Raw genomic sequence first — 144,179 nt, 5'->3', positions numbered from 1 at the left:
CCATGTTTCATGAACATTGTCTACAATTTCCTAACCATGCTATTTTCCTTCATCCAGGAGGTTCTGGCAATGGGCTGCTTCCAGGCAAGGAATGGACCATGCTCCTTTGCTTCTATGTCTTTGTACATGCTGGTCCCTCTGCCTAAGTGCCCTCTGCTCTCTTGCTTTCTCCACAGGACTAGCCTTCTGTACTTCTTTTATAGTATAGGTCATAGTCTATTGATATGTTGGTTTATTCCTTATTCTGTCCCACAAATATACACAATCTCCCCCTACCTTGCATGAGTAATTGCATCTCTGCTACCTAACATAATATCAGGAATATAAGAAACACTAACTACATTTTTTATTGGAGAAACAATTCCTTCTCCTTCTGTGGCTAACATTCTTATGCCTGTCTCCCTCTTGCTAATTTATTTAATTTCAATCGGTACTCACCTATTGAGCAACTGCTCTATGTCAGGTAGTACTCTAGGTGCTGAAGATGTAGTGACTTAGTACTTGCTCTCAAGGGACTTGTAAGAACAAGAGCAAATTGAAGTGGCAAATAAGCAAATAGTTTCCCATATTCTAGAGGATGGGGAGAAGACAGAGGGCAGGGTGAGAAAGAGGGTTCAGTTCTGCCTGGGGAAGCAGAAAATATTATACCTTTCCCTCCTGCCCCCCCACTAATAGTCATTTCCCTCTTCTCCAGTGATCTAAGTATCTATAATAAACATCCAGCAATCGAGACTACTAATATTTTTGGCAATAAATTTTAGGATCAAACCCAGGGTTTTGTGCTTGCTAGACAAATGCATTGGCACTGATTTACACCCCTACCTCCCAAGACTCTTCATTTTTAAGAATAGATTTCAGTCACCATTTCTCTAATAATACAGGGAATTAGACAATTTTTTTAATTTTTCTTTTCTAACTGCACAATTAAGAAAACTTGAGAAAGTTAATGGTCTGTGAGTTCATTTTTAAGGGTTTTTTTTCTATTTGAATTCTCTTAAATATGCCTCATAATCACATGATGTAATTAAATTCATTTTAGTCTATAAACAAGGGATTTATATTTAACCAATTATTAGTATCTATTTAATGTATTATAAAAATCTAATTTCTCTTTTAAGATTTAAGATAAGCGTGAAGCTAAATTCCTTTACCATGACTAAAATAGAAAACTCAATAAAACCAAGATTAGCTAACAACATGATAATCACATTACAGATTTTTATCTAGTACTGAAGAAATGGAAATGGCCTGAAGATTAATACATTTTATAGCAAGTTCAAGCGAGTCTTTTTTAGATGTTTGTAGCTGTTTCCTGGTAAGTAATAATACATGCAAATACAATAAGCTACTTTTAAAGAAATAATATACAATATAATATTAAAAAATATGCAACATAGAATATACTATTCTTTAAAAACATTGATTGACTTAAATAGTGTATTAAGTACATGTTGAACATCTCTACTCTGACAATCCAAAATCCAAAATTCAGTTGTTTTTAAGCATTGATGTCATGCTACAAGTGGATATTCCACACTTGATCTCATGTGATAGGTCAGGCAGAATGTCTAACACCCAATAATATCACATAGAATTAATGTCAAGCTATATGTATAAGATATATTCAAAACATAAATTCATTTAATTTGTAGGCTAGGGTTCCATTTACAAGATATTATGAATATGCAAATATTCACCAATTAGAAAAAAATCCCAGCTCTAAATATTTCAGATAAGAAATATTCAATATGTATCATCATTTTAGATGACTGACATTAAAAACAAAACCAATAATTAAATATCAAATTGCATTAAATTCTTTACTCCCCTTTATTATTTTTAATTTTTTGTGGTTCTGAGGAATAAACCAGAGATATTCCACCTCCAAGATATACCCCTAGCCCTATTTATTTTATGTTTTGAAACAGATCTTGCTAGGTTTCTGAAAGTAAGTTGCTGAGGCTGGTCTTGAACCTATGATCCTTCTTTCTCAGCCTCCTAGGTAGTGAGATTACAGACATGTACCACTGTTCCTGGCTATTACTCTCCCTTAGAGCTTTAATATTCCCTGGTTCTGTAGTCATATAGCCTCGGTTGTGTCTTAAATCTGAGAAAAACCTATGAACAAGAAAGTAGAACCAAGTTAACCCTATCTGCTTTCACTTATAAGTTTACTATGATAGTGTGCTATTGCGAAGATTTAACTATATTGCCCCCCCCTGAAATAGAATGGATCTTTATTTTTAAAGATCCCTTAACTAAAGGGATATTTTACATACATTTCCTCACTTTAATAACTTTTTTATTAACAAATAATTGTGTTGCTTTGAGAAGGGGGCTAGTTTTATTCTCTTGCAACCATGAAATGTTCTGTGATTTAATTTCATCCCAATAATAACCGGCCATTTGGGGTCTATAGATGTTTCTCTACATTCACAAAATGTTGCAAAATATCAAAATGCTGAAAAGCTGAATGCAAAACTTACACGCATATAAGTAACTACCCACATTTGGAGATTTATATAAGTGAAAGGAGGTCTATTAGTAATTAGGCTGGGTAAAGTATCATGGATCCCATAACTATGGTTAACATACTGTTGCCTCCCTGTGCCCAGTCATCTACTGTCTGGGGACTAGGCCACAGAGCTTAAATCTCTGCCTTTTTTCTCTACTAGATACGGAGCTGGGAAAGTGTTTTCTAGCTGTACATGGAACATCTTTGTGCCAGTACGCCCTGAAGTAGACACACAAAGTAAGCTTGAGGAAAACTATTCCTTTTTATTGTTGTTGTCTCAGAAGAGAAACAAGGAAGGTCTTGGCTCTCCTTGTAAGAGGAATTGAAGTCTGTTGTAGGAGGGTATAAAATGTGGAAAAGAAAAATGGGGATCTTTGTGAGTGCAGAGCACAGTGGAACCTGTGGATGCTCATGGAGGAAACAAAATCCACGCTCTTGTCATCACCAAACCAGAGATTTTCTTCCCCTTTCTTCCAGCCACCTACATTCTTGTGGCAGTAGCTTGAAAATCATTGTTCATCCACTGGATGACTATTCATGGAGCACGTACCACACTCTGGGAATGTGATCAGGGAATAGAAAAGAGTCAGCATGAGTCAGGGTATTTGGGGTGTGGTGGGGGAAATAATAGAAACCCTTAAAAGGCCAAAGCTTTCAGATATCTCACCCGTTCTCCATGCTCATCTTTTTGACTATTCTCTTTAAATACCTGACTTTTTTTTTTTTTTTTTTGGTACTGGGATGGAACTCAGGGGTATTCTACCTCCAAGTTATACCCTTGGTCCTATTTTTTTTTAGTCCTTTAATTTTTGAAACAGGGTCTCACTGAGCACTGAGTTATGAAGGGTCTTGCTAAGTATTACTTGGAATTTGTAACTTTTTTAAGAACTATCTGAAAGAACCCAAATTTTCTCCTTAGAGAAAGTGAGATTTTTGATATGGAAAAGGGAATAATTTATACCTCTCCCACTGAGCTATGCATCGTGTGCACATTAGTGTCTTTTGCCTAATGTATTTTAAAAATACATTTAGGTAGATCTACATTTTTTATTTTAAACTGAAAATTGAACCCAGAGACAATCTACCTCTGAGCCATAGCCTGTTTTTATTCTTTGGTTTTGAAACAGAGTCTTGCTAAGTTGCTGAGAGTCTTGCTACATTGCTGAGGCTGCCTTTGAACCTGTGATCCTTCTGACTCAGCCTCCCAAGTATTAGAATTACAGTTATGTGCCACAATGCCTGGCTGGGTAGTTCTACTTTATTTTATTTTACTTTATTTTTTTGGTACTGAAAATTGAACTGAGCGGCATTCTACCTCTGAGCTACACCTATATTTAATTTATTTTTTTTTAATTTTGAATCAGAGTCTTGCTAAATTGCTGAGGTCATCCTCAATCCTGTGATCCTCCTGTTTCAGCCTCAAGTCCTGGGATTATAGGTACATGCCACCATACCTGACTTAATTCTACTTTTTAAAACTATTTTCCATCTGAAATCCCCACTCCAAGACAAAGGAAAATAGTCCTATTTAAGTAATGTGTCCTATTCAGAATAGTAGCTGCCAATTTTGTAGGGACACATAACAAGATAATTAATTATCTCATAGCACCAGGACTTATTCGAGTGTGGGATGTAAAACAGATGGTAGGAGAAGAAGGATGAGGCAGTCAGATGCTCTGAGGGGTGTGATAAGTCTGCTGGCCTCAGTGGAGTAAAACTCCTCATGTGCCAAAGCTCCCTCTTACTGTCCTTACTGCTGTGCTTATTTTTCTCGCTTTTTCTACCACCAGCCCATTACCTCGCCCCTGAGACTCCAGCTTTCCTTTCCTACTGTTACCACATCTATTTGAAATGTCAGGGGAAGAAAGGGGAGGTGAAGGCCAAAGGTCTGCCCACCTTAGACCCTGGACACAATGCCAGCATCTGTGGCAGCCCCAGTAGGGACCCCATGGAGCACATTAGGCTGCCATTACCCTTGTCCTGACCTTGCTTCTAAACACAAAGATGGAGAGCTATTCCAGAGTTTTAGTTTTCATTCCGAAATGAGTTGAAGTTAATTATGATTACAAGCAAGCATCATGCATTTTTTTTAATTTTTCATTTTCAAAGCCCTACAGTAAAGTCTAAACATTTTCCTAGAGAAAACCTGGTTAAATTTTAGTGGAAAGTAAATACAAGAAGCACATACTACTGCCCACTTCAAAGTGATTCTCTACGTCTAATCAAGTGTAGAAGGTGCATTTATACTGAACCAAATATCTGATGGTAGAGCTTACTGTAATTCACCACTGAATCTCTTCATATACATGTATCACTTATTACCAACTGTTACCATAAGGATGCATTTTTATTACTCTGTGAAAGTCCTACAACTTAGTGTCATTATAAAGACGGTGACAATTAGATTTCAGATATCAGAAAAACTAATTGCAAACTTTATCATTTGTGCACTGAAGAAAAACATCATCATAATCATAAAAAAGTTACTCATTTATCATAAAAGAGTGTTTCTGATCTGAGGAAGTAAGCAGTCACCTTGCCTGTCCCACCCTCTCAGTATCAGGCCCATCTTTTATCATTTAAAGTGGAGTTCCCTAAAATAGATTACACTGAAGAGTAGTAATTACTGACAGCTGCATTTAATTAGCAAAGCAGATTCCATCTCACGACAATAAAGTATTATTACATGTTTAGCATTAGCATTGGCAGCAAGAGGTGACTTTGCTAACCCAGAGCTGGAAGACCTGTTTTCTTTCTTTAAATATTCATACAGTTTGGCTGGAATTGAGCTTGTGCTACGTGGGAGTGTCTATGGTTTTACACAAAGAAAGAAAAACAGTGGCTGTAAAGTATTTTTCTTTTCCTTTTTCTTTTTTTAGGAAAACAGGCAGATTGTATAAGAATAAAAAGTAGCCCAGTGCCAGCCATTGGCTCCCATTCTAGAATTGTGTCAGTGTTTGTGAGTCTGTGTGTTGTTGAGGGTGGGAGTATGAAGGTGTTTGGGTTCCAAAATTAGAAGCATAATGAAGCACTATATATTAGAAATCCCGGTATAATCCTTGTATCCCTGTATATTTAGACTTGTCTCCCTTTCTCTCTCTCTCTCTCTCTCTCTCCCTCCCTCCCTCCCTCCCTCCCTCCCTCCTCTCTCTCTCTCCCTCCCTCTCCCCCTCTCCCTCTCTCTCTCCCCCCTCTCCCTCTCCCTCTCCCTCTCTCCTCCCTCCCTCCCTCCCTTCCTCCTTTTCTCTTCCTCTTCATCTGTCTCTGTCTGTCTTTCTCAACCCCTTTACATGTCCCTGGGCTATATAGTATTTGAAATATGTGGTCAAATTTAGGGTTTTATATATACTCTCAACTTTTTTTATTTTGAGTGCAATTTCCATTCTTTTCTTCTTATGGTAAGTAGACTTGGCTTATCGCCTCCTACTCTTGTTATTTTATTTCCACTATCCATTTCAGTCTCTCACCTGACAATTCTTTCTAAGTGTGGACCTATAATGGTGGGTTTCTAAGCAGTATAACATGTGTTCAATATTTGGAGCTACATCACCCACCTTAACAACCTCAGAGCATGGGTGGGTGCTGCTAACTTTCAAGAACGATTATGAAGATAACTAAAACTAGCTGAACTCGACTTAAATGACTTTTGCTTCTCTCAGTATTCAAATATATTAACGAAGCTATATGAACAGTCAGTTTATTGCAATATTATCAGTGCAATCAGTACTAATATGTTTTCTCACACTCATGGTACCCAACTCCAAAGATATATACTGGAGGTCTAAAAACTGAAGGAAAAAGTCCAATGTTGCATGTCTGGAATTTCTCTTTTCTTTTTTTTTTTTTTTTCTGGGATAGCACAGAGTGTTTTCACAATGCTGTTTTAAGTAATCTGGACACTTATTTCTCAAGTTGTAAAAATAGACTCAGTATAATATACTGCCATCTTGTAATTTGCCATGATAAATGCTATATTCATAAAAATCAACTTATGTATCCATGGCAATGAGAGGCAACATGAATATGTATAAAGAAATCCTAAATTGATCCTCAAACTAATTCCCATCATCAAACTGTTTCGCAGTTCTTCTCTTGTCTCCTCTGCACTCTCCCCCTCACCCTCTAGTGGACATAAGCTAGAGAAGGAGGAGAGGGCCTGCAGGGAGAGAAACCATGGAGATTTCACAAAGATGTAGCCAACCTACGCATTTGATACTTACCTCCAAGTGATTATGACCACTGTCTGTGTTCACAGCCCTAGACTGCACTGAATACATTTATGTGAGCTGGAGACTGTATCATCCTTGCAAATACTAATCATTCCAACAAAGATATTTAAAGGAAACCATTTCAGGAACACATCTATATTCTAGATCTTACTAAGAAACAGCAGTTGTGTGGGTACTAAATATGAATATACAAATGGGCATGCAGGTAAGACCACTTCAGAGTTATTTTGAACATTCAGCCACAAAGCTTCACTAAGACCCTAAATTTAAAGGCCTCTGAATCTTGTAAGATTGGATTTAAGTGATATTAAAAGTAAAGGTTTGTTTTTATTTTGTATATTGGAGACCAGTCAAGAACAGGAGATGCTTTACTAAAAATTGTATAGGACTCGCCGGGCGTGGTGGCGCACACTTGTAATCCCCACGCTTCGGAGGCAGAGACAGGAGGAGAGACCCTGTTTCCAAATAAAAATATAAAATAGGTCTGGGAGTGTAGCCCGGAAGTAGAAGGGCTTCCGGGAACCCCAGTACCACAAAAACCAAAAAAAAAAAAAAAAAAAAAAAAAAATTATAGGACTCAAGGGCACTGACTGAAAGGACATATTGTGATCACTGAAATTGAGTAAGTTTAAGTTTGACAGCTCCGTGTTTCAACTATAAAACCTTCCAAACTTAGATTGATTAAACTGGAAACTACTGCACAACTACTCTAATTAGTGTGCTACTTTATAAATTAGTACTGAGGAATAAAGGTACAGATAAACTCTTTTAGTATTGTGTTTGACTTTTAATATTGTCATTAATCCCCATATACAGTTACTAGGCAAATATGTATTCAGGGCATACTGTACACAACAGAGATGAATAAATTGCAGTCCTCTGTCTTCAAGGAATCAGGCAAAAATAAAAATCACATTACAATTAGATAAGGGTTCCTTCACTGTTATTCTCCCCTCTCACCAACTGGAACGTAAACCCCACTGAAAGCAAGAATACTTATTTTCCAGTTTGGCCACAGTATACTAAAATATTACCTGTCACATAGTAGGTGCTGAATGTCATAGGAGGAGCAGAGGAACACAGAAGAGGCTGTGACCAAAAGAGGTCAGAAGGTGCTTCCTGGAGGAGGGAAAACTTGAGCTCACCATATAAACTGTAAATAAAAGTAAATCTGAGTAAAACTTACTGTGGCCACATATACATGCATAAAACTGAGTTAGTTTGTTTTTTTATGGGGCATTTTTTCTTTTCTTAGTTTTTGTGGGGTTTTTGCTTGTTTTCATCTTAAAACCTACCTTATCAGTAACTTGAAGAAACACTAGTTTGAAGGTGAAAATAGTAAGTATTTGATTCATCAGTGTGAGACCCTTCTCTCCAATTTTAAGCATATTTCACATGTGAATGGCCACATAAACATTCTTTCTCTCCAAACTCCTAATAAAATCATGTCCCAAAGCCAAACTACCTTAGCCAAGAAATACCACTTTAATGATGTCTCTAACATATCTCCAAACCTCATTACTAATTTGGATCAGTATTGGGTTAGACTGTCTTTATTCCATATTTAGAACTGGACAAGCTTCTGCCATGAAGATTAGGCTACTTATGTGGTCTCAATAGGTTCTTATTTTGACTCTTCATCAATTTTACTTGGGTAACTAGCCCCATCCAGCTATTTTCTAGAAAGCTTATTTGAGTTTGTCTCAAGCCAGATCTTGAACTACAGAGGATGCACTGATCTTCTACCGCTGGTAAGCCTAGCAATCCATTCATCCAAAAACTAGGGGATCAAACCAATGCATTCAATAGTCACTTCCTACTCTATGACAATTCTGAGGGATTTTTGTCTTTGATTTTACAATCTTTGTTTAAATATTCCTTTCTTTGGATTGCTGGCCTGAAACCAACTGTAGATATCACTTGAATGTATAACCATAATTTTTAGTTTGGCAGTACTTCATTGACCAGCTGTATGATCAAGTTTTCTTATGACATAATATCCCTTGAATTGGGTGAGACACATTATCATCAATTGGAATCACTAGAGGGCATGCATGGAGAATCTCGTAAATGGGGATAAATAAGAGAAGGCTATCATAGGGGTTCTTTCAGGCCTGCAGAGCTCACCCCTGGTGCCCCTGGATACGTCAGCTGAATGTTATCTGTGAAAACATCACTGTATGGAGAGGGTCCTGATAGACTTGGAATAGGCTTTGACTGAAAAAGGCAAAGGATATAAAAACAAATTACTGACTGAGAAACAATACCTCATGTGCACATGGAAATTTATTTTGATGGACAAACATCTGCAGGAACAATTTGAGAATAAATCCTAGCCCATATCATAATGAAATAATTTGGGGGAAGGGCATTTTTTTAACTTGGAGTTAGAGCCATCAAGCTAATGTTGCATCAAAATGTTTTTAGGTCCAAGGATTTTGTTCCATTGTACTGTGATTGAATGTCAAAAGCCGTGTGTAAATGATGAATAAAAGTGATGAGCTGAAACCAGAAAGTTGCCCATGTCAGAAATGCCTTGCCCCTCCAGGGCCAAGTTAGAGATGAGAGTTTTCAGAAAAGATATTAAACGAAACACAGGTATAACTCTCTCACTCTCTTGCGCGCTCTCTCTCTCTCTCTCTCTCTCTCTCCCAAACACACACAAGATCTAGCAGCTTAGGAGCTTTCTGGGTTTTCTCACCCAGGCATTAAATTGGATGCCACTGAGACCTGGCAGCTCTGTTGTCTAAAAGGAATCAGAGTGGGTAAGCATTTTCACACAGTTACATTTCACATGTTATAATGATCATATAGCAACTCTTTTGTTAGGTCGTGTTTATTTTTATAAAAGTTCCTTCCATTTCTTCCTTCCTTTGAATTTCTTCACTCTCAGAAAGAACAGAAAGACATCGTGTCCCCCATCTGCCTCTGCTGGGGTCTTCTCAGGATGTCTCCGTTGATTGAGGAAGTAGCAGGTCTGTTCACCTTTTGATTTATGTCCTTCTAAAACAGCCTTCCAGACCACCTTAGCCCTAACCCTGTGTTTTTCTTTTGAGAATCTATGCCACTTATTCTTTCTCAAATTAAGATCCAACCCTGAAACCAGTGCTTCTTAACCATTCCCAAGATAAGGTAGGTTTATACCCTGAAACAATGTGTATATTTTTGTTTTCCATATATTGAGGGAAATGTACTAAGATTTACATTATGTAACTATGTAAGCCACATACCTGTATTAGGCATTATCTGTCATTGTCACAATAATCCTTTAAGATAGGTTCTGTATTTACAGATGAGGAAATTGCAGCTTAAATTGCTCTAAGTTCAGCAGTTGGGAAGAGGCAGAGAAAGGAATTGAGCTTCCATCTTTCTGATACAATAAATTCATGGCCCCTGCCTCCAGTCATATTTCCCACTGTATGCAGCAGTAAAAACTACTTTGATTTCTGAGGATAGAATTAAGCATTCCCATAGTATTAGTGCTAACAAGCCAATTAATAGATTTGCTTATAGCCCTTTCATACAGTAATCACCAAAAATGAGTCCTTAACTTTCTAGTATTCATTATTTGATATGTGCTAGGAAGTTTGTGTGTTTACCTTTAAATTCCAATAAGAATTCTGTTTTATGCCCCCCCCCATTATCTTCTAGGTGAATGAGCCACCTTTCATTGTGGTATATGGTTCCTTATCACAAGTGATAGTGAGAAATCGGTAACATTATGTTGAGAGTACAAATGACCAATCTCAGTGCCTTAACACTTCAAAGGCACATTCTACCCTTTCTCTCTGTGCCCCACACAAGTTTAAAGGTTGTGCTCCAAGTTGTCTGCTTTCTTGGACCCCAACTGTCAGAGCACCATTCATCAGGATTCTTGTTGATTTTGTGGCTCAGTGATTTCCATGGAGCACATGATAGCTTCTAAAAACTTCCCCTGGAAGTGAACAAGTCACTTATAATCATTTCACTAGCCAAATAAATTCCTATGGACAGGTCTGACATTGATGGGCAAGAAAATACTCATTCTCCTCCAGGGACGAACGGCAAATGTTTTTGGAAGTTTAATACTGCCTATACCATAAGTATGTATATTTGCTGTATCTCAGAAGCATAGCTAATCTTTTTATTCAGTAAGTCAAAGAAACTTTCAGAGAGATTGGAAATTATAGATGACAGGAGGAAGGGAAATGAGGTGCAAGGAACTTTCTCAAGTGCCACCTTAGCAGCATCTTCAGAGATGACCTACAGGATTCTTGTCCTTTCACAAACAGGTTTCTTCATATTTATTACTTCTGCTGAAATAGATTTTGGTCATTATCAGCAGGGAATTTATAGGCTGCACTGTTGCCTTTTTGAATTTAGAACATATATTTAGAATTTGGAATCACTTTCTCTGATGTCAGTCCTGCACCTGATTTTTTTTAATGTGTTATGTGAGCAAATGTAGATTGTAGCCATAAACACAGTGCAAGGAAAAGGCAGGCCCATCTGTCTCTTTCAAAATTGATTAGGGAAGGTTGTGCAGACAGTATTTTTAGTATGATCTTAAAATTAAGGTTAAGTTGCTTTGAAGCTGGTTGGCTACCATAGATTTATTTATTTTGAGGGTTAGAGTGAAACAAATTGAAAATGTATACACATTCCCAAAGACACATTATGCTGCTACTCTAAAACCACATTTATTTTTCAGTTGCAAAGGAAATGGATTTGCAGGCACAGAGAGTTTTTCTCCCCTGACTTTGATGGTAGACTTTTCTAAAACAGCTGCAAATTTTATTACTTGTACTTAATGCTACTAACAGGAATTGAACATGTTAGTAGGGAAAAGTTACTATCAACCATCATCTACATGAAAAAAGTTATCTTTTATATTACTGTAGATGATACAGAGGAAAGTAAATTTAGTAGGGATTATAAGAAAAAAGTAGATTTTTAATTTATTAAATGTATAGTTTTAATAATTAATCAGAAAGACTGTTATATCGAGTCACTAAGCAATTAAGTGACCAGAAATTATCAAGCTAGCCTTATTTTCTCTGCCTCCCATTAGCATGAGATACAGGCAAATGCCACAGTTAGATAATCCGAGGTCAGACACATACATGCATGTGTGTCTCTTTATAAGGGGAGGCCTTGATATATACATTTTTTCTGGAGTATTTTGTTTTCTGTTGAACCTAATATTTTATGGTAGATTTCATATTATACTATGCTAATATGATATTGATATTTTGCTAGAGGTATATTGAAAGATCTTTATAGTCAATGAGCTTTTACTCTTAGCAACAGAGAACCAATGAATGAAATGGAGTGAATGAATTAGTGATGGAATGCCATCCCCAATTTTTTTCAGCTTATTCCCTTATAGGGTATATGGAATACCAAGAATAATAACTCAAGCCAGAAAGGGCTGAGTCTAAATGGAATAGTAAAGACAATAGTTGATAAGCAGAACTGTTATCTCTAGCCAGGTAAATTGAGAAATACTCTGGGGAAACCCTCTAATATTACTAGTGAAAAAAAATTTAAATGAGAGAGAAGACAGAAAATTCCAGATAAGGGTAGGTTTATGAAACAGCAAATAGTTTTCGATATAGAGGGGGCAATAAAGCTAAGGGTTAGAATGTTTCATGGACTGTGCTAGGTATTTTACTTTTTAGGTTTTATTCATTTTATTACTAGGGATTGAACCCAAAAGCATTCTACCTAGGAGCTACACCTCCAACCTTTTGTTTATTACTTTGTTTTGAAGCAGGGTCTTGCTAGGTTTCTGAGAGTCTCACTATGCTGCTGAGGTTGTCCTCAAAGCTGTGATCCTCTTGTCGCAGCCTTCCAAGTACTGGGATTACAAGAATGTGTCACTATGCCAAGCTTACATTTTCCATATCCACAGGGCAAATGGGTGTGGCTAGATGGTTCTTTATGGAGGTGGAAAAGGAAAAATTAGTTAATAGCAATTGAGTAAATTTCCCCAAGTTTCAGATAGCATATAGATGGAGTCAAAATGATTAACAATTCAGTCATTTTAAAAGAAAACACCTCTATTGAGCACTTCCTACTCAGTGTTTCCGGTATTAAGGAAACTGCAATTAACAAGAGAGATAATTCTGTCTATGGAGCGGACATTCCCATAGTATTAATAGTTTTTTATTTTGTTTTTAGCTGTACAGTTTTTTTTCAAATAAAATTTATATACCTAACTCCCTAACAAATAAGATAAAAATTCACGCCAGGCGTGGTGGCGCACGCTTGTAATCCCTGCACTTGGGAGGCAGAGACAGGAAGATCGGGCAGGTTTGAAGCCAGCCTCGCTGGCTTGAGAGACCCTGTTTCCAAATTTTAAAAAGTATAAAAAAAGGTCTGGGAGTGTATCTCAGATGTAGAAGGATTTCTAGGAACCCCAGTACCACCAAAAAAATAAAAGATAAAAATTCAGCGTTTTATTTGAGGTGGAGGTAAGAGGTTGTGAGCTCTACCCAATCAGCACCTCTCTTGCTCCTTTGCATGCACCACAGTACTGCCACCAGAACTGTGGAAGAATAAATAAAGGACAAGGAAAATAGGTCCAGATGGATATGCAAGCTAGAGGGAAAGAGCCTTCTAATGACGTAATCAACTAGTGGTAGAGGGCGGTTTTTTAGAGAGTGTAAGAGGACTAATGAAGGAAAAGGAGATGCCATAGGAGGTTTTGCAATAGCCTCCCTCAACTGGTGGGCACTGAACAGATTCAAAAGACATAATAGGTCAGCATAACAAGATTCATATCATGCATTAGCCAAACCTAAGCTGGACTTAGTGAAGTACACCTGTAGTCCAGATACTTGACTGGCTAAGGTGGGAACATTGTGTAAGCCCAGAAGTTAGGGGCCTAGGCAACATAGTGAGACCTGGCTCAAAGGGGTAGAGAGAGGAGAAATGAGAGAGAAAAGGAGACAGGAGAGAGAAGAGAGAAAGAAGAAGAGAGGGTAGGAGAGAGGAGAGAATAGATTTGAGGAGAGAAAGTATGTATTTAGAGAATACATATTTTTCTTTAGGTGAATAGGAGCTCATAAAAATGATGTTTTAGTCATCCTTGGTTAGTGATTATGGAATTATAATAGCTAATAGGAATTCAACCCTTCTAGGTTCAAGTATTTGCTCTGTGTATTTCATTTTAGTTAATCCTCATTATAACTTGATGACATAAGTGCTTCTGTTTCCCTAAGAGGTTCATTTAGTGGCCCATGGTCCCATAGGTAGTAAGAGGTCAAGTGGGTGTCTGAGCTTAGGTCAGTTGACCCAGAGCCTTCATTTGTAATCAGGATGCTGGGTACTCTAAGCTTAGAATATAACCAACCATAGAGGGAGATGGGAGTAGGATATAGTTTGTTATTCAGAGACAGAGGAAAAGCAGTTCAAAAGAATGGATTTGTTTATAGAAATGAGAAATAAAGGTGTACAGGGCAGAATCAATGACCTATGTTTGACTATTATAATTTTTCCCAGGGCTGTTTTTTTGTCAAATAGTTATTAAGTTTTTAAAATCTGCTTAAAGAAACTAAGATTAGGTCCCTGAGAATAGGTGAAAGGGGAAAAACAGAAATTGGAATAATTCGATACGGAATAGGGTAATAAATAAGAACATTAAGTCATGTGATTTTTTAAATCAATGCAGAAAGGCAAGATGTTGAGTCAAAGCCTTGCTAAGATTTTTTTTAAATGTGTACTATGCTTTCAGCTAGTGCAGACTTTACAACTTCTCATAATTGGTCACATTATATTTGGGACTGGACATAGACATGGAGTGAACTGAAAGTCATTCACTCCCCAAGATGAGAAGCCACGAATAGCGAGATGTTAAATGGTGGAGATTAATGAGCCTTGGCAGGTCAGGGTAGGGGAGCTTGGGTGGCATCTGCTCACACTGCGGTGGGCTTAAATTTCGCCAGTTCTGTGAGTAAGAGCTGATGGTTCAAACTCTCAAATGGAGGAAAATTCACTTTATCTAGTCAAGTATTCTAGTGGAGCATTTGAATTAGCATCAGCGGTAATGAGGACATCCTGCTTGCTGTTATTGGTGCTGATATTTTAGTATGATTTGATGATATGAAAAGATGTCACAAACAGATCACTAGCCACTCCATCAGAAGTAAGCCCCCTTAACCCATGTCCCTTTCCCATCCTCCAGCCAACCCATGGCCACTGTATTACTCTGTGTTTTCTTAGGACAACTGATGAATATTTCAGTGTACCTGATGTTAGTGTCACTCCCCAACTAAAATATAAACGCTATAGAGGCAGGTGCTGTATCACTTAAGAGAGTATCGAGCCAACACTATAGCTACTCAGTGAATATCCATTAAATGAACAGATGAATGCATGAAATGTCTTTCTCATTAAACCTAGAATAGTAAAACTGTCACAGTATATTCAAACATTCATATCCACAGATATCACACAAATCCTTGAAGAAGAAAGAATGCTTTTCATATTGTGAATTTAGGACTATTACAGAATCCCCTCACATTAATGAAATTGGTACCTTTCTTCTTAATGGAGATTCAGTTTCTCCTGGTGTGCTGAGGACAGGTCTGGCCAGTGAGACAGGGAGAGACAGTTCAGGGAGGAAGAGGGCACTTCCATTTGAGATCATGACCAATCCTGAGGGGTGTTTTCTCTGACATCAATCTACATAACTTTACTAACACTGAAAATTATTTACATTTGTATGATGCCTTAGCTTTACAGCAGTGTCAAGATATAAATTTCATGCTTGACATTCTCACATCTTAGAGAAACTGCAAATCAGGAAATTTTAATAACTTGCAGAAAATCACTTCACTATTACTTAAAATTTTAATCTGTTCAGTCAGATCTTTGAATCAAACTTCAACAGGGTTCTCTTTAAAACACTGGAATCACAGCCAGGTGTGGTGACACACACCTGTCATTCTAGCATACTTAGAAGGCTGAGACAGAAGCATTGCAAGAGGCCAGTGTATGGTAACTTAATGAGACCATGTTTTGAAGTAAAAAAAAAAAAGTCTAAAAGGGCTAAGAATAGAAATCAGAGACAAAATGCTTCTGGGTTCAATCTCCACTACCACCATCACCACCCAAAAAAAATAAAATAAAATAAAATAAAAAATACTTTGGAATTTCTTGTTTTTCATTTAATTTTCTAAACTATATATAACTGCTATACAACAATTTTCTTGCCCCAGAACTTAAAAACAAGACAAACCAAAAAACTCCATGATTCACAGTCTTGACTCTGGTTATATAAGCTAATCTAAAACACTGGGATATAAAATGACCTAAAACATTTTTAAAGTATTTACAACAGAGAATAAAAATGCTCTTAGGAATAATTTGTGCTGATGGCTTTAGTTAATTTTTTCATTAGGAGAGTTTTATTTTTTTCTAGCAACATTAACCGAAAATCATATAAGCAATATTCAAATGTACTTCTGTTGGCTCAATAATATAAATATTTGGCCTGTGGGCTATTTATTTATGTGAGCTATTCTTCCTCTGAGATCATCTGATTTTTTTTTCTCTTTTTGGATCAAGTTGTCATTTGAGCACTTTTGGATATATCTGGGATCCTTTTCTGCCTTCCATTTCTTGTCCCCTTGGAATTAAAAAATCATCAACTTGATTTCAGTGCTCATCTGATATGTGACAGAATAAACAATACTGGATGTGTTCCAGGCCCACATTACATTTAATGCCATCCCTCCTCCAACAGATGGCCAATGTGATGTTCACTTTATGAGTGTCTTTAGATCTGGGCTGCTTCCTGCATCATTGGCTTATTGCAACTGGTAGAGATATGGTTGGAAGAGTAATTTTCAAAAGCAGGTGACATGATGATATAATTTACACAAATTATAAATCTGTACATAGACAAGCTACTAAAATGTACAAATAATTTCTGTTGACTTTTAAAAAGGTGGGGTTATGGAGAGTCCTTGCTCACCAATGGCCTAAGTCACTCTGTTATAATAAATCCAATAATTATTGATAGAAAAAGTCGCATGCCTGCTTCCATTTCTCCTAATGGCACTTCAGGGTTAGATTGCAGAATGAATGAAAAGATGGTATGTTTTCAAAGCCTTGTCAGCCTGCAATGACCTTCAGGAGAAATGAAATGCTCTGCTGGCCAGAGAAACAATTGAGCTGAAACCAGTGAGGCACAGTAAACTGAGAGATAGACTTCCCAAATTAAAAGCTGTTAGCAACAGCTCAGACAAGAGAAAGGGAAAAGAATACCACTCTCTAAGGTGATTTTATGCAAAGATTGAAAATGGGAGAGAAAAAAAAAACATTCAGATAAGAGAAAAAAATTTGTCTTCTTAAAGATCTTCGCATGCATATAATATCTAGACCATGGACTATAACCTGTTGAAAAGCATTCAGAAAAATAACAGCCAGGCTTTTCATAAAATAAAGCATGAAAGAACTAGGAATATTCATACTATTTTACAGTGAAATTGTTTTCTATTCATCTCTAAGTCACAAAACATCAGTTAATGGAGCACATGTTTGAAGAAAACTTAATAAATTTATTATAATGTGTATATAGTTAGTCTGTTAATAGGTGAGCTCTGTATTTGTATCCTTTATATTCAATTATGAAGTTAATTGAAGGTAACAAGATTTTCAATAGCTTATTGAAAAACTAAAATGACCTCACAAAATATGTCTAGGATATAGATCAGATAAAGCAGAAGACTGAAAACATACCTCTTTTGTGTTTTTTTTTAAGAATAAAAAAGGATCATAGAAAAAACTTTAAACAAAGAAAGAGAAACCATACATGATCAAATAAGGTGACCAAACTGAGGGGGATGAAAGGAGGAGAAGAGAGAAATTCCCTAATGTACATTCAAAAACATATCAAAGTCAATTGCTAAGCCAAACAAGAGAGGAAAGGAGGGGAGAGGGAATGGGGTGGAAATTGGGGAAAAGCTAAATGAGTAATGTCTGCATTTATGCCTCTACCCCATTTAGATGAATGACTACAATGCACCAATAAAAAGAAAGAAGAAAGAGAAAAAATAAAAGTAAATAAATAAATAAATAAATAAATAAATAATGAAGGGGATTGTAGTAGACAATGAATAGAGATGTACCATATTCTAATTTTAGGGATGGACAGTTTGTAAAAATCCTTGTAAATAATGCCAAAATAGGTATAAAATAATCCTAACCATGTATATTGTTTGCATAATTCTATATGTGGAACCTTATTTGCACCAATAAAAATGCTCTTCTATGCACAGATACTCACATGTTATACTCACAGATATACACATGTTGCTCAAGCCTTAAAATTACTTTACCGTAAAATTTGTTACCTTAAAATTTGTTACTTTACCTTAAAATTTGTTGTTGTAATTAATTGGATCTAGGAATAGTGGGAGATGAAGGGAGTATGATAATATAAAATTCATGATATCTTAATCTTACTTGAAAAAAATTATACTTCTAGAATGTTTTGCCAACTCTCAGGTGCTTGCTCCTAACTTGTCAGTCTTTTAATGATGTGCCCTTATTCACTCCTCTTCATGGCTGGTGACCTACATAACATCTATGCCAGGTCTTAAATCTAAAACTTCTAAGTGCTCAGCATAAATAAGAAATGAAGTTACAAGATTTCATGCACACTTAATGTTTATCTATGGAGAACACATGTGTGAATGAAAACTAAAAACTGAAAAGATACTTATAGAGTTACTTCAGTCCTTTTTAATCTGTTTTGATCATATTAACTTGGAAATATGATGAAGATTTTGCCCTGTCTCCTCCCTCCAGAGAGAGAGAGAGAGAAAGAGAGAGAGAGAGAGAGAGAGAGAGAGAGAGAGAGAGAGATAGAGAGAGAGAGAGAGAATATGCATCATGCATACACACAAAAATGTATATAATTTCAGACTATTTGCAAACACTATTTATGAATTTCCAAGAATTTATTGGATTCATGAAAGCAAATAAACATACACTTTTTTTATAAAATTACTAAAAACTCAAAACTTCATTCCATTTCACTGAGAGGCATATGTATGGGTTTCAACTTTAGCAACTGCTTTCTCTCAAGCTGCAGCGAGGTTATATTGCTAGGACTGAAATTCCTAAGCTAAAATTCCGCTATCTAATGTTTCAGTTTAGGAATCATTCTGTCTACTTCTAAGGTGGGGTTTTATGTTTCAATGTATCCAAAAAGTTGATAATACATAATTTAGCTATAACTTGAAAAGGCATTCAGAAACGTTTCCTGTTTGTAAGAAATTACAAACTCTTGAGTTGGATGTTTATAAACAGTACATTTTTTCTTTTTTTTTTTTCTGTAGTGGGGATTAAACTAAGGGGTGCTTTACCACTGAGCTATATTCCCAGCCTTTTTTATCTTTTAAGACAAAATCTTGCTAAATTACCAGGCTGGCCTCAAATTTGCAATCCTTCTGCCTTAGCCTTCCACATAGCTGGGATTACAGGCATGTGCCACTGAACCTGGCTTAATACATAAACTTAAATATGATAAAGAGTGCACTAGCCAGTCCTTTATTACACACCTGTATTCCCATTTTGGAATGCTGAGGCAGGGGGATTTTAAGTTTGAGGGCAGCTTGGGCAACTTAACAAGACCTTGTCTCAAAATAAAATGTAAAAAAGAAATGGGATGTAGCCCAGTGGTACAGTGACTTTGTATGCAGTCTCAAGTGTGTGTGTGTGTGTGTGTGTGTGTGTGTGTGTGTGTGTGTGTACATATATATATATGCATATGTGCATATGTATATATACATATACATATGTATAAAGAAGATGAGAGGCAATTTCATCAAAAGTTAAGGGAAATGAAATTAAAATATAAAAGAGAAAAGAAATAGAAATTATTCTAAAGTTTACAAGCAAATTATAACAAAAAGAGTGTTTGGAGCTCATAAAATGTGGTTATTAATTAAAAGTAAGAATAATCTTCATCACAAATAAAAAAGTAGCCTTTTGGATTATCTAGTTTTCTGTAAATACAAAGGAGTGAATCATTGAAACATTTGGATGATATTAAATTTTCTGACTGATTTAAAGCAAAAGACTGACATCACTTCAGACATAAAACTCAAAGTACACTAGTACAAGAGGACATTATTGACAAGTTTGATAATCAGTATCTGTGATTCAAAGATGATTTAATATTTAGTCACTGCACAAGAAAACTTAAAATGCCCTGAAACCTGACAAATTTTATATGACAGTTTGGGTAGAGTTTTCCCGAAAGTGATAACAATCCTAAATATTGATATGACATGTCCAACAGTGATTTGGGATGCTAACCATAACTTTTCTAAAGTATTCATGTAAATTTTTAAAAAGTGGTTCATATTAATTATACAGTATAGTGAGTTTCCTTGTAGTGTATTTGTACATTCATATAACATATGTTTATCAATTTCACTCCCCACTACCTCCCCTTCTTTCCCCTTGATCTCTTTCCTCTACTCTAATGATCTCTTTTTAACCTTCCTGATATCCCTCTTGTTCCCTGTAGTTTCCACATATGAAAGAAAACAGATGACACTGTCTGAGTTGGGCTTATTTTATTTAGCATGATACTCTACAGATTCATAGATTCATTCTTTTTTTTTTTTTTTTTGCAAATAACATGATTTTGTTTTCCTTTTTAGCTGGATAAAATTTCTTGTGTCTACACATTTTCTTTATCCATTCATCTATTGACTGACACCTAGGCTGACTCTATAATGTGAATATTGTGAATCTTGCTTCAATATATATAAATATGCATGCATCATGTGTCTACATAGTATACCAACTTTAATTCTTTAGTAATGAGGTGTGTATAGCTGGATAATCTGATAGTTAAATTTTTAATTTTTGAGAAACCTTCATATTGATCTGCAAAGCTGCTATACTAATTAAGGTTCTTAAAGTGTGATGTCTGTACCAGCAACATCAGCATCACCTGAGAAGTTAGAAATGCTAATTTTTGGAACATCACTCCACACCTACTAAATCAGAAAATTGGAGTGGGATTTAGCAACTTATTTTAAGAAGCCCTCCAAATGATTCCAATGTAAGTAATTCTCTCTTTATTTGTGTGTGGCAGTGGGGATGGAACCCAGGGACATTCTACCTATGAGCTACAGAGCTATACCACCAGCCCTATTATATTTTTTTTATTTGAAACAGGGTTTCATTAAGTTGATGCAATCCACACTGAGTTTCTGAGGCTGGTTTAAATCCTGGGATTTCCCCTAAACTCCTACCCAGTTTCAGCCTCCCAAGTACTGGGATTACAGGATATGCCACCATACCTACATGAATTCCCTTATTTCTAATCCTCATAGCAAAGAATACTTCTAATTACTTTTGATTAGCTGGATGTGGTCCATTTTCCTGTGGTTGACATTTAGTTTGATTACAGTTTAGTGATAATACTAATAAAGCTGCTATGAACATTATTTTACAAGTCTTTTGTGAATACCTTTTTATATATTATTGACTGGAACTGGGATTGCTGGATCTCGTGGTCAGTAGATGCCAAGCTTTCTAATGGAGCTACTCCCCCTGGCCCCAAAAGCACAGCTCCATCCACATCCTCACCAAAACCAGATACTGTCAGTGTCTTGTTGCCATTGCTTTTAATGTTCTTCCTGCTAATGACTGTGGCTTTAAGGCTCATTTCTTTTCAGGTCTTTGTTGGCCATGAGTTTATCTCCTTTGATGAAGTATCTATTCAGTTCTTTTGGCCAGTTTTAATTAGATTGATTTTCTTATTCAGCTTTAAAACATTTTAAATTTTTACTTTTTGCTTCTGGATACAGGCTTTTTTATTACATGTAATATAAATATTCTCTCCTAGTTTGTGACTTGACATTTTTATTTTCTTGATAGTATTTCCTTAAAGTCAGAAGTTATCATTTTACTGAAGTCAAATTTATCATCTTTATTTTTTAACTTTATTGTTTCTTATCTATGGGATCTTTGCCTCAAGGATCTTCTCTTGAATTTTATTGTAGATGAGTTATAATTTTAACATACATCTTTATAAATATTTAAAGCTTCTACTTAGGCCTAACTATATTTTATACATGGTATGAGATATAGGCCATCATTTTTTACTTTTTTCCATTGGATATCTAATTGTTCTAGTATATTTGATGATACTTCAAATAGGTATCTGTTTTTAACTTTATTTTTCTATGGTACTGGGAATGGAACCCAAAGGCTTTCTACCTTTGGACTATACTCCCAGACCTATTTTATATTTTATTTAGAAGCAGGTCTTACTAAGCTGCTAAGAGCCTCACTAAGGAACTGAGGCTGGCTTCGAACCTGTGTGATCCTCCTGTCTCAGCCTCCCAAGTACTGGGATTACAAGTGTGTGCTACCACACCCAGCTGTTTAACTTTCTAAAATAGTTTATACTACCCAGGTGTTGTGGCACACGCTTGTAATACCAGCATTCAGGAGGCTGAGACAGGGGGATCACAATTTGCAGACAACCTCAGTTATTAGTGAAGCTTTTTGCAACTCAGTGAGACCCTATTTGAAAATAAAGAATATAAAATAAGGCTGGAGATGTAGCTCAGAGGTAGAATGCCCCTGGGTTCCATCCCTAGTACCGCAAAAAATAAAATAAAATAGTTTATACTGATTTTGCTTTTCAAGTTTAAGACTCTTCCCCATTGTCCTTGGATGTCAGACAGAGATTTCACTAGATAACATTAGCTTGCAAATATTAACAAGAAATGCAACTGTACTTGAATAATTTAGTATTAGTCTAAATATAACTATTAGATTGTCCCCAATGTGACTAGAGGAAAGAAAAAACTCTCAGGTTGGACTCTACCTCATTGGCAAGATGAATCTGCCACTTTCAAGTAGCTGATCATGTGCTAATGAAGAACATTACTTAATCAGTGGGCAAAGATCAAGAAAACAAATGAGCCGGGCGTGGTGGCACAGGCTTGTAATCCCAGCATTCACTGAGACCGAGGATCAAGGTTCGCGGACAGACTCAGCTATTTAGTGACCCCCTCTGCAACTCATTGAGACCCAGTTTCAAAATAAAGAATAAAAAGTAGGGCACGGGTGTAGCTCGGAGTTTTAATGCCCCTGGGTTCCATCCCCAGACCCACAAAAAAAAAAAAAGAAAGAAAAAGAAAGAAAGAAAACAAAGGCCCTGAAACCTGACAGATTTTATATGACAGTTTGGGTAGAGTTTCCCGAAAGTGATAACAATCCTAAATATTGACATGACATGACCAACAGTGATTTGGGATGCTGACCATAACTTTTCTAAAGTATTCATGCAAATTTTTAAAATAGCAGTTCATATTAATTATACAGTATAGTGAGTTTCCTTGTAGTGTATTTTTACATGCATATAACATAAGTTTATCAATGCTGAATTGAAATTAAAATGACTAAACGATGACCTATTTAGTAAACTAAGTGTTAATTTAGTTACAACTATAGAAAATATTTTGTTTGAGGTATCCATTTAAGTGGTAGAATTTTTTTTTTTTTTTCAGGTCTGGGGATTGAACCCTCCGAGCTACACCCTCAGCTCAATTTTTTATTCTTTATTTTGAAACAGCATCTCACTAAGTTACAGAGGACCTCACTAAGTTGCTGAAGCTGTTGGCAAGCCACAATCCTCCAATCTCAGCCTCTAGAATGCTGGGATTATAAGTGTGAACCACCACGCCAGACTACTTTTGCCTAACTGAAACTTTAAAACTAGAAATTTGTTTTAGATATGATCATTTTAGTTTGAAGTTAAAATATGACTCTTTTGTGGAGGCTATGACTTTAATTTTTTCCTGACCATTCATTCCTTCATGGATCCAGTGTTCCCTTGGCTACTCTACTACTGAGTGAAGTTCACTTGTGAGCCTTTCGTTGCCTCATAAGTTTCGTCTGCTGCACGTTACCCTTAAGACCTTGATGAAAAGCTTGTTCAATAAAATAGCTTAGTATAGAGACCTTTTTTCCTTTAGATAGACTTTTATATTTATGAAATAGAAATTGGAAAAAAGCCCTGGAAGGCAATATTTAATGTAAATTTAATTTTCTGCTTAAAATGTTCAACAATATTGGCCCAAAGATAGATGTAGTACTCTTCTTTTCCATTGTTTTATGCCTCATGTTAAAAAAAAATGAAAATGTTTAACACAGGGAGACATTTAATATTTTATACTCAAGGTTACTACTAATTCATTACAATGGATAAAATTTTAGAAATATATCCATGTGTCTGATTGATAAATGACTTCCATAATGAGAGGTTTTCACCTATTAATTGCTCACATCTATGTCCTAGACAAGTTGTGTCTTCTAAATCTCATCTCCAGAGGCAGGACTGTGTTTTCTCTATTATTACTCAGATCCCACCCTCCCGTAAGTGTGGTGCTCATGAGAGGTTAAGAATCAGTGCTTTGTGTGATCAGTTTTTTTTTGTTGTTTTTTTTTTTTTGCGGGTCAGAGGATGGAACTCAGGGGCATTCAACCTGTGAGCTACACCCCCTGCCCTATTTTTTATTCTTTATTTTGAAATAGGGTCTCACTGAGTTGTGGAGGGCCTCACTAAGTAGTTGAGGCTGTCCGCTAACCGTGATCCTCTGGTCTCAGACTCCCTAATGCTGGGATTACAAGCATGTGCCACCACGCTCGGCTGATCAGTTATCATTTTTTGCTTTCTACACTCAAGTTACCATGCTGCCTAATATGAAGGAAAGATCATCATCCTCTTATTTCATACCTGTAAAACTTGCTTGACTTTGAGAACACCTGATTATCAGTGACAGCTGTGTTTCAGCTACCAGATAGTGGGAATGTCTCTGTGGACATTTCAAAGTTTTATTGACATGCTAGGAGCTATCAGGAGAAAAATCACCTCGCCAACATATTTGTTCACATACTTCTCACCTGGGCTTTTCCTCCTCCTGGGACCAGGTGCTGGGGAAGTTCAGAGGGCTAAAGCATTTCACAGAGCTATACCTCTAAGTCAGTATAGTGACAGAGCTATTGTTTTTTGTATTTATACTTAAATGTTCAGGTAAGTCATGTAGTTAGTGTAAAACTGAACTATTTCTCACTATGCCGGTAAGTCAAACAAAGATGAGACTTACCTAAGTCAAAAAACTTAGGATCTAGCCGGGCGTGGTGGCTCACGCTTATAATCCCCGCCATTGGGAGGTGGAGACAGGAGGATCACACAGGTTCGAAGCCAGCCTCTCTGGCTTAGGAGACCCTGTTTCCAAATAAAAATATAAAAATAGGTCTGGGAGTGTAGCCCGGAGGTAGAAGGGTTTCCAGAAACCCCAGTACCACCAAAAAATAAATAAATAAATAAAAATAACTTAGGATCTAAAAATAAGATATATTTCTATACTTACTAGTATATAAATTTTAAACTTAAATTTTTAGTAGAAATTTACTATGATCTGTTTTTCTAAAATTTTTGAGACTATTCTAACATTTCTTTCATGTGAGCAATATGAATGCATAATTTTTCCTAATTAATGTGTAGTTATCTGCTTTCTAAAGCATTCACCTCTAAGCATTCATTATATGACTCAACTCATTAAAATTTTTACTATATCAGTCTTAATATTGCAAATTGAGTGATTATCTTATAAATTTCAGTAATATTGTATGTACCAAAATAGTCAACGTGACCAAATCATTCAATCAAAAAATAATATGAAACTTGTAAGTAAGAACATCATTGAAATAATTTTATTCACTTCACATTGACATTAATTAGTAGTCCAAAAATTGTGGATATGTTACTATCAATATTTTATTATCTGTTAAAATAAAGCAAATCATATCTCACCAGTAAATGCCAATTCATCTGTTTTTTAAATTTAAATGCAAATTTTTTCACCCCTTACCTTTACTAAGAGATAAGTCAAAGTAGAAATTGCTTTTTTTATGCATTACTTTACAGAAGCTTCAATATCTAAATAATTTTATCACTATTCTCTGAAAACTTATTTTAGACCAACATCAATGAATCCAATTTTTATCCTAGGTTTCTATATTAAATTTTAATACAACAATAAAATTATTAGACATGGCTTATTTTTTTAAAAATGAGGCTTTATTATAGTTCCTAAAAATCCCTTTGTAATTTTCAATAGATTGCTGTATGAAAAAACTTACAAGGGCAGTTGTGGTATCTATACTTCAAATATTACATCCTATATTTTTCTCACAGGGAAAGAGAAATGACTTTTATATTATTCTACCACTGATATAATGAGTAATGACCTTGAGAGTATCCTAGAAAACTTTCACACATAATATTCAAAGTCTAAAATTTCAGAGTCTGGAAGTACCTACAAAGTCTTGCTTTGGACCTTCAGCATCAACAAAAAGCCCAATCAACATGTCTTGTAATCATAATCCAGGAGTCCTTACAGAGTAAGAGTATAATAAGATACTCATGCTTCTCTATCTAATGTCACTGTTTGTACCCAGTTCCCCCAATGCCTCTACCCATTGCTGCTACTACATGTACTGTGGCAGTCTGACCTGATTTTTTTGAAGAATAAAGAGATATTGAAATGGACTGAAAGGAGCAGTTCTACATCCTAATGTGTTTTCCTTAAGTAGATGTAGGTATTTAGTATTTGGGGCTTCTCTTGGTGATGGTTATTTCTAACTAAATCAGGAATAAGTAAGGTTTATTAGCTTCATGACTTAGTTTATTAAACTCATGAGATCTCTGTATTAGAAGGCATTTAATATACTTCTATTCAACTTGAGTACTCAAATGCATCTTTCAGATGTAATGTTTTTACAGAAACTATACCTATATCTAGTGGCACACCCCATACTTATTTCTTTTCATTCTAACCTCATTTATAAACTAAACATTTTTAAATTTGTAATCACATTAATGGATAAAAATTTAGAGTGATAATATAGGGAAGAAAAGATTTCAAAGTGTTGTACATGTATTCCTGAGATCCTCTATTTTCATTGATGATACAGAAATCATGGTGAGTGACACCAATCTAGTTGCTATGTATTTACATTAAGAGAATGAGAACTGAGAGGAGGAAGAGGGTGCTTTAACTTAGGAATGCCCTTGATGAAGTAGTAAATGTAATTAGTCATATTAAATCCCAACTCTTGAGGATGGTCTTTTTTTTGTTTGTTTTTGTGGTACTGGGATGGAACCCAGGGGCATTCTACCTCCAAGCTATAACCCCAGCCCTATTTTTTATTCTTTATTTTGAAACAGGGTCTCACTAAGTTGCGAAAGGCCACACTAAGTAGCTGAGGCTGTCTGCAAACTGCAATCCTCCTGTCTCGGCATACCAAATGCTGGGATTACAAGCGTGTGTCACCATGCCCAGTTTGAGGATGCCTTTTTAGTATGCTTTGCGATGGAATGGAAAGTATTCATCACTTTTGCTGTACTTCCAACTTCAAAGGTAGTCTAAAGGAAGAAGCTCATGTTTTAGTTGCTAGCTGAACTAGCCACATTTTCATAATAATATTTTCTTAAAAGAATAACTTGGCAGACAATTATTCATACTTGGGTATTTTATAGACACTTTCTAAAAAATGTACAAAGTAAACCTTCCATTTTGAGAGAAATGATGAACAATATTTATTTCCAATGACCAACTCACGATGTTAAGTAAAAGTACTGAAAAATATCTGTATGGCCCTGATAATATGACAGATTTCCAATAAGTAAAGACTCTTGTGATGAGAAAATTGATGATATCAATAAATGTAATTTTTACATAATGAGATGTGTCAACATTGGAAGATTGTCCTAAAGTTCAATATTTTCCAAATGGCCACTTCATGATGTTGAAATTTGTGCTTGGCAAAAAAGCCATTCAGAGTGAAAAGGTTTATCTCAGTGGTAGAAGCATGTGTTTAGCATATATGAGACCCTATGATTGAACCCCAGTACCTCACACATACTCACAAAAGTAATAGATATAACTGATATAAACATAAGCTTCTCAGACCAAAAAGTTGGAGAATTGCTGATATAAGCCAAAAGGGTGTGAAGGAAACAATTTATCCACTAGAGGGAGCTTTTATTTTATATAGATTATAATATAGAAGCATAGAGAATTTACATAAAAATAAATATAATTCTGAAGGAGAAACCATAGATGAGCAAATAAAGTGACCTAACTGAAGGGGATAGGAGGGGGAAAAGGGAAATTTCCTAATGTCCATTGACAAATATATCAAAGTCAATCACTAAGCCAAACATGAGAAGGAGGGAGGTGGGAAGGAATGAAGTGGAAGTTGAGGAACGGCTGAATGAGTGATGTGTGCATGCATGCCTCTATCGTCGTGTACCCCATTAAGATGTATGACTACAATGTACCAATAAAAATAAGTAAAAAAAGAAAGAAAAATAAATATACGCATTTTAAGATTATAGTAGTTAATACTATAACACAAAACTTTGTGAAAACCCCACGCTTTATTTCTGCCAAAGCCTTATTAACAAAATAAGAGGAATTTATAGCCATAACTTAGTTTATCCATAGTATGGTCAAGAAAATTATGTTTACATTAGAATTTAAAAAACATTACAAATTATTAACATGATTTAATATGAAAATAAGTCATATTTTTTCTGCTTCCCTGAAAATATCAGAAGTTGGTATGGTCCTTTCTTTTGACTGACCTTTGAGTAATTGATAATTAAGTATAAGTCAGCCAGAAATATTTCTGATGTTTGTACTTCTCCCAGAGAAATTCATATCTGTTACTGGGAAATGACTCTGCGTATGGAAGCAATGACTAAGTCCTGAATGATATATTTCTTCTCTTTTCTGAAGTCCACATAAAATCACATCACTCCTTAAGCCAATCATGCCTGTGGTTTTATGAGCTCTCCCACAATGATATCAATTTTTGTAGTAAAATGTATTTTTCATTGTCTTCCTGAAGACATTACTATATGGAAAACCATATAGTAATCTGTAAGGGGTGGGCCTCGGTTCAGTAGTTAAAGCTGTTATGTAATTTCTACAGATTTTTTTAAAAAAACATGCATGCATTACTATGTGAATGTCATAACTAATTTCAAGTGAACCATGTTATGGTCAAACCAAAGCTAAGCACATCCAAATGTGCAGCAGCTATGTTAGTCCAAATCCTTCAGGGTGCCCGTCCCCCTGGTGAGATATAATATGCCCTTATAAGAAGGACCAAGGGAAAGTAGTCTTCTGGGAAAAAAAAAAACAACTTTATTTTCTCTGCAGATCTTCATGTATTCTCTCAAACTAGTGGTTCTTAACCTATTGATGTAAAAACAAGAATGTTAAAATCAGATAGAATCCATAGACACTCCACTCGTAGAAATATATAAACACAATATGCTAAATATTGCACATAATTTTGAAGGTTTCAGGTCCTCTTGAAATCCTCAAGGATTTTAGGTTAAAAATGTGAACTTTAAATCAATACAAATCAGAGAAGATAGAATATGGCAGGTTATTTTGGTGGGGAGGGGAAAGCAGAGCATAAGTATCCGGAACAAACATGCATTAATCATCTCATTTGTTCTTATTTGTGTTGGAATCATCACTAAAAATACATTTAGGAATTCTGAAATACTTTCGGTAGGGCCTTCAAAATCCCTTCCTATTAAAATACTTATAAAGAATGGAGCTAAAAGCTTTGGTAGAATTGAGGCCAGACTTGGTGAAATGTGGTAATTCTCCAATGCAGAAAGTTCATTTCAACCTGCCAGGTATTTACATTTTTTTCCTTCCCATGAATTTAAGAAAGTTATATATTTAGGTATTGAGTCAATTTTGGTTTAAAAGAGTTTTGAAAAAAAATTATTTAGAGCATTCAATTTCTAGGATCCAAATAGGACTCAAGAATTCCTCAGAAATAACTGTACTGCTTAAGTTATAAAAACAAGCTAGAAGCATTTTAAATGTAGGCAAACTTAATTCACAATAATAATGTTAAAGTTGTTTATCCTTATTCAGTTTGTAACATTTTTACTCTTAGCTTAGGAAGGATTTGCATAATATATTTAAACTGTGAACAATGAAGTCATAAAATGATTTCACTGGAGATGAAGGATGGGGCACGGGAGCCATGCCCTCAGGGTTGTACAGGAATGAAGAAAGTGGGAGAGAAGAGTAAAATGGCAATCCTCTGTTCACAAGTTCTATTTTTTTCTTTTTGTGGCACTCGGAGTGGAACTCAGGGGGTTCTACCTCCGGGCTACACCCCTAGTCCTATTTTTTATTCTTTATTTTCAAACAGGGTTTCACTGAGTTGCAAAGGGCCTCACTGAGTAGCTGAGGTTGTCTGCAAACCGCTATCCTCCCATCTCAGCCTCCCAAATGCTGGGATTACAAGCATGCGCCACCACCCCAGGCTCTCACAAATTCTTAACAGATACTGATAGCTGAAACTTACCAAAAAAATAGAATAAATTATTCTTTCCTTTCAGGGTAAGTATTATGCCCCAAACATCTACTTTCTGAATTTTTTATAAAGAATTTTTATTATTTTACATTGCTTTTCAAATGTCTTTACTTCTTCGAACTTTCTATGTATCGGAATTAGGTGATTGATAGTTTAATTTTGCTTATGTGCTTGGATACAGCCATGGTGAAGAAATAAAACTCGGTAAACTCTATCATTAATAAACTTGAGCATGACCTTCCCTTAGCATTCACACGTGCTTCCACATCCCATTCATCATGAAGTAATTTCCTGTGGTTTTCAGCAGGCCTAGGTGACTGTTACCTTGAGTCTACTTTTTGAGGATCAAGTTGATTGAAATGAGTGGCTTTTCTTTCTCATGACCTGGTTAAACCTAAAGAAGCATATTTCAGGGTATCTTAGATCATCACACCTAAAATTAATGCATACCTCCTGTGTACCTAAAGAACAGCTTCCAGGCTGCCACTTTGGCAAGAATAATTCCACACCTTTTGGTGTAACTTCAAATATTTGCAAATCTTGGAGAGAAGAACAGCAGACAGTAGGATTTGCAGCTTGGAGAGCAAACTTAGTGAGTCATCAATGATGTTGAAAGCCAACACAGATCTAATGAATACATGCTGTAGTTTTAACACTGGGAATCAACGCTGAATTATTCGGGAAGCTTTTTTTTTTTTTTTTCCTTTAAGAGACTCTTCTAAGTCCTTGGCTGTCCTTCCAGTCTTCTAAATTTGGCAGGCATATTTAAGTGGTAGGGATGAGCAGATAGTGGCATGTGGTAGGGCTGTGTAATGATCCTGGGAGACCTATCCTGTTCTACAGAGAACCCCCTGAAGCAGCAGAGATTTCAGCCATATGTTCAATTCTTTTGGGAAACGGATGACAAGGATTGTGTCAGTGTCCCTGAAACTGAGTTTCGGTCAAGGATGCAGTCCCAAGTGGAGAAATAAAAGAACCTAAGATTTGCCATATTTAGAAAAGAGTGTGGTTGAACAGCTCTGGTGCATATGAACTAGGGAGAATAGTATGGTTTATTTAAGGTATAGTTGCCTTAAATGTATCCCAGTACTTAGGATACTAAAGTTAAATATAGACTTTATTTGGTATTGGGAATAGGACTTTTCACATTAAATATGCCTTGTTCATCTTGGACAATGGGTCTGCAGCTGAGAAAAGGAAGGCATCTTTCTCCCAGTACAATACTTTAACTTCCCTGTTGGATGGTAGTGTATCCTATGCACAGTCTTCTGAAATAAGTTACAGCAACAGCTTTTAATTTTTTACTCTATGACAGAGTCTTACTAAATTGCCCAGGAAGGCCTCAAACTAGTAGTCCTCCTGCTTCAGCTTTCTGAGAAGCTGCAATTACAGGCTGTTTTTTTCATTTGTCACCTGTGCTTTTGTCCAAAGTCCACCAAAACACTATGGCATTTTAGCCACTTTACATCATTATGAGTGTGGGTGGGGGGGAAGGAGAGGAGAAGGAGGAGGAGGAGGAGGAGGAGGAGGAGGAGGAGGAGGAGGAGGAGGAGGAGGAGACAGAGACAAAGCAGAGTGATTGATAAATAGATATTGGAGATTGGATCCAGGGGCATTCTATATTAGAGCTACACTTATGACCCTTTAAAATTTTTGTTTTGAATTGGGTTCTCACTGGGTTTCTGAGAGTCTTGCTGAATTGGTAAGACTGGTCTCATGCCTGTGATCCTCCAGTCCTAGCCTCCCAAGTTCTGGGATTACAGGCATATGCCACCATGCCCAGTCACTTTACATATTTATCCTTAGTTTCTTAGACTTCATTTTTTTTTTCCTTTTTCTATATTATTGGGCCAACTTCACAGGCAAGTGAGGATGATTTATCTGGTGTCAGAACACAGGAGAGGAAATAATGTTCAAGACTATATTTTAGTAATCAGTTGCCTTCTAGCAGTCACCAACACTGAAGTTGAGAAGGAACAAGTGGGCACATAAGACATGCATTAGCTTCTTTATCTTATGCAGAAATGTCACAAAGGGGGGATATATTTCTAGTTATTCTTGATATAGTTTAATGTCTCTGCGTTAAGTACCCATAAAGGGAATTATTACCAGAAAAGCAGTCTCATCCTTTCCAAATCAAGGTAGACAGCATTAATAGAAGACAGTGTCATGTGCTCTGAGCTCATACCTCTGACTCTACCTTTTAATAGCTATATGCATTTGGGCAAGTTATGCCATGTGTTTTGTGTTTGAATTCTCATCAGTAACACAAGGTTAATGAAGCACCTACCTTGTAGAATTGTGAGCACTAAATGAGATATTATAGGCAAACTAGTTAGAGCACCATCTGATATATAATACACACACTTAAATGTTGAGTGACAATAGTGTAGTAATTTATAGTGTTTGTCTATGAACAATTGACTAGGATAAGTTCTAATGAATCTTCTTCATTGCTATTTAAGCATTTCAGACAGAATGGAATGTAACTAAGAATATGAACAGCACTAGATATGAATATCTAAGACAGAAGCCATCAAGATTATTCATATGTTTCTATTTTATTATTTTTTCTAGTACAAAGATACAGCTTATCTTCTCAGAGTAAGAAAATTACCTTTGTCAATATCTGTTGTTTAATTTGTTTGAATTCCAAGCTTAAAGTAACATTATCGTAGTTTTTTCAACAATTGCTGCAAATATACTAATTTTAAATATGAAAATTATAGCAAATGAAGACAGGGGATAGCATCATCATACAGAAGACTTTTCAAAACAATCACATTAACTTATTTTATTTTTATGAAATTTTACTTATTTACTGGAGATTGAACTCGGGCATTCTACTACTGAGCTACATTTTTAGCCCTTTTAATTTTTTATTCATTAAATATTTTTATTATTTATTTATTTATTTTGTTGATCATATTGAAAATGGCATACATTCAGACTGTGCTTGGTGCCCTCTCCCACCCCCAGCTTCTCCTTCCCCTCCTCCCAACAATGAGTGTCCAGGCTAACCATGCTACACTCATACTTTTACACATATTTGAATGTAGCAACTCAATTAAATGACTTCAGCCTTCTTCCTCTCCTACTCTTCCCTTTCAGCTTTGCTGAGGTTTCCCCTCTATTATCTGTAGTCCATCTGGTATTCCTAATACTCCCTCATTTGGGCATATTAGAGAGAACACATGTCCCTTCTCTTTCTGTGCTTGGCTGATCTCACTTAACATAATGTTCTCCAGGTCTTTCCATCTTCTTGCAAATAATGTGATTTTGTTCTTCTTTATACCTGAGTAGAATTCCATTGTGTGTATTTCCCATAATTTTGCAGTCCATTCATCTGTTAATGGAGACCAAGGTTGTTTTCATATTTTGGCTATTACAAATTGTGCTGCTATGAACATGGGTATGCATATGTTATTGTAGTTCTCTGATTTCAACCCCTTTGGAAAGATACCCAGGAGTGGTATGGCCAGATCATATGGTGGATCCATTCCCAGTTTTCTAAAGAATCTCCACATTGATCTCCATAGTGGCTGAACTAGTTTGTACTCCCACCAACAGTGTAGAAGAGTTACTCTTTCCCCACATCCTCACCAGCATTTGTTGTTATTAGATTTCTTTATGCTTGCCACTCTGATTGGGGTTAGGTGGAATCTCAGCATACATTAACTCATTTTAAAAGAAAGGGGAAGATGGCGACCGAGAAAAGCGGGGCTTAAGAGCCCCGCTAACAACCAATCTCCATTACCACAAAATCAGTGCCTTTCATAGCCAGAAAACACCATCACCAGAGGAACAAAAAAATCACCAGGCTCCAGAGAGAAAGCAGACTGAGAACAGAGCTCAGAGCCACAGAGGAGATACACCGGCCTCACGCTCGAGGACACGGCAGCAGCGCCATACTGCTGGCGGCAGCGGTGAGTTCACCGGACTGCTATAGCAAGCCGAGGTGAGCCACTGCGGAACAGCCAGGCGGGATTTTTCAGCGCAGGGAGCATCTAAAGCTCCCAGTGGCTGAGCTCAGCACACACTGCGGGGACTCAGAGTGGAACTCAAAACCATGAAGAAATAAGCCAGCCTCATGGCTGAGGGCGTAGCAGCGGCGCCATATTGCCACCGGTGGCAGCAGCAGTGAATTCACCGAGTCCAGTACAGCTACATCTGCGAACTCAAGAACAGTGAGTCAAATTGCGGGCCCCAGAGGAGAAATCCCAGTACTGTACTCCCTGGGAATTGACCCAGTGGGGGAGTGGCGGTGGCAGAGATATCACACCATAGGAGAACGCGCAACCTGGCACCCCCCATAGTTTAAAGCAGCCTCTATCGACTCCCTGGGTCGGAGACTCTGTGATACCACCCAGTAAAGGAGTAGTGGGATCTGAGATACTACAGATTTAAGATCCAGAGCACCTTAAGTGAAGCCATAGTGACCCAAGGGAAGAACCCAGAGAAGGCACAAACTTCCGAAATCATGGGAAAGAGAATAACACTGGAGCAATGAATGCCCACAACTCCACAACATCAGCTGATAAAACAGAAAATCAGAGATTTCTAGAAGATCAAATCAGGAAAATAACTGTAGAAATAATAGAGATGCTTCGAAAAGAACTCAGAGAGAGCCAAAAAGAGATAAAGGATGCAATTAATGAAGTAAAGGCCTCAATTCAAAGCATGAACAACCGATTAGACCACTCTCGCTCTTAGAAGATGATCATTCCAAAAATGAACGCATAGTTTCTAATCTAGAAAAAAATATCCAACAGTAGGAACCTGACATTGAAGAAATATGGGCCCATTTTAAGAGAGCTAACCTAAGAATATTTGGAATAGAGAAGGGAAAAGAAAGTGAAACCAAAGGGATCAACAATCTCTTCAAGGAAGTAATAGCAGAAAATTTTCCAAACATAGAGCAAGAGGTTGATACACAGGTCCAGGAAACTTATAGAACTCCCTTTAGACAGGATCGGAGAAGAGGATCCCCACTCCACATAATTGTCAAAATGACCAATGTGGAAGCCAAGCAGAGAATCTTAAAGGCAACAAAAACAAAGGGCCAAGTGACATTCAGAGGCAAACCAATCAGAATCACTCCAGACTTCCCAAACCAAGTCATGAGAGCCAGAAGGGCTTGGAGTAACATATTCCAAACTCTGAAAGAAAACAACTTCCAGCCAAAAATTTCCTACCCAGCAAAACTTTCTATCAAATTAGATGGAGAAATAAGAAGCTTCCATGACAAACAGAAACTGAAGGAATTTATGTCTTCAAAACCAGCACTAGAGAAAGTACTCAAAGAGATTAACTACAAAGAAGAAATAGGTAACACACACCAGAACCAGAGAAAAAAGAGTTTCCATCCAACAGACAACTAAGATTGGTTATCTATGGAGATTCATTATTTATGTTAGTCTTTTACCTATCTCTAAATTGTATTATTTGCCTTTATTGTTGTTAATTTTTAGGATTTCTAGTTGGAATATTAATATACCTTCAGATATAGCATTTTGAAATACTTTATCCAATTCTATTAGTAACTTTTAACTCTGTTTACATTGTCTTTGGATATACAATTTTTTTTTTTATTTTTTAGGGAGTTTATATACTCTTCGGTTGCCTGTGCCATTGAAATCATATCCAAGAAATCACTGCCAATTTCAATGTTGTGAGGTTTTATGACCCAGATTTTCTTCTAAAAGTTTATAGTCTTAAGATTTATATTTAGGTCTTTTATCTATTTTGAGTTAATACTTGTATATGGGATTAGATAAGGGTCCAATTTTATTCTTTTCCATGTAATTATTATTTTTCAACAATATCTAGTTAAAAGATTATTATTTCCACAACCAAATGTTCGTGGAAACCTTGTCAAAAATAACTTGACAATATAGGGAAGAATTTAGCTCTATGCTTTTATTTAACTCCAATGGTTTATATATCTGCCTTTAGAACAGTACTACACTGTTTCAATTATTGTAGCTTTATATGGTTTGAAATCAGAAAATATATATCTTCTAGCTTTGTTCTTTTTCAAGATCGTTTTGGGTATCTAGAATCCATATTCCATATTAGGATAGATTTTTTTCTGAAAAATAAATATATAAATATATAATAGTTTCACCTAAAAAAACAGAAAAAAATATTCTCTGGTAAGAAAGAAAGCAAAAAGAAATATTGAAATGTTATCTTTAAATCATCAAAAGCTTGGTATCAGAAAAATGAAACTGTTAAGTGATATTATCATTTTTAATTTTGGATAAATTGCTATAATACTAGATGTCAACCACTAAGCCAAGCATGGGAAGGAGGGATGGGGAGAGAATGGGGTGGGGATCGGGTGGGGGCTGACTGGGTGATGTGTGCATGTATGTCTACAAAAGTTTGTATCCCACTATGATGTATGAATACAGTGCACCAATAAAAAATAAAAATTAAAATAAATAAATAAATAAATAAAATAAAATAAAAAAGAAAGTTAATGATTAATTTTACAAATTTACTATTCCAGATTCTGTTCCCAAAATAATGGGTTAGATTTTAGTGTATTTTTTTCTGATATTTATGTTGGCAGTTCTGATTATGCTCTTGCTGTTTCATGAATCCAGCCTAAAGTGCTAACTTGGAGCATGCACACTTTAGTAGACAGCCTGGTCTTCCTGTTAGGTGTCACCCCTGGAAGGAAGGAACTAGCCACATTCCTTTTGTGTTCCACACATCTAATACAGTGCTTTGATCATGGAAAGCACTTTGTAGATTCATAGATTCCTGCAAAACTATACAATTTTAGAACCATGAGAATAGAATCCCTCATTAGGATAGATTTTTTTCTGAAAAATAAACATATAAATATATGATAGTTTCACCTAAAAAAAAAGAAAAAAATATTCTCTGGTAAGAAAGAAAGCAAAAAGAAATATTGAAATGTTATCTTTTAGTTATCAAAAGCTTGGTATCAGACAAATGAAACTGTTATGTGAGATTATCATTTTTAATTTTGGATAAATTGCTATAATACTAGATGTCAACCACTAAGCCAAGCATGGAAAGGAGGGATGGGGAGGGGATGGGGTGGGGATCGGGTGGGGGCTGACTGGGCGATGTGTGCCTACAAGTATGTATGTCTACAAGTTTTTTGTATCCCACTATGATGTATGAATACAGTGCACCAATAAAAATTTTTTTAAAGTTGCAAAATAAAAAAGAAGTGCATCTATAGAATATTAATATAATATCATAATAAGAATTTAGTGGGTCTACATTAAAAGTTGACAAATGTCCCAAAAGACACTTCCCATGAGCCCTGCTTCTATTTTTCCTTCTGTGGTCTTCAAATCTGGTCCTCTCCCTGATGTTGCCATCACACAGGTGCATGAGGACCCTCTTGGGTTGGCTGTTCTGCAGTGTGTCCCCATAGAACCTTCACCTTCCTCATAGCAGACATTCTTTTGCTTTTCTGTCTCACCCTCTGAATGGGAGCCTTGTGAGGATATGAACTATTTTTTCTTTTGTTTGTTTTCAGAGAAGCATACACTAGCATTTTGCTGCAGAAATCATTTCCATTAGTGCCCTTTAATTCATTTCATCATATAATCTCCTGGAGGCATTTGAAGTTGCCACCCTTGCCCAGGGGTGATCTTTAGGTTCTTTTACATTTCTAAAGTTTTGAATCTGTGGGGTGTTTGTGCGTGTGTGTGTGTGTGTGTGTGTGTGTGTGTGTGTGTATGTTAAATACATAATTTCATGCTAGAGTTTCCATTTGCCTATAACAAGAGCTTCCATTTACATTGGTTTGTCTTCTTGAAATCCTCTCATTTGAGTTCTGTCTAGTAAAGCTTAAGGATTCTCAAGCCTACAGGTTCCCGTTCTCCACTGTATTCCATACTTTACCAAGATAATTACATGTGCTTGTATCAACTCCCTAGATATTTTATTAGCATCTTCTGAGGTGATAATTTTTAGCATTTCAACAAAGGTTAAATATTACAGTAAAAAATTCTATATAGGAATGTGTTTGTGATCTGGATGTGGTGCCGCATGCCTGTAATCCCAGTACTTGAGCTAAAATAGCAGGATAGTAGGTTTGAAGCCAGTCTCAGCAACTTAGACAATCAGAAATTTAGAAAGATAGTTTTTAAACAAAAAATAAAAAGAGCTGGGTTATAGCTCAGAGATAGAGTCCCCCTGGGTTCAATCCCTAGTACTTCCCATTCACACATACAAAATATGTGTGAACATTGCCGGGCGTGGTGGCACACACTTGTAATCTCAGTACTTGGGAGGCTGAGTCAAGTGGATCCCACGGGTTCAAAGCCAGCCTCAGCTACTTAGTGAGGCTCTCAGCAACTTAGTGAGACCCTGTTCCCAAATAAAACATAAAATGGGTCTGGGAGTATAGCCTGGAGGTAGAAAGTCCTGGGTTCCACCTCCAGTACGACCAAAAAAAAAATTTGTGAGTATGTGCTTATGTATGTATGTATTTTAGAAATGCCATTATTAATTCGAAGTCTTTCTTTTTGTGATGCTTGTTATAGGGATACTTGAATACATCTTGGTTCTACAGTTATGCAAATATAGGTATACACACATATGTACTCATGTAGTATAAATACATTAATAACTTCTTGCAGTTAGTTACATCTAGTATTTCTTTTCCTTTGGGGCAAAACCAAATACAAAATCTTAGTAAACTCCCCAATGAATCTTTTTCATGATGTCTAATTACCTCCATGAGAGGTCATTCTATAAAAATGCTGCTTAACAGGTTAAAGAATAGTTGATATGGGCCAATATTTATTAAGAGTTGAGTGGAATATAACAAGTCTGTGATGGGTAAAAAATGTTAGTGTAGTAGAATAGATAATGAACAATGAGATGAACTATTACTAATTTTGCACTCAAAATGTATATATAAAGAAATCTACATTTTGTATTATGTTTTCTATCCTGGCAGAGTAGATACCTCAATTGAGAAATATGTGACCCTTTGGCTCCCTAAGGCTATTTGTTTTAGAATACTCTATATGGTTAGCTAAATTGGAGCATAAATGCACAGTGGAGGCAAATTTCAAATCTAATAGGATCCATGGGTTATACACATAAGACTGTTCAAATAATTGAACTCCCATCCACTTATGATTATCTTATTTGCCACTTGGTGCAGGCCTGAAGACTGCACAAGCTATGAAGAAGCCACTGGCATATGGTCTGGTGGTCTCTCAGCAATCATTTTAGTTTCCATCACAGTAGACCTAGTTTCTAGAGCACTCAGAGACACCATCCTTACGAATATTAAGCAAGTAACTGCTCATACATGGGTTCTGAGTAGTTCTTCTCCATCTACGTATTTTCCATGTTTCTACTCTGTTATTCTCAACATTATTATCTCAGGCATCAGGGTATTTGTGGTCACAGGCTAAAGGTCACATTATTATAAATAATAATCAACAATTATTAAATAGCAATTACTATACAGCAAGTTGATGCCTGATGCAGCAGTGGCTAGATAAGTCAGATTCCTAGATATGGCCTTGAAAAAGTGGTTCTACTTGGGGATGTTCTACTTTCCCAATATTTCTGTAAATATAACAGAGTTAAATGTTGTGATAGTTAATACACTTATTCTCCACCTTTCATCTTATTTTTTACTCAGTCTCTAACTGGGGAAGGGAATGTGATTTTATAAAGGACTTATATATGTGCCTGAAACTGCTCTTACCAAGGATGCTTACTCACTAAAACAATTTATTATTACTTTATAGGTAAAATTTTATTCAGAAATGAGGATATTTTATCTGAATTTAATAAGGAGCAGTAGAAAAGATAGTTATTTAAAATATTTGTATTCCTCTTTTGTCAATTTATTGCCCTTATTTTACTAAGTATGTATGCAAGTACATGCATAAGGGTACAGAAGGGAACAGAAGGAAAGATGAGAGAATGAGGAAATGTAAGTAAGCACACACACTTTCTCCAAATAAAGTCTTGCATGTAGTTTAGTTCTAATGTCAGGTCCTTGGCTTGAAGAAAGACTGTCTAGTGCTTTGTTATTTGTTCATAATTAGTATGCAAATAATTATCTGAGATTAAGCTTTTCCATCCAATAATAAAACTGCATTCCTCTAGTACACACACATCCTCATTTTCAGCTATAAATTCAAAATTGAGGGAAAAAGAAACATAAACAGAAAAATAGGCATGTTGTTTTTGTAGGGATTTTCAAAAAGGTTTTCATATATTTCAGCCAATATTAGTGAAACATAATCAGATTAGCAACCTTAGCAGGATAAATTTCAGGACTTCAGAGGAATACACATAAAATCATCTAATCCAACTTTTTACCAGAAGCTGAAATCTCCTCTACATATCCTCGTCAAACATTTGGTCAGATTCAGCCTGAACACTTCAGATAAGAAGCTTATATTGTGGTGAGGTATAAGCATCATGTTGTTGGTGAACTTTAATTTCACAGTTTTTTTTTTTTTTTTTTTTGAGCTGATGTTTGTTTCCACGACTCAGTTCTCTCTACCCTAATACCATCTCCTGGAGACAGGCAAAATTCATCACATCTTTAATTATCTGAAACATTGCAAATTTTCTGTTGCTGCCTCTCCATCAAGCATTTTTCCATGATGTGTTGAGATCCAGCGCCAGCCTTGTCCTCTTTATGAATGAACATTCACATCAGTTTAGAATCTCTCCATGATCTTGTGTCCTGCTTCTCAGATGTCTTTTCTTGCTGATCCTGTTTTATCACTTTTGATGTGCTCTAGAAATTCCGCAATCTGGTTTCTCCTTTGATCTGAATTCTACTGGAGCGTTCCTCTGAGGGATTATAGGTGATCTCCTGTATATTTAATTTCCCTGAAGCATCTGACCCAATGGCTCGTTGAGGCTGTTTTCTTGTTTAATGTCCTGAAACTTCCTTCTTCTGCTTTACCTTCTGGCTCTGACCACTCCCTTCAGGCTCCCTAGTGAGTTCACCATTTTAAGACTGAAGTGGGTATTCCCAAGGCAGCATCCATCCGCTTTTTAAATATTAAACATACTTACCCAGTGATTTTATATGATATTATATGTTGTTATCCATATTATCATGATCCTCAAAAACATATCACCAATCCAGAAATCTCTCCTAACTTAGAATTCATTTGCCTCATTATTTACCGTCTGGTTTCTTAAAACAGTCTCTGACTGGTCCTTATGGTCAGTCCATGACTTCTCTGAGGCTAGAATACGATTTCTGAATAAAAATCAATCATTCTTCTGGGTAAAATACTTCAATGACTCCCCCCTTTGCCTACCGAACACTTTTCAAATTCTTTAGTATTTGAGATTGCTCAGGACTTTCTCCAGGTTATGTCTCTACTCTCAAGTAAAACTACTTTCCCTCTTAAATCTCTCAGATGTAGTCATAGAAAATTGGCTTCTCTGTTAGAACTCAGTGCTCTTTCCCACCTCTGAACGCTACAGTGTCTTTTGCTGGAAACTCCTAATGTCTCCTCTCTCTATTTGACTACCTCCTGTGCACCAGAGATGCCACTTCATTTCTACTCCACTGCTCATTCTTTTGCTGACTGACTTAAGTATCCCTCCTATGGGCTCCTGAAGTCCTTAGATATGGCATGCTGCTGTATCTTAGTACTTGCCACACTGAATTATGATTGTTCATGTACATGTCTCTCTCAACCAAAGCATGAACAACTTGAGGGAGATGCTATTTCTCTTCATGTGTGCGATCCTGGTACTTATGAAAAATATTTTGGCCTCTCAGTGTAGCTCTTAACATTCATTTATTCACTCACTGCATGGATAATCTCTTTTTTATTTTTTATTTCTTTTTTGCAGTACTGGAGATTGAACCCAGGGGCCTTCTACCTCCATTCTGCACTCTCAGTCCTATTTTTTATTCTTTATGTTTGAAACAGGATTGCACTAAGTTGCGGAGGGCCTCACTAAGTATCTGAGGCTGGCCATGAACATGTGATTCTCCTTTCAGCCTCCTAAGTACTGGGATTACAAGAATGTGCCACCACACCTTGCTTCCATAGATAATCTTAATACTTCTTTGTTATGGTTTGAATGTGACCACCAAAATTCATGTGTTGGAAACCTAATTATCAGTGCAACTGTATCAGGAGGGGGGGGGGGCTTTGAGAGAGGTATTCAGGTCATGATGGCTTCTTCCTTGTGAATAGATTTATGCTTATATAAGAATGGCTTGCAGGCATGTGTTCTCTCTCCTTTGATTTTCTGCAATGGGACAATACAACCCCCTTTACCCCCCAGCTTCGACCATATGAGGATGAAGTGAGAAAGCCCACACAGATGCTGGTGTCTTGGCCTCGGGCTTCCCAGCTCCCTAGATCTATAAGATATTTCTGACTTTTCTTTTGATTTACAAATTACTCAACATGTTATAGCAGTGAAAAAGGGACTGAGGCACTGTTATTTACTAGGATCTATGATAGATTTTACTAATAAGCAAAAAAAGGACTATTCCTCATGATGCTTAAAAATGACTAACCAGTCTCTTTTAAATGTTGCTTTTTATGTTCCCTTTTCCATTATGTAGGATCATTTTAAGTCTTGATCTTACAGTAAACCCCGTTAATTAGGCTTTCTATCTATGGCTATTGCAAAATTTTCCTTAGAACATTTTGAGTTGTTGGGTCTATACTTATAGGTGACATGTATAGTCTTTTATAATCCTCAGAATAACTTCATAATATCATTACTGGTGTTCTTTTCTTTTTTTTTCTCAATTTTTTTTTTCTTGTGGGTCTGGGGATGGAACCCAGGGGCATTCGACCACTAAGCTATACCCCCTGCCCTAATTTTTATTCTTTATTCTGAAACCGGGTCTCACTGAGTTGCAGAGGCCCTCACTAAGTAGCTGAGGCTGTCTGCAAACCATGATCCTCAGGTCTCAGCCTCCTGAGTGCTGGGATTGCAAGTGTGCACCACCACGCCCGGCTCTGTTCTTCTCTTATATATGAGAAAACAGAAAGTTGCAGAATTTAAATCTTGTGATAGTGTCAAAGCAGAGTTTCAAACTCAGAGGAGAAGAGCCTCTCATTAAGCTGCTCAAAAGATTCTTTCTATAAAGTCTTCATTTAAGGTACTGATAACTAATGTGGAATGAGCCAACTTAAGCCCCCAGGGCCGGCATGAAGACTCTCCTTCTTGTGGCACTATCCATTTATCAGACATTCTTATCAATCACCCCAGTAGGCAACCCACCTTTCCTCATCTTATCCATAATGAAATTACAAAAAGCTTACTAACCTTGCAGAAATCAGTTTTAACCAAATGCCTGCCCTTGCCTTTATCTTTCGTATAAATTGAGTACCCTATAATTTGGGAAAGTGGTCTACACCCGAGGTTTAATGCCTGCCCAACACTGGGCCTCATAAATACTTATCAGAGTAACAACTGGCTCAACCTTCATCCCTGTTCTTTTCATTTATACCTACAGATACCTTGCAGCTGCATAAATGCTGAGTGCAATTACTCTTCCTATATTTATTTGTGCTACCTCAGTGGCAGATGAACACAAAGATTCTCTCCAAAAATAGGATGGCTCCCAGGCATAGAATACATATGGTTGTTTTAACCTGCTGCTTGTATCAAAGAAGAGATCTCTGAAATTATGTGTTCTCCAGCTACGTGTTGCACTGAGGTACTAAGTAGCAGGTAGGTGGACTGAACTTAGATATTGAGAGTTGTTTCATCTTCAGAGAAGCAGTCCCAGGACTAGAGCCCATCTGAGGAGACTTTCGGGGTTGTTCCTAGAAAGAGGCTGAGCAGGGCCGACTCCCCAGAATTGATCACTTTAGGTCCATAGCTCTGGTTTCTCCTTTGCTTCTTGCTATTACAATCAGTAGAGGATTGTTTATTATCTGTAGCATATTTCTGATGGTTTTCTTTCATGGAAGCTAATATCTTCTCTGGAGAAAGGAATAAAAGAAAAGAAAAGAAAAAGAAAGAGGGAAAGAAAGAAAAAGTTTCTCATGCTTTCAGATGAGTCACACACAATCCTTGTACATAAATGTAAATATCTCCTTTTTTTCTTCAAACTTTTTTAAGCAAATGTGACAGTACCAACACAGTGTCACCTAGTAATTGTTAAATTGTAATTTTAGAAGTAAAAATGCACTCACAAAGAGCCTGTATTAAAAAAGAAAACTTAGCATCTACTCTGAGAGACCATATGGTATTCAAATCACATTGAAAAAAAATTGTTCAGAGTAGTGTGAATTCTCCTAGGACCAGGCTGGTGAGAAACAGGAGACTGAATTGAACAGCCTTGAAGGAAATGAAATCTCTTTTGGCATTACCTCTTTCCATGTGATCTTCTCTGTTAGCAGTCCAGTATTAGCCTGATCATGATCAGACAGAAATAATTTATAGACAGAATTTCAGAATGGGATTTTATCTGTTTGGGGTTAAAAAAAAACTCTGAATTACCCATTTAAACTTTATCAATTACTGATTATTCTGAAGCTCCATAAAACACAATAGTTCAAACCCTTTGTTTCTTTAGCCTGCATTGCTGAGAGCAGTAGCCAATGCATGTGATACAGTGCACACTTGTAAAAGCTGATTCATACTGTGTTTGGTGTCTTTCAAAGGACTGCTTTTGGCATGCTAATTGGATTCTAAAAATGTAATTACAATAGAAACAAAAAACTTGTAGTGTAATCTCTCTGTATTTAATCATTTTGAAATAGTACACAAGTAGGAAACGTACAGAAAAAATGTCCTTTATAATTGTGCTATATTTCTGTGACTAAACTTGTCATTATTGTTACAGAAACATCACTTTTATTTTTCATGTAAGGTACAGTAATCACTATTATATTATCCATTGGACATTTTGTGCTTAATTAACGACTGTGTCCATCACAGTTTTAGAATTCAAAATATTTAACTTTTATTTCAAAGCCCATAGAAAGATAGTGTGGAAAATTCAAACTTTGTCTCATTTAACCTTTCTGATTTCGTTTCTGTTCATCACTTGGGCAATCATCACAGAGTATAAAATTGGCACTTGTAGAACATGTTTCTATGAGGAATTTGTGAGCTAGTGAGTCCTGGAAATCACTGCTCTTCAAGTCTTTGGTGAGAAAGATACATACCAAGTGTTAATATCTTCAGTTAAAACAAACTACATCACAGTTTATGATTGACTCAACCTTTCATCGCCTGTAGATTTATAAGGAAACCCACCTTTTGTTTGGGTTTCTCTGCATTCTACCAGAGATGGGAACAGGTGCTGGAAAGAGGGGAGAGTGTTTGGTGAAATAACTTCAAAGTGTTTGCTTACTGGTTGAGAGCATTTAGAAATAATAATAAGAGGAAGAAAACTGGTACAGGTATCTTTAAATTTTGCATTTTAAATTTGAAAAATAAAGATCTAGAGTTATTATAGAACATATAATATCTTCATGGTTCTTAGATTATTGGCTTTATATTTTGCTGACTTGAAAGCAGCTACAGCATGATTGTTCTTAGCCAGAGAAAACACTTAAAAATAGTGCTGATCAGTATCCAATGTGTGTTATATTTTTAACTGATGACTGAATTGTCTTTAGTGGGTATATTTTTAGCATAAAAACTACAATGTGGTATTATGGTGCCTCCTATAACATCATTTTAGATGCACATGTCCTAGATTGAAATATATAACATTGATTAGAAAAGGTCAGTGGTCAGATATAATCACTTATGCTTTCAAATATTTCATCAAACAACATTTATTGAAGGCCTTCTGTGTGCTAGGCACTCTTCCAGAAAGGATATAGTGCAAGGCATTCAGAATACAAAGTCCATAAAGTACAATCTGTTTTCTTAGGAAGCTATGGATCTTTGCTATTGTGGGAATTAGAGGCAATTACTTAGTAGCTGACTAGGTCAAGAAAAAGCTCCAAGGTTATGGATGATAGTTCCATCACTGTTTAAATGAATTACTTTTAGTCCATTCTTTGAACACAGATGGCATCTAACATCCTGGTCATTTCGGTACAATGGACAACAAGAAAGGGACCCTGAAAAGACCTGAAGTAGACATAGCATAAATTCCTTCTCCATAAAACCTTTAATGACTTTCCCAACGATAATTACTTACTCAAACTCACAAATCTTGTTTGTGTTTGTTGTGCCATATACTTTTGAATATATAGATAGGTATCAATTTGCCTATCTTATCTAAGAGCAAGTACTACAAGAAACAGAAAGTGGAAGGTACAAGTCTTTCGTGCTTCTGTATCCTTTTTCATTAAAGAAAGGAAAGATTTCAGAGAATAATTTTTAGAGTATTTTTTTTAAGTACTGGGAATAGAACCTGGAGCATTCTCCAAGCTACACCCCCCAGCCCAATTTTTTTTTTTTAATTCTTCATTTTGAAACAAGGTCTCACTAAGTTTCAGAGGGCCTCATTAAGTAGTTGAGGCTGCCTGAAAACCACAATCCTCCTGTCTCAGCCTCCCAAATGCTGGGATTACAAGAGTGCACCACCATGCCTGATTTTTTTAAAATAATTTTAAAGTCCAAGTATAATACAATACCTGTGATTGGTGGAACTTTCAATGTATACTAAACAAAATAAGATGTAACATTGCAATGATTTTCTGATTTACAACATATATGAACACACCCAGTAAATTTTGTCATTCAATAATTGCCCTTTGATAGGGGGTATGGTGGCACACACTTTTAATCCCAGCATTGGGGAGGCTGAGACAGGAGGATCGCGGTTCTCAGACAGCCTCAGCTACTTAGTGAGACCCTCCTCAATTCAGTGAGACCTGGTTTCAAAATAAAGAATAAAAAATAGGGCAGGGAATGAATGTAGCTTGGAGGTCGAATGCCCCTGGGTTTCATCACCAGACACACACACACACACAAAAAAAATGCCCTTCGGTTACCTTTCCTAAAGTGTACATTTTATAATACTCTATTGATGAAAGAAAATATTACATTATTAAATGTTGTTTATCTTTTGGTTTCACTGCTTGTTTACATTACTTAGTGGTATTATTACATAACTCTAATGGGTTAATTATATATGTGTATTCTATGTACTATGTATTTAGAGATAGCTTCTACACAGGAATGAACTCATTTCTGAACATTTATGATGCATATGTGAGTTTGTGTTGTATGTAGTAAAATAACATCTTCACACATTACTAGTTTCAACAGGATAAAATTTCAAGGACTATTCCCTTGAAAGCTTTTAGGTAGGAGTCGATGAGACACTGGGCAAAGGGGAGATTTTCATCTCATAGCAGTGTAGCACACAATTAGGTGCTTTATGGGGAGTTTTATGTTTTCTGCTAAAATAGCCAACATTGGACATTTTCAGAAATAAGAGATTGGAATTATCAGGCCATTAGTCAGTTCTGTCATGGGAATTTCTGTTTGCCTAAAAAGGGGGATGTTTATTTGATCTGAATGCACATCAGAAAACAGCATTCTTAGCTTTAGCTTCTGGAATCATACCATGCTAGTAACAGCCATAGAGTGTAGACATGTTAAAATTTTTCTTATCTGTCAAAACATTTTTTATAACTGCTGCAGAAGATCATTTTATAAGAAGAGATTCAGAGTATATTACACAGACATTAGAAAGTTTATAAAATAACATATTGATTACAGCTTCCCTTGGCTATATGTGGTTCCATCACTAGCAGTCTCAGGCTTAGTTTAGAGGCTCTGTTCCAAACTCCAGCTTTTCAGCGTACTTAAGATATGACCTTAGACTGTGAGTAAGTAAATATCTCTGTACCTTGGTATCCTCATTGTAAATATAAAGATAATGAGGGTTTATATGTTAGTGATTAAGTGTATGTAAAGAATTTATAGAAGAGGCTGGTATAGAGTAAGTACTCAATATTGTTAAAATTATAATATTGCTATTAATGCATAATATTAATAATGTTTATTTCTGGACAATAAGCTTTAAAGTGATTATTTCCTTTTTAATTGCTCATATTTTCTGAATTATATAAAATCCATGTGAATAAAGGTTATATAAGTTATTTAAATGAGAGAAAAACTAATAAATAGCTCTCAATTTATACTAAAATTTTTCAAACACAGCTCTGAACATCTCTAACATCTTTTAAAGAGAAATAACTCCAGCTTTATTTAATTTTTTAAATTTTCTTCTGGAGACAATAATATTGGAACAACACTAAGTCACTAAGATCATAATAGGTCCACAAAATTAAGTTTTGAAGATAAAAATAAGAGTAATTTTATTCTTCTCAAATATTATTTATAATTATTATATTTACATATAAAATAATTATTTGTTATTATTATAAAATTATTTAGAGTATTTTGAGAAGAAAAATGAATTTTCTTTTTAAGACAGACTTATTATTTGTTGTATTTTTAAGGCTCCTTCTTAAAGTTAATTACTTTCTGTTTTTCTAATTTAAAGTGAATCACAAGAAAATGCAAAAAGCAAAATGTTTGCTTGAAGGAAAGGGAACTTAGTCACTCTTTGTTAATTCAAGGTTATTCCATAAAAGAGAAAAATAGAAATTGATAATTATCCTATACATTTAATTGGGAAGATAAACAACCTTCTTTTGGTAGAATATAAGCATGTCTTATTTTGTTGTGTAAATCAATGTAATATGATATATGTGACTAATAAATCTTTTAAAATCTGATATTGGTAAGAACACAACACAAGATCTACCCTTTTAACAAAATTTAAAATTTATAATACATTATTATTGACTAAGATAAAAGGCTGTACACCGGATCTCTAGAGATTATTCATCTTGCTTGACTGAAACTTTGTGCCCACTGAGTATTACCTCCTCATTTCTCCTACTTCCTAAACCCTGGTACTACCATTCCACTCTAATTCTAGGAATTTGACTATTTTTTATACAATTTGTTGGTGGAATCATGCAGTACTTATCTTTCTGTCACTGACTTATTTTATTTAGCTTAATATCTTCAAGGTTCAGTCATGTCACAATATTTTAGAATTTCCTTCTTTTTAAGGCTGAATACTATTCCACTGCATTATATAAACAGTATATGTATAATACAGTGTATATATACAGTATAATATACACGCTCCCCACATTTTGTTTATCAAATCATCTTGTTTCCACATCCTGCCCATTGTGAATAGCGCTTCCATGAACACAGGAATGCTGATATCTCCTTGAGATCATAACATCAACTCATTTCTAGCCAATCAATCTTACTTTTAAAAACTGGCATTTATTTGAAATAGCATGCATATAGGATATGAGAAGGAGAGAGAGAGAGAAAGAGGGGGGAGAGAGAGAGAGATGGAGAGAGAGAGAGAGAGGGAGAGAGAGAGAGAGAGAGAGAGAGAGAGAGAGAGAGAGATGGAGAGAGAGAGAGAGAGAGAGAGAGTGTAAGAGTAAAAATAAATAAATAGCAACTTATAAAACCATGTTTCAAAATAAGTAAGTAAAAGGACTGGGGGTATAGCTCAGTGGTGGCATACCCTGGGTTTAATCTCCAGTACCACACACGTGCACCAAATAGATGATTGTGACAACTCTCAAATACCAAAAACTACTATTTGTAAAACAATGGTTTAAATTTGTTTAAAGCAGTTAGGCAGATTGTGAATAGATTTTTTTCAATGAAGAATAGATTGTTGATTTTAAAAATGAAGCCTATGCCAATTAATATTAGTCTTTGTAAATAATGAGTTTTAAGTTTATGGTAGCTGAGTATTTTCTATGAAATGGTATATGACCACACAATTGTTTTGTTGTCACTTTTAAAGGAGAGTTTAGAACTTTCTCCTCTTTTTCCTCCTTGATGCTTAGTATTCAAGACTAGATACTAGTCAGTAACAGACTTGTAATTAACATCTGGTGACTACACCTGTGTACAGGTCGAGATAACTTCTGCCTGATTGGATTAGTTGAGTCCTTCATCAGTTTTTCCAAACTCAGAGACATATGCAATGCTGTTTTGATTGAATAAATTCTTTCTACTATATTTTCTGCCTTAATGTTCCTGCTTCTGATCTATCATTTTGTTGATATCCTGAAACAGTTTCTAGTAGCATTTCTCAGCACAGGCAATAACTTTCGCAAATGCTCTGGATTCTTTTTGTGTGTGTGTGTGTGTGGTTCTGGGGATGGAACCCAGGGGCATTTGACCTCTGTGCTACACCCGCTACCCTATTTTTTATTCTTTACTTTGAAACCGGGTCTCACTGAGTTGCGGAGGGCCTCACTAAGTAGCTGAGGCTGTCCGCGAACCGCGATCCTCCAGGTCTCAGCCTCCCGAATGTTGGGATTAACTAAAGGATTTCTACATCTTCTTAGGAATTTTCTTTTTCCCTCAAAAAACAGATTCAATTTGTAGTAAGGGAAGAGAATTCTACTGCCTGCACTATAAACTCAGTATCTCCAAAACATTTTTATTCAACTGAGTAAAGTATAAACTAAATATGTTTGTTTTATGAAATGCTAAACTCACAGCAAAAACATTTTAATTCATATTACTTTATAAATGTGAGAAAACCTTACTGAATATACTTCAGTTTGATTTTTGCAGTCTCTTAATAGTGTATGTGTTGTTATTCCTTCGTTGGAGGCAAGAAAACTAAGCCTCTGAGAGTCTTTGCAGATGATAGATGACAAACCAAGCCTAAAAGAGTGGTAACTCGTAATCTAATGGTACCACATATTATCTTGATGCTGATTTGTCTTATAAAGGAATCAGTGATAACACAAATCCTACATTAAATTGGAATAAAGGAAATCTAGGGCAGGCATTTTAGGCAAATGCCTAAAAACTAATCAGAGACTGGAATCAAAAATTTGTTATTTAAATACCTCTTAATTAAAATTATAGAAATAATTCCAAAGCTAGCATTCATATGCACATTTTAAAAACATTCTTTATTTTTATGCACATTCTTTGCTACTTCAATTGGAAAGATCAAGTGTTCTATTGATTCCATTGTAGGAGGAAAACCAAATTTGTACCTTAGCTTTAGAAGAAACATATTTAAAAGTCCTGAGACTGTCTACCAAAGTATGTAAATCATACAATCTTTTGTAAAAAGAGTTCAAGAAAAAGATTTTTATATCGGAGAAACTTTGAGATTATTTCTCATATGATTTTACATGATTTCTATTAGAAATTAGCCATACCAAAATTCATGAGTACCTCTGTGCTAAATGTTCCCTGGTTCCAGACTTCAATAACAGGGAAAAAGAGGAATAGGGAAAGAGAAGAGAAAGAAATCAAATCCGTGGAAAGAGAACAGTTTCAAATGCACCTTTGTGGGCCAAACAGAGCATTCAACACAGTGTATTAACATGGGCTTGAATAATTCAAACTTTCAAACCACAGGAAGAGGCTTTCTAGTGGGAGGAAAAGTCACCATAATTAAAGCTTCCCCCGGCACATGGAGGCAGCTGGATCCTCCAGCAGACCGAGAAAATTGGACATGGCCTAATAGCCCAGAGAACAGGGATGCTGTGGTGTAGCATTGTTTGAGAAGTGTTAGGTTTATTTTGGGGTTCTCCAATTATAAAGTTAATTCTCTGGATACCAGCTTCTTTTACATATTAATGGCCTAACCCTTGACATATGGCAGGAATGCAAGATTCAACCCAGAGATTGCCTGAAAAAGGAACAGTGATTCAAAGATGTGAAAATGTCAGTGGCCGCACATCATCATTTTGAGAGGTAGCCTTCAAAATAAAGGGGAAGATGAGATTGTTTGCCATCAACATGAAGGACACTTTAGGAAGAATTATTTCTTCACCTAATATCTCTGCATATGAAACTTAGGGGATTCAAAATGTATACACGCATCTACTGAGAGTTTCTGAATATGTTACTTACATTTTTTAAAAGAGATAATTTCTGTGTCGTAGCAAATCTCAACTCCTACATCAATTCCAGTAAAGTATTCAAAACTTCCCACTTGATCTTAATTTCTATCAAACCCAGCCTCATCAGCACCTTGCATTTTTGTAAAAGGTGCTTATTTTTCCCCTCCAGTGCACTTCCTGCTTGTAATTTCCTGTCATCTCCCAAGGTCTTCAGCAAAGATGCTAATTGCCATGTTTCTTTCTTGGGGGTTAAGTGCAATGAAGGGCCAATCCAAATTAAACAATTCGTTGTTTTCCTGGAGGTCTAGCCAGACTGAGAGAAACTAAAACATACTGTTGTGCTTCCTTGGGGACTTAACACCATGTCAGGGCCAAGGAAAAAAGAGAATTGCAGTAATATTTTCCTTTTCCTCTTTTTCTTCTCTGCAGCTGAGTTGAAAGCTTACCCCCCTTCAAATTTGATTTCCCTCTCCTCCACTCTCCCTAACATGAGCACATTGGTGAGCTGTTTTCCAAGTGGCCACATGAGACTGGGCAATAAAAATGGAAAACAAGGAATCCAAGGTTTACTGCTCCGGGGAGAAACAAAGTTTATTGTTGTCAAGCTATTCAAAAGCTGACCAGAGAGCTTCTGTGGCCTTTCAAAGGAATTTCTTCATTACTTCTAGGACAACTTTTGAAACTTCCAATGTAAAACTGTGTTATACAGGACTATTGGTCCAAGAAATAGATCTAACGTTGTAGGACCACACTGGCATAGTTTTAAAAAGAGAACTTATTTTAAATCAGTTATTTTAATTAAGGATGCCTATTATACATCACTGTATAAATTGTACTTCTAAACTGTTTAAAGGTACAGGAAGGTAAAATGAAATACTAATATATACTGAAAGGAACCACTGAGATGAAGATATATTTGGTATATTTGGGGAGATGGTCTATCAGATTCTAGAATATATTTTCTTGTTCCTAATTCCAAATTAGATAATATCTAAATTTTTATTTTCATGCTAAAATTGTATTGCTGCTAAAACCTCTTTCAAGCATATGAGGTTCCTATCATAACGGGGTAGAAACGCATGGCCTCAGAGGGTACTGCGAACTCATTGACATGAAACCGCATTTCATGGATGCCACTGTTAGTCTAATGATGACTTAAGATTTTATGATTTTATTACCTATCAGTCTTTATAATTCCTAAAGGCTCTGTGTGCAGCTGAAGATGCCCTACTTTGGTTTTAATATTGAATTGTGAATAAGCAGGCCAGATTATCTTCAAAGGCATACAAATGGAAATTGGATCTCTGAAGACTCATTCAAAATGGAAGAGAGGCAGTGTAATATTTACTGCCTTCAAAAATATCAAAGTTTAGAGCCTTTTGAAAATAATTTTACTGAAATAAAGTTTCACTGTGCCATTTACCATATGGAAGACAGAGAGATTTGATCCAAAATAATGTAATAGTTCAGCAGTCAGAAGACTCAGAAACACTCTACTACGCATCTGGAACAAGTCAGATTCTGAGATATTTAACTCTTTGGACTGAGGATTCTTCTTCCCAGTCAGATATCTGAGTCTGCTTTCTCCCTCTGCTTGGTAAAAGAGAGTATACCTTCAGAACCTTAGCCTGGCCAAAACCTTCATTTTCTCTGTGAAAGGTTCTATAATGCTGGCCCAGAGCCACCACTGAGGCTCAACTCATCATTCTACATTAAGCCACCCTTAACATCCTTGGCTGCCAATGCTGACCTGTATAATTGCCTGTATCCTGAAGTAGAGCGTGCATCCCTTTGAAAGAAGTAAGCAAGTGAAGTGCTCTCAGAAACAAGTGAATTGCCCTGCACTTGCCCAGAATGGCTCTTCCCAAGTCTGTCTCTGCTGGCATTGCCTTATCTTTCTGCGCCCCTCCATGTTTTACTCAGCCAGTATGACCTTCTTCCCACATTCTTCATGTCTTATTTCTCTCTATCTGAAGTGTGTGTGTGTGTGTGTGTGTGTGTGTGTGTGTGTGTGTTACTGAGGATTGAACTGAGAGGCATTTTAGCTCCAAGCTACACCTCCAGCCTTATTTTTGTTTTGTTTCCCGAGGTTTCTGAGAGCCTCTCTAAGTTGCTGAGGTTGGTTGCATCTGGGATTTTCAGGCTCCCAAAAACTGGGATTACAGTTATGTGCCACCACACCTGACTGAAATACCTTTGTAAATCAATCAATGTCTCTAACACACACACACACACACACACACACACACACACACCTCTATCCTGGAAAACTCCCACTCTTTTTAGGTCTTACTTAAGTATCATTTCTCTGGGCAGCCCTCCCAGGCTAGTTTGCTGTCTATCCTATATCCTTGCCTGGTTCCAGTACCATATATTCTGCTTTGGGACTTTTATCATTTTGAATTTAAATTGCCTGCCCTTTCTCATTCTGCATGGGAATCCTTTCTAGCTACTCCTTAAGTGGTCTGAGACTAGCCATGGTGTTCTTATCACTGCCCTAATGGCTCTACATAAGAAGTTCTCAGAAAAATACTTGGTGAATGAGTGAGCAAACTATTTGGAGTCAGCTTGTCTAGACTCTCCCAACTTTTGAAGACAGCCCTGTCCCTCCCACAGACCACTACAAGAGACATGCTTTATTTCTACTACTCCTATTTTGCCCCATCCCTTCAAGGTAAATTCTGTTATACTGAGCAATGTCCTGACCATAATGAGCAGGTTTTCAGAAAGCAATGAAATGAGGACAGCCTTCAGGAGCTAATAGAAATGTGGAAGCTGTCCAGAATAGAGAACACCCTTATTTGGTGTTTTCATCATTTAGATCTCACTGCAATTGCAACAAAAATCTGGGACAGCTTTGTTATACACTATCAGTGCAGAGTCTACATTTAGAAACTTGTATAACACACAAAGCACAGATCCACCTATTTTTCCCTGAATAGAAAGAACAGGTTATAGTTAATGTTGAAATTATGCTTCCATTGAATTTTCCAGTCCTTATTTCTCTTGTACCATGTTAAGAACAAGCAAGAATCATAGGGCATTTTTGAAACAGCGCTTTCACATTTCAGTAGCATTATATTTTATATTTATATTCTTGCTTTCAATTGTGCAGACAGAAATCCATTCTTTCAATTCAATGCAGACAAATACACAAGCATACATATCTAAATATTGACTTCGGTGCCTGATATTTCTTGTAAAGAAATGAACTTGAAATAATCTTGAAGTTTTAGCATTCTTAAGTAACCCCAGATTTCTTTGTCTAATAACCAACTCAAAAGATAGATTCTTCCTTGCCATTAAAGCATGTCCCATGTTGGTTAGTAATCCTATCGTGCACTGCCTATTTACCTAAACGGAACTGATGCAGTAAAGTAGAAACAGAATGAAAAAGGCGGTTATTCTACTTGTAGTGGCTGGTTCTTTTCTAAGCCTGGGAGTTTTTCCTGAATGAGGACTTACTGATAAACTGATCTTGTTAGCTGCATTCTGTTATTTGTTGTGGGGAACACATTTCCATCTGGTTTTCTAAATGAATCTTTTGAGATCTGCATGTGTGCATGAAATTTTATGCAGAGATAAAAAGCATGTTCCCCTGGCCTTCATCTTTTCTAATGTAAATTCATTCAGAGTCTCTTCTCTTTCCCTCTCTGGTTAATCTCTGCCTCCACTATGTGTTTTTTCCCTCCCTCCCTGCCATCAGCCTTCAGCCTTCTGGAGATTGGTGTGAAGTCGTCTGAATACAACAATTAAAACCTGAAAGATTTGGTATAAAGGTTTTATTATCCTTCACCTTATTAAAAATTTAAATAACACTAAAATATCAGTACTTTTATATGGACTTAAAAAGGTCTTGGCTTGCTCCCAAACTTCTAAATTCTCTTCAACTTTCCTTTTCTTTGGTTGTATTTTGTTGTTTACTTGAGAATGATCTTTCTGGTTTCCTTTCTTTTACTCAAATCTTGCAAGACTGCTAATTTGTAAGCAAAATTATAGAGAAATGTAATCCTTAATACAGAGAAATTACTACTAATAATAATAATAATAAATAATGATTTAAATTACCTTTATCCAAATTCAAGAAGTAGAAGAATTGGAGAGCAGAGATTTCTATTGATTCTGACATTTTTCTTATTATGGCCTCGTGTTCATTTAGGGACTTGTATAAATCTCATAAGAATAATGGAAGAGCATGTGTAAAGCTGTGCTTTTGCCCCTGTTAGGTCTCCTTCCTTCATGATTTAAATCAAATGTCTGGAAGCAGCTGCCAATCATGGGTGGCTGTGTTTAATCATCTATTGTTTCTCCATTAACCTCCCTGCCTCAAATCCCACCCCAAGTGACTTCCCCAAAGGTAAGAAATGAGATCTATGATGCTCTCATCAATGATAATTAGGGTGACCTTTTCATGTTTGGAGAATTTTTAAATATATGTTAAAACAGCAAAGTAGGGGGGAAAAAGGTCATCGTTTTGTTCATTTGTCATTACATCTATAACCTAGACTAGACAGCCTTTAATCAGAATATTCTTGCCCAAGAAGTGATATAAGAATACACTTCTGGAACTAACCTTTTAAAACATCCTTGAATGATATCTGCATACAACTTTTCTTGAAGTCAGTGGAATCTCCACATGCATACTCAAGCATGGAAGCTAGAATGAATTTTCCCTTCAGGAACTGTTCCTCACTTTCTTGCATCTGGGAAATGCTTTGTGCCACAAACATCATAACCCAAGAATGTATCTGGGACTTCAAAATGATAAAATCGCAATACCCAAAAGGAAAGGAAAAAGAAAAAAAAATCTTAGATTTGTGTTTATATAAAGAGTTCTAGTATTGTTATAATTATCATTGCTACTTGTATAATTGCTGTTAGAAGCAGCACTGTATTTCCTATTGTAAAGAAGTAATCTGATTTCTCTTTTTTTCTTTTTCTAGTTCTGCTTATTACTTATCTGTCATTAACAGTCAATATCTTATAGATACTATAAGCTAGGAGAGCCACCCTTGGGCTATAGAATTTTAAAAAGCATTAGATTAAGAATTTAAAAATAAACTTAAATAATATATCATCCTTATTAGTGGTGGAATTATTTTTTCCTACAAATATTTTATGAACCTTGTGAATTTTTTCTATATTCCTCTGCTTGGTCTTAAATAAAAAGCACTCTAACTTCTTTCTCTTGACATAAACGAAAATCAGACTGGGAAATGGGTAGAGCTAAAAGGTCCCACTGATGTTCATTCTCTGCCAAATGCACTGAACACCTCACGTTGCTCCTTCTGTAACTAAAGATTTGTCCTGATGCAGTCAGGGGTCATAATGTCTTTCAGCAGTATCTAATCTCATCCCATGCTGAACATCACTCCATTTCATCATTTCCTTACATAAGTAAAAGGATAGAGAATAGGATAAACACCCCATTCATGGTGAGGTTTCTGCATCAAATGGAAACAAATGCATGTTCTTGGAAAATAGGCCCATTTGTGCCCATTAGTTCTAATCTTAGCTGTAGAGATTGACCTATATTTTATGAAATGTGGACTGTAGAAAATAAACTTGAAAATGTTATACTGAGGTCATGTAGTGTATCTCATCTAAAATTTGTCACTGAAATCTGATTCCTCCCCCTTTCTTGTCACAGCTTTTTAAATACATAGCTGTCTGTGGCAAATCATGGGTTAATTTGCATAAATGGAATGTGTATAAGTACAAAAAGCATACTTTTTACCCTTTAATAGCTAGTCAAAAGATTACCCTTATCCAGAATAAAAGCACCAGTTACCTGTTGATTATAATGATATTGAATACATACCATGCCAATATTTAAGTGCTGGATAATTCAATCAGCCAATACTGTGCATGTGGCCTATGAAATTTCATAAGCATATTCATAGCAAAGCATTAATTATTTGTATGTTTTACCAACACTGTACTATAGTGTGGCTTAAAAAATGGACATCCAATAGTGACATGGCTCTAATCCTAGTTCTTTCAATTTTGAAATATATAGTCTTAAGAGAGTGCCTTGGTTTCTTCAGAAATTTATCAAAAAACCTTTGGCCTCATAAAAGGCCTAAAATTGACATAATAGAGGATCTCAAGTTTTTCCCTTAACTTCTATATTTACCAATTTTTATTTCATCTTGCCTATCACCTCTACCCTATGAATTTTAGATAGTTGTTGATTCTCAGGAAATAATTTTCAGACAACTAGTGGTGCTGATACCAATGGCCTCCAAATGAGAACCCTGAAAATGGGAGGGCCTCTCAACCCCAGTTTTCATCACAATTGAAAACTGATGAGTCAGCCAAAACCACAATCAAAGAAATCAGCAAGCTTCAGCCTCTAGCCCAGATCTGCCACCAGTTTTTGAATGAACTAGAACCAAAAATGTTTTTCTAACAATTTTAAGTGATTGAAATTTTTAGAAAAGATGAATATATCACAATGTGAAACTATATTAAATTCAAATTTTAGCATCTACAAAGTTTTGTCAGAACACAGCCACACTTGTTTATATATTGTGTCTGCCTGCTTTGATGCTATAGTAACAGAATTGAATAGTTGCTAGAGTCCAAATGGCAAAAAAAGAAAAAAATTAAAAACATTTGCTGGTGGTTTTTTTTTTGTTTTGTTTTTGTTTTGTTTTGTTTTGTTTACAGAAAAAGTTTACTGATCCATACTCCCATGCCATAAAATCCCTAACATGTGTGTTTCAGTTGAGGCCACCTGGTGGTCATGTGCTCACTCACACTTCACTAAATTCTCCATGTAAGCCACTTAAGCCATGTTCTTTTAATAATTTTTGTAAATATTCTATACACATAAAATATCTATAAGACAGAGGGTACTAAAGCAAAGCTTAGTAATATATAAAGCACTTGAAAGAATACTTAGCACAAAGAGACAATGCTGAATATTGTTGATCTTGTTTATATAATTATGTATGTGTTCATTGATTTAATAAACATATATTCTGGTCTTATCCTTTAAAGTTATTTAGTCAGGGAACTATTAGGTGCTAAGGACTATGAAGAACTTTGACAGAGTTTGAGGAGCTAATTCTTTAAAATATATCTCAATAACAATAAATGTAAACTAGAATATTGAGTTATAAAGAATTGCAGATAGAGTTACTTTAAGACTTAGAAAGAATAGAAGAACAATAAGATCAGAAAATGCTTCTGCAGAAGAAAATATTTTACCTTGTTACAGCCACCATTAAGGTCATAGTCTAAACTTTATTATAACCAACAGCTGTAGCTTCTTCATAATCCAAATGTCATGTATTGTATCTCCAGCTATCACTTATCTTTCCATCCATTACCCCAAATCCTAGAAATCTACAGTGATCCACAAACCACTGATCCCTCTACCCTCTCACTGCCCTTCTATTTTCTTATATCTTTACTTCCCTTCTGGCAGCTTAAATGTGTATGTATGATCTTTAATCGAAATTACTCTCTTGCTTATAACATCAACTTCATTATAATTCAATCCAATTTTCAGTCTAAACCAGGCCTGCTTTCTCCATATTTCTGAAGAAAAACACACACTCATGCTGACTGTTCTCACTTTCAATTGAAGATCTCTCACCTTGAGGGTCCTTAATGCTGTGCTGTATTTCCCTAGTCTATCAATGCCCTCTCTTATAGAACCTTCACCCTTCCTACTGCCTTTTTCAGTGTGTTGCCTTCCTTCCTATATCATGAAAAATAAAAGCAATCAGAAGAGAACCTCCAGAGTCTACCACCTGGTCCCAAGCCTTTACACCCATATTGTCTGACAACCCTTACCCACCATTACTCTGAATGAACCGAATGAACCACCTGTGATCCTATCTGAGGCTACTACGTAATCACTAGACCCAATTCTATAGTACTCATTCATGAGAATTACTCCAACCTTCACCAACCAAATATGCTTTCTTACCAGATAATTCCCACAGCATGGATACCTTTTATTCTAACTTCAATTTGTTCTTTTTTCTTCACTCTACTTTCTTCTAGCTACAACCCACTTTTTCTGCTTTCTTCTAGAGATAAACTTCTCTATAAAGTTATCAGGACTCTCTCTCCAGTTCTTCTCAGCTCTCTTAGACCCTGACACTTTCCTGAAATGACTATTTCAAGGTCACCATGCCAGCTATGTAATGGTCAGTTAGTTCTCTTCTTCATCCAATCTCATCTATTGGCATTTGACATATTACTTTCTTTTTCTTGGAACAGGTTTGGTTTACAGTTGGCTTTCAGGAGACCCTCCTTTTCTAGTTCTCCACCTTCCCCATGGCGCCTCTTTTCCAGTCTGTTGAATATTTATCCTAATGCTTCTTATTTGTGGTATTATAAAGCACAGACCCTGGATCTCTTCTTTTTTCTATTTTTATTCATTTGATTATTTATTCTGGTTTTCTGACTTTAACTATCATCAGTAGGACAATAATTCTTTCCTGGTACTTTCCCTATAGCTCTGGACTCAGATACAACAAATTATATCCCTTAAGTTTTAATAAGCACTTCAGATTTAAAGACTCAAAACTAATTCTAGTTTTCCAGTTAATTCTCTTCAATACTTCATTCCATCTCTACGGATGACAATGCTCCTTTTCCAGTTGCTCATGACAGAAAGTTCCTTCTCTCATACTCAATATCTGTTCCATTGGGATTAATTATTGGCTCCATCTTCCAAATACCTTTGACCACTCCCCACCTTCTCTGCTATTATTGCCCTTGTTCTTCCCACAATAATCTTTCAACTACACTATTTCTCTTCTATCTCTTCCCTTTGACCTTTTTCCCATAGAGTTCAAACCAGTAGCCAGAATGATTCTTTTAAATTTGGATTTAATTATGTCACTTCAAAAAAATCCTCTAATGACTGGCTGTTTCGTTCATAATAATAATTGAATCCTTGTGGTCTGTAAGGCTGTTCTCACTTCCTACCCCCACTCCTGTGTATCTCTGACTGTATCTCCTGCTACTCCTGTGTTCACTCCAATATAGCCAACACTGTCTTCCTAGCCAGTCCTCAAATTCACCAGGCATTTTGTACTTTAGGGTCTTTGTATTTTTTATTCCCTGGAACATTCTTAGCACTAATATCTACAGATCTTGTTCCGCCACCTCATTGATATATATCATCTCAGTAATGGCACTGTTCTACATGGGCAACATATAGGACAGAGTTTGTCCAGGAAGTCCCATGTGGATCTGTGGCTGAGAAACAAACACAGTAGGAATCTCTTGTGGCTTACCAGTAACTGACTACTATGGGTTTGAGAATGGAACAATAGTACTGGAAATCTTTAGTGTTCTGTCCTGGCCAGCTTAGTACCTTCTTTGGACTCGTTATCGCCTCTCAACATCTAATAAACTCCAGACAAAGCCTTCCATTTGGAATCATGTATTAAGTTATATCTTCTTTAGTTAGAGGAGATGGAGAAACACCTATGAGCTTTCCACACGCCCGCGCTATGCAATATCAAGGTGATCATAGAGCAATAAACTGTCACTAGAATAAAACACTCTTCAGAAGGAGAAAAGAGACTCCAGAATATATATCATCCACCAAATTCACCATTAAATCCAAAATTACTCTACATAGAAAGAAATAGGATTGGGAAACATGTTTCATGGTAGTGAAAAATAGTCAATAGAAACTGACTGCTAAGTGACCCAGATATTGAATTTAGCAGACAGACTTTAAAGAGCCTGTGATAAACCAGGCATGATGACACAAGCAGGAGGATCACAACTGCAGTGCCAGCCTAGGCAACTTAGACCGTGTCTAAAGAAAAAGAACTTGTGATAAATATGTCCAGAAACTTAGAGAAAATGTCTTCCAAGAACTGTAGCATTAAGATAACAATGTTCTCCTGTAGGCAAGTGGGAGAGTGGAAAGTGCAGAAATCATTTTCTTCAGAAGAAGTGGAGAGAATTTTTTCTCTCAGGAGAGATGGAGAAAATGAATAAAGGTTTATCTTAGCATAAATATTCAGCTTAAGGCAGAAAGACTAATTAGAACTGCATGTTACATGCATTCGAGAATACAGGAGGCAAGATTATTTGTAAACAATGATGAGGAAAATTTAGTGAAATTGGGAAGATATTTGGTCTGAACCTAAAGAAAAGAGATAAAGAGTCAGCAATAAGTAAGCTATATTTCTGCTTTAAAGTCAAAATCCACTTATTAAGTATAAACGTTACCAGTTTATCAACTCACTCAATCTCTATATACGTAGTCATATTGATTTTGTTTCAGAACTCTGAAATTTATAGACAGGAACTGTAAAATGGTAAAAAAAAAAATAACTGGTAAGAATGGGGAAAAGAACACAGAAAGTAGTCATGATGAGAGAGCAAAATTTGGCTTCTGTGTTTGAGAAATAGTAGATGCCAGAGCTGAGTAGGATAAACAAGTAAATGCAACAGGGAGTCAGATTTTAATTACTATGAAGGACCACCTAACAAACAGACCTGTACAAGTGGACTTGCTCATATCATTAGTGAATAAAAATGTTCCAGGAATAAGACAGACATCATTTCTCCATGGTAATTTACAGGAAATTTTATTGCAAATATTATTGGGTGATAGAACTCAAAGATACCATTCTTGTTCCAAGATTCTATGATAAACTTAATTGTGATAATAAGTCTACTTGGAATATATCTTTAAATATAGAAAGTCTCAACCAAAATATATTGATTCGTTTTTTTCATCTTGTGATCATTCTTAGTTGTTTATATTTCTTAATAATCTAGTTTAAATGCCACTAATATGGTTTACTCCTGATTTTTCTTTTCTGTAATGAGCACAAGCTTCTTGATTTCATATCCAGGGAGCAAAATGTTATGAGAGTATCATGAACTTAAAATTTTATTCTTTATTTTGAAACCGGGTCTCACTGAGTTGCAGAGGACCTCACTAAGTAGCAGAGGCTGTCCGCGAACTGGGATCTGCCAGGTCTCAGCCTCCCGAATGCTGGGATTACAAGCGTGCGCCACCACGCCCGGCTATGAACTTAAAATTTTAGAGCTGGAGAAAACCTTAAGAAGTCACATAGACAGCAATTTTTAGGAAGAAATACTAAGGGCCAGAGGTCCAACTCCCCAAACTGACACTGCATACAACTTTCTGGACCCCATCCCACAGTTGTCTCTGTTGTGCATATTGTCTCCTGCCTATTTAAGTCATTTAAATGAAGCTTTCTACAATGCTTTGAATTCAAATATGTAATTTATTCCAGTACTTCAGGATCATATCAAATGACCAGGAGCATAAATCAAATTGTACAAAGATAAAATTTTATAATACAGTCTAAGAAAGTGATTTATTTTAGTACTTTCCTCTTATAAAAGGTCTAAAGATTTTATAACAGACTTTTTATAGAAAGAATACTTTTTATATATTCACCAAAATGGAAATCAATAGAATCATAATGCTTTCCAAATAATGGTGTGGATGGAATGTTTTCATTTGTAAAAGACTAATTAAATTACTGATTTTATCATTACGACTTGGTTGATGTTAGTAAATTTGGCAAAGCCTGCTTCATTAAGCTGCATTTGAGCAGGGCATTTTCTTTTTTCTGTTTTACTAATTCAGAATATAAGAATCATCAGCCTCATGTCAACTTTTCCTGACAACATCCACAGACCTCTCTGGTGCCAGACGGCTGTGGTGCCACCATAGTTAATCTGCTTAGAGCTCAAAAGATAAATAGTATCTGGTTATGCTAGATCAATACTGGAACTGGAACTGTCGATTTGAGCATGATTCCAGTGTTTTCTCCTTCCTTTGGCTAACTATGGAGGCACAGATTATATCCATAAGTGACTGACTACTGGATAAAAATTAAATCCATTATCAAACCAGTGAAAGGTTGTGTGACAATGTGTAAGTCACTCTCATCCTCTGGGTCTTGGTTTTGTCATCTATAAACTGAAGGGATTGAACCTATAAGATCTCCATGGATCTTCCAGTCTAAAATTATATTAATGAATCTACAACAGCCCCTGGGGTGTACTGATAACCAGAAATTATATGGGCAGCTGCCAAACAGCACACATAGCTAAATGGACTTTTGTATATTTCATTATTATTTAATCTCCTTCTTTCTAAGGTTTCCACCTCTGCTCTAATAGCTAGAGAAAACTGAGTACATTGGGAATAAGCTTAGGATGCCATATGGTGGAACTGAAGGGGGAAAGGGCTGCTATTTTCTAAATATATTGAGTGCAGCGATTCTTCAAGTTTTATGTCTTAACCCTTCAACCATCCAAATTTTATTTTAATTTCATGAGTCTCTCTATAGCTATGTCCCACTTTAAGTTTCCCTGATTTGATAGGTGGTATTATATATTGGTGGCATTCATAGTGATATCATAAGTGATAAGAGTATACGATTTGGAATCAGATATCTAAGCTTTGTTACACAGAGCTGTGAAATATTAGGTAAAATAATCACTGCGGGTCTAATTTCTCACCCTCAATAAAGGGGAATACCTCTTTCAGAGGACTGTAGAGTGGTTAGATGAGGTAAAATGCATATATTTTCTAAAACCATTCTTGACATATAGTGATATTCAACAAATTTGTTTCACATTTCCTTTAAACTTTTTGACTAGTTTATACTTCAGGTAAAATTCTGAAAAGCAACTATGATAAAATTTTAGAATCATAGTACATGGTATTGAAAGGTATCAATAATAACAAAATTTCTAACCTTTTCACCTTAACCTCTGCAATTTGAGGGTTTGGAGAACTAGCTAGGGGCCTGGGCAGCATCTTCAGAATCCCAGGCAGACCTGTCTTCTTTGTCAGACTCCATCCTGACCAGGACCTTCCCAAAATACCTTTCTCATTAAAATCTTCATGAAGAGTCCATCTTAAATGCAAATTGATTTCACACATATGCAAAAATATCTTCTCTTACTGAGACATATAACTGTATTATTATTGCAAAAATTATTTTACCACACTGACTCATTTTTATCACTTTCATTCTTACCATTGTTAAATTATGCAGCAATAAATCTTTACTTCTTTGATTTTTTTATGCTTCCTCACCAATTCATTCTGTGTCACATTTGCCATTTTTAAGCTTCTGTGTCAAGACACAGTGATTATGTTTTGAGCAAAGGCCAGCATATTTTGTGTAGAAGCAAGAAAGTAAAGAGGCAATAAAATGTAGGAGACATTATTCTCTGTAGACGTTACCAAAAATTGCTTTTAGAAGGCAACTAGACATACTTTTTGCAATTGAAACCAAATTTTCTTCCAATAATATTTGAGTTTTAACTAATCTTTGTATATTGAGGATGGACTGGAAGTGCTCTTCCAATTACTCCACTAACTTCAAATTCAGATATTTTATATACTCTTTTAGCTCCTTTTGATCAATATAGGATCAAACAATTTCTCTGAAAAAAGCTGATACTTGTACTTATAATATCCTTAGTGATGTTATCGAAAATGTAGAAAGATACTGATGTAAATACTGACAAATAATTATTCAACCAGTATAAGTATTAATGTTTTCTGTTCCTCATAATTTGAAGTACTTTTGAAAATTTTTGGAAAAGAAACGCGGACATCACTTTTTTTTTTTTTTTTTTTTGGTGGTACTGGGGTTCCTGGAAGCCCTTCTACCTTCGGGCTACACTCCCAGACCTATTTTATACTTTTTATTTGGAAACAGGGTCTCTTAAGACAGCGCGGCTGGCTTCAAACCTCCGCGATCCTCCTGTATATACATATAATACATATATTATGCACATATAGGTATGCCTTATATTATACATATATATGCATTATATTATGTATTACATATTATTACATATTATTATATATTATATATGTATAACATAAGACAATAGTCTTCCAACCTATTGGTTCCAATATGATCTTAACATTATCAATCCTATTGTGCTTTTCTGTACAACTCTCAAAAGTTTTTCATGGCATTATCAACCCTACATTCAACTTCAGTCATATCCCAAACATATTTCTCAATTACATCTAAATGGTTAACTTTGGTTCTTTCTTCAAAAAGAGAATCAAATTGTCTTTCTCTTCAACCCTTTCTTTTCTAATGATTCATCTTAGCAACTAAATATGGCTAAGCCTTGAGCGAAGGTGGTAAAGGGATATCATCAGGTTTTCTAAATGTACCTTCTGGTAGTTGACGCTGTCATTAACCAAGATAATAGATAACAAGACATAAATCTTCAAGCAGAGAGAGAGAGAGAGAGAGAGAAAGATTAGTTGTGGTTGGGATTCTTGAGACTTAGGTTCTATGGGACATTTGGGTAAAAGTGTCTATCAAGTCATTATATGTATTATCTACTTGTGGAAGTAAGAAGTAAGCTGAAACTCAGTTCCAACGTGGATGACAATGATTGTAGGATATATAATTTATTCAGAAGACAAACGATATCACCTAGGGAGAGTTTATATAATGAGAAGAAAAATAAAGAGACAAAATGGAATCCTGAAACACAAGAATGCACGGACAGGGAAGAGATGCCCCGAAACACTCAGAGAGGATAAAATAAGCCGGGAAGGAGAGATGTCAGGGAATTCCAGGAGTAGAGAAAATAAATGGCCAATTATGTTAGCTCTGTCTAGTAAGAAGATAATTGAAATATATTCACTAGGTTTGGTGCGAGGACCACTGGTAACTTCGGCACAGGAGTCAATCATTTTTCTAGAATTCTTTGCCTTTTAGCTTTCTTGACTTGCCTTCTAACTTTCACAGCATTCTTCTTCAACCAAGCCTGTCTTCTCCTAGATCATTTTTATTAAAATAAACTGATAGACCCAAAGTTGGTACAGACTCTCTTTATAAACTTATCGACCCAGTGTCTCTGTTCTCACAGCCAGGTTACTTGAAAGAAGTGTTTGTTTATGCTTTCTCTGTTGTTTGGAATGCAGTCCACTCACTAACCCACTGTAGGTTCACTTCTGCACCATGTCTTTCTTAACTCTGGACCTGGACCTCTAGTCAGCTAAACCCCACAGCCATTTTTTAGACTTCTCAGCAGAGGTGTGCATCATTAGCCATCTTGATACTTTCTTTTCTGTTTTTTCTTTCTTTCTTTCTTTCTTTCTTTCTTTCTTTCTTTCCTTCTTTGACACACCATATTCTTTTGGTAAGTCTTTTGCCTTTTTTTTTTTTTTTTTTTTTTTTGCGGGTTTGGGGATGGAACCCAGAGGCATTTGACCTCCGAGCTACACCCCTCTGCCCTATTTTTTATCCTTTATTTTGAAACAGGGTCTCACTGAGTTGCAGAGGGCCTCACTAAGTAGCTAAGGCTGTCCGAGAACCGCAATCCTCTGGTCTCAGCCTCCCAAATGCTGGGATTACAAGTTTGCGCCACCAGGCCCAGCTGCCTTTTGCCTTATTAAGAATTCTTGCCTTTTAGCTTTTTGTGTGTGTGTATAAGGTACTGAAGGGATTGACTCATGGAAATTCTACCCCCAAGATATAATTCTAGACATTTTTTTTTATTTTTATTATTTGGAAACAATTTCTCACTAAGTTACTGACAGCCTCACTAAGTTGCTGAGGCTAGCTTTGAACCTGTGATCTTCCTGTTTCAGACTCCCAAGTACTGGGATTACAGGCATGCGTCACCATGCCCAGCACCTTGTAGCTTTTGATTAGTTCTCTTCCTCTATCTAATTTCTGAATGTCACAGTTTTCCTGGATTTTGTCCTAGACCGTCTTCTCTGTGATTTCTACACTTTCTTCATGAGTGATTACATCAGTTACATGCCATCCATAGGCTGCAAGCTTTTCCCTGGACTTTTGGTACACACATATATACTAAATTGAATGTATAGGTAAAGTGTTTATAAGTTTGTGCAAAAAGAAGAAAGAAAAAGAGATACCACATTAGGAAACCGAGAGAAGAGGAAAAGGTAAAAATAAGCACACAAAAATTCAAAATCACTAGTAATAAAAAAATCAAATTAAAACTAAATTCTACTGAGCAAGATGAGGATGAATCACAATATTTATTATAATGAATAATGCTGAAAAATTGAACACTTTCATATAATATTGGAGGAATATATTGGTACATTTAGAAGTATAGTTTGTAAATAAATATTAAAAGGCAGATAATATAAGTCCTTGACATATTACTACTTCCAGAAATGCATCCTTAAATAATTCTATAAACGCACATAATATGCAGACAATGTTTTTCACCATAGATTTTTTTTAAGAGCAAAAGTCTGGAAGCAATCTAAATGTCACTCAATAATGAATTAAATAAATTATTTATTATCTGCATGTGAGGATATTATGCATATAATAGTGTGGCTCTATATTTGTTTTTAGAAATAAGAGCAATACTATATTAGATATTTAAAGGGTCGTTTTTTAAATAATACATTATGATCGTTTGTAAAATGTCTTTGTTTAGGACTGGGAGCTATAGCTCAGTGGTAGTGCTCTTGCCTAGCATGCATAAAACTCTGGGTTCAATCCTCCCAGCACTACAAAAATAAATAATGGAGATATTTGCTTAGAGTTGCCTAGAGAAGAGTCAAAAAAGAGGTACAATACAAAGTTGACAATCCTTTATGAGGACATGAAATGTACTTTATAAATTTCAGATTCTTTCATTGTGATCATGTTATTAGCTTCTACCTTGTTGGCTATACAAAGCTATTTCCTTGCAAATAAAAATTGATGTCACTTTTCAGTTCTTAACTGATTGTGACACTGACCTTTATGAGGTGGAGACCTCTTTCCAAGGTACACTTTCTCTTATGATCCAGGTTGAAAGGAGACAAGTAAGGCCGGGTAATCCATTTTTCAGTCCTTCCCAGAGGTGGTGAGGATGTTGCTTGAAACCTATATTGTGGTCCCTAAGCATCTTTAGGGAAAAACCTTCATACTATTTCATCTGATGAGTCTCCATTCAAAACAAGGTTGGCAGAAAGCTACTTGAAAATAACAAATTTTAAGGCTTTGTAGGAGATACGCCAGACGTTCAAATAGCTTTGTTCTTATCTAGATAATTGGATAATTCTACCTTAGAAGAGTATTTTTTATATTTTACTTTTATATTTTTACTTTAATTCATTTCAATGATAAAAGATAATATGTAAAAACAGAATTTAAAGCACACTGTGGGGATTTTTTTTGTTCTTGAATATTAGAATGAATGCTGTAAAAATAAAGTGACTAACAAATTGATAAAAGTCTTGAAGCAGTTTATTAAAATATATATCTAAAAGGCCCTCAATCCAGAAATAAAATAACAATTTAGATAATTAGTAAATTCTTATCTACTAAAAGCAAAACGATTTCATTATTTGAGTATTTAAAAAATCTCAGTTGCTTATAATCCATCAGAGATATCCATTCCCTTAACCACTTATTTCCAGGCTTACAGTGACAATAATTGACAGATAGCAAATTTAAATAAGGAGTTTACTGGGAACAACAGCAATTTGGTACCATTATATAAACATTCATTTTAATTTTTTACAAAAATATCCATATTTTAAGCATATTACTAATCATGTGCTGGTTTTATTCATAAAGATAGAAAAATCCTTAATTATCAAAGAATGATCACCTTGTATTCTGTATATTTCTAAGAAAGAAACATAATTTAAATAGCATTTCTTCAACATAAACTTATTAATCAAAAAAATTTTGAATCACAATTAAACTGGAATATAACAGTACAGTCTCCTATGCATTCCAAATAATTGGTGTTTTTAAGTTACTTTGACTTTCATATTTATTTCTAAAAATATTCATCTGCTATTTTATTAGTTCCTTTTTTAAGGTAGATAAATATAAAATGCAGAAAACATTTGCAATATTCTAAAACCTTTTCATTCCATCTTAAAAGTGGGAGGAAGTATATTGGTAAAACTTAATCAAAAGTATGTAGTATGAAATATTTTTAAAATATGTGATAATAGTCTTATCTAAATACAGAGTTGCTAGGTCTTAGAGCAGATTTTCACCGTTTGATTCACAAATCGCATCACGTTAGGCGATCTGTAGCTTAATTATTCAGAGACATGATCTGCAAAATAGGATAATGCAAAATAGACATTTTAATGTTTTGCCTTATTACATGAACCAATAATACATGAAACCCACTTATGGGATTTCATTGGAAGCAATATTAATTTTATGTTAATGGCAGAGAAATTGTGCGATGAGAGATTCCACTCAGAAGGAAGAATCCAGTGGACAGTAAGTTTTAGGACAGAAACTGTCTTTCACATTTTAGCATCACATCTGTACCAAGACCCGCTATGACTGTGTTGCTGAATCCATATGAAAGCAGAAACTGCCTTGCAAGGTTTGTCATGGAGTACCACAGTGAAGAGGGCACTGGACAAAAATCTGGGGAGACATATGTAATATAAGAACATTAATCAATAGCTAAATATTTGCATTAATAATTTAGCAATAGAATATACTATAAATGGATTTGGAGAAAAGGTTAAGTAAGACATATGTGTATTTCCTCTATGCTGTGTCTTAAGTATAAATACTATCAAGTGTTACTTCACTTTTTCTGAAAAACAGCCCAAAGGTAGTATGAACATGAACATGGATAGCACTTCTCACTTTACCTAGAAATATCCATCCATGTTTGGAGATATAACTTAGTGGTAGAATGCTTGCCTAGCATGTGTGATGCCCTGGGGTTCAGTAAATATAAAAAAAAATTTATATTTTTTAATTTAATTCCCACCATGTGTAAAATAGGATTTATGGAGACACAAAACACCAAGAGGGACAGTTCAGCCTCAAGTGTTTATAGTGTAGGATGGAAGGCATGATGTACATTGATAAAAAGCCAGCCTTGCAATGATACAACATGAATAGTAAGAGGTCACATAAATAGTAATTCAATTTAGTACATAGAAGTTGAGATCGATGGAAAGGCAATGTCACCAGTTATAAACACAAGAACTCCTCAGAAATTGGGTGTGAAATGATTAATTGCTCCTGTTTTTACTGGCTATAGGAAATGATTCCCACATCATTTAGAACTGATGGCTAATTGGTTAACAGTATGTGATAGTCTCTTCTTTAAAAAGTATTGAGGAGAATCTGGAGAACCTAAAGCTAATTTAAAGGCTCAAATCAGTAACAACAGAAATATTAATAGCTGGCCAGGTGTGGTGGCACACGCTTGTAATCCCCGCGCTTGGGAGGCAGACACAGGAGGATCGCGCAGGATCGAAGCCAGCCGCGCGTGCTGGCTTAGGAGACCCTGTTTCCAAATAAAAATGTAAAAATAGGTCTGGGAGTGTAGCCCGTAGGTAGAAGGGCTTCCAGGAACCCCAGTACCACCAAAACAAAAAAGAAAAAAGAAATATTAATAGCTGATATTAATTAGCCGTTATTATTAGCGAGACACTGTGATGTGATCCATGAAAGCATTATATGAGAAATTTTTCTCCAAATGAGAATCTGAGTCATAGAGTGATATAGTTTTTTGCCTAAAATCTCACTGTAAATATTTGTTTTCTACATCATCTGCACTTCAACCTCATTTTTATTTGCTCTATTGTCTCTCTGATTTCAAATAACCTGAACCAGACAATTCAGTTGGAAACAAAGATTCTATCAAATAGAAAACAACATGTGTAGAACAGAAAAGAGCCAAGAAGATCAAAACCAGGGACTCCAGGCAGTTAGAAGAATATAGGAAGAGGTCAGGACAGACAACAGTCTTTAAGCTGGGAGAAAATTGCCTGCCAGCAAGGATCAAGAGCCAGGGCAAGGAGACAGGGCAAAAAGGGATTCAATTACAAGCTCAGGGACACTGCCGAGGGTCCCCTACCCCAGGGGGTGCAATGATGGCAAAGCCTGAGGACAGGACCCTACAGCTTATCCAGCCAGAGGCCACAGCTGCAGACACTGTCCTCAACGTGCTGAAGATCCTGGGCTGTCCTGCTGGTGCTGGTGCTGGTGCTGGTGGTGCCGCTGCTGCCACCGCTGCTGTCACCACTGCTGTTGCAACTGCTGCTGCTGCTGCTGTTGCTGCTGCAGAATTAGTGTTTTGAGTGGAACCTTTTTCTTTTAATCTGAATTCAAATGTCTGTGAGAACTGGACAGAATTCCAGCAGGGAATTCCTGAGTCTTCAAGATCTGAAAAAGGAGAAGACCCTTCATATTCTCCCCGCAGGGTCAGCTCAGCTCTCTGAGGGAGGGCACGTGTGAAAGAAGGCAATCTCCCAGACACTGTCTTTCATCTGAGAATAAGAGAAGGCTGTGGGGAGCCTCTGCCTTTAGTGACTTGGTTGCTAAATTTACTAGGAGACATATCAAGAACATTTATATTTGGATTTGAAGTCCACAATCATTAATTTAAAAGTGGCTCACTTATAAGACATATACAATTAAAGGGATTAATTGTATATAGGTACAGAATGGACAGAAGTTACTGTGTATCCATGGCCTTGATCAAAAAAATATAGAGTTGCACTAACCAGGGTATCCCTATAAATTTTCTGTTATCCCCAAATTGAGGATTGGAACCAGGAACACTTTACCACTGAACTATACCTGCAGATCCCCCCTTTGTTTGGGGATTTGTTTGTTTGTTTGTTTTGATACTGGGAATTTGGCACAGGGTTTCTACCTTTAAGTTATACTACCAAACCTTTTTTTTTTTTTAACGGGGTTTCACTAAGTTGCTGAGTCTGGTCTCAAATCTGCAATTCTTCTGTGGCATCCCCCCCCCCAAGTACTGGGATTACAGGCATGCACCACCATGTCTATCTTCCCTCACTTTATTTTATTTATTTATTTTTTTTTTTGTGGTACTGGGGTTCCTGGAAGCCCTTCTACCTCCGGGCTACACTCTCAAACCTATTTTATATTTTTGAAACAGGGTCTCTTACGCCAGCGCGGCTGGCTTCGAACCTGCGCGATCCTCCTGTCTCTGCCTCCCAAGCGCGGGGATTACAAGCGTGCGCCACCACGCCCGGCTCACTTTATTATTTTTAAGACATGGTCTCACTGAATTGTCCAAGCTGGACTTGAACTTGAGATCCTTCTGCCTCAACCTCCCAAGTAGCTGGAACTACAGGAATATGCCACCATGCCTGTCTTATGTTAGTTTTATTCGGTCTCTGAAATGTTTTTAGCCTGTCATCTGACAGGAATAGAGGTCTATGAACCTAGACTGTGTGGGCTCAAAATCTTATTAGCTTGTCTCTTTACAAACTTTGATTAAGTTATCCAGCTTTTCTGAACGTCAGTATCTATCTGTAAAATTTGGATGGAAATAATAGTCCTTAAAGTACAGGGTTATTACATGGGTTAAATAAGTTGTCAGGAGCCTATAAGAGTACGTAGTATTTGATAAGTGTCTAAGAACTGTAGTTTCTGTTCATATGTTTTTCTATTTTCCTAGGTCAGAAACCTGACTCTTTTCTCAGCCCACCCACTCCATTCAGCAAATACCACCAGTTCTGCCTCCTCAGCAGAACTCGATACCATCCCCTTTTCTCTCTGGAAGGGTTGTAGCCTTACTGGAGAGACTTAACCTCTTACTTGACTTGCACTAGCTTTGTCAGTGGATTTTGTGACCTCATTCTAGCACCCCTGCCAGCATGAATCTCAGTCCACAAACCAAGGTGTCTATGCTGAGATCACACTATTTTACATAACCTGAGCTACTTGCTATTTTGAATCCATGTTGAATCTGCCAAGGTGCCTGGAAATTAAACACATTGCTTTGGGAGGTTTGGGGTCTCCCACAGTGCCAAATCATCAGGTGGGACAAGAACATAGGGCCATCTGATCCTTGACCCATTATGGCAGCAAGGAGGCACCCTCCACCGCAGTGGGCCAGATTCTGCCTGGTCCGCTCCCTCCTTGCTGCTCTTGGGCACTTACATCTCTCCCAGGCTGTCTATGCTCTCATCCACCTCTTTGTGGGAAAAAAATATTATATATATATATATATATATATATATATATATATATAATATTTTTTTCTTGGAATGTTCTCTGTCCTGCAGAGACTCTTGCGAAGGAGGCTGGTCTTCAGGAAGCAGAGCTCAGAGATCCTCTGTACTGTAACAGGAGGGGAAGCCTGCTTTCCTCTCCTCTATGCGCTCTCTTCTCCCTGCCTGCAGAATTGCCCTCATTGCTTTACATCTCTGTCCAATATATTTTTCCCATCTTTCCCCATTCTCTTCCTATTAAATCTCTCACATCATCTCTAAATGGCCCTCAGGCAATTTTCATTCAAAAGATCCAGAGAGAACATTTCTTTTTGTCTATTTATTTACTGAGTCAATGAGCAGGGAATCTGATGTCTGCTTAAGTAGAGAAAAGGGAAAAGAATTATAGGGAGAAAAAAATAGAACTAATATCTGAAATACTGTCTCACCATACATTCAGTATATAAAAGCCAAGTAGATTGGCTACAAGATCTAAAACATTAAATTGAATCTCATTACCCCCTCGTGTGGGCATGTGTGACTGCTTCTAATCATGCTCAGTGTCGTAGCCATGTGCCTGGACTAGGTTTACAAGTTTAGGCAAATTCTCAAAAACTCCCAGCCTCCTGCACTCTTATTTCCTGTCATTCCCTCCTTCTTCCCCAGTGTTGGGTCATTTTTATCCCTTGTGAGAAGAGACACACTAGCCCCTCAGATATGAATTATAGTGTTTGATAATATTTGCACTTTAGATCCCCTCTTTCTCATTAAAACAAAAACCCAGAAGAAAGCAAATATTTTCTGAACCTTTGTTGATTAATATAGAGTACATGTTGCTGTTAGACATTTGACATGTATTGTTATTTCAGATTTTAAAGACTTAGTACCAAAAAACACCACACAAATTATCTCATTCCAATTGTGACTATGGAAACTTGGCCATGGAAATGTACAAGGACAAGGCAGAGCTTCCTCATCTATTCAGAGTTCAAAGATGATGATGTCTTTGGCATAAGCCTCAGACAGGGTCAGCCTTAAACTACAGTAACTGTATAGGTAGATTACATTTTTCGGAAGAAAACTTGCCTTCCTTTCCATTTGTACACACCATCTGCTCATGAGCTCATAGACATCCTGATATTTTGGTTAAGAGTTCTAGGCACCCCTCACTTTCCCTCCAATAACAACTTTCCCTTGCAGTCATCTCGAGTTTCCACTCACCCCCTTTCACAGTAGTTCAGGAAACTATTAAACAATCAGTGGTAACCCCACTCTGACTCCAGTGAATCTTACATTCTCAATTCTGCAACATGCAGCTTCTCTGCTGCGGGTAGTCATAATTTCACACTCAGGCAGTCAGCAGAGGGAGGCATGGGCTACCTTAAACCTCTGCTAATGAAAGTTTCTCAGAGGGCTAAATTCATGCAGAATTGAATCAGTGTATCAGTTCTCCAGCCTCTGCAGGTCTGCTGAGATGCAAACTCATGAACAAAAATACACAGAATCATAGACATGCTTATCATGTTAAAGTAGAAATGGATATTGAAGATGAATCTGAGCAACTTTTTTTTACAAATAAATAAAACAAGATTCGAACTAGTTACATAAATTGCCATTTAGAACCAAGCTTAGAATGAGAACCAATTCTCCCTACCTCTTTTAGTCAAAAAATACTAAGCTGCCCACTATGTGGTAAGTCCTCTCTAGGTGCTAGGAAACAATTGCGGTTGATTACAGGGCTTTCCTGTTATGACATAAAACCCAATTGAAAGTTGGCTTGAAGAGTAAAGACAGTTGTTTGTCATATAATAGAGAAGCTGTGCTGGCTGAAGACGGCATGATCCAGTGTCTGAAATGAATTCATCAGTGCAACTCTGTTCTGGGTTCTCAGTGCCAGCTCCTCGGTGCCGTGGCTCCATCCTTGTGAGCCTCCTCTGTTATTGTCGGCAGTATAACAGTCAGCAGCTCCTGGGGTTATGTGTTTTCAGATACAAATCTAGCACAAAAAGGAGTCTACAAACAACTAAGAATTGATTCTTGCAGCTCTGATCTGTGAGTCCTGTTATTCAACCCCAAACCAATTAGAGTGAGCTTGGAGAGGAGGCGTGCCATCCAGCTTGAGCCAACCAGAGCCCACCCCTGTTTATAACTAGATGCTGGAAATTTTGAGGCACTGTTAAGAGTGAGAAAAGGGGAAAATAAATGGGAAGGAAAAACTAGATCTGATCCCTGCCCTTAGGTGTTTGCTTCTGAGAGCTTCCCAGCAGTTTATTTGCTTTTTGAGCTCTCTACCATGAAACACTAAAAATTCCCTAAGGATATCTCAGGGTCTGAAGGGGAATTCACTATCACAGCCCCCAAACCTGCACCTCCAGTGGTAAACAGCGAATTATATTTTGTCTGTTTGACTCATTGGGCTTCTATATAAGATTTTATTTGAAGATCATATTGCCAAAATTATTTGCTACTTTTTATGCATTACTTATCTGTGTGCATATCACTTTCCATCACTCTGTACCCCAATATGATGTGTAACTGCAGCGTACCAAATAATAATGAATAAGGGACAAAAGTATCACATTAAATTTTATAGTTTTTATCCACATAAACAATAAACAGTACATAATGGAACAACAAAACTTCACTTATGATAAAACAAAATTAAATACTTAAAATACCTTTTGTAGAAAAGATTTAACAATTACATTAGAAAATTCTTAGAATGTCCCATAAAAACATAAAAGTAGACTTGAACAATGAAACAGTCACTGCCTGTACAATTTAATATGATAATAAGATATATAATATTAAAAATAAATATATCCCCTTCACCAAGGTGGCTCTTCCAGTGCTAACTGAAGAGAATCAAAATGTCATGGAGGCATTTCTTGGAACTTAGGTCTTAGTGTTGAAAATTGTATTTCACAGGCTCTTCTTATGCTTCTGATATTTTATTAATAGTCATTTCATAGACATACTTCACATTTCCTGCTTCATTTACTCATTTAAAACACTTGGGAACAATTTATTTCTCTGGAAGACTTGTAAACACCTAACTCTGAGACTGTGAGGAAGCAAGTGTAGTGCTTAACTGAGAAGTAAAACTACCAGTGACTTCCTCCAGTAGAGATGCTGTTCAATTTGATGGCCAACCATCCAGTGATCTTTAAACTGACCTTGAATGGAATTATATCTTACAGTTTGAAAATTAACACACTAACACTTAAATTAACAAAAAGTCAAACTTCAACCCAAAAGAAGACAAAATATCTGTCCTTTCATGTTGAAGTTGGCAACATTTATTCCGGTCATGTATTCGGTAATCCTTCTCTTTCTTTGCCAGATTTTGTCTTCTTTATGTCCTTGTCAATGAAAAAGTAAAATGAAAATATGTCGTAGGGCGTGGTGGTGCACGCTTGTAATCCCCGCGCTTGGGAGGCGGAGACAGGAGGATCGCGCAGGTTCAAAGCCAGCCTCTCTGGCTTAAGAGACCCTGTTTCCAAATAAAATATTTTTTAAAAAAATAGGTCTGGGAGTGTAGCCCAGAGGTAGAAGGCTTCCATCCTCAGTACCAACAATAAATAAATAAATAAATAAATAAATAAATAAATATGAAAATATGTCACATTTGTTGATAGCTCAAATAATTAAAGTCTGTATTTCTATTCAATTTATGTTCATCCAATTTTATATTGTCTTTTGATTATTTTTTCTATAAAAGTTATTATCTCTAAGAAACATTTTAGAAAAGCATTTAGGAAACTCAAAACATTCCTTATAATTAAGTCTTAAGTAATTAGTAATATTTATATCATAACTTTATGTACAGTGTTTTACTGTGTAACAATATGAGGTACATAATACATTTCTTAAGTAGGAAGAAGAAACAGAAAGTCATAAGGAAATGATTTTGTTTTGTTGGCTAAGTGGTCTAGTTTGGACAAGGTTCTTGAAAGCTGAATAGCACTCTTATTGCTATTAGCTGAAACTACTAAAAGTATAGCAAATGTCTTCAATATCATATACAACACAAAAACATTAAAAATCAAAGAAGGGTAGACACAAGATTGAATAAATACTTCAGCGTAAAGCTTTTGCAGTGGAGCTCTGGTAGCGAACAATAGATGACAGGCATTTCTTTTTTTTCACAGTACTATCAAGACAGGTACATATCAGAACCATGGAAATCAAAGATTATCTTATCAACTTTTATTTCAAATATTGCAATTTTTATATTTCTGAAGCTCAACCTCTGTTTTGAAAATTATTAGAACTGTCTGAATCATTAGATGTTAAGCTCCATGAAAGAGACCTTACCTAGTTTTATTTGTTAATTTTCTCCCTACAGTCTGACACAGTGCCTGACCTCGTGGCAGACATTCACTATTTGATAGACTCATGGGTGAACCATCAACCAAGTACAGTAATGTACAACAATCTAATGACCATGCACTCTTTCATCAGACTATCTGATAAGTGGTTGAAAAAAAAGAAAAAACTTACAGAACTTTCTAGAGGAAACTGTTAGTGCTTGCATCTTACTTAAAGAGACATAATTTTTATACCAGTCCTTCATGACCTTGGACTCTCCCAAAAGATTAGTTCTTTTATTTTCAACAATTCAGGTCTAGTTCCAAAAAAGATTATCATCCGTGTGTGTGTGTGTGTGTGTGTGTGTGTGTGTGTGTGTGTGTGTGTATGATGTAGTGTTGGTAGATCCAAACGTTTTACATTTTATTTTTATTAATAAAAGGTTTTTCTTTTAAATTCAGCTAGAAAAATATGTTTCTGTGACTTCAAAAACAAATATTACATTAAAGTTTGTAGCTCTTTTTGGACATGTCTACACAGACTGATTGTCCAATACAGAGAACAAAAAGGACAAAAACCTAGCTATTAACTAAATAATGCTAAGATGAGATATAGCAGTGTTCAAGGACACCAGGAAAACTGAACAAAGAGTAGGAAACAGGGTACTTAACCCCAAGAAGTTTCTTAACCTTGTTTTTAACTAGCAGACTTTTAAAGATGAGATACTAGCTCCTTTATGTTTGTAAAAAAAATGCCCTGATACTTTGGAATCACCAAATTTATAAATTGCAATTGCTTATAGAGGCTCTGGTGCTTTCTTCTAAGTCACATTTCTGCCCTGGTTTCTTAGACTAGGCTTAAACCTCAAATTCACTCATTTTTTATATTTCTCACTTCTCATGAAAATTCATAATTTGTAGTTTTTTTTATCACTAAAGAACAAGTTTTTTAAAACAGCCCAGCCAAGCATGGTGGCGCACGGTTGTACTCTCAGCGCTTTGGAGGCTGAGACAGGAGGATTGCACAAGTTCAAAGCCAGCCTCAGCTACTTAATGAGGCTCTCAGCAACTTAGTGAGATCCTGTTTCCAAATAAAGAATAAAATAGGACTGAGAGTATAGCCCAGAGGTAGAAACACCCCTGGGTTCCACCGCCAGTACCACAAAATAAAGAAAGAAATAAAAACATCCCAATATGTTGGTGTACATCTGGTTAACTCCCCAATCGCTTAAGTGGGTGGTACTGCTGATCTAAATGGACACCTCTACAAGATTACACTGCTCCCGCTAGTGTGGTGCCTGTGAAATTCATGAAAGATGAAGATGTACTACACTGCTGAAAGAGAAATAGCAGAAGATACTTAACTAGCCACAGAAGGAAATTCCAAAAGATGAGGGAAAAAATGACCCATAGTTGATTGAATCACCAATACCACCATGATGACAAAGGAAATAAAATTAAAGAATAAACCTATAAAAATTATTTCACTCAAGTAGGAACTTGGGCTGGAAAAAAATAGAATAAAAGAACAGTTTTTACTTATTCTTACTATTTTTCCTATTATCACAGTCTGGTAGAAGAATAAAGTCAACTTTTACTCTTTCATTCAAAATTGTTGTAAGGCTATTCTATGTTGATTGGTTTGACTTTAAAAATAAAGTAATGATTTGGCTGAAAGAGGAATCCTTTGTCTCGGGAAGTGCTTCTTATGATGAGGGTAGAGTGGAACAAAATCCATATTTTTTTCAGTAACTTCAAGTGGCTAACCAATGCCAAGCCTTCCCTTCGGTAATTGCCGAAGGTCTAAACAAACTAGCAAAATAAGACTTGGTTTTGAGTAGGAAGATGGCTTTCCCAGGACCATTAAGAAGACAGTAAGAGGAGGAAAGATTTGTGTCCCTTTGTTCTCTTAATGGGAACATTGCTGGGAAAATGCTGCATAACCTAGCATTATTGCCACTTTCATTTGCCATAGCTTAAGTGACTGGCAGACAAACTACTTCATTGTCTTTTAAAGCAGAGATAAGTAGAAGACCCACTTGAAGTAACTCTGCTTTGAACATGTCGTCGAAGCCCTCTTGATTATACTTTAAGGCTTGTGATATGTGTGCATAGCACTCAGTGGATTACAAATCATATCTATTACTACTTTAGATCTTCACAAAAACACTGCGACTTAAGCAGAAATGATATCTGACAAATTTTAAAACTCATATGGCTCAGCCATGCCTGCAAGTTTTCACTAGTTACCCCTGGCAATTTAGTTCATAAACTATTGCCCTGTGACATGTTTCTCTTTGCTAGTAATCATGGAAATAATTGAATGCTGGATAAGAACTCTTCCGATGAAGTTATATGAAGACATTTCATTAACAGAGAATAGAAGATAGCACATATATCATGCATTATGTTTGTAGTCTGCTGTCCAATGAGTTGTAGCTGCTGAGATTTTTCTAGGCTAGGTTGGTTTGTAAAAAGCATTATTCAGTTTGCCTGCCTAACAAGCCTATAGATGCATACTTCTCTGTCATCTAAGCTTCAGATCTTTAGTGTTTTCCAATTAAAAAAAAAAACATATTTGTGTTTTAGTATAATTTTCTCCCTGTATTCCTTCTGGTCAACCATAGCACTTAACAGCCCTATTTAATTTTTTTTTTTAACTTTGAAACAAGGTCTCACTAAGATACTGAGGGTTTCTCCAGGTTTCTGAGGCCAGCTTCAAACCTGCAATCCTCCTACCTTTGCTTCCCAAGTACTGGAATTACAAACATGTTCCAGCTCACTGGACTTTCTGGGCCTGTTCCACAAAAACATCTTCCTTTACTATATAAGACATTGTGTTGTCCAGGATTTTTTGACTCTCGTGGAACTAATCTCAGACCACACATATACACAGCTTTCCTGTCCCACCTGTGTGCACAACCACTGGCTTGCTTGTCTGAGGCTGCTGCTGGTATAACCAGAGCCGAACACTCAGGGAGCCTGCTCTTCTTATTGAGTTTGTTTGATGTTTTGCCTTGAAAATGAGGTCGGTGTCCTGATTGCTACGTGTCAGAGCAGTCTATCAGGCTTTCTCACTTCTCAGCGGTCTGCTGCTCTCCACAGTGTCTATTAAAATTGTGCTTCAGTGTCCTCACAGGACTGTACCAGTCCTCACAGCTTGTAGCTGTCCCCACATCAGCACACCAGACGACATCTGCACTGTGGTCCTGTTGCCCTCTATTCTTCTCACCCGTGGACCTCCAGTGTGGCGAGCTAGGTCAGTAGGCTGGCTGCATACCAAGACATTACTGTCGATGGCCATCCTGCTTGCCATTTCATGCTCGGCGTTATTCGCAAGTGCACGGGAAGAATCAGGTTAGGCTCTTCTAATCTGCCTGTGTCGTAGCCATGGGTGAAGATGCACACCACTCTCCTGTATCTCTTAGCCTCATCTTGTCAGAAGCATAATGCCGTTCTTACTATTTTCAAGGATGCTTCTTTTTTTAAATAAGCATATTTGTCTCTTAATCTAATTTTCTCCTTGTATTCCTTTGGGTCAGCCTTAGGTGAGATGCTACCTATATAGCACCAATTTTATACCGCAATTGCAAACTTTTGATATGGAATTACTAACGCTTTTGCTATACAGCCCCTCTCCCTGAACAGTATATAAAACTTAGATGCCACCTTGTGATTCACTGGTTGTATTGCTAGTGAAAACTAAAAGTCTATCAGACCATCCATAATCAACTCCCATGCAGCAGTACTATATACTTTCACTACTGAAAATAATATGTGAAAATGGGATTAAAATAATATTTTGAGCATGAGTATACCTCTGTTGTCTTCCCTTTGAAGTAAACATAAGATAGTAATGGAACCACAAATGAAATCACCTTTCAATGTTTTAATTTAAAAATCCCCATAAATGGTCACTTACTGAGTTTTAAAGCATTTGAGTCCTTCCAAGAGCCTTATCAATTATGGCTGGTGGGCAGACATTTTTTGGCATTCCATAAAAGTAATTATATAGGAAATGGAGCTCATTCTGTCAATGAGAAGCACAGTCAATCTGTCCAGTGACTAGAGACTGAACTTTGAATTTTAAAGAAAATATTGTGCTTTAATATTTCAACTAACATTTATATCTAAGTAGTATGCTAGGTATCTTACTATTCACCTTATCTAATCCTGAGAACAACCCATGAAATCTGTTATTTATTTTCTCTGTGCTATGCATAAGAAAATTGAATCTTAGAACTGTCTAGTTAACTGTCCGTTTATGCACTAGTTAGTTATACGGATAATGACTAACCTTTGTGGTCCTGAGTTCTCTCCACTCTATTCACTATGCTGTGACTCCATTCCATATTGGACTTCCTGTCCAAAAACATTACAGTAGCTAGCTCCCCTTTATTTGCAGAAAATACATTCAAGACTTCTAGTGAATCCTGAAACCACAGAGAGCACTGAAATGCTTAATTTTCCTGTGTGCCTCACAGTCACGTGGCACCACAAGGTTCCATAGTGGTGGTGTCTTCTGCTCTTGCACTTTGTGGTCCTTGTTAAATGAAATAAGGGTAACCTGAACACTGGTGCTGCAATTCTGTGATACCAATCCCAGAACCAAGAAATCTAATAAGCGACTATCGGGGGAGTAGCATATACCGCATGGATATGCTGGGCAGAGGAATGATTCACGTCTTAGCTGGAACAAAGTGGGATGAGAATTCACCACATTACTTAGAACGACATGCAGTTTGAAACATGCATTGTTTATCTATGGAATTTTCCACTTTAGCTGCAGTGTATTGTGGATAATTGAAACCTCAGGAAATACAACCCTGGAAAAGATGGGGTGGCTGCTGAACTGTAAAGCTATGTTCTATACACACCAATCTCAGAGAGGTGTAATTGTTAAAAAACAATAATAAATGAAATTAACCCAAGTTTTCTCTCTATAGTTTTTGAATCTTGTAAAGAAATATCAAACAGCAAATCCTGCAGGACCATTTGTTTAAATTACCTTTCTTTTGTACCTGTAGCCCCTGCTACTTCGCTTTCATTTGGTCCTCTCACTTAAAACTCTATCACAAACCCCTACTCCATCCTTGGTTAGATCTTTTCTGTCTTATACAAAAGGACGCTATTCTACTCTTATCCTTCTATTTCCTAGTCATGATTCCAGACTGACTCTGTCTCACTTTTCTTACATAGCATCACAAAAGCCCAAAGACTCAATCAGACAGCAGGATGACCTTCCCAAGAGGATATTGGAGGCAGAGTAGGAGAATAGGAGATGACCCAATGAGCAAAGTCAGGACCCTCTTTGGCACTAGCTATAAGTACTCAATAACAACTCAGATTATAAATTTTCCCAACAACAACAAAAAGATCTAGAAACATTTGTAGAGATAAACTTTTTTAATAATCAGAACCTGCCTGGAAAAACAAACGTGTCATGCTCTTCAATTCCTTTCATGTTTTAGTATCCCTGTTGGTGCTTATTTTAAGTACCTCATGATAGACTGGGGGTGTGGCTCAGTGATATATTTGCCTAGCTCACCTAGCATGTTCGAGGGTCTGTTTCCATCCTTCGCACTGCAAAAACACCCCAAAATGGGATAATCAGTAACTTATATTTCTGGGATGAATTTGTCTGGCTCCTGTTAGAATATCTTTTCTATTCCTCATATTTGCCATCCTGACCAAAAATATTTTATCTAAGAAGTGAGAGAGAAGGGGATTTTTTAGTATGATTTTAAGGTCTCCAATGTTAATGATCACACTAAAGCATGTAAGCTTGGTTCTGAAGAATCTTCTTCCATATCCGTTAGGTATTTCTAATAAAATCTGAATAAGAACTACAAGAATAATGCAACATACAAGAATAATCACCTAATTCATGGGCCCGTGGGTCACTTGGCGGTCAGCTGACCTCAGCTGGTTTGCTCCTCTAGCTAGGGATTAGCTGGGAACTAGACTACTGGGCTCCACTAGGCAGCCTAATTCTGTTCTATGTGTCTCTCATCCTCCTCCTTGGATAAGCTGGCAAAGCTGGGAAAGTTTTCAGAGCAGCAGCAAAAGTGTTAGGCAGCACAGTCGATAGTGCACACATCGTTCAGATCTTTGCGGTATTGTATTTACTAATTGTTTATGGACCAAACAAGGCTTATGGCCAAACCACATCCCACCTTTGTGGAGGCAGGAGAAGGATAGAGAACTTCCTGCCTTCTTACTGTGAGGAACTACAAAGGCACATAGCAATGGGTGTGGACAGTGGAAGAGGCAAAGAGTTGGAGACATTAATGAAGTTTACCACAATTGTTAGCTATTTTTCTTGAACATCATGGGACCAAAAGTTAAGAGTAATTGTTTTGGAAGTGTCAGCTCTAAGTGCAGGCATCATTCACACATCCATCCATCTATCCATCCATCCATCCAACCATTCAGCCATCCATTCATTGTTCTTCTAAGACATAATACTTAACTTTACAATATTAGTGAAATTTAGTAGAAATATAACATGAAGTACACACAGAATTTTAACTATAGTTTTTTTTTGGTACTAGGAGTGAACTCAGGGGCATTTTATCACTGAGTTATACCTCCATCTCTATTTTATTATTTATTTATATTTATTTGTTTACTTTGGTGGTACTGGGGTTTGAACCCTTCTACCTCCAGGCTACACTCCCAGACCTATTTTTTTTTTTAATTGGAAACAGGGTCTCTTAAGCCAGGGCTGGCTTCAAACCTGCGCAATCCTCCTGTCTCCGTTTCCTAAGTGCAGGGATTACAAGCATGCGCTACCACACCCAGCAGTTTATTATTTATTTTTGAAACAGGGTCTTGGTAAGTTGCTGAGGGTCTCACAAGGTTGCTAAGGATGGCTTCAAATCTGCTATTCTCCTATCTCAGCTTCCCAAGTACTGGAATTATAGGCACACACTGCTATGCCTCACTAAATTTAAAATTTTCTAGTAGCCACATTTAAAAAAATGTAAGATGGGCGTGGTGGTGCACACTTGTAATCCTCACACTTGGGAGGCTAAAACAGGAGAATCGCATAGGTTCGAAGCCAGCCTCAGCTACTTAGTTAGTGAAGCTATCAGCAAATTAGTGAGACCCTGTTTCCAAATAAAAAATATAAAATAGGTCTGGGAGTATAGCCCGGAGGTAGAAAGCCCCTGGGTTCTGCCCCCAGTGCCACCAAAATAAATAAATTAATTAATTAAATTAAAAATGTAAAAGAAACAAGTAAAATTAAGTTTAGTAGTATATATTATTTAATCAAATAAATCTAAAATATAATTAATATAAAATATAATTTAGTATGTAATCAATATAAAAATTATTAAGATACTTTGTAGATTTTTGTACCCTTAAAAAAATCCAGTAAGACCTGGGAATGGTTGTGCATGTTTGTCATTCCAGTACTTGGGAGGCTGAGACAGGAGGATTGCAGGTTCTTGGCCAGCCTCAGCTACTTAGTGAGGCCTCCGCAACTTAGTGAGACCCTGTTTCAAAAAAAAAAAAAAAAATAGAGCTAGGGATGTAGCTCAGAGGTAGAGTGTCCCTGGGTTCAATCTCCAGTACCACGCACACACACACACACACACACACACACACACACACATCCAGTAAGGTCCATCATATCCGTTTGGACCAGTCATACTTCGAGCACTAAATAGCTAGTCGCTATGTTATTAGCGAAGTTATAGATACTATACTGGGCTTGGTACTGAGGATACAGACACAGTATCAATTATATTATAACAATCAAATTATAAGGACAAAAAATAACCCAATGCATAAATAATGGTAACTGAAAGAATGATGAAACCAAATAGAATGGTAAAATGGAAAATTAATGTAAACAGCGTGGTCTTTATGAATCTGTCTGAGAAGTTCACACTTTAATTTGCGGGTAACTATTTGGTGTCTCCACCTCTTAGATCTTGACATGGAACTGTGAAGCAACTGCTCTCATTCTAATACCTCTCTGTCACCCCCCCACACACACACACACACAACTCATCAAAGTTCCCAATCCACCAGAATGATTTAGAGACATTTCAACTTGCCTTTTCAAAAATACCCTATAGAGGTAAAAGTATTCAAAATGGCGACTGAGGGACACAGTACTCCTCAGTAGCTGAAGCAAATAAAACTTCAGATACTTAGAAAGCTGTGTCTTAATCAACAAAAAAATACATACCAGGAACCAAAACAAATCCTGGTACCTCGGGGGAACTCTGAACTTGAAGAAGAAGAAGAACATAGACCCGGACACCGGACCAGCTGCAAACGCTGATCGGCGGCCGCGGGCTGCTTTCGCGGGCCCGCGGAGCTGCCTGCCTGATAGCCCCGATAGTCCCGCAGCAAGATAATCCGGGACTGAAAACAGCGAGCAGCTCCCACGTCAGAATTCTGTGTACCCACCAGCGACTGGATCACAACAGCATAGAGACTCCCACGAATCCTGAACCAAGAAAGACAGGTACCTGCGGGCAACGGGAAGTGTGGACCTTAGTGTGCGCTGCACTCCAATCCCCCAGCACGCCCAAGCCTCAGACCCGAGCACTCCCCTCTGCGCACCTTGTCAGCGCCCCGGTTCCCTGCTAGCAGTCATTGCCTGTCGCACTCTCTCCACTAAATTGGAGCCTACCTGGGTGGCTAGCCCCCCCCCCCGCCACCTTGCCAGAGACTGCCTTCAAGGCTGCGAAAGCCCTGTGTAAACCGGAAATCTCCTTGGGGCACCCCCAGTTTCTACGTCCCGCGGGAGGCAGAGGCCTTTACTGGGCACCACGCACTGGATCCTTGAGCACCTATCCTGCACTCCTGGCCCACCGCTGGGTGTTCCCACCCTCCTGCTAGCCAGAGGCTCAATTCTAAGCGAGAACGAGAACTCAGCTCAATACACCTTGGAAGAGCATACCAGCAGCAACAGACAGCTGCATCCACTCACTCCTGGGTCCAGTAAAAGCAGCACACCCAGTCTGCACCCTTGGAATAGGCAGAGCTCTGGCAGCAAGCGTGGGCACCCAGGAACCAGCACCCATTTGCCCAGGGTACATCTTGGGACCACACCGGCTAACCCAGCTGGAATTTCCAGAGACACAGGAAAATCCATCGGGCCACAATATCTGCACAGGACCTCAGGGGGAGGTTCTAATTATACCTTGGTCATGCTCCACCCGTGCCGTAGGGAAGCACAGGCTGGAGTCTAGGGTGGTGAGTGCAGAGGTACTGACCACAGGTTAGAATTTCGCAGAACCTGTGAATTGTACAGAATCAAATAAACGTGAAACTAGACATCCGGACACATAAACCTAAAGCAGCTAAAGGAGAAAAGGTGTCCAAACACCCAGAGTGACCTAAGAAGATAAAAAAATAGAGTACAAAGAAAACTAAGAGACATTGGATGGTATTCTGAAAGTTACTAAAGCAATCACATACGCACATATTATATAGGCCTGACCCCATATGCGTAAATAAGGAGGACTGTTTATTTTACTTTTAATGTGGATGTTTTGTTTTATATTGCTTTTACAGTGCTTTTGTTTTGGTATGGTTATTGCTGTGTTATTTTTTTTTCTTTCAACCCATACTTCTCTTACTTTCACATGTTGTTTTTATATATATATATTGGATAGTTTGCCTTATTTTTTTATTTCACACAGCTGCTAGCTCCTTTTATTTTATTCTTGTTCTTTTGTCCTCTTTCTTCCTCTTTCCTTCCTTTATTTTCATTCTCTTCCTTTGATTGGTCTTCCTCCCTATTTCTAGGATTACATAATAGTCTTGGTATCTTGTGTGGATTTTTTTTTTCTATTCTTTTTTTGTGTCTGTCTGCTCCTTCCATCACCCCTATTTACAAACCTTCCCACACTAACCCTACATACTTTTCCCCCCCAAAACTTTTCCACATAATATACCTCCTGGTCTAATACTCTAAGTATCTCTTACATTCATAATTACTCCACGAACGACAAGAGTCCTAGTAGTTAACTCTCTCTCATTCCTAGCAAGATTTCACCTTACGATACTCAAAGTCTTTCTCAACCTAAACATATCCTCTACCTAATCTGACTCCTTTACTAATCACCCCAGCTCCTCCCACATCACCCACCCTCAACACTGGAAAGGCTCTGCTGACTAGCCGATACCCCAACTCCTAATATTAAGATTTGACTAAGCATAATACTCAAGAACGATGGGTAGAAACCAGAAAAACAGGACAGAGAACGCTACAAATATGAGAACCAGGAATTACGAAGAGACAGCAGAAATCACGAATACTGACCTACTAGAAATGCAAGAAGCGGAGTTCAGAATCTTGTTGTTCAATATGATGAAAGGATTCAAAACAAGTATAGAGGAGGTTAAAGGTGAATTAGAAACACTAAAAAAGAATCAGAAAGAGGTCTGGAATGAAATGAAAGAGGCAATAAGTGAAATGAAGACAGCAATTGAAAGAAACTCTGGAAGATTAGATGAAATGGAAAACAGAATATCAATATTAGAAGACAGTACATCCCAAACCGAAAACACAGTCAGCGATATACAGAAATCTTTACAGCAACAAAACCTAAACATCCAGCAATTATGGGATAATATGAAGCGCCCTAATCTACGGATAATAGGCATTGAGGAAGGGATAGAGGTACAGACCAAGGGCATCTGTAATATCTTCAAGGAAATAATCTCAGAGAATTTTCCAAATTTGGAAAGAGACTTCGATCTTCAAGTCCAGGAGGCATACAGAACTCCACTGAGACAGGACCAAAGAAAGACCACTCCACGCCACATAATAACCAAAATGACCAATATAGAGGCCAAGGAAGGAATCTTAAAAGCAGCGAGAACAAAAGGACGGGTGACATATAGAGGCAAAACAATAAGAATCACCCCAGACTATACAACCCAGGTCTTGAATGCTAGGAGAGACTGGTATGACGTGATTCAGACCCTGGAAGAAAATAACTTCCAACCAAGGCTCATCTACCCAGCAAAACTACTATTCAAGATCAATGGTGAATCCAAAGTCTTTCACGATAAACAGAATCTCAAAAAATTCATGAATTCAAAGCCAACACTAGAGAAAATTCTTAAAGAAATAAACCATAAGGAAGAAAAAAGAAGCAGACTTCAGAATCAGAGAAGAAAGGAAGTTAATAAGTGGGCCACTTAAGTAAAGAAGAAAGATCACACCACCCAAGAGTAGACAGAACACAAAATGGCAGAAAACAAAAATCATATATCAATAATATCTCTTAATGTCAAAGGACTTAACTCACCAATCAAAAGACATAGATTGGCAATGTGGATTAGGAAACATAATCCAAATATATGCTGTCTGCAAGAAACACACCTCACAGCCAAAGACATTCACAGGCTGAAGGTGAAAGGATGGAAAAAGATATACCATGCCACCAGTGACCAAAAAAGAGCAGGGGTAGCAACCCTAATATCCAACAAAACAGACTTTAAACTAAAACACATCAAAAGAGACAAATCAGGGCACCTCCTTTTACTAAAAGGAACACTATACCAAGAAGATATAATGATAGTAAATATTTATGCCCCAAATATGGGTGCAACCACATTTGTAAAACAAACCCTTCTGGACATAAGATCCCAAGTAGACCCAAATACAATAATTCTGGGAGACTTTAATACGCCTCTCACACCACTGGATCGATCTTCAAGGCAAAAGATGAGTAAAGACGTTTTAGAACTAAGGGAAACCATAAACCAAATGGACCTAATAGACATTTTCAGAGTATTTCAACCAGGAACTACAGAATACACTTTCTTCTCAGCAGCCCATGGAACCTTCTCCAAAATTGATCACATCCTGGGACACAAAGAAAATACCAGCAAATTCAAAAAATGTAATATAATTCCTTGCATCTTTTCAGACCACAACGGAATAAAAGTAGAAATCAACAACAGGAAACTCGAAAGAAAGTATTCAAATTCATGGAGAATGAATGATACACTATTGAATGACGAATGGGTAAGAGCAGAAATTAGGGAAGAAATAAAGAGATTTATGGAAACAAACGAAAACAGAGACACAACCTACCAAAACCTATGGGACACCATGAAGGCAGTACTAAGAGGAAAGTTTATTGCATTGAGTGCCCACATAAAAAGGACGGAGAACCACCAAGTAAAGAACCTAATGACACAGCTCAAGGATCTAGAAATTCTGCAACAGTCTATTCCCAAAGCCAGCAGAAGGCAAGAAATCATCAAAATTAGAGCAGAAATAAATGAAATAGAGAACAAAAAAACAATTCAGAGAATCAATAAAACAAAAAGTTGGTTCTTTGAAAAGATTAATAGAATTGATAAACCCCTGGCCAACCTAACCAAAAGAAAAAGAGAATCAACTCAAATTATCAAAATTAGAAATGAAAAAGGAGATATCACCACAGATAGTGAAGAAATTCAAAATATTATCAGAAACTACTTTAAAAATTTATACTCCAATAGACTTGAAAACCTGGAAGAAATTGATAGATTTCTAAGCACAGTTAACCTTCCTACACTTAGCCAAGAGGACATAGCAAGCCTAAACCAACCAATAACAACCAAAGAAATAGAAATGGCAATAAAAATTCTTCCACCAAAGAAAAGCCCAGGCCCAGATGGGTTCCCAGCTGAATTCTACAAAACCTTCAGTGAACAACTAATACCAATACTGCATAACATGTTCCGGGAAATTGAAAGAGATGGAACTCTTCCAAATTCCTTCTATGAGGCCAGTATCACATTAATCCCCAAACCAAATAAAGATACCTCAAGAAAGGAAAACTACAGACCAATATCCTTAATGAACATAGATGCAAAAATTCTAAACAAAATACTAGCTATACGCATTCAAAACTATATCAAGAAAATAATACATCATGACCAAGTCGGTTTCATCCCAGAAAAACAAGGCTGGTTCAACATACGCAAATCAATACATGTTATTCACCACATAAATAGAACCAAGAACAAAAACCACATCATCATAGCAATAGATGCTGAAAAAGCATTCGACAAAATCCAACACCCATTTATGTTAAAAACACTGCAAAAAATTGGGATAGAAGGAAAGTACTTCAACATCATTAAGGCAATATACTACAAACCCAAAGCCAACATTATATTGAATGGGGAAAAACTGCAAGAATTTCCGCTACAGTCAGGAACAAGACAAGGATGCCCACTATCACCACTCCTTTTCAATATAGTCCTTGAGACTCTTGCTGCAGCAATCAGACAAGAGAAGGAAATCAAAGGAATTCACATAGGAAGAGAGGAATTAAAATTATCCTTATTCGCAGATGACATGATCCTTTATCTGGAAGACCCAAAGAACTCAACCAAAAGACTTCTGGAGCTGATTGACAAATTCAGCAAAGTCGCAGGTTACAAAATCAACCTAAAGAAATCAGTGGCTTTTCTTTATGCCAACAATGAATCCACAATGAAAGAAATAAAAACAACAATTCCATTCACTATAACCTCAAAACCAATAAAATACCTAGGAATAAACCTAACCCAAGATGTAAAAGACCTCTACAACAAAAACTATAAAACATTAAAGAAAGAAATTGAAGAAGACCTTGGAAGATGGAAAGATCTCCCGTGCTCATGGATAGGCAGAATAAATATCATCAAAATGGCCATTCTGCCAAAACTGATCTATAGGTTCAATGCAATTCCCATTAAAATACCAGTGACATTCTTCAGAGACCTAGAAAAATCAATCATGAATTTCATATGGAGAAAGAAAAGACCTAGAATAGCCAAAGCAATTCTCAATAACAAGAAACACGCAGGAGGCATTACAATCCCAGACTTCAAACTATACTATAGAGCAATAGTAGTAAAAACAGCATGGTACTGGCACAAAAACAGATATACTGACCAGTGGATTAGAATAGAAGATACAGAAACAAACCCACACATCTTTAGTCAATTAATCTTTGACAAAGGGGCCAAACACATACGCTGGAGAAAAGACAGCCTTTTCAACAAGTGGTGCTGGGAGAACTGGCTAACCATTTGTAAAAAGATGAATCTAAACCCCTATATCTCACCAAACACAGGAATCAACTCAAGATGGATCAAAGACTTAGAAATTAGACCTGAGACTGTGAAGCTAGTAGAGGAAAGCATAGGTTCAACACTACAACATATTGGCACAGGCAGTAACTTTCTCAACAAAACCTCCAAAGCTCAGGAAATTAAAGCAAGAATAAACAAGTGGGATAACATCAAACTAAAAAGTTTCTTCTCATCAAAGGAAACTATCAATAACCTAAAGAGGAAGCCTACAGAATGGGAAAGGATCTTTACCAGCCACCATTCTGATAGGGGGCTAATATCCAGAGTATACAAAGAGCTCAAAAGACTCTACACTAGCAAAACAAACAACCCAATCAAGAAATGGGCAAATGAACTAAATAGACACTTCACAAAAGAAGAGATACAAAGGGCTAATAGATACATGAAAAGATGTTCTTCATCACTGGCCATCAGGGAGATGCAAATCAAAACTACACTGAGATTCCATCTAACCCCAGTCAGAGTAGCAAGCATAAAGAAATCAAATAACAACAAATGCTGGCGAGGATGTGGGGAAAGAGGAACTCTTTTACACTGTTGGTGGGAATGCAAACTAGTTCAACCACTATGGAGATCTGTGTGGAGATTCCTAAGAAAGGTGGGAATAGATCCACCATATGATCCAGCTATACCACTCCTGGGTATCTTTCCAAGGGAGTTGAATTCAGAGAACTACAGCAACATATGCATACCTATGTTCATAGCAGCACAATTTGTAATAGCCAAAATATGGAACCAACCCAGATCACCATCAACAGATGAATGGATAGCAAAACTATGGGAAATACACACAATGGAATTCTATTCAGCCATAAAGAAGAACAAAATTATATCATTTGAAAGAAGATGGAAAGCCCTGGAGAACATTATGTTAAGTGAGATCAGCCAAGCACAGAAGAAGAAGATACATATGTTTCCTCTAATATGCCCAAACTAGGAAACACAAAGAATACCAGAGGGACTCCAGATATTGAAGGGGAAATACTAGCTAAGTTGGGATGGTAAGATAGGAGAGGAGGAAGGCCGGTCTCGATTAATAAGGGTCTACACTTGAACATGTGTAAAATTATGAATAAGACATGGTTAACCTGGACAACCATTGGTGTGGGGGGGGGGGGAAATGTGGGCGGGGGGGAGGGCACCAAATATAGTGTAAATGTATACTATTTATGTTCAATAAAAAAAGTGTTATAAAAAAAAAAATACCCTATAGAAAGCTGTCGTGGTTTTTCTAAGTCTGCCAACAAAAATGTGGTTTGTCTGAAAACCAATATAGTAAAAGGATATTACCTGAGATCTTATTACTGGGTGGATAAATTTCCCACATTATGACTTTACCTGATAAGAACCTAACTTTCCATGATAGAAAAGTTGAATGGCAAAGTTGTTCTGCTGTGTGCTTATCTGCTTTTTAAAAAATGTAGGTGGTTCTAGAAAGACTGCATAATGAAAGTAGATAAAAGGGAGAATATTGCTTCAGAGGTGGTACATGGAATAACAAAAGCAGAGAATGGAGAGGGTGAGAAAAAAAAAGTAAAACATTAACAGTGTTTATCTAATGCCTAACCTGATTATGCTTGGAACTGTCCAAAAGAAAGTTTTGACTTTTCCACACCTAACTATCCAAGCAAAGCTTATCAAAGACGGCAATTTTTAAAAAGCAATTATTGTCTATTGAAGTTTCAGATAAAGTGCTTTGGCAAGAACGGGGAGATAAGGCATTTTCTTTGTAGCCCTAAAAAGAAATAATTCTGATATTTCTTTAAATATGTAGACATAGCTTAAAGAACTGAAAAAGCTTTTTTTTAAGCTCTGAATCACCTTCTGATTTCTTTCTCATTTTAAATTTTGTTCTACTTATTGCATGCCTTATTAGGGATGATTCATGGCTTTGTGTAGCCCATTGATATCAAAACTACCCTGGGCAGGGTACCCTCGAATTTCATTGTTCATCGAGCAACACGCCTGGTCCGGAAAAGGTTCTTGGAATAACGTTTTCAGCAAGCCCAGAGCGCTCTCGACTTTCATTCAGGTGTGATCAATACTCGCCTCTAAACAGCAAGCTGTTTAAATAGTTTGGGAGTGGTTACTATATAGATAGCAGCATACTGGATTTTTAAAGCTCTGAGATGCTGTTTTCACAAGAAATTACTGAAAACTACAGCTATGACTCTATGTTTTCATACTAGACACTTTAGAAAATGACTATAATTACATAGAGAAGAGAGTCCAGATTACATGGGTGGGCTTTTTTACACTTTAAATTACAAAAATATATTTCTGCATCTCTCACGTTTCCCATGAACGATTTTAACCAGAACAGCAATGCAGGTCTTATGTTTAGCAACAAAAGATCACTTCAAGTTCACCATTGCTAGTATTTTTTTAACCAGCAGATGTATGATAGATATCTCCCCTCCCTCATTAGACATCGGATATTCTGTATTTTAACATTAAAATATATGAGATTATTTCCTACCATTGAGATATTTTCAGATGGGGATGAAAAATAAATTGAAAAGAACCAAGTAGTAGTAAAACTAATTAGAATATGAATTGGTGCTTCTGAATTAAAATAAATAAAAACAAAGCAACTGTAATAGGGAAAACATTATGACATAGAAAGTCATGGCTTTCTCCTGGGGTCAGCAAGTGTGCAGGGGACTTCGACTCATGTAATATAATAGGGAGATTGATATTAGCAACATCATCATAAATCAAGGAAATAAAATGGCCCTATGAAAAGGGAAAGCCTCCACTAAACAGAAAAAGTCGCTTAGTAAAGAATGAGAAAGCTTACTAGTAAATTGAGGAGCAAATATGGGTGGGTGCATGAGCATGCACACATGTAAAAGTTCGAGAACTGGCTTAAAACAGTTTAAGCTGAAGTCAAAAAATAAGTTTTTCCTTAAAAATTAAGAATTTTATATCACCATGGCTTAGAAAAGGAAAGCATATCATAAATACTTATTGAGTGATTGAATGAATGAATGTTACCTAATTAAACAAATTTTAAACAAATTTTACTATCCATTCACCTATTTCTGGATACAAAGCTCCTTCAAAATAAAGGAGAATCTAAGAATTAGGCAGCCTTTCAAATACAACTAATTGTGTGCATGCACGGGTATACACACACACACACACACACACACACCATTCTGCAAAAAGTTACTCCTGCCCCCACTACTGTGTCTCATAGATCAGTTTAACCCCAACAACTACAAGAAAGTGACTAGAGTTAAGTATGGGTGGGAAGAGAGACACCATTTTGAATATCTTGGTTTTGAACCATAACTCCAGTCTTTTAACTGTGTCCTGAACAGTTATGAGAAAGAAGATAGAATTTTAATCCTAATGTGCTCATTATATAAACAAACTGCACAGCTGCTGGCTCATTGTTGGAAATTGAGGATAACAGAATCTAAATCAAGAAAAAATTTTTTCATGTGTACATCGATAACATGAATACCTTGCAAAGAGAAGTCATTCAAGAAAGGAAAAAAGCTCACAAATTTGAAGCTTATAGTTGAAAGCTTGCCTATGAATTTTTATTTTTCTATCTTAATCTTCAATTGCCTTTAGCTTCTTTCATACTGGAAGAGTGGTCATCTAGCCAAATAAGGAAACTATAATACGGCCAGTCCACTTTATGCCAGATACTCTGCTGGCCTGAGTTTGTGTGGCCCATAGAGGTATTATAAACCTCTGGACTCATGTCTAGCCAAACAAAAGCTACCAACATTTTGCTAGAAAATGTCTTTTCTAGTAATGTTATAGATGTAAAGTCTATATGCATACATAGGAAAATTTCACTCATTCTATAATTAATAATCAAGCAACTTCCTCATGGAGATAGATTTTTGTCTCAGACAAACCCTCGACATTTCTATAGCAGTGAGCTGTTTCCAAATTATATGATTATATTTTTATGTTTATACTTGTATGTTGAAAGATGCATTTTTAAAAGCTTAAAGTTCTAAATTATTTTATCTAGGTACACACCCAATACCAATTTTGTTAAATACACTAATAGGCAGTTTTAGTATTGCTCTTAGAAAATTTGTATCCTAGCAGAGCTTCTGTGTGTTTGTTTCTCTTTCCTGTCTTGCCTGTTAATTAACACTTCATCTGATTTGCAAAGAGTTTTCATTTTAAGTTGAAAATATAGGCCTCATTTACATAGAAAACTACTATCAGACTAGAAATGAGAGTCCAGATTAATGAACAGACTTGGCCATGTGTGTCGTATGTATGTACTATGTACTGATCTATGTACTGAATTTGTATGAAAAAGGACTTTACCAAAAATTCCAAAATCATATGATTGTAGACACTATGAAAGCATGTATTCAGTGAATCACAAAACAGATTAAATATTAAAATTATGAGGGGAATGTCTGAGACTCCATTTCTCCACCCCAGATCAATTGAACCCAATCTGTGGAGATGAGGCCTAGGTATTAGTGTTTTGTTTTGTTTTTTTTGCTTTGTTTAATATGGTTTTTAACCTAAGCATATTCAAAGTGTAAGGTTTAAAAACATCTATTTTTATCCAGTATGTTTTTATGTGGATAGACAAAGTAAGTATTATTCAGAAAGAGAGAACATACCTGAGGCCATAGGAGAGCCGCAATTGAAAGTCACATCACCTAGCTCCAGTTCAGCGCTCTTTAATAACCACCCAGTACTTATGTTCTATTTTATTTTTTACTTATTTGTCCTTTCTGTTGATAAGAACATTACCATAAAAAACCAAACATCTTTAAATTTTTATGAATTTTTTCTGTGTGCTAAAGAATTGATGTTGTGTAGTCGTGTAGGTTAGCACATGAATTTCCTTCACTTCCCAGCATAGTTTATCTCCTCAACTTCCACCAGAAATGAGTCTTTCGTTATCAGGAAGAATTTCTGAAAAATATTTATAACTTTGACTTTATACAAAACAAGTAGGTATCATATATCATTTAAACATAGGTAGACCCCTTTTTTTAAGTCCATGTATAAACTATGTGTAATTCACTTTCTGAGAAAGAGCACAAATAACATGGGCTCAGAACCGGCAGTCCTGAAGTAAGAGATAGTGAAACATTTTCCTGTTCCTCCGCATCTATCTTGCACATGTGTATATCTGTTGATCCCATCAAAGTCTAAAATACTTCAATTTAGCATAATGTTACTGTACCAGTTGTTATATGGCTCCTGTTTTATCTTGAGGAGAGACGGAAAAGTGCATCTAAATGCATCATGCCTATGCTTAGAAGTAAAGCGGATCTTCTGTCTTGCCACAGCCAGAAATAAATGAGAATGATGGCAGATAAAAGCTATGAACATTTTTCTCTTTTGCACGCATGCAAAATATGATGTGCAGTGATCATCATCATGCATTGAGCTTCCACTGGAGGCTACACACACTGCTGCAGACTGAAGAATGAAGAAGGCAGAGTCCCAGCACTCAGACCAAAAGCAAAAAAGAAAATAGAGAATAAATGTGTATGTGGGGGCAGGCGCTACTGAGAGCATTCACCTCTGAGCTACACCCTCAGCCCTTTTTATTTTATTTTTTTAGTTTGAAACAGGGTCTCACTAGGTTGCTGAGAGTCTCACAAAGTTACTGAGACTGTTTTCAAACCTACAATTCTACTGTCTCAGCCTCCTAAGTACTGGGATTATAGGTGTGGGCAACCATACCCAGCCCATTTTTTTTTTTTTTTTTTTTACAATTTTACCCAATATTGAGAACATTCACATAAAGCACACATAAATGATAAATCAGATACTCCTGTTTGTTTGTTTGTTTTCTTTGTGTTTTGTTTTGTTTTGTTTTTGTTTTGTTTTGTTTTGTTTTTTCTGGGATGGAACGCAGGGGCATTATACCTTTGAATTATACACCCAGTCTTATATTTTATTCCTTTTTTTGTGTGTGTGAGTCTGGGGATGAAACCCAGGGGCATTCGACCTCCAAGCTACACCCCCTGCCCTGTTTTTTATTCTGTATTTTGAAACAGGGTCTCACTAAGTTGAGGAAGGCCTCACTAAGTAGCTGAGGCTGTCCTTCCGTGAGGCTGTCCTTCCGTGATCCTCTGGTCTCAGCCTCCCAAATGCTGGGATTACAAGTGTGCGCCACCACACCCGGCTTATATTTTATTCTTTATTCTGAAACAGATTCTCACTGAGTTGCAAAGGGCTTCACTAAGCACTAAGTAGCTGAGGCTGTCCATGAACCTCAATTCTTCTGTCTCAGCCTCTCAAATGCTGGGATTACAAGCATGGGCCACCACTCCCAGCAATCAGATACTCCTAACCAAAAAAAAAAAAAAAAAAAAAAAAATCTATTTATTTTTAAAGAAATACCAGAGATTTGTACTATAATTATAGAATGGATTTTAATTCTTAGGCAAAAGGAAAACCCAAATTTTATAGTTAAATTAAGAAACTAATAAATAAGTGAAAGAAAAATATTAATCAAGTGAAGCATCCTACACATGAAAAGCAGTGTTATTCCCCTATTGGAAAAAAGCATGTATAAAGAGGCACATATAATAATCTGCTGCTGACCCATCATTCAAAAAATAATGTGTGTGTGTGTGTGTGTGTGTGTGTGTGTGTGTGTGTGTGTGTGTGTATGAGCAAAATAAATGGTGCAGCTTCAGCCTATCGTTTGGAGATTAAGTTACAGAGAAAATGAAATCATAACTAACATCCTGATGAAATTTCGCATTTTGCTTGAAAAGCAATTGAGTATTAAATCATGATTCACTCATTTCCTAAAATATCCTTTAGTACTCCAGGGGAAAGTGTAAAATAGCCTGCTTTCATTTTTTTTAGGGAAATATTTTTAGCAATTCTCAATATGCATTTTATGAAGGAGACTTCCTTTTTCTCTTTCTTTTTGTTTTTGTTTTAAGTTTACAAATTACCCAACAGATTCAACATGCTGAGAAAATTGGGGGAAAATTTTATAACTGAACAACAGTCCATGGAAACCCAAAGGCAATTACTTCTTGTATAAGTAAGTATGCCTTAGGCAAACCTCAAATTTGTTTTTGAGAAATAGAAGGTTAAACCTACTCTCAAATTTTGTTCATGTAAAAAATTTGCATTATCTCTCCGGGCCTCTCATTTTCTGATCTCTTCAATCTTAATTTTATATACCTCTCTCCAGTTTGGAGAACATGACCTGGCCACGGCTAACACAGTGAGAGACGCCCTGGAGAAGCATACGTGCCTCATCCTTCTGTTTAGCCTAACATATCCCGGCCTCACTAGTTCATTGCTTGTAAGTTCTCTGTGTGTGTTCTCATGTTAGGCTACATTTGGAAGTACTTCTCTTGTTATGAGTGCTATCATCATATAACATAAGATAGCATAGCATGCTACTTAGGAATCATTAACAAATATCTGGTATCTAGAAATCAATTTGTATTGAAGGTAACTATTTTCTAAAATAGTCTCTCTACTCAGAAAGGCTTCAGCTGTTAGTTATTAAAAGTACTAGATTTTTATTTTATTTTAAAATTAAATTGTTTCTAAAGAGAAATATAAAGTATTTTAAAAATATAAAAATGGTAATAACAAATATCATGTATGAGTGTTAGTCTATCTAACTCAAGATTTATCTGAGAATTCTAAATATCATACAGACCAGCTCCCTTAAAATTAATCTGTGTAGTAATGTCAACATGTAATCATACCATGGTTCCTATTTTCTCCATTTTTTATAAACCAATAATATATTTCACTTTCTTCATTTATAATCTTATAGAAAAATAATAACCTAGCCATTGTGAAAGAAGAAAATGAGTTGAACTATTTAAAAAAGAACCAGAATTGAATTATCATTATCAACACAAAGACATCTGAACCCCCACAATTTGCATGGCATTCTGCTATAGGGTACAAAAAAAATACTTAAAACACACCCTTGCCTTCAATATACTTAAAATTCAGAAAATAAAATGTGAAGGAAAAAAATAATAACACAAGGGAGTTCGTGAATTATTATAAGGCAATTGTTCACTCATTCAATATTTATTGAGTGCCTAGTGCATATTAAGCACTCTTCTAAATGCTGTGTATCTAAAAATGAGATAAACAAAAGGGCCACTGTCATCTAGAGAGATGAGGCTGGTTATTAACACAGGGCCATCGAAGGGTTTTAGTATGTACCTTCGTTTCAGACTAAAACCTGTGAAACTATGAGTCTCAATAAACCTTTCCTCCTCTAAATTATGCTTGTCAGGTATTTTAATCACAGCAATAGTAAAGTGAGCTAAAACACTGGGAAGGCAGCTAGGTTTGGTGGCCACACCTTTAGTCCTTGTGGGAGTCTGGAACAGGACAATCACAGCTTTGAGGCCCTCAGCAACTTAGCAAGGCCCACTGCAACTTAGCAAGCCCCTGTTTCAAGATAAAGAATAAAATAGGGCTGGTGGTGGCACTCAGAAGTACAACACCCCTCAGTTTAATCCCTGGTACCACATATACAAAAAACAAAACAAAAAACTTTGGAAAGGCATTGAGATTTTTCAAGAAGGGATTGACAATAATCAATTGTGTATTTTTAAAAGATCTCTCTAGATGCCAGGATAATACAATGGAGGGAAACCAAATTCATAATGGAGAGAAAGAACCCATACGGTATTCTAAGCAATAGACATTTTTTTGTCTTGGGATTAGAGGAGGAAGAGAAAAAAGAGGAGGCTATAGAAAGAAAAGCATCACTTTATAGATTTTTAAATTATTCAGAAGTTAAAACCAAAAGGATTTTATGATTAGATGCTGGGCCTAAAAAAGAAAAGAAACTTGAAATCCACTCTGATTCCTTTTCAAAAGGTTGAAGAACTTGGTTATTTACTTATACAACTGTTGGCTGATGGTGTTTTTTAAATGAATACACATTTGATGGAGGCTGTGTTTGAGAGAGGATTTTATGGGCTCAGTTACAGACAAATTCAATTTGAAGAGTCTTCAAAACATCCAACTTAAGATGTCAGCTCTTCAGTTAGAAACAAAAAAATATAGAGATAAGAGGGAGAAATTAAGCTAAGGATAAGAGTTGTGTTATGGTTTGAATATAGAATGTCCCCCCGGAGGGGAGGGAGCTTATGTATTGGCAATACAAAAATGTTCAGAAATGAAATAATTGAATCTGGGCTCTAATCTCATCAATGGATAAATCGGCTGAATGATAATAATTCCAATGGATTTACTGGGTGGTAACATAGAAAGGTAGGGTGTGGCTAGAGGAGGTGGGTCACTGAGGTTGTAGCCTTGGGAACTATATATTTGCCTGGTCACGTTCTATATGTCTCACTCTGCTTCTGGCGGCCCTGCCTGAGAGCAGCATTCCTCCACCACATGTCCTTCACTTCAGTTTCTGCCTTGGAGCTGGGTGACTGGACTAAAACCTCTGAAACCATGAGTCTCAATAAACCTTTCCTCCTCTAAGTTATGCTTGTCAAGTGTTTTAATCACAGCAATAGTAAAGTGAGCTAAAACAATTTGAGCATCATCATATGATGCCATCAGACTTCAATAAACTCTTTTATTATTAAATACAGTGGATAATAAAGCAGTTTGAATTAGAGTTCATATTATTAAAATATAATAATCTGGAAAAAAGTTTCTGGGAGAGGAGAGCTGAGTCATGAAAACTTTTAGAATGTGGATAAGAAGAGAGAAAATTAGAAATTAATGAAAGGATTGGTATATATCAAAAATAAAGCCGGGCATGTGGCAACGCTTGTAATCCCAGCATTCTGGAGGCTGAGACCAGAGGATCATGATTCGCTGTAGCCTCAGCTACTTAGGCCCTTCGCAACATAGTAAGACCCTATTTCAAAATAAAGAATAAAAAATAGGGCAGGGGGTATAGCTCAAAGGTCAAATGCCTCTGGGTTCCATCTCTAGACCCACTAAATAAATAAATAAATAAATAAATAAATAAATAAATAAACTAACTAAAAAATAGGGCTGGGAGTATAGCTTGGAGGTAGAATGCCCCTGGCTTCCATCCCCAGTACCAGCGCTTTATAAATAAATAGCTTGAAAGGATGTCTTTACTTTAAGTAACAGGAATACCAGCTCATATTAGCTTTACCAAAAAGAAATCTAAATACTTGCATATCACTGAAGAGTTCAGAGTATAATCCCACAACCAAGTATCAATCCAGGAGTGGAACAACATGCTTAAAATCCAGCTCTTCCTCTGTTTCTCAACTCTGCTTCTCTGTGTTCTCTTAATTTCAAGCGGTTTATCTTCTTATGCTCCCAGATAACTGCCAGCAGTTTCAGGGGTTGTGTTTTTACATGCTCTTCTGCAAGAATGTTTTACTGTGCAGTAAAATCCCCAGAATAGAGAGCAATGACCTATGGAGGTCCCTTTTTATCTTATTCTAGATTGAGATATGTTGATTACCTTGAGATAATGCACCTCTGGAATGAGGATAAATCCTCCCACCAAATCGCCTGGAATGTTAGGGAGGGGTTAGGACATAGTATAGGGAGATTCAGTGACCCATAGGAACCTCGGACTTAATCCAGTAAACTAAAAACAACTCTGTGCTCCTTATTATTTGTTTGTCTGATCCAGTACTGGGGACTGAATTCTGGGCTTCACATGTACTAGGCAAACCTTTTACCACAAAGCTTCATCTCAAGACTCTTTCAACTTTATTTTGAGAGAAGGTGTCACTAAGTTGCCAGGTTGACCTCAAATTTATGATCTTCCTGTTTCAGCCACCTGATTATCTGGGATTATGGGTGTGTACCACCACACCCAACAGCTCTTGTGATTTGAACAAGATCCTGTGAAATTGGTGTTCTCGCATGTTAAGCCTTAGATGGTCATAGGACATGATACAGTGCTTAGAAGAAAGAAATCTGTTAAAGAGTTATTTATGATCTTCCTGTTTCAGCCACCTGATCATCTGGGATTATGGGTGTGTACCACCACACCCAACAGCTCTTGTGATTTGAACAAGATCCTTTGAAATTGGTGTTCTCACATGTTAAGCCTTAGATGGTCGTAGGACATGATACAGTGCTTAGAAGAAAAAAATCTGTTAAAGAGTTTAAAACAATAGGAAAAGAGAGTGAGAGCTGGGACATGGCAGAGGAAATAAAGAAAAACAGAATTGAAGTGACATATGTGACAATTATTTCATGGAAAGAATCCACAGGACTCAGAAAGATAGTAATAAGGAACACTGATGTGAAACTTCCATCTTCCCCACTAAGACTCTGAGTAATGTGTTAGCTTTGGCTCTGAGGTAAAGATAAAACTCTACCTTTTTCTGCCTCTTCTTTCAAACCTACCCTGAGCTAGGTACTACATTTCATTTTGTTTTCATCAGTTACTTTCATTTTTTGTCTCATTATTTCCCACATGCAGAACTCCCCTAGGAGTCAAAAAGATGGCAAATCCCCACCTCTGGTAGGGAAAAGCTGCCCTCAGCGCTGCAGCTTGAGAATTTCCCTTATTGAAGATGAGACTCTGAGGACTTAACGGGATAGATTTTGCCACGGTCATTCGAGAGACATTTACTTGCTAGCAATCTTTTTAAGAGTTTTGTCAACTAGCAACACTTCTCTTCATAAAAAATATAAAACCCAGCTGGGCGTGGTGGCGCACGCCTGTAATCCCCGCACTTGGGAGGCAGAGACAGGAGGATCAGGATCGCGCAGGTTCAAAGCCAGCCACGCGCGCTGGCTTAGGAGGCCCTGTTTCCAAATAAAAATGTAAAAATAGGTCTGGGAGTGTAGCCCAGATGTAAAAGGGCTTCCAGGAACACCAGTACCACCAAAAAAATTATATATATCCCAGCGTTTGAAACAAGTAGAATTCTGGAGGCAGTGATGTTGGTTTAGCCATCCATCAATAACAGGGTCTGTAGCTTCGTCACTATGGGTTTTTATTGTACTCTACATCATTATGACCGGATGGCTACCTTACCTACAAGCATCATATCCTCATCCATGCAAAGCTAGTGTGTGAAGGAAAAAGAGGAGTGGGCATCTTCTATTTATCAGTCAAGCAAAATTCTACCAGGATTTCTTACCTGGCATCCTTCACATAACTATGGGCCAGAATGTGACCACTCCGATTTCAGGTGGGGAGACATAGCAAGGAAGAAGATAGAAATGGTTTGGAGGTACCCAGGAAACAGGGTCTTCCATGAGAATTTGTATTCTTGTTATACAAATGTGTTCTGTGTTTGCATCTGTGGTATACTCTTGCCATTTTATATTTGACCTTGTATTTATTTATACATTTTGCTTTCTCTACCACTTAGTAGAATACTTGCATGATTGATTACCAATTTTAGAAATAGATGTTATATTCTCTTTTCCTGTTAACATGAACAACTTTAGCTCAACACACTCAGCAAAGATGCTAGAAATTTTAGTTTCCATGAGTAAGCAACACATATTGACTAGAAAGGATATTATTCTTGTTTATGCCTAATTATCTTGGCAGGCATTACCCATGTGAAAGAAAATAGAGCAAATCTACCAGATGATTCCAAGGGGACTTAGTAAAAGTATCCCATTTTATCTTTTATAGGTTATGATAGAGTTTCATGTAAAGATATATTTTCAACAGACCTCATAATCCTTGACTTAGAAAGAAATCCAGCCCTGAAATATAGCACCTGCACATCAAAAATAAATTTGGTAATTATACCACTTGATGCAATGTTTAGAAAAAATAGTCAATTAAAGCAATAGGAATTCTACCAGAATTCTCTGCAGGCAGCATCATCATGCAATTCTGACTTCAGAATGACATGATATTTTAAATGACAACTGTGCTAAATTGGGGAGTAGCAAACCCAGGCCAAGTTAAATTTAGTAACGCCGCTAGTTTACTGAAAATAACCTTGTCCATGGCAAGTTCTCTATGAATTACAGGTGACCCGCTATTTGTTTTTCTGTCCTGTTTAGAGATAATTGGTTGCTCACGGGCTTAAGCATTGGAGGCTAATCTCCACGGCATTTCTGGGGTCCATCTCAAGAATCTCCTTGGAAACCCTTGGAAATTAGAGTTGGCCACATAAATTCTTCTCGAAGGTTTCCATCGTATAAGTTCAAAGCTTTCTGGATGAGCATAAGGACTGGAAGGTAAGTGAATGTTGGAGGTAACACACATACCTGTGTAACTTCATTATCTCAAAAGTGAATAATGTGTTTTTAAGTACGCAAAAGTAAAAGTAGTTATTAAATGTAAGAAAAAGAGCTACCTGTGTGCAGTTCCACAGAAAAAAGAGGAAAAAAATGAAATACAACATTTAAAGCCCTATGTAACCCAAACGTAAATATGGAAAGGTACAGTGGAATTATAATATCTGATCATCTGTTTTGCACAAAAAAGTGTGACGTACAGTGGTTCTGAAACTTGAATGTGTCTGAGAGTGACATGAAAGTAAGGGGGAAGGCTGTAAAATGCTGACTCCCCCATATATTTCACCCGGACTTTCATTTACTGTGGCCCAGGAATCTGGGCTTTTACAGTTCCGCAGCCCTATGTGATCTTGGTGCAGGTGATCTTTTAAATAAAGAATGAAATTGGAATTCAAAATATGATACTTTTCATTTTCAAACTTCATTAAATTTGGACTTTATGTTATTTGTTTCATTCAGTCACAAGAATAAAGAGGAAAGAGTAATTTTGGCACAAAGGTACTAAATTAGCGCTCTCTTTGAACCCCCAATTTGAATTATTATTCTCATTAGTATTCCTGTAGAAAGTTCAGTGCAATGAGCTAATTCCCAGGTGTTCCTGCCTTCTCTCCTTCACAGTAATAGCCCTCTCATTGTTCTCTTTAGCTATTGCTCTGGCAATAGTAGTGTTTTGTTTATTTAGGTGTTTATTTATGGAGTTCTTGTATCTAATTATAAGAAATGTCTAGAAGATTTTTTAAAAATAATGAACTATTACCAGAGTTGGCTGAGCATTTTTACATGTTGAGGGTTGTATCTTTTTCTTTTCATTTTGAAAACTCAGGCTTATATTTCCAAAGGATAAATCTGCTTAATACATCTATTATTGCTTTTACTATTTGTAGATAAGAACTTGTAAGTTATGTGATACATTTATGACAGGGTGCATTTACATTCGGTGATATCACTTGATTTTAGTTCTGCTTCCTATATGTCATTTAAAAATTTGTTTTTATTATTTGGAGTTTTATGTTTTAAAATAGTTTGCATTTTATTCTCATGAAAGAAGTTATTAGATGAGATGCATTCGGGTTTTAAATTGGGATGATTTCTTAAAGCTTCGCTATGATCTTCTTATAGTGAAGAAAGAAATTGTTAATTAAAATTATTTGACTTAGTTTCAGGCTTATGGATACCGTCCTCTCTCTAAGTCTTTGTATTTCTTTATATTTTATCAAATTTTTGGTCCACAAAACATGAAAAAAGCAAAAAAGAAACACTTCACCAAAAGAATAAATATAGTGTCAATTAGTTACACATATTAGCTATTTAGTATTACACCTAGAAGACTAAATATAGTCATAAGCATAAAATAAGAAAGATTTTTCAAGTCAACAAAAATTAAAGTTTACAGAATTACATTAACTATCATAATCAAATTACATGTATTTGCTATCAAAACTGTTCTCAATAGTAAGATTATCACATGTGAATATAAAACTATAAAATTTGTAGGACAGAGTATCATAAAATCTTAAAATTTCTAGAGGATAGGTTTATTACTGGATAGGGTCTACAGATAAGACTTAATAAACAAATATTACAGAAGAAAGTCTTCCATAATATGTCAATTTCAAAAAAACATAGAAACTACTTTTCCTATTTCTTGTCTCTCCTGGATTCTCTCACTCTGTTTGTTTTGTTTTGTTTTACTCTTGTTTTCTTTTCTAGTTTTTTAGTGCCGTGTGCATGTATGTCCCTATCACTCTGAACTACATTATGATGTGAGACTACAATGCACCAATAGGTATATATTAAAAATTAGAATCTTCATGCAGAGAAGCAGGTAGAGAGAGAATGTTATTGTGTCCTCAAGTAAGCTGTGTTCATTATCACTGGTATATTTATCAGACTATTTTCTTAAATTGTGGTTCCCTAAAGAACACTCACAAAGTGGTTTTGAGAAACCTGGCTGAGGCAGTCTCAATATGCATTAAGTAAAGTAGAGAACAACAAAAAAAAAATTACAGAAACTTTGGAATTCTAGGAGCATAAAGTTTTAGAGCAGTAGTGGATGGCCATGGTCTTACAGTCTGGTCCCCTCATGTACAATACGATTTGTTTCTCTTTCAAACTTGTAATATGAAAGACTAAAACAAAGCACAGAAAACATGAATCTGGTCACATTTGATCGAACAAGGAGAAACTAAGCAAGCGTTTTCCAATAATGATTTCTTAGGTAAGGGGGTTAGTAGGAAATTTTCCTCTAAGATGAATGTTCAAGACGTGGGGAAAACATCTAAGTACTTATAAGCTTAATTGAATTTTAAGTTGTTAATTATTTCATTTGTCATTGGATAACCTGTTATGTCATTAATCTAGAAATGAAAAGAGGAAATTTAACTTTAATTTAGGGTTGGTCAAATTTATCTGAAAATCTGATATATTGAAAGAAGAAAGAAAAGACACAGTTTTAGAGCAGCAAATCCATCTGGGATAATCAGTAAGAGAAAGTAGACTTAAATATGTAAGAAGCTCTTGGGAGCATTAATGTTATTATGAAACTGAATAAAAATGGAAACTGAAATATACAAAAAGATTCAAATCTATTTATTATTTTTAACTTGTGTAGCCATGAAATTTATATAGTAAAAGTATAATTACTAACACAAAAATATTCATAATATATATAAATAAAAACAAGAAGTTAAACACATTATGATGTGGTCCTACTTTTATTTTTTTTAATTGTAGATGCATAGGTAGAAAATTGAAAGTAATCAAAATGTCATTTGGTGGTGCACACCTGTAACCCAATACTTGTGAGTCTGAGACAGCAAGATTGCAGGTTGAAGGAGGGTCTCAGCAACTCAGCGAGACTTTCAACAACCTATTGGGACCCTGTTTCAAAACAAAAAATAAAAAGGGATGGAGGGTGTAGCTTGGAGGTCGAATGCCTCTGGGTTCAATTCCCAGTACCACAAAAAAATTAATGATTATCCCCAACTAATAAGATTATGATTGATTTTTTTGCCTCCCAGGTTTTCTAAAACTCTTAAACTCTTTTCTAATTTCCAGTACCACACACATACACACATGCATATATTGTTTATTTTATGTATATGTATGTGTGTGCATGTATGTGTATGTGTGTGCACGCATGTGTGTATGGTACTGGGGATTGAAACCAAGGACATTTTACCTCTGAGCTATACCCCCAGCCCTATTTTAATTTTTATTTTGAAACAAGGTCTGGCTGAGTTTCTGAGGGCCTCACTAAATTACTAAAGCTGGCTTTGAACCTTTGATCCTTCTGTCTCAGCCTCCCAAGTACTGAGATTAGAGGCATACCATACCCTGCTGGATGTATTCTTATTTTAACTTTAAAATATTTCTAAAGAGCAATAAAAATATTCACTATTCTGAAAAGTTTACTTTATAGAACTCTAAGAGAATCCTACTAATGGTTGTTTAAAATGGCATAAGGCAAAATTCTTGCATCTTATATTAAACTTTTTGAGGGTAAAGAACGGTACTTCCAATTAGATCACTTAAAATAATTTTTAAATACAGTTCTTCCTTGTTGGACTATTGCATTGAAACAAAATTTTCCATGTTTTCCTTTGCACCAAACTTTGATAATTTGGAATTATAGCAGACAATACTTGGAAATATCCTTTATTTCATATATCCAATAATCCCAACATACTTCAAAGAATGTTCTAACTGTAATAGTTTGTTCCATTTGGAGGGAAATTTTATATGTTTGGTTACAGTAGTGTTAATATGTCTTTGTTCTTAAAATCTCTAGTGTAACATACGGTTTGCCTCACCATTATTACTACCAGCTGTGGTTGGCCTATGATTTTGTTCATTCTGTCTGAATCCAAAGCAATTAGCTCTTTAGTTTAACGACAATATTTGTTAATGGGTTTTTAGGGCCAAATTCTGCTGTTAGAGAGTGGGCGGTATATCTGAAGATCGACTTTGGCCCTTCTGTTTTAAGCATAAACTGTCTAATTTTATTTCAAAATGCTGTTTTTCTGAGAATTTGAGGTAGGAAAACTAAATCTTGTTTCTCTCTTTTAAGAAGCAGAAAATAAAAGGGACAATTTATATATTTAAAAGCGAATCAATCCACTGAAAGTTCTTGCTACAGCTCCCTCATGTGTTGTCCTGCCACAGCTAGGATATGAAATGAAATGTTAACTACTAGGCATCCGGTGCATCCTGTCATGTGGCACAGCATAAACTGAGTTTATTTATTTATTTATTTATTTATTTATTTATTTATTTATTTATTTATTGTGGTACTGGGGTTCCTGGAAACCCTTCTACCTCCGGGCTACACTCCCAGACCTATTTTTATACTTTTTTATTTGGAAACAGGGTCTCTTAAGCCAGCGCAGCTGGCTTCGAACCTGCGCAATCGTCCTGTCTCCGCCTCCCAAACACGAGGATTACAAGCGTAATTTAAATGTGGTGAGACACTCCTGTTCTTTGTATTCTTGCAGGACTTACTGAAGTGGAAAGAACCTTTTCCTGGAAGGCTGGGATTCAAGGTCCGGCTCCGCTTCCTATAGTGGCCTAACGTGCAGTAAATCTCTATTCCATTCCCTACACCTCAGTTTCTTTGTCCCAGAATGAGGCCATTCCACCACATGACCCTGTGGTCCTTTCCAGATAACTCTAAAATGATAAAATGATAACTCTGACTTGCTTAAAAACATTGTTAGAGCCAGACGAGGTGGCACATGCTTATAATCCCAGTACTTGGGAGGCTGAGACAGAAGGATTGCAGGTTCAAGGACAGCCTCAGTTATTCAGTGAGGCCCTCCGCAACTTAGTGAGACCCTGTTTCAAAATAAAGAATAAAGAATAGGACTGGGAGCCGGGCGTGGTGGCGGACACTTGTAATTCCAGCATTCGGGAGGCTGAGACAGGAGGACTGCAGTTCTCCAACAGCCTCAGCTACATAGTGAGGCCCTCTGTAACTTAGTGAGACCCTGTTTCAAAATAAAGAATAACGAATGCCCCTGGGTTCCATCCCCAGACCTGAAAAAAAAAAAAAGAATATGGCTGGGGGTGTAGATCAGAGATAAAATGTCCCTGGATTCAATCCCCAGTATCACAAACACACAAAATTTGTTATAAGGAATGCACAGGGGTGATAAGGAGACTGCAGTGACTTGTACTAACCTAATAAACAAGACATTAAATCTACTAAAAGCTACATTAAAGACATTTTGGCTTTTTTCGTTTAACTCTAGAACTAAATCTAAAGTAAATATGGACATTAGTATGACAGAATAGAACTTAAAAGTACAATGTCTTGACAATATAGAAATAAGACAACTGACGAAAGTTAGGAGGGCACAACAGAATTAAGTTTGTGCATAGAGTGTATTAGGTGATTGCTTTCTTCTTAATATCTGTGAATTAGTGGAAAACCTGAAAATACTTTTTCAAAATCTTTCTTAAACTTAAAATATAACATTATGTCAACTTTCATGTCAGTAAGTATAGAGAGATACAGTTATTTCTTTATATAACCAAAACTAAGTTATTTTAAAATGTCAAAACAAATAGATAGGCACAGGTGTACTCCACAAATGCAACCTAAGAGCCAGGCGTGGTGTATGCTTGTAATACCAGCGTTCAGGAGGCTGAGACAAGAGGATTGCAGTTAGAGGGCAGCCTCAGCTACTTTGTGAGGCCCTTTGCAAAGAATAAAAAATAGGGCTGGGGGAATGCCCCTGGGATCCATCCCCAGCACCACATAAAAAAAAAAAAGCATAACATCAGAAAATGTGAACTTCATGGCCAAAAAGCATTAACTAAGGCAAAGAAGGGATCCTGTATGCATGCTTAGGTATAATGCATAATGAAGGTGAATGATCAGGAAAAAATGATAACTTTTTGAGATACAGTGACAATTTGTTCAGCGAATCCACTTAATTCCTAAAAACATTTCAAGAAATAGAAATAGCCTATCTTTTTAGGTAGTGAATTAGGCGAAGGAAGTTATTTATATTGAAATTTTCCTTTAAGAGTGTTTCTGTATCAAAACAATTTAAAAAGTCCCTATTCACCAAAAGTGTATTTGCCTTTTGTAATTATTTATTTGTAATTATTACAAATTTTGTATAATTTTCTTCAAAAAAAAAGTGTTACGTGTTGCTTCTCTTGCTGAGGAGAAAGATAGGAGACTTCTACTAAGGCTGTAAATGTGTATGTGAAATTGATTTGAAGAAAAGTGCAATGTTGGGATCCTCCCTTCCTCCTGCCCCCAGAAACACCCCAAACAGGTATTCTTAACAGCAGGGTATAATTTCAGAGTTTCTACAGTCAAGAGGTTTCTGCTGAGCAAAAATTCTCATTCAATTTAGGAATGCAGATTACAATAATTTTCCTATCCTCCTCGCAGCAGGCTTCCTACCTTCATTTTGCAGACTCCTAGGTTTAGTAAGAAACAACGTGGTAACGTCAAGTCCAGGTAACACATCCTTCACACAGAGTCTTATTAACTCAACTTACTTATAATGCAAAGCTGCTTGGCTTCACAGATGAAATGGAATACAGTTGAATTGCTTTTCTAATGTAATACCTATTTGTAATAAATGCGGAGTGGTTTATGATGGCAAACTTTGTAGAGCATGAAAAATTATAAAGGAAAAAGCTTATTTTTTTCTGACCCAAAACTATGAAGAAATGCCATGTATGTTGGCATATGACTTTCCTATTAATGTAAAAGAAAAAAATATTTAAAAATAAAAATATAATAATTGGCCTTTATGATTCATTACTTCAGAAAAAAATTTAATGAAGCTATATTTTATCTTAGCATTTCCTTCAATAAGTGTACACTTTCTAATTTACACAAATTTTCTCCAGTCTAATTTTTCCCCTACTAGATCACAAGGCGCGTTCAATTTTTCATACATTGTTTGAGAATGCAAAGATTGCTCAAGTAACATCTTTTGTTTACTGCTACTAGAAAAATTCTGTCTGTATAAATTCAATATACATTGTGTAAACCACAGATTACTATAAAGTAGGTCACTAAAACATTGGTCAAATCTTTTGAATAAGTAAATTTTAGATGCCAATTTTATCACATTGGCTAAAATCAAATAGATAAGATGTTGTCAGAGGCAACAATTAACAACCACAGGCTACTCCATCTCAGTGACCTTGCTGAGCCGACTCACTTAGCTCTTCCAGTGGCTCATCTTTTTTCATGAATAGAGTATTTCTGCATTGTGCCATGACAACTACATTTTCATAGTGTCTGACCAGCATTGCCAAATGCAATGATTTTCATAATGGAAAAAATATATACACAACCAACCTTAATACAGGCTTTAGAAGCTGACTTGAGGTGCGTGCGTGTGTGTGTGTGTGTGTGTGTGTGTGTGTGTGTGTGTGTATGTATGCATGTGTGTGTGCCTGCAAGTGCATACAGAAGAAGTGTCCTTTTGTTATTCATTGTACAGTGATTTCAGTTGAGAATCAAAATCCATCGCTGTACACATTGTAATTCAACACATATTACAGTTCTTCATTCATTCAGCATGTAAAATAGCAAAGTAACTACTTTGTGCCAGGCTCCCCTAGAATTTCAGAGACAGCATTTATTGAATAGAACAGATAAAAAAAAAATCTCTGTTTTCATGGCATTGTGTTGTGACATGGCAGATAATAAAAACTAATCATAACAAGTAAGAGTATGAAGTATCATAAGGTATAAAAGAAAGAAAACATGAATAAGAGATAAACTGGATAAGGAACACTTCATGGCACTATGGGGGGATGTGGGAAGTGGGCTGGAATCAGGAATCACTGTCCCAGCTCCTCCGGCAGATGATTTTCTATGTTCATCTTTGTTGTCTTGAAATCAGAATATGTGGTTAGATTTGGAGGACAGAGTCATTACTAAATGTCTGCTGCACAAATATTTTTTGTTTGGTGATAAACTTGATGTTTATACTTGAGATTCTTACTTTATAATTGTCCCAAAATCAGTCAATCAAGTTCTTGTATTTACAAACATTAGCCTTCCTATCCTTTGAGCTTTTATAAATGGTGTAATAAAGGATGTCTAAAGGGAGACTCCCAAAGCGGTCAAACAACAAAGAGTATCTAATTTAAATCTCTTTCTTTTTTCTGACAGCTTATAACTCATGGAGTAATTTTAAATCATTATAGTATCAATACAACCACAATTATTATCATTGTTGTTAAGCAAAGCCTAATTAGTTCAAAAACATCAAGTTAAAGGTATTTTGACTTTTAGACTAATGTGGATTTGAAAGTGTATAGAGATGGAACTGCTGAATTAAATTCTTGAGTATCACAAATGAGGACTGAACTCTAAATTTGAGCACTTGTTTTGTTAAATAATATACACTTCTAATTTAGCTTATTTAGTAATGCCATTTTAAGAATTATTTTCATAATGGTTACAATGTACTTCTCTAACTATCAATGTTACAGAATCACAGTCTTTGTAAGCTGAAAGTGATCCCAGAAATTCTAGTCCAATTCCTCGGGGTCCCAAAAATTCTAGTCCAGTTCCTCAGGAGGATTGCTCTGTGCAGCCTCAATGGTGTGTGCAGGTCTAGGAAGCCAGTGAGTGGAACTAGGACAAAAACCTGTTCTTGTAAGTCTCAGCCGTCTGCATCAGCCTATCTGAGCTTCCCCATTATCTATTATCAAATAATGTTTTCCTTAGAAGTAAAAAAGCTGACCATAGCTTTGAATTTCACAAAGTGATCTGGGTAGTGCATATGCCCAAGCTTTCAGAAATGGCCTCACATATTTAATAACCTCTTTTGTCCTACTGGAATGCCTCTTCTTTATGAGAAAGATTTTTTGAGATTTTTTTCCTGAGAAAAATAAATGAAACTTTTAGAAGTGTATGAAAAGACTTGCCTATTAATCAGTGTACCTGGAGCAAATGAAATATAAGTGGATTATTTTTCCATGAATTATGGGAAGAGAAAACTATTAGTAAAGTGCTGAGTTTAGAAACAACTGAAGTAACATCTGTGCCCTGGATTCCTCAGAGTTCTTGGGAAATGATATAGTCATGTGAAAATCCTCTGAGCCCTCATAAGGGAAAATTATATAACTCACTGGAAAATAATTTTAGTAGATTTAATAGAACAGAGGGGGAATATATTCTAAACATGAAAAGAAGTATAAAAGACCTTCTGCTAAACCTAGGGAGTTTCATGTGAAAAAAAATTAAGCAATTAAGGCAGTATCAATTTATTTTCAAAGACAGTTTTTAATTTAAGCATTATAATACATCTTTAAATATTATGCATTTGGTTCTTACAAATGGATTGCAAATTTCCTTGAAATGAAGGATGTAACCATGACCATATTTAATCAAAAAATGGAGATTTTTTTCATTGTACAGGATAGAATTTTCATTTATATTTCCAGACCTACCATTTATTAAACCAATATAATTTGAATTTTAGGTAAATTAAGAAATATGCATAATATTAGATACAGCGCTCTAAATGATTGATGACGATGATTACAGAAAACAGCTGTAAACACCTAGGGTCCAGAAGACTTAACGAGTACTTTGTGAACTTTCCAAGGTTTGGATAATTTTGTCTGATAGTGAAGGAAGTAGGAAAATAAATGACCAACCCAGCTTTTACTTCCATCCCTGTAAATCTAAGAAGCCAACAACTGGAACTTCTCTCAGTTCCCATATCCCTGGCACTCTTCATTTAAAATCTTTTATTAATAAGTGCACTTAATTGAAAATTATAATTTAAAACTACATCTGGTTCCTAGTAATGTGATGGCTATTAGCCTATTAGCATCCTAGCATTAGCTAAGCTGGACTAAATGTTTATTATTTTCAGTAACCAAAAAAAGATGTCTAAGAAAACACAAAGCTAATATCTTTCAGATTATGAATGAAAGAATAGCTATGAACATGACTAAACTATGCTTCATTTTATAGATTGAATTCATTTTGTCTAAAGCTTTTAGTGATGTCCTTGGAAATTTCTATTCTTCCTTTCCCGCTCCCTCTTCCCCTATGAATATAAATGTGATTTAAAAGGCAACAACATTTTTTGCATATTTTTTCCCAAAGGAGCATTTTCTTCCATTTTTTGTCACCTCATAGATGAATTGTCCTCTGATCAGCAAGGGGATTAGTGGGCCACACGTCCCTCTATCTAAACCTCTGTGGTCCAAATGTGTCACAGTTCCTCACAGGCTGGGTAAAATTGAATGTAACTTCGCATTTCATTGTCTTTTCACGCATTATGGAAATTGGAAAGAATAAAAATAATGTGATTGGAAGTATGGCTTGACAGACAATATAATGTAATATAATCTCCAAATATTTATGAGGTAGCAAGAGTACCTTGGGGCACCACATTTATTGTGAATAAGTATTTGCATTTATACCTTTTGTGTGGAGTTTAGACTTGAATGGTAAATTTCTCACTATGGAGAGTAGAATTGTTTTTAAAAAAAATTCTACTTACCACTCTAAGGGTAACAAAGAAATGGCAAATGAAGTTTCAGTAATTTTGGGGAAATAAAGCACAAAGGCATAAGAAGTCAGATTATACAAGAGTTAATACTAAATAAAAATTTCTATATGGATTGACATGACAACTATAAATTTTTTTCTACATTTTATATGTAAATAAGTTCAATGTGTGCAGGATTCTAAAAAATAAAATAAAATAAAACAGGTACCAAAACAGGTCTTATTCATGCTTTGACAGCAGGAATATATTTCCTAATGATTTGACTTTGGACATAGGAAAGTCAGATGTTTGGTTCTCAGCAAACTAAATAATGCAACTCTTATGCTAGGACCTAAGCAGGCATTGCATTTTCCATTACTTCAGGCCACTGAAATCCTAATTCACCCTCAGCTCGTCAGGAAATCACATCTGTCCTTCAAAACTTCATACCTACTGGTGGGTTTAGTATCATTTCAACCATGCTTTCTATTTTTTTCCCAAAAGAAGCATAGTTTTCAATAGTGAATATCTGAATATTTGTGTCTGAAGAAAATTATTCATACCAATACATATTTGGGTAAACATCAAAAGCATTTATCACTGAAATAAGAGTTGTTTAGTTGCTCAAGTAATGAAATGAAAACATGCTTTTTAATTGCATTTTGCATGTTAACATCGAGAGCCACTACTTATGGGAAGGAAAATATTTAAACATGTATGTAGCTTCATGTTTGTTAGAAACCTTCAGGAAGGTAACGTGAATATTTAGGCTAACCCTAAACTCATTTTAATGCATGAGGGGGCAGATCTATTTTTTCCATGTTAATGAAACAGCCACCCATGGTTGCATTTCCTGATAACATGCAAGGTGCAATAGAACGGTAATTACGAATGTAAGTTCTGAATTCACAATGTCTAATTTAAGTCCTCAGTTATGCTATGTACTAGCAGTGTGGCCTTGGGCACCTTTAATTTGCAAAAGACCGCATATAGCAAATGCAGATGGTAATAATGTCAACATCATTGAACTATTGAAATTAAGGGAAAATATTGGTGTAAAGTACTTTGTAAGGCTCAATGAATATAGACTACCTTCATTTTTAATATTCCATATGTCCTCTTTTATTTTCTCAAAAATGGAACATAAAAGATGTTCTAAAACCCCTAGTTTTTTTTTCTTATTTTTATTGTTTCCACTGACTTGAAAATGGAGAGAATATAAATTCATAACTTTATACAATTATAGTATGTACTCATACATGCACATATAGAGTGAAACCATTCAAATAATATTGTTTAATAAAATACTTTCATCGTCAGGACAATGGTTGCTTTTAAACCTTACAGCTTTGACATAGAATTTTAATGGCAACCTAATGGCTTTGTCATCATAGCCATATAAAAAGGTCAGGCAAGATGTATAAATCTATGCGTATGGGCATGGTTGGCAAGGCCTATACATGGAAATTGAACCCACCCATCAAGTTGCTTCATCAAAATCTGCCTGGAAATCCATCCTATTGCCTGGTGGTTGGCTTTCCAGCTAAACCCATTAGTGAGTGGAGAATATGGCCAGTCAGAAGAGCATGCAGCAGGAGGTTCTGTCCCTCCAGGTTGCTGAGCAGCTGGAGTGAGTGAGTCATGCTTAATAAATGACACTGGACAGCTGTCCATCAGCTCATAAGCATGAGAAGAGCTCTGTGAAGCCAGAGCTGGCTCCAGCACCACAGCACCACCAAAGAAATGCAACCACATGAAATACCCAAGCTTCTTATTCACCCTTCTCACCACCCGCCCGCCTCTGCTCTGAGAACGTTCACCTATGCTAGGCAGCCATGAAGCTTCTCTCCAACTAAAACCATACAGACTTTTAAATTCCAGAAAATATTCTTTAGCGCACTGCACTTTTATTATTGTTAAAGGAAGATTGATTCTTTTTAGTTCTAGATACTCTAGAAGGATTTCTGGCTCACATTAAAAAGTTTATCGGAAACTGTTTTAGCCGAACAAATAAATGAGCTTAGCTAAAAAAAAAAAAAAATAGCCTGCCTACGCGCATTAACTCATTCTCTAGGTCATTCTTGCCAACAAAAGATATGAGAAGACAGGATGTAAATGTGTCTATAAACATGTTCATCAGTGGAATTATCTTAACAAAGATTAAATCTATCACTGGAATGCCTCTAGGTCAGTATCAGTGAAAGTTTGTGTACTATTTGGAGCCCACAGAGTACAAAAATATTGACAGTTTGTATTATAACTGAAGGTGCGTGCATTTATGATATGCTGGGTTTATTTGTGCATTGTTGCACTGAGCTTTGCCAGATTGTTGCAAAGAGACTGCTGCAAGCTAACAAGGCACACAGCTGCATGTATGATTTGATTTACTTCAAGTTTTAGCCAGTGCATTTGGCTTTATTTGTTAACCTAGCAGAACATTATTTACTAATGAGTTCTTCATGCTTTATTAAGCCTAATGTCAAAACACCTCTGTGGGACCCTATTTGGCATGTTTTCTCTTTGTGGTTAGGCCATCCAAAGAAAATGAAAAATTATGCAGCCGTGCTCCAGCTTGAATACACAGATATCAGTTCAATCGCTCTTGATTCTGTCAGAAGGTATTTCTGAACTTTTGTGAAAGATCTAAATCCTATGCAGTGTGGAGCTAAAATTATAGAATACCTTCTTTCAGATGCTAATAATTAGGTCCCTCCAAAAACAAAGCAAAGCTGCTGTGGCCTCAGGAGGTGGGCATACTCTTCAACAGGCCAAAGCTAACAAGTTCAAAGGTGGGAAAAACACAGGTGCAGCCTCTTCAAAAGCAGAGAGAAAGAACCAAAAAGATCCGGGATTGTTACCAGTATGAAATAACTAAGAGCAAGTGAGTTAGTTCTAAGTAAGGAGAATGGACACACTCCAGAAATATGCTGGGATTTAACAGCAGAGGCCCCTGAGAAAGGAGAAGAAACCTGAGTGGCTGAGAAGGATGACTAGTGGAAATAACACAGAGAAGGCATGAGATGTCAGCAAGGATTCTCCAGGCTGAGAATTCTTAGGGAACTGTGGGATTGGATAAGAGTCTAAGGGTCAGAACCAAGGGGAAACTCAGGCAACAAGAAGTAGCTTGGGTAGATGAGTGTTGTCACAGTCTAACACATCATGGCACATTCACCCATCATTTGTAGGGGGAACCAGAAATGGAAACACTTGGGGATCAGAATCCCGCACAAGAAGATCAGAGTTCTCTTATCTGAGTTTTCAACAGAAAAGTATAGGACAAAAACCATGGTGTGAAAAAGGTAAGAGACAGTTACTTCAGCTCAGTCGTCCAACTGACCAGGCTCCATCCCTTTCCCAGGACATGGGAGGCCTATTGATAGTGAGCTCCGACAAGTGATGCCAGGTGCTGAGACGTGGGCTTCTCTTCCTTAGGCCACCAAGTTTCACTGTGCCATGATTAGCTCAAAATTTGGACACATTAGTGATTCCTACCTGGGAACGTAGAGAAAGCAGACTCAGATATAGGATCTTCAAAGAGTTCTGTCTTGCTCTTGAACTTCTCTAATAAAGGCTCTATAACCCTCAACTCAGTACTTAATTATGTAGATTTTCTTACTATCCTTTCTAATTGTTTCTGACATGTAGTTTAGTAGTAATTACTTAGCTTCTATCATGTGCTAGACACTTTGGGGAATTAAAAAACTGTCTCAGTGACAAATCTTACAAGAAACCTGTAGTAGAGTGAGGAGATAGAAATGTACAGATGAAATATTATAAGATGAAAAGCTGTCAAGGTCATGAAAGAGGAGGAAAGATTGAGGAATCTACAGCCTGGACGAGACTGAGAAGACAAGAAAATTGAGTGCAATGTGGGATCTTAAACTGAATCCTGGAACAAAACGCATTCATTAGTTGGAAAATTGATGGAATCCAGACAAGTTCAAGTTTAAAGTGTCGTATGGTGCCAGGCGTGGTGGCGCATGCTTGAAATCCCCACGCTTGGGAGGCGGAGACAGGAGGATCACACAGGTTCGGAGCTAGTGGCACTGGCTTAAGAGACCCTGTTTCCAAATTTTAAAAAAGTATAAAATGAGTGTAGCCCAGAAGTAGAAGGGCTTCCAGGAACCCCAGTACCACAAAAAAGTATCATATCAATTTTGATTCTTTTATATTGATCATTACGTTATGGTTATGCATGAAATTAATTTTAAAAGTTAGATAATGGGTAAAGTAAAAAGCTTTGTTATTTTTCTGTAAGTCTAAATGCATTTTAAATTAAAAGGTAAAAAGTGATAAGTATCATAGGAAGGTATTGATTAATAGCTTTAGATGTCCTGAGAAAGAAAAATATTGATGAGATAAGGCTTCACAAAGAGGCATTAGATATACAAAGGTAAAAATAAAACAGGGTGAGTAAAGACATGAACATGGGAAAAGGCATGACTTTCCTGAAAAAGAAAGACTGTGGTTGAAGGAAAGACTCAGGATGCAATTCATAAGCAAAGAGAGGGTCAGAGATGCATGGAGCCTGGAAGAAGATTGCCAAGCACTTTCATAGGCAAGTTCATTATGTGTGAGCTGAGTCTGTGAGTAGGAGACAGAGGAATATTGTGATGTTTTAGAAATAAAAATTATAGAGGATTTTGAACACCAAATAAGGAGTTGGACATGCCTTTTCTATGCAACAAGATATATTTTATCTTATTTCCCAGGAGGCTAGAGTACTTTAAAACTAGGAGTGTCACTTAGGTTGAGATATCTGACATATGTCTAGGGAAAAATATCTCAAGTTAGGATTTGGAATTAGACTATGAGAAGAAAGGGGGTAAACTTTGGAAAATACTTTAATCTTAGGGCCTGAAGACAAATACCTAGGAGAAAGACTAAAAGGGCATATGAACTGGAATGAAAACTATACTAACCCATTGCAAAGGGCAAATTATGGGTGTTGTAAACACAGGCAGTATATTTAGAGTTAACTGCATTAGTCTGAATTTTCAGATAGAAATAAAATAGAGATTTCTTTGATGAAATTGCAAAAGCAAACATACCTAATTTAGGAGATTTTATAAATGTTAACTAATAGTAAGAATCCTTTAAATATGAAAGCATGTATCATCTATTAATGTACTTATTAGGAAGAAATCAAAACTGCAACTGGTATTTTGTTTCCTCCACCAATTTATAAAACATGAATGTTGGTGTCATGGTTTTAGGGTTCAAAATGAGGCATTATAATGGGGCATTTATTACTCTGGACCAACAAGTGAGAAAAAGATAAAACATCAATGTCAATAAAAACTTCAATATCACCATATATTCCCACATCTCCTAACTGAAGGGAGACAGTGTCCCAGGGGGAAAAGATACCAGCAGTTTGGAATATCCACCATCACCATGAGTGCTGTTCTGTACATGGGCCACCCTGCTCTCACTGAAGCAACCCTGCTATCCTAGAGGGAACACTCCCTGTGGGGACATTTCCTCTAACCCACAGTTGATGTCCACTAAGGAGCTTGGCTATGTGTGGACAGCTCCTCTGTTAGTAGGCAGGGACTCCAACACAACCTTTCTGATCTGGGACCCATGAGACGCAGTTATAGATCACACCCATACCCATGCTATGAAAATGAAGTCTTTATATTTCTATGAAAATATGTCTTTCTATTTCCTGTAAGGCTACAAAGCAGAATGGGGTACATAACATGTCCACATGTCACTTAAGGATATTTATTTCATATCTGTTATGTCTTAGCCATTAGCAATTTACCATATATGATCTTTCAATAATTCAAGACCTCTAAGCATCTAGAGTATAATTTAAGTTCTATTTGATTCTTCTGCCAAGTCTGTTATGCCAAGTATTTTCTATACCATTAAAGAGTCACAAATGAAGGCAATTTTGGGTTCTTCTGCATAATCCAGGAATTTATTAATGAAAGCTGGTTTTTAACATATTTTCCTGACATAAAATTAGATACTTCATGATAAATGAAGTTCTTATTTGAATAGAATATGGAATAATTTTAGGTTATATATTCATGAGACATAAAAAGTCTTGAAGTTACTAGAAAGAAAACTTCTTTATAAAGTCATCATATAAAATATTTTATGATTAAACTTTAATTTTATTAAAAACTTTTATTTTAAAAGGTTTTTAGAATGAGTCTTAGAAACCAGTACCTGCCTGGAAATCAAACTTGCAGATGTCATGAAACTGAGACAAAACTCACATGGTGGAAACTAGAATCAAGAGTCAGAAACATTTACTGTGACTACAGCTCTTGGGCCAAATCCCAGGAAAACCTCAGCAATATAGTGAGACCCTGAGCAATCTATCAAGACTTTGTTTTGAAATAAAAATAAAATAGGGCTGGGGGTGTATCTCAGAGATAGAATGTCCCTGGGTTAGATCCCTAGAATGGAGAGAAGGCAGGAAAGAAGGCAGGAAAGCAGGAAGGCAGGAAGGCAGGAAGGCAGGAAGGCAGGAAGGCAGGAAGGCAGGAAGGCAGGAAGGCAGGAAGGCAGGAAGGAAGGAAGGAAGGAAGGAAGGAAGGAAGGAAGGAAGGAAGAAAATGGGAATAAATCTAAACTCCCATCGTCCAGTCAAAATCTAAAGAAAGCTAATGAAAGATGCATTAGAAGGAACTTGAGAATATAAACAGATGCAAGCTACTAAACATTCACTTAATTATTAACCCAATGTGAATCAGAGATGTGATATAACTGCCAAAAGCTAAAATGATATTACTGTATATTTGTAATAAGAAGATGTCTGGGGGAAAAAATAAAACACTCTCCTACTCTAGATTGGTAACACCCACAGCCATGCCTGAACTAGTGAGTTTTGTTTTTTGTTGTTTTTTTTGTTTTTTTTTTTGTTTGTTTGTTTTTTAAGGACCAGTCAACTGAAACAGACACTGTGTTCAGTCAGGGTAACGCAAAAAGGCATGGGGAAGTACCCTGGAGAAAGTGAATGAGCTTAGCCTCAAAAAGGTAAAATTGAGTAGAGGACTGAAAATTGCCTTCAATATTGAAGGCTGCCTTGGGGAATACAGAATTTATACATAGAAGAAAAAGAAAAAAATGTAGAAGATACAGGCATGTAAATCTTCTCTCAATTTAAGTAGGATGTTTATAATAACTATTGTTATGATGTACAGCAAGTGCAGGCTGACCCTGAACTGGGCAAAGGCCAATCACTGTTCATTGGGAATGCCGAAAGATCTCCATCTAAATATAACTGGTCTAAGTGACTGGAGTGTCTCATCCATGGTACCTCCTAAACCTAGATCTGAGTAACACAGAAGTGGCCCAAACCTTAACCAAATAAATACATGTTCTTATAGGTACATGGAGGATGTGTTTGCCTTTCAGAAATGCAATAAAGCAATAAGTTTAGCTTTTCACTAGACCATTAATGTAGCCCTTGATAATTTAGCTCATGTCCTATTTATTGATGTTCACATGGCCACTGCTTAAGCTGAAGGATTGATAGTTTTCTTGTCCATCATTTTCTTAGAAACCAGAAAAGCTGCCATGATAGCTAAAATAAACTAACATCCCTTAAGACATGAATTGTGACCACAGGTTTCATATAATTGAGGTCCAAGACTACAACAGTCTTTTACTTTCGAATTATGTGATAAAAATGTGGACTATACCGAGAAGGGCACACAGGTGAATAGAGCTACAAAATCACTTCTTACATGGAATTTTTATTCCCTGGCTATATACATATAGTTTGTGTGTGTGTGTGTGTGTGTGTGTGTGTGTGTGTGTGTGTGTGGTACTGGGGTTCCTGGAAAACCTTTTACCTCCGGGCTACACTCCCAGACCTATTTTATATTATTTTTTTTATTTGGAAACAGGGTCTCATAAGCCAGCAAGGCTGACTTTGAACCTGCGTGATCCTCCTGTCTCCGCCTCCCAAGCGCGGGGATTACAAGCATGCACCACCATGCCCGGCGTAATGGATATTTTATTCAAGCATTTTAGCAACCTTTCTACTTTATTCCATTTGGTCTGTTCATAATAATATTTATGTTTTTGCTTTAGGTTACATTCATTTTGCTACCTTGGCCTTTGGCAACAAAGTCAAAGGCCATGAATAATCTGTATATGATGTAAAAATTCTATTAATGATAAGTTTCATAATTTTTTAAGCACAGGATACACTGAAAGTTTGCTTTATGTCATTGCCTAATAATATTCTATCTTACCTTGAAAGTGAAACAAAGTTGACTTGATTCTACTATTGACTGAAATGCACAATTCTTTACATTTGTTTGTATTTTTCTTCTCTTCTTGCCTCTCCCAAACTCTTTTTCTTCTTCTTCTGACTACCGTTTTTATACCCAGTATACTCAAAATTATATTGTTCAATTGATATGGGTGAATTTATTTCTAATCTACTTACATTTATACTTTGCATGCCAATTCCTATCATAAGGGATCTTAAAATAAAAATGGAAACAGGAACAAGTAATTTTCATCTTCTGCTTAACTTTCTTTTTATTAAAAAGAGTATTCTGAATTTGAATATCAAACTGTTTATTCTAGGACAATTTAGCAAGTTGGTGAAAGAAAAGTAATACTTGATAGAAAAGCTGAAAAGATACATGACAGGAAAATGTAAGGAGATAAAACTTTAAAAAAGGAGAAAATTGGTTGGAGAAAAGGATATTGGAAATTAAGCACGAGGAGTTCTTTTACATATGGTTATTATTGTGCAATGGACCAAGGCTGGGAAATTGTGGGTTCGATCTGGTCCATCCATAAAAGAAGTGAGGCATTGAAAGGGTGAGACATTACTATTTCAAATGCAACAGGCTAAATTAGAAAGCCTAGGTCTTCAGTACCCAGTGGTACTGGAGCTCCACAAGGAGACTCCCCATAGCAATCCACTTATCTGTGCATTTGCCTATCCACATGTCCATGCACTACACTGTCTCAGTCCGATTTATATACCAAATCAGAACAAAAGTGGCAATTGGCCAGGGCACAGAGTTACATTAGACAAAATGGCACCCTGCCCAACTGTTTTTCATATAACAGTGGCCTTCACCAGAAAGAAGCAAGGAAGGAGGCATACACACCATATTTTGACTGATAACACACTTACAAAAATTAAAGATAATTTTCAGTAATAAAAGAGGGAAGTAGGAGTCCTACATACTTTAAAAAACAAATTTAAAATGTATCATGAGCCATTGTCAAGGCAAAAATAGTGTCAAAATTAGCATGTGCTTAATGAAACTATTTAATTGAATTAAATAGACTGCAGAGAATGTTCGACTTCACTGACAATAAAGAGTAGAGGAACATTCTACACATTTCAGTTTGACAATAATGAAGGGATTCTGAACGTCTGTATGGCCCAGATGCCCTCTTATCCATAATCTCAATTTACTTTAACAGGACTACAGCCTTCTATTTACATGCCAATAATTGCTGTGATCCCTTGTGGATTTTAATTCAGCTAAATTCATTGAATTTATAGTCCAGGAATATTTAATGAGCTTATGGTGTAGCCCTATAACCAGCATTTGTGAGAATGAAGACACAGTTCAAGACAATCCTGATCTTTTAAAAACTAATAAAATTGATAATACCTCTTTGCCTTTTGATTTACAGCTTACACAACAACATTTTGCATATAGTCACATATAGAAGCTAAAGCAGGCACTTTATCCTCTTTTCAGAACTAAGAAAGTGGTTGGGGGCAGCAGTAGAACAGTGGTACAACTTGTGCTCAAAATATGTGAGGCCCTGAATTTGATTCCTAACCCCAAAGAAACAAGCAAGCAAACAAACAAACAAAGCTAAAGCTCAGAGAAAAAAAATTCATCTGGGTCAGTAAGTAAGTAAAGAAATTCAATTTATTTCCTATGCCACAATACTTAAAAGACTTAAATTCATAGATTGTATTAGGGTGTGAACTCATCAGACTCAATGAGGCAATTTGATGGGATAGATCACCTGGATGAATACACACACACACACACACACACACACACACACACACACACGGGCTCCAGCACTGATCCTTTTTTTAGTTCTCACAAGTAATACACCATTCTTGGCTTTATCTTCCCTTACTAGGAAGCATTTGACCTTGGTCAACTTGTTGATCATAATATTGAATGATGCCATTGTCATTTAATACTGAGGGGCAAAGGAAGAATAATTTTCTAGGAAAGTAATCTGTGCCCACAATGAACAGTTCTCCAGCCCCAAACATGGGCATTGCCCCCACTGAAAATTATCCCCTGGGGATCAGTTACTTACAATGAGTGCTATGTAGTGTTTAGTAGGTCAGAGTTTCAACTGCTCTAAGGACTTGTTTGACATTACTCTTTGTTTTACTTTGTCTTTAGCTGCTTAGTGTTTTATGGGCTATTTAACACTTAAGAGTTTAATGATACCTACTTTTGTGTTTAGTGGGGTTTTTTTTACCTATAATTTACAGTAACTACATATTATGACATGTTAAATATTGTGCCACAAAGACCACATGGACCTCTTATGTTCCTATTACTAAAACAGGTATTTTCACAGGCTCTCAGAAATTACATAGTATAGTATAAAATAGTATAGCACAGTGTAGTAAATATAGAGTAGTAAAATTAATATGGACCTGGCGTGGTGGCTCACGCTTGTAATCCCTGCACTTGGGAGGCGGAGACAGGAGGATTGCGCTGGTTTGAAGCCAGCCTTGCTGGCTTAAGAGACACTGTTTCCAAAAATATATATAAAATACATCTGGGAGTATAGCCCAGAGGTAGAAGGGTTTCCAGGAACCCCAGTACCACAGGGAAAAAAATTAGTATGGAATAGTAATACTATATAATATTACAATATATTATAGTGATAGTATGGTATAATATGCTATGATATATTATCAACAAAATTTTCAGCCTTTTGGAAAGGGGAAATAGATGATGTAAACAAACAGTGGGATCTTCTTCCTCCCACAGTGCTGTCCACCAAAGCCAACTATAAGAAAAAGTGATGGCATACGCCTGTAATCCCAGTACGTAGGAAAATGAGAGAGGAGGATCACAAGTTTGAGGTCAGCAGCAGCAACTAAGCAAGACTCTCAGCAACTTAGATCCTGCTTCAAAATAAAAAAAAATAAAATAAAATAGGACTGGAGGTGTAGCTCAGAGGTAGAAGACCCCTGGGTTCAATTCCCAGCACCACAAAAAAAAAAAAAAAATTTAAGAAAAACGAGAGATCCACTGAGTTATAGAGCAGTGCGCCCCAAGCAGATCTGCTTGGACTTCTTGCTAAGAGTAGGCAGCCTAAAGCAGGGAAGCAGACTGTCTGCATGTTACTGCCTGTCTGGGAGCCACTACGCTGCTCTCACGCAGCCCTTTATACTTCTCTATGTCTAATGAAGTGCTCTGAGACCCTGTGGCAGAGATAATATTTCTTGTCTTAATTTCAACCGGTACCTTTTGTGTACAAGGAAAAGTGTTTTGCCCATAATATTTATTACCTTGTCTCTGGTTTTATTGTGAAGAACCACCTGACTTGCTCTACTGTTTGGGGTTTATTTTTTGACACATTTTATTAAGAAAATAAAAAGAAAACACCATTCCTAAATTGCAGAATTATAAAAGGGAAGCCACTGATGCTGGGTAAGAAGAATGTGTGACTATGAAGTGTGTAATGTGATTTACTTGGCTGGCCACTATGTAGGAGAATAAATTCTATGATTTTGCCAAAACCTGAGGGAAATGTGAATTGAATGGCAATAAATAACCTTGTTGGAAAGAGTTGAATGTGATATACTGTATCCTCCAGCCTTTATACAGGAAAATTCCCCATTGATTACAGCATTAGACTCAGGTGGACTGAATAAGGGGTAATTTTTAATGCACCTCACAATGTCCCTTCTGCTCCTATGCCACAGCCTTCTTAACTTGAGCTGGAAAGTCAGGTTGGCCTGTGTACGCAACTCCAACCTTTGCAGCCTCTTTTAGGGAGTAAAATGTATCACTCGTCTTTTACTATATTTTCATTAATATTCTTTTGCTATTCAGAAGCCATTCTTACGTGCTTATTAATATTGTATATTTAATAGCATCTCAATCACTCCTATTTGAATAAGATTTTAAAGTTAGAAGCATTTTAGTACATTATCTTATTTAAACCTACAATACTACTATGTAATAAGCAAGGATATTATTTTTCCTAAGTGTTATAGTAGAGACCATCATGGCTTAGAGTATTTATTATGTGACTTACACAAAAATATATAACCATCTAGGGCTTAGCTAACCTTGTTCATAGTTCAAACAAAATGAGAAACTTCACTGAGTGGCAGAAAAAAAGAAAAGTTTCTCCCTTTAATGAGGCAGTCTCGTTGAGAATCTGACATGTAGAGAAAGAGTTGAAGGAAGTAAGAAACACCACCACATGGGAGAAGGTTCTAGATGGAGTGAACAGGGAATACTTGGACCCTAAGGTTAGAGGTGTGTGGCATATTTGCACAGTAAGAAGGAGAGTGTGCCTGTATGAAGTCAGAGATAGAACTGTTGAAAGGACTGGTCTCATTGCCCGCTGAGGCTGACTGGGCAGGGAGCGGCTGATGGTAAAAGCAGAGAGTCCAATAAAAGACTGTTGGAATAACTGGACAAGAGAGGTGGTGCCTCACTGCTGAGTGACAGCAGTGGAGGAGTTGGGGGTGGCCAGAGCTGGACACATTTAGATGGTAGTGCCAATAAGCTTTCCTTATTCCTTATAGATAGAAGAGATGGGTCAAGAAAGGCTCTATGGTATTTGGTGACTTAAAAACTAGAAGAGTAGAGTGACCATTAACTAAGGTAGAAGAGACATTTTGAGGAACAGGTTTTTAAGGAAAAATCTAATTTAATAGTGAGCATGTTGAGATTTTTTATTAAATATCTAAGAGAGAAAATGCTGAGCCCCAAATGCATTTATAAGTTTAAACCTGGAAAGAAGAATCATCAGCATACAGATTGTTCTATTCTCAGAGGAGGCAGAGATCAGCCAGTCTTTCCCAACTGAGTTTTACACAGAATTAAGCTTTCATGCCTTAAAGCATCTCTTCCATATAATAAAATTATCTCCTGCGTATATTTGTTACGTAGCATCTTTGAAAGAACTGAGAAATCAATTTTTGGTGTTCTATGGTTCAGGTAAGGAAGACCAAAAAAGAAAAGCTACTCAATGGCAAAGTTTGTCTCTTTATAGAAAAAAATCTTAATTTTTATACTTACGAGTATTGGAATCCTAAAATATTTGGAGTAATTTTATAAAACATTAAATAGAATGCTACAAACCAGTGTTTTCCAAAGTGTACACAATTTTAATTTGTGTTCCTCAAAAGCAGTATATGTATGGTGGTAGAGAAATATAATCTAAAAAAATCTTCTCCCAACCCAGAAATCCTTTTCTCAAAGGTAGTTGAAAATACTTTTATTAGTAACAAATCAAATGTTGGTGTACATCACAGGTAATCTGCTAAAATATTGCAAACACAGAAAGAAATCTCTCCTTTTATATAGTCAAGTATGTGTGACTCATTACATATATGTTTTAATGTAATGTTCTGTGCGGAATGGAGAGCCTTGGTCTAGGAACCTACAACAGATCTCTTGACTCTGAACGCAGTCTGCTCTGCTGACTTCCTGCCCTGGAAAAAGAGGTCCGTTTATACCTGCTAATGTCACTCAGGCAGTAGGTCTGTAGTGGCTTTCCGAAGTTCATAATTATTTCAAATTCTGACTTGGGGAGTGAGAGAAAATGGAATCAAAATGTGAAGATTGTATTTCTGCTAATCAGTGTATCTTTCCATGATGTCTATTGAAGTGATTATAATCACTTAATATTATTTAGCTAAAGCAAACCAGTGTGTAGAAAATTCATTCCTTCAGGTTGTACAGATTTACTGTAAAGATAAGATGTCTAAGTCAAGTCAATTAAAATTAGAGTGTTGGTTTCTGAGTTATCTCTTCTAAATGAGAACTTTTTCCCCTCAATATGATTTTCTTCCCAAGAGAAATTGTGATAAATAAAACCCTCCTTCTAAAAAATAGACATAATATATTTATGAGGCTGGGATGTATTTCAGTGATTGAGCACTTGCCTGGCACGTCTGGGGCCCAAAAAAAGTCTCTAAGTGTATTCAGATCTAGAGTGTAAATTTCTTGCACCTATTTTTTCTTTTTCATTCCCTTTCATAAACTAACTTCATAATGTAGAAGATCAGGATGCTGGGAAACACCTATTCAGACTATCTGGGCTGAGAAACTGCCCTCCAGGAATATTTTTCTGATTTATAAAAGAGAGGACCTTAGCAAGGGAATCATTAATTACCTTATGGCTGTGTGAAGTCACTTGTAAGGGAAATGTCACTCTTAATAGTCGTTTTCATTACCTAATGGTTAGTGATCTCTTTGAAGGAATAATAATAATTATCTGTATTGAATGTTTGTTGGTACCATTTATGTGCTTATTATACTAAGGACCTTACAATTCTGTTTCATTTAACCCACAAATTCTCATAGTTTAAGTAGTTATTTCATTATTGTATAGATAAAAAATTAAAGCACAGAGAACTTGATAAGGAATTTCTCAAGGTCAGAGCTAGGGTTCAAACCAAGCAGAACAATGCCAGAGTTTACCATCCTAGCCTTCTTTAGACCCTGCTTCACACATGTGCTCATATCACCACCGCTGCCTCCCCCAAGGCATACCAAGCTCTGTGTGTTCCAGGAGAACTTTTTTTTACCAATAACACTTTTACTCACCAGTCTGTCTTATGACTTGCTATTTATTTTTCAAATAATGATTCACGTGTTACCTCATTCATGAGGACTTCTCTGATGTTTCCTAGCAGAATTATACTTTCTCTTCTTCTAGGCTCCCATCATACTCTGTGTATGTGTGGGTGAGTGTCTGGAAGTGCATATGTCTGTTTCTTCATTTGTCTGTCCTTCCACCACTGATACATAAAGAGCAGAAGCAGGTTGCTTTGATCTCCATTCTCCTCTCCACCCCCACATTAGTGATAATCAGGAGCTTGCTGATTTAATGTGCTCCACGAATGGGCAAACAGGGCATTAACCACTTAGCCCTTGTTCAATAGAGAGTGCTGTGTTAATAACATGATAGAATCCAAGACAAAAACAAAGAAAAAAAGCAGACACACATCCATGCTACTATTGTTTTTTAATATAAAGAAGAAAATAAAAAACTTAGAATAACCTTTATTGGAGAAAAATAATAAAATCATACTCTGTGACATAGATGCTCATGATAAGACATTTTCAAGAGAAATTGGGATAGGCTATTTTTTTTACTGACATTAGTGTGCCTCATTTTTCTCTACTTTATAACTCTAGAGTAAAAGCTATGACCCTCAGACCAATTTCCTCCTAATAGTACAGTTCTGAGATATCTAGTAGGCAGTCTCCTAAATTTTCAAAAAGAAATGTCATCCTTGCTCCTAGCTGTTTTTTAATTGACACTTCAAAATTATAAGACAGCATGTTCTTGTCCTGGAGTTTAGTTTTGGATGAATTACTATTCAAATTCTACCCAAAATCATAGGTGGAAGAAATAATATTAAAAAATGGTACACCAAGAAAAGGAATGCACGTTAAATAGACAGAAACAGTCTCATGTTCCTGCCACCTGCTGTCACTGTGACCTAGGGCAAGATACCAACCTCCCTAGGAGACAGTTCCCCCATCTGTAAAGTGGAATGATGACAGGTGTCTGTCTCTCACAGTTATCTTGAGGAGTAGATGAGTTCATGTATGTCAAGTGTTTAGTGTAGTGTCTGGCACATAATAATCCCCTTATGAGTATTTGGAGTCATCATCAAATTGAGAAATCTATAGGCATGCATTAAATCTCAACAAGCACTGTTAAAATTGCTGTATTTCTGTGCCCTCTTATTTACCAAAGGTGACAGAAAAGTAAATCCATAAAAGACATTTCTACAAGGTTGTTAAAGCCTTTAAAATAATGTTCATTATATACTTAATATCCATTGCATTAGTTATTTTGGTTTTGTTTCACTTTTTTATAGAAATCAGCAGTGCTTTGCCACTGACCTACATCTCCAGACCTTTTTTATTTTTTATTTTGATATAAGTTCTTGCTAAGTTGCCCAGGCTGGGATTGAACTTGTGATCCTCCTGCCTAGCCAGTTTTTAATTACAGGTATGCACCACTGTGCCCAGCATGTTATTTCTTGTATAAGGACTACATAAAAAACTCAGTTCTGAAGTTAAATATCAGAAAAACATTTTCTCTTTTGAAGAACAGATGACTTTTTCTGTAAGATACTGAAAATTAAAGACCACTTTTACTTTGAGGGAAAATTTGCTAACAAAGTACAAGGTTTGGAAGAACCTGAAATTTAAGTGCCAGTGTTGCCAAGATACATGTTTTATGGTCAACCAAATGAAGATAGTGTTACACTTTGCTTATAGAAATAAAGGAATCCATCTGGATGCTGTGGCACACTCCTATAATCCCAATACTTCAGAGGAAAAGACAGAAGGATCACAGGTTTGTAATCAGCCTCAGCAACTTAGAAAGGCTCTCCTTCAAAATAAAAAAATTAAAATAGGGCTGACATTGCAGCTCAGAAATGGAATGCCCCTGGGTTCAATCTCCAGTACCACAAAAAAAAAAGAAGAAAGAAAGTTGTCCAGTTAGGAAACATCCTTCAAAGATAGATAGTTACTGGAGACTAGAGGGCCAAGGGATTATAGTAGGCAGGGCCAAGTTTTCCCCCACAAAACATAGCCTTCTACAAGCATTGCAGAGTAACTGTGAAGGTCCAGGCCTTGCCACTGCATGGAATTGAGGGAAAGTATGTCCCCTGATGCCTGAGGACTCTCCTCCTTCCACTCAGAGATGCTGCTAAAATGGAGATCTAGTCCTTCCTACTTAGCCCTTGCCCATTGTGTTTCTTTCCAAGCCTAGACATTACCTGCCTCAAGACCAATTAATTCTCCCTAATATGACGTCTATTTCAGGACAAATAAGAATTATATACCTGTTCAAGTATTTCTTCAATAAAGCAAAGAGCCTGTTTTAGTATATTCTCTCTTCAAGTAGAATAGAAAGTCTAATTGTACAGCATTGTGCATTTTTAAACAATATGGCAGACTTGAGCAACAATAATTATAAATATTAAGTATATTTTTAAATTTTAGTAATTATTATTTTGTCATTTTATTATTATTTAATAACAATTATTAGAATAACATGAGAGAGAGAGAGAGAAGAGACGAGAAGAGAGAAGAAAAGAAGAGAGTATATCGGATGTGCATTTTGAGGAACTTCCCATAATACAAAAAGCTGTCAGGATAGAAGCAGTGGGTCCTTTTGTGGACCCATGTTTTTCTTTGTCCTATATTTTCTATATTTAATGTTATTAGGCTACCATTAAGTCTGGACCAAGGGCATTTGTCAACAGTTGAAGTCATTTTCTCATTGGCCACAGCTGGAGTTTGAGGTTATTTGTGGTGACCCCAGACTGAAAGGGCTGCAATAAAGTGACCTTCACCATCCAAGAATCTATTCAAATAACTAATATACATGTTAAGTGGAAACCAGGACAGATGGCAATATCAGCCACAGAAAAGCCCTTTGTCATTATTGTAGACTGGTATTCTAGTCTAGATGGTGCATTTGTACCAACAAGATAGCTTCACAATAGAAAAATTCTAAAACACCAAAGAGCTTCATGAATTGAGCTTTGAATTAAGGTGGCAAAGAATATCTTATAATATTTAAAGGTGTGTGCAGAGGATAAATCCATCAATTTCGCTTAATTGGTACAGACTTATTTACATGACGAAAATGATGTCAGGCGTGATGATCCTGTCACTCAGTTAATAGGTACTTATCAGACGCCTTCTAAGTGCCTGGCACTACATCATCAGCTGAAGGTGCCATGATGAGCAAGTTCATGGTATAGTAACTATCTTCCCAACCACTAGCAAAATTGCTGAAATGAACATATTGTGTTAAAGGCACACAGTTATAAAGTAAAAAATCGAGGATAGAGAAATAGCAACAAATCACTTAAGCCACAAAGTAAATATAATTGTGAAAATTTAATTTATAAAGCCCTAAAAAATGCTGAATTCTAAAACCGACAGTGGACAAAAGTCCAGAAGCAATTCCATTTCTATGAGATCACTCCCAAAAGGCTCTGGAGTTGATCTTACTGAGTGTCCCTGAAATTAATAAGTAAACTGAACTAAGTATATTAAAAAAAAAAATGAGTAAGAGCAGCTAGATACCTGCCAGACAGCCTTACTCACTTATGCAGCTAAAGAACAAGTTTTATTTATGACTAGGGAAAAATGGAGTCAATGCTCTAGGAAATGTCAGGCAGAAGAGGTAACATATGTGGACACTACATTGAAAACAATGAGCTTAACTAAGTTTATCTACAGAACACTGAAAGTCAACAGCCACCTTCGTAACTGGACTCTGAGAATCCTGCAATCAGTTACTCTGGGAATGATATTCAAAAAGTCTTCTTTGGAGAATTTGATCAGTCCCAAATGAAAAAAAAAAAACTAATACTAATATGAGTGATTCCCTAAAGAAACAATCCAGCCAGGCCACGCCAGGATAAAGAGTACAATTGATCCTTTTCTTGAACACTCAGAAGTGAGTGAACAATAATGGAGTAGCACATTTCAGGAAGGCATATGATTTAACAGACACAAAAACTTAGTAACACTGTACAGAAAGTAAAGATTGGTGAATACTAATGCTTCAGTGGAAAGAGAAAAATATACCACAAAACAGGTGCATTTAGAAAGCAAAAGAAAAATATCTTCATGATTAAAATTATGTTAGTAGAAATAGAAATCTAAATAAAAGGGTAGATAAAAATAAAGTTGAGACACTATTCTAGCAAATATAGGAAAATATTAAGGAGATGGAAGAAAGAAAGATTTACAAAATTAATTTAAGAATCACACTTCTGAAAAATAAGAATTCCCCAGTATAAGAAAATAAAGTTTAATAGGGAAGAAAAATCATTAAATGAATATTCTCAGAACTAAGGAACATGAATTTTCTAAGTCAGGGGGCTATGAAGTGACCATCACAGTAAATAAAAATAGACAGTATTTACTAGAAAGTTTTACAACACTAGGGCCAAAGAATTACAGCGCAAAAATACAGATTTTATAGTGTAAATATCAAAGTGGTATCAGATTTCTCACTATTAAATGATCATAAGTACCTTCAAGATTTATAACAAAAGTTGTTTCTAACCCAGAATCCGTAGCATCTGGCACCATTAATTATTTGGGACAGTAGAAAATAGCAGACAATAGCATAGCTTTAGTTATAAAAGATTCAAAATATTCTACCTTACATGCATCATTTCTCAAGAAGCTCTTAGAGGATATGTTTTATTTAAAAAAAGAAAAAATAAAAGTAAAATATATAGGAATTAAGGAGTTAAACAACATGAAATTTTATCCGACATCTATGCAGCTAGATTAGAATGAAATCAGGCAAAAGGGTTGAAGAGATTTCTCCAACAGAGGAAAATTGGCAGAATACTACTATAAGCAGCTCAACTGAGAATGATACTACATAACGGTAACAATGTGTGCATAATAGTTATGGTGATCACTCTCGGTCTAAGTGTTTTGGAGAACAAATGACAGAAAATGTCTGTGTGGTACATGTAATGGAGCTGAGCAAAAGGAAACTAAAGTCTTCTCTACCCAGAGGAAAATCAATATAATCAATATCTAAAACCAAACATTAGAGAAAATTAATGTAAGCATAATATTTATAAAAATAGTAAATATATCAAAATATTTTGGCTGGAAGAATTTGAAATATTTGCCTCTGGGGAAGGGAATAGAGTATTGGGAGGCTGAGAGATGCTGTTTCCCATAATAAACCCTAGATCTGTCCCTTAAATGCATTCATTTGTTACTTCAAAAAAATAAAGACAAAAAAGAAAACCTTGCTTAGTCTTGTTTGTCTTGGATTTTCCACTCTAAAGAGTGAGACTGATAGTATAGAGTAATATGCATAGGTAAATACAATTGTGCTAAATTTTATGAGGGTTTTTTTCTCATATAAAAATATGGCTTAGGGTGGAAGAGGGAAAAAGAAAACTTCCCTGAAGCAGTCATATGTTGGCACCTTATGGAGTAGACACTAATCCAACACTTGACAGACAGATGACCATAATGAGTAAAAAACTAAAGAGAGATTGAGGAACCATCAAATGTGGCTTTTGTTAGGCCATGTCTTATTCATGCCAGGCTGCCATAACAAAATGTCATAAATGAGTGACTTTAACATTTAATGTAAGAAGTAAATATTTCTCATAGTTCTGGAGGTTGAAAATGGAAGATTAGGTACTAGCATCAGTGGGTTCTGGCAAAGGCCTTCAACATGGTTTACAGACAGCCCTTTGCTTGTTGTGTCCTCACGTGTAGAATAAAGAAAGCTCTGGGGGTCTTTTCTTAAGTGCACTAATCCTCGTTTTGAGTGTTTCACCTTTATGACCCAATTATCTTCCAGAGTCTCCACCTTCTGGTACCTTCACAATGGGCATTATGATTTTAATACATGCGTTTGGGGGAGGGGCATAAGTACTTAGTCCATAATATTCTGCCTCTCTGCTCCCCAAATTCATGTCCTTCTCATATTCACAATGCATTTCATCCCTTCCCAATAGTTCCTAAAGTCTTAATTCATCTTATTATCAACTCAAAATTCTAAAGTCCAGAGTCTTATCTAAGTATCCTCCAATTCAGCGATGAGTGAGACTCAAGGAGCCTGATGAATATCCTCTCTAGCTATGAACCAGTAAACTGTACAGTTATATGCTTCCAAAATACCATGATGGGACACGCATAAGCTAGACATCCTATTCTAAAAGGAAGAAATAGGAAAAGAAGTGATGGGTACCCATCAAGTCCAAAACCTATCAATTCAAATTTTATTAAATCTTAAGGCTTGAGAATATTATCATTGGGTTCATACTCCACCCTCCAGGTCCCCTGGGGTGGCCTGTCCCTATCGTTCTGCTAGGCATAGGTTGGGCCTCAATAGCTTTAGATATAGCTTTAGATGGAGGTCATCCAGTATACTTAAAATGAGGCAATGACCTCACCTTTTGGAAATGGGGAGGAGGACCTGATGATCTCTTAATTGCCTTTGGTGGCATTATTCCCATAAAAAAAATGGAGCATGTTCATAGTTGTTCATAGTCACAGCCTTAGGAAATCCAACCTCCTTAATTTTATTCCATCTATTTGTCCTTTAGTTCAAATTGGCAGTTTTATTATAGTAGCTGGTTAATTACATGATTCTCACTCATTAAGCAGCCTTTTGGCCACACCCATAGAGTTTTCTTTCCAATTTTAAAACTTACCAATAAAAATTATGGAGACTGAGGATTTTCCAAATCTTTAAATTCTAGTTCCTTTTTGCTTAATAATTCTTTTTTCTTGTCACTTTTATCTTCTTACATTTTCTATAAGAAATCAAGAAATTCAAGCCACTACTTAAACACTTTGCTTAGCTGAATGTCCAATTTCATATTAAGTTTTACCTTTCATAAAACATTAGAACATGAATCCAATTTAGGTAAGTTCTTTTCCACATTATAACAAAGATTGCTTATTCTCTGTAGTCCAATAACATATTACTTATGTGCTACTGAGATTGCATCAGAGTGGCCTTTACTACCCATATTTCTGCCAATGTTCTGTAGCTGATTATTTATACATTCTCTAAGAAAATGGGAGGTCTCTCTATGTCTCTTCTTTATTTCTTCCTGAGCCCTCACTAGAATCACTTTTAAAAATCCCTTGACAAAAATCTTGGCGTCTTCTAACAAGCAATTCAGAATTTTCCAACCTGCCAGGTATAGTGGCTCATGCCTGTAATCCCAGTTCTTGGGTGGCTGAGACGGGAGGATTGAAGATTCAAGACTAGCCTCGGAAATATGGTGAGACTCTGAGAAGCTTAGCAAGATCCTGTTTCAAAATACAAAACATAGAAAATGCTGGGGGTATAGCTCAGAGATAAATTGCCATTGGCTTCACCCCTGATAACACTAACACACACACACACACACACACACACACACACACACACACACGGTGGCTGGTTTCAAAGCCATCTCTACATTTAAATATTTGTTAGAGTAGCACTTGATTTTTAAGGACTAATTTCAATAGTAATCAGGTCTCTCCAGAGAAACAAAAAGAGTAGAAAGCTTTGTGTTTGTAAGCCCGTGTGCTTACACACACACACACACACACACACACACACACACACACACACACACTGAGGAATTAGCTCATGCATGGGCACTGAGAAGTTCTAGTAAGGTGGAGATGCAGGAAAGCTGGTGTTAAAATTCCAATCTAATCCAAAGGCCTGAGGACCAGGGAAGACAATGGCATAAATCCCAGCGGAAATGCAGTAAAAAAAAAAAAAAAAAAAAAAAAATCACTGTCCCAGCTCAGAGACTGGAAGGGAGTGAATCCTCCCTTATTCTACTTTTTGTTCTATTCAGACCCTTAGTTGATAGGATTATGCCCACTCACTTTGGGTAGGGCAGTCTGCTGAGTTCATCAGTTCAAATGCTAATCTCATTTGAAAATATCCTCAAAGACACACCCCAAAAATGCTTTGTCTGGGCACCCAATGGCCCCATCAAGAAGAAGCATAAAATTAACTATCACATCTAACAAATGGCATGTATCCTCACAAGTTGCTATTCAAAATTTTTTTACCAAGAACGTATTTAAATAACTGGTACATTTTTAAAAATTGTGACTGTTTCAGGCTGGAATGACTGGAGGATGCCACTCAGAGGGCATTTTGTAATAATGACAGTGTTAGCCACTATAACCACATGAAGGCTACTATTCATCTGGAATACCCTTTACTGTCTTCTTTGCTCATGAAGAATAATTCTAGAATTCTAGAATAGCCATCTAGAATCATAAACTGGGAAAACCTCTAAGGACTTTAGAGCTCATCTAATTTTAGCTTATCCTCTCCGTTTGAAGACAAGAAAACTTAGGTTTCAGGATGTCAAGTAATCTTCCCAAGATCTCAGAGCTAGTTAACGCCAGAGGCAAACTAAGAACTCAGATCTCCAAGTTCCTTATGTAGGACTCTTGTCTAATCTTTCCTTTATAGCTTGGCCTTTTTGAGAAACTGAAAAAGATTAATTAAACTAGTTCTCACAGTATTGCCCAACAAAAGAAATTTTTTTTTCAATAATGAAAGAAAATTGAAAAAAGAATTATTTTTATTTGAATTTTGTATTATTGTTTAAACATAGTACCTGATAGCAGCTTTTGATGTCCTTTTTACAAAATAAAAAATTTAAGTTCATAATTATGTGAAATCAAATAACTTCTTGAAATATTTTTGATAATTTTTATAAGTACTGTAACATATATGACATGCATATTCTCAATTTATTTTAAATAATGGCTTTGTGCTTCCTATGGATACTTATATTTTACTAGTTTTAATCTTAAATACAACTCACCTTAAAATGTAAAGCAAATGAAACTGGTAATTTCTCTTCCCAAGAGGAACTTTGAAATTCAAGATAGCATGTGCATATACACAGAAACACATAATCAGACTTTCTTAGATTCCCTGAAGAAAGATGGTTCATGGGTCAGAAAGTTTATATTTGCCAAAAAAGAAAGCTCTCTTTCATATTTTCACATTGTTGGACCAGGACTCTTTGACATTTGAGTCATGTCTACAATGGCCAAATCAACATTTTGAAGTCTTGGTGCAGGTCATGCTGTCTTGTACCCTGCCCTTCCACAAGATTCACTACCACACCAATGGCAGCTTAACACACGTTTAGAGAACAAAGCCATTGTTACTAAAGAAAGACTATTGCTGTTTCATTTTCCCCCCTGTGGCAGGGAAGCTTTGTAATAACTAGGTCAGGATATAGTTCTTATTCTAAGATTCAGTTGGAAAATTTCAAGAAATACTTACAATATCCCAAGGAATAATTTATAGTTGTGTTCAGTCTGTCATCTATTGTCTACTCAGAACAGGGATTCTCAAAGTTGCGTATAAGAAAATAGCATTTAGAGATGATGATCATTGGAAACTATGACACTTTCCTTTGAGAAATATCAGATGTCTATAATTGGATAGACTCTGGAAACAATTTTAATATATATATTTTATGAATTTCACAATGTTCTTCAGGTCACACAAGTAGAAACGAAGGTAAGACTCAGATTTATGACCCTAGTGTCTGTGTTTGCCTTTTCAATGCTAACTCCGATCATGGGGCAGGCAGCATGAAGGCTTTGAAAAGATAAGCAACCTCTGAAGATTATTGTTGAAAAGTGCAGGCAGAATGGCAGAGCCTCAGTGAGTTTTAACAGTTTTTCAAATCCAATACATGTTTGACCTAGATATGCATATTTAATCTCTAAATCAATTGAGGTCAAAACATTGTATGAAATCAAAAGAGTAACAAGAGTTATTCTAGCAAGTATAACAGTGACATGAGATTAATGCAGAGAAATTGGATGTTTGGTTTTTATTGTTCTAGATAGCTTAGCTCAGGCACACACTTGCTATAGACCAAATAGTGCTCTCCAAATCCGTATTTTGAAACCTTAGCCCTCTGCAATTCGACTGTTTGGAGATGAGTCCTAATCTGATAGATTGGTAGCCTTATAAGAAAAGGTAGAAAGACATATCTCTCTACCTGTGGGCACACACCACAGCAATGCCATGTATGACACAGTAGGTGATTGTCTACAAGCCAGGAAGAGAATGTGCACCAGAACCCGACCATGCTGATACTCCAGTCTTGTACTTCCAAGCCTCCAGAACTGTGAAAAAATATAACTACCCATTGTTTTAGCCACCAAATCGATGGCAATTTGTTATGTCTTCCAAGCAGAATAAGACAGCACTAGAAAGATGTACTGAGGAAAGAGATGTATCAAAGCAAAATTTGCACAAGGTGCAGTATAAGATTCTTAAGTCCAGCAGGGTCTAAATGAGAACCAGGTCGGAATTCAAGACACTTCAGAGACTGGATGGAGCCGGATTACTGACTCACCAGAGTAAACCCAGTATTTAGTAAGAGCTTAGACTTTGAATTAAACTCACGTATATTTTACAGGTTGTGCGGCTTGAACTCCCTAATCCTAACTTGAGTACTTTACTAATACTAAAATGGATAGAGCAGTGACTTTATCACATGACGGTGGTTAGGATTAACTGATTAGATATTAAATAATGCAGTGCATTCGACACAGAGTTTGGCACGTGCTAACATCTCGGTGAACTGGTAACTACAGATAGCTGCCAAAGGTAGAGAACTTAGGGCCTGGAACTGCATTGGTTTACTCAGATCCTGAATATTGATTATGTACATACTACTGCCAGGCAAGATTTGTGGTGCTAGAGATAGAGCAGTGAGCAAACAGGGAAAAAATAAAAAGCAGCCTGACTCTCATGGAGTTTACATTCTGGAATTAAGAGGCAAGCAAAGGAACTAGTTGTTGGCAGGCTCTGGCCATGTTGCATATCCGAAAAGTTCTTGTTCTGACCAACGCATGCAGTTCCTAGCTAGGAATGACTAAATGTATGGAGGAAAAGACACAGTGAAAATATGTACACTCAAACAGATTGTCATGCATGTGTTATGTGTGTGTGTGTGTGTGTGTGTGTGTGTGTGTGATAAATATTACTTAATTCCTTTTAAAAAATTATGTGGTGGCACATGCTTACAATCCCAGCATTTGAAGGGCTGAGACAAGAGGATCTGTTTGCAGACAGCCTCAGTTACTTAGTGAGGCCCTTTGTAACTCAGTGAGAAACTGTTTCAAAATAAAAATTTAAAAATAGGGCTGGGAATGTAGCTCATAGCTAGAATGCCCAGTACCACACACCACACACAAACACACACACACACACACACACACACACACACACACACACACACAAATATATATGAAGGACTTTTGATTGAGGTGGCCTTCTGTACAAAGCTACTTATCACTCTTATTTAATAAAATCGTTTCTTTGCTTTCATATATAAAAATTTCATATTTAAAAATTGCCTTATATAAATACAGTGTTCTTGGCCTAAAAGGAGTATACCTTGGTCTGCCATTGTATTGTAGTAATATTGCATTTGCTTTCTTAAACATTGTCTGAAAGATTTCAGCCTGAAAAAAAAGAAAGAAAAGAAATTTAAAACACATGGAGAAATTAAAGCTTCACAATGACTCATTCCTGAAATCAGGAACCTCATCCAATTACCTGCTCTATTTATTTTATTTTTATTTTCAGATTTATTTTTAGTGTGTGTGTATGTGTGTGTGAAAGAGGGATACTGAAGACTGAGCCCAGGTATGTTCTACCTCTGAGTTATATCGCCAGTTCTATTTTATTTTTTAAGTTTCTGAGGATCTCACTAAGCTTCTGAAGCTAGCCGCGAATCTGCAATTCTGTCCCAGCCTCCTAAGTACTGGGATTACAGGCACAGGCCACCAGGCCCAGCCACTTGCTCTCTTTCTTAATGTTTTTGGGAGCCTGTGAAGAGCAGCTTCCAGAACCTTTTAATGGTGTGTGTGTGTGTGTGTGTGTGTGTGTGTGTGTTTTCATGCTTTTCTTGTTTTGTGATTTGAAGACAGGTTAAAATACTAGATTTTTGACACCTAAATGATTAGAGTGATTCTGCTTTAGTTCATGGCCATTTGTCCTGCTCATTATGGTGTTAGTAACCCTCTCATTATCCATATGCAAGGATGATCAATTTGGTTGTGACTAATAAATAATTTTTTGCTTCTAAACATCCATTCCCCCAAGAGATGTCTCTGCAGTGACTATGTGGTAAAATGGTTGTTCTTTTGTTACTTTAAAAATATCTATGCTATTTTCAGGGAACCTATGTTCATGTACAGAAAATCCAAAATAAAAACAGCTAAGGGAAACACTGGTATCAGTGTATGCTAGAAAGAAAAAGAAAGAAAGAAAGAAAGAAAGAAAGAAAGAAAGAAAGAAAGAAAGAAAGAAAGAAAGAAAGTTTTTAAAAAAAATATCAATAAACAGAGCTGGGTGTGGTGTGAACACTTGTAATCCCAGTACTTTGGAGGCTGAGACAGAAGGCTTGCAGGTTCGCCAATAGCCTCAGCTACTTAATGAGGCCCTCTGCAACTTAGTGAGACCTTGCTTCAAAATAAAGAATAAAAAAATAGGGATGGGGGTATAAACTGTCTCTGGGTTCCGTCCCCGCTACCACAAAAAAATCAATGAATAAGCAATTATGATAAATAAATAACCATTAGAAACAATGCTGAAAGCAACATGGAATTGTTTCAAACTTTTTTCATGTTTCATCAAAGTTTCAGAAAAGGTGTCTTTTCTTCTCCCTGTATAAATGCGTATACTTTGGGTCAGTACAGAAAAGTATTACTATGTCAGATCATTTCTTTCTTTTGGCTTTTACCCTATGGCTCACAAAAAAAGCATGATTTTATAGTTTGTTGCTTTTAATGCACATTTATAAATTTAAAGTGCCAAATAAATACAGCCTTTGAAATAGCAAAGAAACTCATACAAAAATAAATTCTTCTTGTATAACTAGAACACCTCTCACAGGATTAAGCCCTTTGTTAGTAAGATAAATTCTAGAAAATGGATTTCAGAATAAAGAACTCAGTGTTTGCTTTTATTCTTGTGAAACCAATAAAAAATGCTGACAATGAGTGTTACAATGTATCACAGTAGTTTAGAAATAAGGTATATTTAAGAACATTCTTTATTGCTTTTGGAAGGGTGGATATTACCAACCTTAGCCTCAGTGTCATAGAACAAGGGGGGGGGGCTTTTCATCAGTAGCAGCAGGGAGATTAGATCCACTTGAGCCCTTCTTGACTATTTATTATGCACACTTTTAAGGTATTAACACCTTTAGGAATACTGGGGTGATTATAATACCATATCATTAAGTTACTATAGGTTAAAGTCTGAAATA

This window comes from Muscardinus avellanarius, assembly GCF_963383645.1.
Source record: "Muscardinus avellanarius genome assembly, chromosome: 8".
NCBI classification, from domain to species: domain Eukaryota; kingdom Metazoa; phylum Chordata; class Mammalia; order Rodentia; family Gliridae; genus Muscardinus; species Muscardinus avellanarius.
The sequence above is the reverse complement of the archived record's forward strand: the minus strand, read 5'-3'. Positions refer to the sequence as shown.